The 130,895-nt window shown below is 44.7% G+C and overlaps 1 protein-coding gene across 8 annotated transcripts; it reads right to left on the minus strand.

The window, feature by feature from the left end:
* Positions 1 to 66,097: 66,097 nt before the first annotated feature.
* Positions 66,098 to 117,287, minus strand: XPNPEP1 (X-prolyl aminopeptidase 1). 8 transcript variants are annotated; one of them, XM_069567585.1, is made up of 23 exons: positions 117,118 to 117,177; positions 115,455 to 115,662; positions 114,197 to 114,383; positions 110,928 to 111,016; positions 105,597 to 105,721; positions 94,797 to 94,860; positions 93,284 to 93,388; positions 89,898 to 89,990; positions 89,501 to 89,644; positions 87,712 to 87,807; positions 85,526 to 85,607; positions 83,513 to 83,723; positions 81,380 to 81,469; positions 81,048 to 81,098; positions 79,736 to 79,794; positions 79,520 to 79,597; positions 77,587 to 77,658; positions 75,557 to 75,617; positions 73,220 to 73,289; positions 72,184 to 72,357; positions 71,202 to 71,278; positions 69,893 to 69,991; positions 66,098 to 66,675 (listed from the first exon to the last, which is right to left on the minus strand). In XM_069567585.1, the coding sequence occupies exons 3-23, from the start codon at positions 114,214 to 114,216 to the stop codon at positions 66,547 to 66,549; spliced, it is 1,989 nt and encodes a 662-aa protein (XP_069423686.1). In that variant the 5' UTR covers positions 114,217 to 114,383; positions 115,455 to 115,662; positions 117,118 to 117,177; the 3' UTR covers positions 66,098 to 66,546. The 8 variants fall into 8 exon arrangements, with proteins under 8 accessions (XP_069423686.1, XP_069423687.1, XP_069423685.1 ...); XM_069567586.1 differs by having other exon boundaries at positions 115,455 to 115,535; positions 117,118 to 117,172; XM_069567584.1 differs by lacking the exon at positions 115,455 to 115,662 and having other exon boundaries at positions 117,118 to 117,263.
* Between the last annotated feature and the right edge of the window lie 13,608 nt (positions 117,288 to 130,895).

Raw genomic sequence — 130,895 nt, forward strand, 5'->3', positions numbered from 1 at the left:
CAGTCACATCCACAACTGGGTGTTGTTTTTGCTTTGGTTCCATATCTTCATTCTTTTTGGAGTTATTTCTCCACTGATCTCCAGTAGAATATTGGACACCTACCAACCTGGGGAGTTTATTTTTCAGTGTCCTATCTTTTTGCCTTTTCATACTGTTCATGGGGTTCTCAAGGCAAGAATACTGAAGTGGTTTGCCATTCCCTTCTCCAATGGACCACATTTTGTCAGAACACAGTTGAGGGTTAGGAGGAAGAAACTTGGTACTACAGACACTGAGACAGCACAACAGCCTTAGCTTAGAAACAGCTCCAGAGTGGAGGAGAAGGGAAATCTCTTGAACCACTGTGGGTCACAGCTCCAGCCCTTAAATCAGCATATCCCAGAGCTAACCCTCAGGCAGAGGTTAGCACATCCTCCAGCAGAGGTCAGCACCTAAAAAGACATGCATTAGTGTTAGAAAACTGAAATCTTATAAATATGGATTCATGGGCATGTGAATTAGTACAACCACTTTGAATCATTATCCAACAATCTGGGTAAAGTTGAGGACATGCACCTCTTGTGACCCAGCAGTGCTTCTCCTCGGAATGGGCCCGATAGAATCCAGCCCACAGGTGCCCATGGAGACACGGGCAAGACTGTGCTAGCAGCATTGTCATCCATCAACACAAGAATGGATGCATAAATTGCAATACATTCACACAAAGGAGAAGATGCTGGACAAAAAAAGATGTGTATCAATATGCATTTGTCTCACAGATCTACTTTTTTTATAAATGCAAGTTTCAGAAGAATACAATATGGTTGCTGCTGCTAAGTCGCTTCAGTCGTGTCTGACTCTGTGCGACCCCATAGATGGCAGCCCACCAGACTCCTCTGTCCCTGGGATTCTCCAGGCAAGAACGCTGGAGTGGGTTGCCATTTCCTTCTCCAATGCATGAAAGTGAAAAGTGAAAGTGAAGCCGCTCATTTGTGTCTGACTCTTCGTGACCCCATGGACTGCAACCTACCAGGCTCCTCCGTGCATGGGATTTTCCAGGCAAGAGTACTGGAGTGGGTTGCCATTGCCTTCTCTGATACAGCATGGTAATATCTTGCAAATTTTTTAAACTGGTAAAAAAATACCATAATTTTTGTTAGAGATCCATGCATATGTAGTAAAGATATAAATGATGAGCCCTAAGTTCAATAGCTTCCCTGAGAAGGATGGGGGCAGATTTGTACAGGGAACCACATGAGACATTTTTGATATGAATCACTATAATATAATTCATCCTATTAGTCTTTATATCTTTTTGCATATCCGGACTTTTACGCAGTTTTTTTAATCTAAAAAGTAAGAGTAAGATTTACTTGTTCATTCATCCATCTGTATTTTCATTTATTCAGTATGTATTTATGAATATCTACTCTGTGCCAGGCACCTCCCTAGAGCCAAAGGGGAAAATAAGGAAAATAAAAAGGATAAGTCACTGACCTCGAAGTTTTCTTCAGGATAAAGAGACACAAGGAACTTAGGCAACAGTGTAACCATTCACAGTGAAGGAGTCTGTCGAAAAAGTCACAGCTTGGGGCAAAATAGGCACAGAACCTGGCTTCCAGGAGTGTGGCTAAAGATGAAGGAGGGAAGCCACCCCAGCTCCAGGGTCACGGGACACAGAGCTCCCATGGGATCCTCCTCTTTCCCTCCCAGGATGCATTGCTTCCCATCATGCTGGCAGGTGCACCAATTCAGGCCTAGGCTGTTTCAGACAATTTGCACGACAGCTGAAATCCTGCACAGAGGGTGATTTCATGCTGTGTTGTGCTTCTTTTTCAGTATAAGTGTCACGATCCTTGGCAGAGAGGTGTAACAATGATAGCGGTACATTCATCCGTCATTCTAATGCCTTGTGTTGGAAGAGCACTTTGAAGCTATTTTTCCCCCCAAGAGTACTTTATATCAGAACATATTGGTTCAGACTACAGCCCTCTTTTCTGCTGTCCCTCACAAACGAACCAAGGAATGCACTGAAGGAAGGCTCTATCGTCTTTGTTACGACTATTTGTGGAGAGCTGGTGGGGATGTTACTGGTCATTACATGTTATCAGAAACTGAGCAAGTCAGGATGATGGGGCAGTGTTCTATCACAACCAAGATAAAAATAACTTCCAATCTTTTTTTACAACCTGTATGATGCTGATGACAGCAATAAACTAAATAGGAAATGATATACATACATACTATTTGAGTCATAATTCCAAGGATATCCATTATCATTAAATGACATACAGAAAGTCCAGAAGTAGTTTGTGGTAGAAATAATACTACTGTTGCATTCAGAGCCTATTAGACATCTGGAATGAAAAAATGGTGGCTAAATATTACTAACATTTTCAACATCCGCAGTTCTAAATGCTTTTAAAATATGCCTGTGTGTTAATTTGTACTTTATAGTTTTACGGCCTTTTGCAGGAGGATTAACTCTCTCACATACACACTTGAGCAGATGGGTTAAACAGCAAAATCTAATGATTTGTGAGAGCTGGAACAAGAAACGGATAATTCTGAAATAACTTGGCCTTTTTTTCCTGGGCAGCCAGGGGCTGTAAACAATGAAGACTGTTTTCCCTTCTGAATAGGGGGAGGGGGGGGAGTAGCTGCCTGCTGTATGCAGGATTCATTAGCCGTAAGGCTCCCTTGTTTAGAAATACTTAATAAAGATGATGTCTCTCCTCTGTCAAGGGTGGCATCTATGCTGCAAAGAAATCAGAGTATTGAGTGCAAGAAGCATTAAGTGTATCAAGCCCAAAATGAAAAGCAAGGGCTTTAACTTTCCTTGACATATAAGGTGGAGCAAGTCACTGGGTACAGCTTGGTCGGTTTGTTCATGCTTACTTTCAGCTCTTGGAGGAAAGGAGATGTAAGATTTTCCCTGGGCCTGGACCATGTGTCTGCAGGCAAACTTTGGTATCACCAGAGAAGCCCTGGCATCTTACCACTCACCTTGGAAGCAAGTCATTCATTTTATTAATACTTTCCATTAGTTCCTTGAGGTCTGAGTGCTCATGTCGGAATTGCTCTGGGATATAAAACTCTCTGGAGTCCAAGAGAGGTCCATGCAGTCATAGAAATCTTGCCACTTGCATATCTAACCTGAGTTCTCCATGTGAGGGCTTTTTGGGGGTCCCGCTTTTTCCTAATCAGAGATAGGGGGTCACCTAGATGCCCCTGCCTGCCTCACTTTACCCAGCAAGCAGGAATCACAGGGCTCATTTGGCAGCCTCTCAAGATGGCTCTGGATTTAGTGCAAGAGCCCTCTGTTGACCACGCAGTACTTATTTCCCCAATGCACTGATCTCCAGACTTCCGATTCTCCTGTGTTTGTCTTCTTACCCTGGATCTAATCACCTTATCATCCGCGGTTTACAGTCTCTGGGAATTGGCTGAAAGATGGTACCAGTCTTGAACTTACTGTTTTTCCCAGGGTTAGGTGCATCTCAAGCCATATATCTTTCAGAGAACTAGCAGCAGGGTCAAACCCTGCCCTGATCTGACGCACCATGAGCTGCACCAACAGGGCCTCTGAACTGATACCCATAGCACTTCATGCTGTAAAGAACCAAATGGTTCAACGTGGAAATGACCTCTTGTTACATAAACCACAAAGACACCAGAACAGGAAGACAACCAAGATGTCACAGAAGCAGGTGTTGATCACTTGTGACTTTGGCTCTTTTTGTCCCTTGTTAGCTGGATGGTGTAGGGCAGTTACTTCCTCAGCCTTAATTTCATCATTTGTAAAATGGGAATAATAATTCCAACTCAATTCAGTGGGGATTACACCTAATGTTTCCTGCTGGGGGGAGTGGCTAGTACTTAAAGAACTTTCAATAAATGGTGGCTCTTATCTTTATTACTCTGATTAGTGGAACATGTGAAAATGCCTGGAATATAGTAGTTGACAAACAGGTATTTGTAGAAGGATGTTGGGTTATTTCAAGGCTTTTTTTTTTAAATCTCCTTACAGATATGGAAAAGCAGGTGCCCATCAGTCCTTTCACTGACTCGTACCTTTACTTGTCTTTGCTTTCCTGCGCCATGTAATTATCCCTGTGGTTTTGAAGAGCCCCAGAAAGCACAGCATCATGCAATAGTGATGCTTCGGTATTTGCATGGCACTGAACAGTGTTTTCATCCACATCTTTTGCATCCTTACAACAGCCAGGTGGTGCATCTGAACAGCTGTTGTCCCCTTTCAGTCGACGAGGTCATCAAACAGCATCTAACCAGTTCAGTATCAGAAAAGAAACCAGAGCCCAGATTTTAAGATTTCTCACAACAAACTGTGGTTCCATATTACAGGCTGTGTCTATTATATGTTCCACATCTCCCCAAAACCCGAATCAGAGAGTTAAAAGTAACTATGTCACCTGTAACCCCTTTCATCTGTCATAAGTCTGTATTGAACAAAGCCATTCTGCAGGGCATCAAACATTAACTCTATGTAGGGGACAGGGTGACCCTGAATCACCTCTGTTCACACTATGTCTGTCGTCTCTTTGGAGGGGACAGAATGACTGCGATGACAGCAGCCTAGGCTAGATGTAATTTTGTAGCCACTATGTTAAGAAGCATTAGAAGATTTGTATTAGGACCTTATCCATGTAGATCAGGTGCTTGATTTTATATAATTCATTTATATTCTCTGATAGCAAGTTACTCACAAAAGGATTTTGGCTATTTCTCTCCTAGAAGAGACCTAGAAACAAGATGAGCAAAAGGAACTCTTAGGCAAACAGAGATGAATAGAATTGCTGACTGAAAATCTGCCCTAGGTTGGAGAAAAAGTTCCTCTCTCTCCCTCTCTCTCTCTCTCTCTATCTCTCTCTCTCTCTCTCTCTCTCTCTCTCACACACACACACACACACACACACACACACACACACACACCAAGAGTATTGGCATCATAGAACTGGAAGCAAAAGGTATTCCATTATTTTTAAACCTGTCTAGGCCTGGGAGGCATCACTTTACTTCTGATGACAACGTCCTAGGAGCTGCCATTGGGTTTGTCAAAGTGCCTTAGCTTCCTGGTGAACATCTTCACATCAGAAAGAAATAAAGCTCTGGGTAAATAGAGTGAAGACATTGTAGGATGGTGACCCATTAAGAAAGCCACACTAAGGGGAATGAAATTTGGAAGGAATTGTTGAAGCCACCCATGTCATTAGATTCCTTCACAAAACACGTTGCTGTGCACGGAAAAGAGATATTTGTAATGCAAGACTTCCTGGAAAGTGGGCAGTTCTAAATATATTCACAGCTGTCTCCCCTCAGGGTTTGAGTTTTGCTCCAGAGCCAGTTTCAGAGACTTATTTCAGTTGAAAACTTTTACCCAATCTGATATGTATTAAGATTCCATTAGGTAGAATCCATTGAGGGAAATTGCTCCCTGCAATGATATACAATTCATTCATTCACATCTCTCAGCTATTTTAGAGGAAATTATCCATGGATTGTATCATTAGTTTAAAAACCACTGCAGTTGTTTTTCTGTCAGTATAATTTAAGCCATGTTAGATCATTAGTTGGGAAAACATATATGAAAAGAGTATATAACTTGTTCTCTTCCTGGAACAGTATGATTTATGTCAGAGAAACCTAGCATTTAAACTTGTAAGCATAAATCATCCTAGGGAATGACATCCAAGCCCCTCTTCTCCCTTGAAGTGCTCCATTCCAAAGGTATCCCAAAAGTACAAGGACATTTCCAGGAGTCTAGAACACTATTGTGAAGATATCCACGTTGCAGCTGCAAAATTACTATGATGACAAAATCCATCTCCATTGGCTCACTCAGCAAAAAGCCAAGAAGTTTATTTGTCATTATTCTGTTGTACCATTCATCAGCCCGAGCTTCCTTTCTCAGCTTGGTGGCCTCCTTGAGGGTTATCAGTGTCTGGCTGCCAACAGCTTCCTTAGGTATGAGTTAGGAGGCAAAAGTGCCAATAACCTCTCTGCCCATATTGCTGACACTGCCATCTTATTTAGAGACCTGTTCTTGACTTTTAGGTCACCTCTTCCTCTCTCTTCTATATGAGAGTAAAATTCAGTGTGAGATGAAATTTAGTATGAGATTCATAAATGTCATGCTGTGGTTTCACCATCCAGAAACATCAGGACAGAAATGTGCTCAGAATCTTACCTTTTGTTCTCACTGTACTTAACTATCAAGCACCAGCTGAGTCATTCGAATCTTTCTTAGGCATGAAATATAGTCTGAAATATTTCCATAAGCTACATAAGGAGAGAGACAATAGAAAGGGCAAGGCTGAGTACAGCCAAACAAGTTTAATAGAAGAAAAAAATGACAGTTTGCTTGCTCATTCTCTGGGCTACCGTCAGAACTTGATTTTGATGGTATGTGCTACATACTAGGAGCTACAGAGGGGTATTCAGTGACATTGATTCTCAGGGAACAGAGTCTGGTGTCAGTTCCACGGCATTCCCCTGATTCCTCTGTGATGAAAGGGCTGAAGTTCAGTCTCAGCTTTGTCACCTTAATAGTTTTGTGACGTTAAGAATTATTCAACCACGCCAAGTTTATAATCTTCATATGTAAATCGAGGGCCATAATAACAAGCCTAATTTTGAAAACTACGTAACAGAATGTATGCAAAGCACTTAGTACAGTACCTGGTTTATATCAAGCAAGTAAAGAATAGTCATCACTGTTAAATGATAATAATGCTACTATTATATTTCTTCCTAATGAACTTTTTACAGTCATTTTAAAAATCAGTTTATCACCCCAGTGTGAAAATAAAGGGGAAAAAATATTCCCCAAATCTCAATCCACATGATTATATAATAGTCAAAGCCTTTTAAAACAGCCCACTCTTTCCAAAGTACATGTTTATGGAAGGTTCAGTTCAGTTCACTCGCTCAGTCATGTCTGACTCTTTGCGACCCCATGAATCACAGCACGACAGGCCTCCCTATCCATCACCATCTCCCGGAGTTCACTCAGACTCACGTCCATCGAGTCCGCGATGCCATCGAGCCATCTCATCCTCGGTTGCCCCCTTCTCCTCCTGCCCCCAATCCTTCCCAGCATCAGAGTCTTTTCCAATGAGTCAGCTCTTCCCATGAGGTGGCCAAAGTACTGGAGTTTCAGCTTTAGCATCATTCCTTCCAAAGAAATCCCAGGGCTGATCTCCTTCAGAATGGATTGGTTGGATCTCCTTAGAGTCCAAGGGACTCTCAAGAGTCTTCTCCAACACCACAGTTCAAAAGCATCAATTCTTCGGGGCTCAGCCTTCTTCACAGTCCAAGTCTCACATCCATACATGACCACAGGAAAAACCATAGCCTTGACTAGATGGACCTTAGTCGGCAAAGTAATGTCTCTGCTTTTCAATATACTGTCTAGGTTGGTCATAACTTTTCTTCCAAGGAGTAAGCGTCTTTTAATTTCATGGCTACAGTCACCATCTGCAGTGATTTAGGAGCCCAAAAAAAGAAAGTATGACACTGTTTCCACTGTTTCCCCATCTATTTCCTGTGAAGTGATGGGACCAGATGCCATGATCTTTGTTTTCTGAATGCTGAAATTTAAGCCAACTTTTTCCCTCTCCTCTTTCACTTTCATCAAGAGGCTTTTTAGCTCCTCTTCACTTTCTGCCATAAGGGTGGTGTCATCTGCATATCTGAGGTTATTGATATTTCTCCCGGCAATCTTGATTCCAGCTTGTGTTTCTGCCAGTCCAGCGTTTCTCATGATGTACTCTGCATATGGAAGGTAAACTAGTATAAGCCAGCATAGCACTGGTGGAATCTGTAGAATCTGTCTTTCAAGGAAGGATAGGCAAAATTTCAAAATGGAAAGCAATATGAGTATTTGCTGCTAAGAGCTTATTGTCTCTTTATATCAGAAAGTAATTATGTGTACTTACTCAATGGCACCCCACTCCAGTACTCTTGCTTGGAAAATCCCATGGATGGAGGAGCCTGGTGGGCTGCAGTCCATGGGGTCTCGAAGAGTCGGACATGACTGAGCGACTTCCCTTTCACTTTTCACCTTCATGCGTTGGAGAAGGAAATGGCAACCCACTCCAGCCTGGTGGGCTGCCGTCTCTGGGTTGCACAGAGTCGGACACGACTGAAGCTACTTAGCAGCAGCATTCAAGATTTATAAATACCTGTCATTACAATAATATCATTCAGTTGTACATGATGTACAAATCAGAATCATGTGTTGTATTTTAATGTCACATCATGTTTGCTTGGCTTTCCTTGTGGCACAGTGGTAAAGAATCTGCCTGCCAATGTAGGAGATGCAGGTTTGACCCCTGTCGGGAAGATTCCCTGGAGAAGGAAATGGCAACCCATTCCAGTATTTTTGTCTGGGAAATCCCATGGACAGAGGAGTCTGGTGGGGCTACAGTCCATGGGGTCAGATTTGACTTAGCAACTAAATAACAACATATCTCTTTGGTCTCTGTGTGTAACAGTTCCTCAATTTTTCCTTGCCTCTCCTGACCTCACCATTTAGAAAGTCCTCTAAGTTTTTCTACTGTTCTCTCATGATTTTTTCATTTTAAACAGGAATCCCATAGAAATTAAGCTTTGCTGGTCTCAGTGCATCATATCAAGAGGCACATAGCAGCGGCATCATATCCATGAGCCTTGTAATGAGAGCTGCGAACTTTCGTCCCTTGTTCTGCTGCCAGCCAGGTTTCTTCTTTGTAGAGTTAATTGGTAAATATGTTGTGCTTACTTGAAGTCATGTCTTAGGAATCTTCAGTCCTGAAATCATGAAATGTCTTCCTATCTGGAGGAAAAAAGTGTTGCCTAATTCTCAGGAGATAGCTGACTGTCATGGTTTTAAACAAAGAGTGAAGATTATTTAAATAATTTAAATAGATTAATAGAAGAGTCTGACTTACCTCATTACCTTGTCATTAAAATAAATGAATAGATCTTTATCTTCATCTTATTTGACATTTTGGTAGCATTTGACATTTTGACCGTTCCTTAAGTGACACTCACTTCTGTTTTCTGTGATGTCAGTCTATAGTGCTACTCTTCCTGAACAGGTGGCCAGACTTGCTCCTCTGACTACTTCTATAAACTTTTGGTTCTCTATTTTTGTAACGATATATAACAATAATAATATTTTAGTAGCAAGGAGAGATAAGAAAGCCATCCTTAGTGATCAATGCAAAGAAATAGAGGAAAACCATAAAACAGGAAATACTAGAGATTTCTTCAAGGAAATAAGATACCAAGGGAATATTTCGTGCAAAGATGGGTACAATAAAGGACAGAAATGGTATGGACCTAACAGAAGCAGAAGATATTAAGAAGAGATGGCAAAAATACACGGAAGAACTATACAGATAATATCTTCATGACCCAGATAACCACAATGGTGTGATCACTCACCTAGAACCAGACATCCTGAAATGCAAAGTTAAGGGGGCCTTAGGAAGCATCACTACGAACAAAGCTAGTGGAGGTAATGGAATTCCAGTTGAGCTATTTCAAATCCTAAAAGATGATACTGTGAAAGTGCTGCACTCAATATACCAGCAAATTTGGAAAACTCAGCAGTGGCCACAGGACTGGAAGAGGTCAGTTTTCATTCCAATCCCAAAGAAAGGCAATGCCAAAGAATGTTCAAACTACAGCACAATTGCACTCATCTCACACACTAGCCAAGTAAGGCTCAAAATTCTTCAAGCCAGGCTTCAACTGTATGTGAACTGTGAACTTCCAGATGTTAAAGCTGGATTTAGAAAAGGCAGAGGAACCAGAGATCAAATTGCCAACATCCGTTGAATCATTGAAAAAGCAAGAGAGTTCCAGAAAAACATCTGCGTCTGCTTTACTGATTACACCAAAGCCTTTGACTGTGTGGATCACAACAAACTGTGGAAAATTCTGAAAGAGATGGGAATACCAGACCACCTGACCTGCCTCCTGAGAAATCTGTATGCAGGTCAAGAAGCAACAGTTAGAACTGGACATGGAACAAAAGACTGGTTCCAAATAGGGAAAAGAGCACGTCAAGGCTGTATATTGTCACCCTGCTTTTTTACTTCTATGCAGACAGAGTACATCATGCGAAATACCAGATGAAGCACAAGCTGGAATCAAGATTGCCAGGAGAAATATCATTAACCTCTGATATGCAGATGACACCACCCTCATGGCAGAAAGTGAAGAAGAACTAAAGAGCCTCATGATGAAAGTGAAAGAGGAGACTGAAAAAGTTGGCTTAAAACTCAACATTCATGTTACTCTTCCATACATCTTCCCCTCTCCCCAAGTCCATAAGTCTATTCTCTATGTCTGTGTCTTCATTGCTGCTACTGCTGCTAAGTCGCTACAGTCATGTCCGACTCTGTGCGACCCCATGGACGGCAGCCCACCAGGCTCTCCCATCCTTGGGATTCTCCAGGCAAGAACACTGGAGTGGGTTGCCAGTTCCTTCTCCAATGCATGAAAGTGAGAAGTGAAAGTGAAATCGCTCAGTCGTGTCTGACTCTTCACTACCCCATGGACTGCAGCCTACGAGGATCCTCCGTCCATGGGATTTTCCAGGCAAGAGTACTGGAGACTGCCTTGTAAATAAATTTGACAGAAAACAACAAAATTCTGTAAAGCAATTATCCTTCAATAAAAAATAAATAATTAAAAAACTCAACATTCAGAAAACTAAAATCATGGCATCCAGTCCCATCACTTTATGGCAAATAGATGGGGAAACAATGGAAACAGTGACAGACTTTACTTTTGGGGCTCCAAAATCACTGCAGATGGTGACTGCAGCCATGAAATTAAAAGACACTTGCTCCCTGGAAGAAAAGCTATGACCAACCTAGACAGCATATTAAAAAGCAGAGACACTACTTTGCCAACAAAGGTCCGTCTAGTCAAGGCTATGGTTTTTCCAGTAGTCATGTATGGATGTGAGAGCTGGACTATAAAGAAAGCTGAGTGCTGAAGAATTGATGCTTTTGAACTGTGGTGTTGGAGAAGACTCCGAGTTCCTTGGACTACAAGGGCATCCAACCAGTCCATGCTAAAGAAACCAGTCCCAAATATTCATTGAAAGAACTGATGCTAAAGCTGAAACTCCAATACTTTGGCCACCTGATACAAAGAAATGACTCATTTGAAAAGACCCTGATGCTGGGTAAGATTGAAGGCAGGAGGAGAAGGGGACAGCAGGATGAGATGGTTGGATGCCATCACCAACTTGGACATGAGTTTGAGTAAGCTCCTGGAGTTGATGATGGACAGGGAAGCCTGACATGCTGCAGTCCGTGGGGTCTCAAAGAGTCAGACACGACTGAGCAACTGAACTGAACTGGTGTTAAAAAAAAAATGAGTAACGACGTTCCAAACTGTTTACAAGAAGCAGGGCTTAACCCTTTCCCAGCCTGGACACCAGCCAGCCTCAAACAATGCACATTAAATTGCAAAGCAATCAAGCTGGAAGGCCTAAAAGACCCAAATTTGTTTTATAGTGAAAACCAGGAGGTCCCAAATTGTGAAGTGACTTTCCAAGGGTCCCTCTTGAGTCAGTGATAAAATTAGAAGGAGAGAACTTTATCAGTGCCCAGGACAGTAGAGTTTCCTGCACCATCCTACCACCCAGCAGGGTGCCTTACCAGAGCCACGTTTCTCTTCTGCCAAGAACAGTCATTGGTTGACCCAGAGTATCCTTGGAAGTTTTGTCCAATGCCTCTGTTTATCCCAAACTAAACCTCAACTGTGCTCTGCCCTTCACCTTGACAAAAGAAGAGATTGGGAAACAGGCTAGGAAAACCTGGCCTGAAAACGTAGTTTGTATGTTAACAACTCTCATTACTTTATCATGATTTTAGCAAGGGAATAGACATTTAGGGAAGAATATTTAGAAACTACATGAGCAAAAAAGCTCTCAAATGAAAATAAAAATGAGCTGTAATCCTGTCACAAAAGCATAAGTATTTGCTCTTCTAATTCTAGGTCTCTGTATATACATATGTAACAATAGATAATAATATTTTTTTCTAGCTGCTAACCTGCTGCTCTTTGAACAAAAAAAAATGGAGCTTACTGGAGTTTCATAATTGTTTGTAGACTTTTTTACTAATTTATATCCTGGCAACTTTTTTCTATATCATTAATATTCACATAAATAATATTAATGCTTCCTTAGCAAGCATTAGTGTGTCCCTTAATGCATCATTATTTACTTAACCAATTTTGGAAACTTTAGAGCATTTATTGTAACCAAAAAAATTGCTTCAGTACATTTCTTAATAGAATAGTCTATAAGTATAGATATGATAAGGCAATGCCAAAGAATGTTCGAACTACAGCACAATTGCACTCATCTTACATGCTAGACAAGTAATGCTCAAAATTCTCTGAGCCAGGCTTCAACAGTACATGAACCATGAACTTCCAGATGTTCAAGCTGGTTTTAGAAAGGCAGAGGAACCAGAGATCAAATTGCCAACATCCGTTGAATCATTGAAAAAGCAAGAGAGTTCCAGAAAAACATCTACCTCTGCTTTATTGACTACACCAAAGCCTTTGACTGTGTGGATCACAACAAACTGTGGAAAATTCTGAAAGAGATGGGAATACCAGACCACCTGACCTGCCTCTTGAGAAATCTGTATGCAGGTCAGGAAGCAACAGTTAGAACTGGACATGGAACAAAAGACTGGTTCCAAATAGGGAAAGGAGTATGTCAAGGCTGTATATTGTCACCCTGCTTTTTTACTTCTATGCAGAGTACATCATGTGAAATGCCGGGCTGGATCAAGCACAGGCTGGAATCAAGATTGCTGGGAGAAATATCAATAACCTCAGATATGCAAATGACACCACCCTAATGGCAGAATGTGAAGAAGAACTAAAGAGCCTCTTGATGAAAGTGAAAGAGGAGGGTGAAAAAGTTGACTTAGAGCTCAACATTCAGAAAACGAATATCATGGCATCTGGTCCCATCACTTCATGGGAAATAGATGGGGAAACAATAGAAACAGTGACAGACTTTATTTTGGAGGCTCCAAAATCACTGCAGATGGTGACCGCAGCCATGAAATTAAAAGACACTTACTCCTTGGAAGGAAAGCTATGACCAACCTATACACAACATATTAAAGAGCAGAGATATTACTTTGCCAACAAAGGTCTGTCTAGTCAAAGCTATAGTTTTTCCAGTAGTCATATATGGATGTGAGAGTTGGACTGTAAAGAAAGCTGAGCACCGAAGAATTGATACTTTTGAACTGTGGTGTTGGAGAAGACTCTTGAGAGTAACTTGGACTGCAAGGAGATCCAACCAGTCAATCCTAAAGGAAATCAGTCCTGAATATTCATTGGAAGGACTGATACTGAGCTGAAACTCCAATACTTTAGCCACCTGATGCAAAGAACTGACTCACTAGAAAAGATCCTGATGCTGGGAAATGTTGAAGGTGGAAGGAGAAGGGGACAACAGAGGATGAGATGGTTTGATGGCATCATCGACTTGATGGACATGAGTTTGTGTAAGCTCCGGATGTTGGTGATGGTCAGAGAAGCCTGGCATGCTGCTGTCTATGGGGTTGCAAAGAGTCAGACACAACTGAGCAACTGAACTGACTGATAACTATGATAATCTCCTAGGAGAGGAAATTAGGTCATTGTATATACAGAAATCCTGGAGGAAGAAATGACAACCCATTCCAGTATTCTTGCCTGAAAAATTCCATGGACAGAGGAGTCTGGAAGGCTACAGTCCATGGGGTCACAAAGAGTTAGACATAACTGAGCAAATGGACAAACACACACACACACACACATTTTAAGGACCATTGCTTTCTCGAAAGATTATACCAACTTATTGTCCTGTCCCTGGTGGCTCAGAGGTTAAAGCATCTGCCTGCAATGCGGGAGACCCAGGTTCGATCCCTAGATTGGGAAGATCCCCTGGAGAAAGCAATGGCAACCCAGTCCAGTATTCTTGCCTGGAGAATCCCATGGATGCAGGAGCCTGGTAGGCTACAGTCTATGGGGTCTCAAAGAGTCAGAGACGACTGAGGGACTTCACGTTCACCTTTCACTTTCATTGTCCTGTCAGAAGTACATTAGCAAACTCACAGTGTGTTATCATTAGGGAGGGAAAAAGCAACTTTGCTAATATAAGTGAAAACATTTCTTTTAATTGTGGTAAAATATACATAACATAAAACTTATTTCAATTATTTTTAATTGCAGTGTTCAGAGGTCTTAAAGACATTCACTTTGTACAAGCATTGCTGCTAAGTCACTTCAGTCGTGTCCAAATCTGTGCGACCCCATAGACGGCAGCCCACCAGGCTCCGCCATCCCTGGGATTCTCCAGGCAAGAACACTGGAGTGGGTTGCCATTTCCTTCTCCAATGCATGAAAGTGAAACGTGAAAGTGAAGTCACTCAGTCATGTCCGACTCTTCGCGACCCCATGGACTGCAGCCCACCAGGCTCCTCCATCCATGGGATTTTCCAGGCAAGAGTACTGGACTGGGATGCCATCGCCTTACCACCATCCATCTCCAGAATGTTCATCTTCCCAAATGAAACTTCATACCTATCAGACACTCACTACCCATTCCCTTCTGCGTCAGTCTCTGTCAACCACCATTCTATTTTCTATCTCTGTGAATTTGACTATATGACTTACCTTAAGGTGTCATCACTCAGTCGTGTCTGACTCTTTGTGACCCCATGGACTGTAGCCTACCAGGCTCCTCCATCCATGGGATTCTCCAGGCAAGAGTACTGGAGTGGGGTGCCATTTCCTTCTCCAGGGGATCTTCCCAATCCAGAGATCAAACCCAGGTCTCCTGCATTGCAAGCAGATGCTTTACCCTCTAAGCCACCAAGGAAGACCATCACTTACCTTATATAGAGTCAAACATTGTCTTTTTTAATATAGATTTATTTATTTTAACTGGAGGTTAATTACTTCACAATACTGTATTGGTTCTGCCATTCATCAACATAAATCCGCCACAGGTATACATGTGTCACTTAGCATAACATCTTCAAGTTTTGTTCATGTTATGGCATGTCAGAATTTCCTTCCTCTTTTTCTTTTTTTCTTTTTCTTTTTTTTTTTTTTGACCATGCAGTGTGGCATGAGAGATCTTAATTCCCTGATCAGGGACCAAACCCATGCCCCATGTATTGGGAGCATGGAGTCTTACCAGTAGACCACCAGGGAAGTCCCTTTTTTGATAACATTATTTTAATTTAGTTCCTCATATTGTTTATCTGAATCACTAGTAAGTAATGTAGAATTCTGAACCAAAGTATAACAAATAAATTTTTCTAAACTTCTGAATTATATATTTGAAGAAACTATAAAGGAGTCATCAGGCTTTTACATTTGTATTAAGGAACTTTGGTGCACATTACTGTGTATGATTGTGCATTATGGTGGTAGTTAAACAACGTTAGATTGCTGAAGAAGACTCACAGAACCCAAAATGATGATGCTTGCAGATCCCCAGTTCGCTGCAGAAAATGCAAACTCAGGATAGCAAGGGCATTGAATAAAGACATGCATCATAGGCCAGAGTCTGGAGCACCCAGGTGAAACCTTCTCATGCCCCCACTGTAAGGCCCTGGCAGAATATACTGTCTCAGAAAGATCAGTAACCATTGATGTGTGCCAAGAACACCCCAGAGCCAAGAAATCTAAAATGCAGTCTCAGCTGAGAACTTTCATATTTTCCTGGTCACATAGGCATCTTTCTGCTAAGTAACCAGCCTCCACTGCAGAGCCCTCCAGGGGGCTCACTGAGACCAGTTGCAACTCATCAGTCTCACTGTTAAAGAGCACTGGCGCTCAGCCCTGAAACTCCTCAGACCCAAGATTGCAAAGCAACACTATTAATCAGTACACTTCATGCCTTGATCAGAGGTTAGTGCCATGCAAAACAGCTCAGCCTGATTCCAGATCTGCTGAAATTAACCCTCCTGGCACAGAGTGTAGCATTTCAGGGCATGCGTGAATTACCTGGTTCTATTTCCATTTACTGTCAAGGTAGCTTCAGGTTTTCACAAATACTAGTTACTAATATAATATGACTATGGAATGGTGTTATGAAAGAATCAGATATTTACTCTTTATCTCATCCCATCATTCTTTCAACAACGAGGTAAGTCTTCTCACATCAGATACTGCCAGGAGGTATCTATTAAACTGCAGCTACTGCTAAGTCACTTCAGTCGTGTCCAGCTCTGTGCGACCCCATGGACAGCAGCCCACCAGGCTCCTCTGTCCACAGGATTCTCTAGGCAAGAATACTGCAGTGGGTTGCCATGTCCTTCTCCACGATTAAACTGCATATATCCAGTTTAGGTATATATATAGTGTTGCATCTTCTCTTAGAGCAGATGACTATATGGTTTACTGAAAAATTCTATCCTGAAATGTCTTTCAAAGTAAATGTTATTGTTTGCCTCTTATATTTTTCCTTTTATTACTTTTATTTTTAGGTTAGCCATACACTGGACTCTGCTGGAAAGAAAACAAAACAAACAAAACATATTTAAAAGAAAATTCATAAAGTTAGTGTGCTTTTTTTTAACTTTTCATGATTTAATAGCTGAAATTGGAAGCTTATTTCTTTTTTTCCCTCCTGTTCTCTTTATTTTTGTGTATGTGAAAAGAATATTTAACATGAGATCCATACTCCTAGCAAATTGTTAAGGATACAGTACAGTATTGTTGACTATAGGCTCTATACTGTACCATCACTCTCGAGGACTTATTCATCTTATATACCTGAAACTTTGAATCCTTTGACTAATACTTCCCCACTTACCCTTTCCTCCAGCTTCTGGCAACCACCACTCTGTTCTCAGCTTCTATGAGTTTAAATACTTCAGATTCTTCATGGTGGTATCACATAGCATTTTCCCTTCTATGTACGGCTTATTTCATTTAGTATAATGTACTCCCGTCCAGATTCAACCATCTTGCCCCAGATGGCAAGATTTTCAGCTTTTCAGGCTGAATAGCACTCCATTGTACATATATACCATATTTTCTTTATTCATCCAGCCATTCATTGATGGACATTTAGCTTGCCTCCATGTCTTGGCTAATCTGAATGATGCCACAGTGAACGTGGGGGTGCACATATCTCTTCAAGAAGATGACTGCAATTCCTCTGGATATATATTCAGAAGTAATTGCTGGATCATACAGTAGTTATTTTCTTAATTTTTTGAAGAACCACCATACCAATTTCCAGCTGACTGCACCAATTTATATTCCCACCATCACTGTATAAGGGTTCCTTTTTCTCAACATCCTCACCAGTATTTGTTATCTCTTATCTTTTTCATAAATCTGTGTTTTATTTTATTTATGATTCATAACAACCCTGTACTCCTTTTTGACTTTTGCATTTTTTATTGTATATTGCTGCTGCTGCTAAATCGCTTCAGTCGTGTCCGACTCTGTGCGACCCCATGGACAGCAGCCAACCAGGCTCCCCTGTCCCCGGGATTCTCCAGGCATGAACACTGAAGTGGGTTGCCATTTCCTTCTCCAATGCGTGAAAGTGAAAAGTGAAAATGAAGTCGCTCAGTCGTGTCTGACTCTTAGCAACTCCATGGACTGCAGCCCACCAGGCTCCGCCGTCCATGGGATTTTCCAGGCAAGAGTACTGGAGTGGGGTGCCATTGCCTTCTCCAATTGTGTATTGGGGTATAAACAATTAACAAAATTGTAAAAGTTTCAGGTGAATAGCAAAGGGACTCAACCATACATATACATGCATCCATTCTCCCCGAAACTCCCCTCAACATCCAGGCTGCCAGGTAACATTGCTCAGAGTTCCCTGTTGATGACAACCATTCTGACAGATGCGGGGCAGTATCTCAATGGATCTGGATTCTCCTAATTATTAGTGATGTTAAGCACTTTTTTGTAAAACTATCTGTCAGTTTTACATCTTCTTTTGGAAAATACCTATTCAGTTCTTTTGTTTACTTCTAATTGGATTATTTTGGTAGTTAGTTTTTGAATTTTTTGAAGAATTTTTTGAGCTTTTTGCCTTGGATTTCTGTGAGTCCCTTATGTATTTATTTAGCATCATTGATGTACAAAGAAGTGCACATGTTTAATGTGTACAGTCCATTGTAAGCATTTAACACATTTTGTTTATCCGTTCATTCAACAGTGAACACTTGGTAGCTTTTACTTCCTGGCTATGGTAAATAACATTGCTGTGAACATGAGCATACATATACCTGTTTAAGCCCCTGCTATCAACTCTTTCGATGATCCAGCAAATGTTGGCAATTTGATCTCTGGTTCCTCTGCCTTTTCTAAAACCAGCTTGAACATCAGGAATTTCACAGTTCATGTATTTCTGAAGCCTGGCTTGGAGAATTTTGAGCATTACTTTACTATCATGTGAGATGAGTGCAATTGTGTGGTAGTTTGAGCATTCTTTGGCATTGCCTTTCTTTGGGATTGGAATGAAAACTGACCTCAAAAAGCAAGGGAGTTCCGGAAAAACATCTATTTCTGCTTTCTTGACTATGCCAAAGCCTTTGACTGTGTGGATCACAATAAACTGTGGAAAATTCTGAAAGAGATGGGAATACCAGACCACCTGACCTGCGTCTTGAGAAACCTATATGCAGGTCAGGAAGCAGCAGTTAGAACTGGACATGGAACAACAGACTGGTTCCAAATAGGAAAAGGAGTATGTCAAGGCTGTATACTGTCACCCTGCTTATTTAACTTACATGCAGAGTACATCATGAGAAATGCTGGACTGGAAGAAACACAAGCTGGAATCAAGATTGCTGGGACAAATATCAACAACCTCAGATATGCAGATGACACCACCCTTATGGCAGAAAGTGAAGAGGAACTAAAAAGCCTCTTGATGAAAGTGAAAGAGGAGAGGGAAAAAGTTGGCTTAAAGCTCAACATTCAGAAAATGAAGATCATGGCATCTGGTCCCATCACTTCATGAGAAATAGATGGGGAAACAGTGGAAACAGTGTCAGACTTTCTTTGGGGGGCCTCCAAAATCACTGCAGATGGTGACTGCAGCCATGAAATTAAAAGACACTTACTCCTTGGAAGAAAAGTTATGACCAACCTAGACAGCATATTCAAAAGCAGAGACATTACTTTGCCAACAAAGGTCCATCTAGTCAAGGCCATGGTTTTCCAGTGGTCATGTATGGATGTGAGAGTTGGACTGTGAAGAAAACTAAGCGCCAAAGAATTGATGCTTTTGAACTGTGGTGTTGGAGAAGACTCTTGAGAGTCCTTTGGACTGCAAGGAGATCCAACCAGTCCATTCTGAAGGAGATCAGCCCTGGGAGTTCTTTGGAAGGAATGATACTAAAGCTGAAACTCCAGTACTTTGGCCACCTCATGAGAAGAGTTGACTCGTTGGAAAAGACTCTGATGCTGGGAAGGATTGCGGGCAGGAGGAGAAGGGGACGACCGAGGATGAGATGGCTGGATGGCATCACGGACTCAATGGACGTGAGTCTGGGTGAACTCCGGGAGTTGATGATGGACAGGGAGGCCTGGCGTGCTGCGATTCATGGGGTCGCAGAGTCAGACACTACTGAGCGACTGAACTGAACTGAACTGAACTGATCAACTCTTTTGGGAATACTCCAACAAGTAGAATTGCTATATTGCATAGTAATTCTGTTTTTAACTTTTTGAGTGGATGAATAGTTGAATACATTTTAATTTTTCAATTTATATATCTTTAGAGAGGAGTGACATTTAGAAAAATTTTATAGTTCTTGGCATTTCTTTGGTTGTGATTTATGAGTCCATATTTTTGAACATTTATAATTTTTATGAACATTAATAACAGTAACTAATTCCTCTTAATAGAAGTTGCAAATATTTTTCCATTTATTACTTACTTTTTATTTCATTAAAGGTGGTGTGTGTATTTGTGCATGTATTAATTTTAAAGTGGGATGAGAGGAATGGAAACATTCTAAAATAAATATGTGCACTGTGAAAATTCAGAGTTCATATGCTGACATGACGCATAGTCTGACCAAAGTGGTTTCCAGAGAACAACACAACTGGCATTTGGTTCTGCCTTTGCCACAATCCTTGACAAGCAGGCACAGCTGTTCACAGAATAAGCTCCCTCTGCCCAGCGTTTAAGGAGGAAGATGTTCTCATAGGAAAAGCAGTAAATCTACAGGAGAGATGCCCATAAAGTCTCATTCAAGATGCTTAGTGTGAGAGACTCTGGTGGAAAAAGAAAATTCCGACTATATTGTCACTGAACTGTTTGAAAAATAGGCAATCAGGTCTTGATTGATGAGCATTTCCTGCATTATCTGTGCTCAACCTCTCTGCAGCTCACTTCTGTAAACTCTAACACGTGGTCCTGGAGGAAGTACTATTTTCTCCAGTTTTGAGGTCTCTTTGCTTCCTATGTCCACTCCTGCTTTCTTGATCACACTGATGGCAGTCAGGTGACAAAAAGAGCAGACGAATGATCAGGCTTAAAAAACAAACAAGACAAAGAAAAACCAAACAATTCTCAAATATGAAGAGCCTAGTTTAAACCTTCACCCACAGATATATTTAGATTTCTTAAAGCCCTTTTTCTTGATCTCTAGACTATCAGTTAGCTCTGTTTTCCTTTCTCACAACTCAATGTGGCATCTGTATGAATAAGTCAAACTGAAAGGCAAGTGGGAAATCTATGTCTTTGCTCTAATCCTAAGCTCAAACCTACTTCCTTTACAACAGTGTTTTCAAACATTTTTTCCATTATTATCCCCCCAAAGAGCCCTTTCAGACAATTTTTACTAATTACCCTCCTCTAATGAAATTCACTGGAAGGACTGATGCTGAAGCTGAAGCTGAAACTCCAATACTCTGGCCACCTGATGCGAAGAGCTGACTCATTGGAAAAGACCATGATGCTGGGAAAGATTGAGGGCAAAAGGAGAAGAGGGCAGCAGAGGATGAGATGTCTAGATAGTGCCATCAACTCAATGGACATGAGTTTGAGCAAATTCCAGGAGATAGTGGAGGACAGGAAAGCATGGCATGCTGAAGTCCATGGGGTTGCAAAGAGTTGGACAAGACTAAGTGACTGAACAACAACAAATGGAATTTTAATGTCACAGATACGTTTATGACCTGATGGGATTTACTTGCTCTGTGCAATAAATTCCAGAAACATTTCCTTCAAAGTTCTGGTTGGTCTCTTTTCCTAGGACAGAGTCATACTCCTTGAGCCTTTGGTGATAAATTAATTCTTTGACCCTAGGACTATTTCCTTGTGAAGCTTCTGATTTCATTGAGTGGTATCTGCATATCTCCTTTGTAGTAAAACCTCACTGAGTTGTATAAGGAGACTAATAGAGAATAGGAAGATATGAAAAGAGAGGAAAAATAGGATCACAGAGAATATATTCACTTGATAAATTCATGCAGCTGGATAAAGTCAATGAGGCGTGAGTCAGGCATAGAATGCAGAGAAAGTCAGTGGTTGAGAAAAGGGAAGGTGACCTCTGAGGAGGATGAGGATGGAATACTGAGAGAGGAGGTGATGGGCTTCAAGGAGTGTGACCTGGAGAGAGTGCGCACCAGTGTGAGATCTGCTCAACCATTCACAGGAGATTTTAAGTCAAATGATTGAGTGTCTGCATGCACGTCTTTAGTATGAAATCTGGACTGGCCGAGGGGAGATGTTGACTTGGTAAGAGAAATGAATGAGGTTGGTCCTATGGAGCTTTGCGTGGGGACAGGCAGATTGCTCTGGTGGATGAAACAGAGATCTTCCTGGCCGTTCTCTTCCACGGTCCCTTCTCTGGGTCGGGCGGGCGGCATTCCGTTCCCTCTGATACATTCTCTTTCTCTTCCTGTATCAGCCCACAAATAGATAATCTTTTGCCTCCAGATAACAACAACAAACCCAAAGCCACGCATTTTTTTTTAAGATTTTTTTTTTTTTTTGGCTGCACTAAGTCTTTGTTGCGATGCAGGGGCTTTTCTCTGGTCGTTGCAAGGGGGCACTGCTCTCTCGTTGTAGCCTGTGGGCTCGCCATTGTGGCGGCTTCTCTCTCGTTGAAGCCTGTGGGCTCTCCATTGTGGCGGCTTCTCTTCTGTGGAGCACAAACTGCAGGGCACACAGGCTTCAATAGCTGCGGCACAGCAACTTAGTTGCTCCACAGCATGTGGGATCTTCCCGGACCAGGGATCGAACCCAAGGCATGTGTTTTGATTCCTATCAATCTGTGCCCTGCTTCCAGCCAGGCCTCCTTGCTAAGTGAGAATGGAGGCAAACAAGGCTTTCCAAACTCAGGTTGAGCATCTTCCCCCAAAATTTCCCTGCTGAGGCTTTAATAAGTGAAAATTTGCTTTTTAAAAAAGTGCCCTGCAAAGGGCAGCCCTGTATTTCTCTGTGACTTGAGCAATGTCATTACTGCCCAGAGGATGGAGGGAGATAGGATTTACTGCTTAAAGGGCCCACCATAAGTCACCAGCCTCGGCAGAGATGCATATCCATAATTTACGGAGGAAGTGATCAATCACTAGAAAATACATCCTGCCCATTAAAGTGAGCTGCTGGCCTCAGGACTCCTGTCAGCCCATCACGCTGAACTGAAGGGTCTGGGCCAAGGACCTGGTACTGCTTTTCTCTGCCACTGGTGCTTAGGGCACAGACAGGAATTTTGTCATTGTCTCAGAGGCTTCAGGGGCTTCCCTGGTGGCTCAGACAGTAAAGAATCTACCTGAAATGTGAGAGATCTGGGACTCTATCCCTAGGTTGGGAAGATCCCCTGGGGAAGGGAATGGCTACCCACTCCAGTATTCTTGCCTGGAGAATCCCAGGGTCGGGGAAGCCTCGTGGGCTGCCATCTATGAGGTCGCGTAGAGTCGGACACGACTGAAACGACTTAGCAGCAGCAGACTGTAGCCTCCCAGGCTCCTCCATCCATGGAATTTTCCAGGCAAGAGTACTGGAGTAGGTTGCCATTTCCTTCTCCAGGGGATCTTCCCCACCCAGGGATCAAACCTGGGTCTCCCACATTGTAGGCAGACGCTTTACCGTCTGAGCCACGAGGTACAGCTATTTCTGCAGGTGATGGGGAAGCATGCAGGAATCAAATCTTCTATATGTGGCCAGAAATGAGATTTAGAGATTGAAGGCTGGTGGTCAAGCTGAGGATACAGAGACACACAATGAACATTGGCTTATCTGATCCACTTGCAAAATAAGAGGAAGGGCCAAGAGGGACACTGAAGGGAAAGCAAGGGAACAAGTGAAAGACAGAAATAACCACAGAAGAAAAATGAAAATGAACTCTTTACTCATTAAAGAACCAAAAGGAGCAAGAAGTTGAAACCTAGAACCATATGTCTAGAATTACTCAACAGTGTGGCAAACTTGGCCCAAATCTAATATTATTCTCATTTTCAAAAGCTCAGGAACTTTAAGAGGTACCTGTTTTGGGTCCCTACAATTTACTGAAATGGAAAAACCCAGACACCAGAGCAATTCAGCAGACTTTCACAACTTACTGGCCTGAGCTCCTGCTGTTTCTTCAGACCACACACAGCTTCCTGCCCCATGGGCCCCATCAGGCCCTCTGGAGAGGAGGAGGCTTTAACCAGTAGGAGCAGCCAGGAGATATTTTCCTCCTGGTTCCATTGAGGCAGTGCTGTAAGGGCCTCTATGGGCAGAAGTAAGAAGCAACGGCCCCCCGCCCCATGTTCTTTGTTCTTCCATTCAGGACTCCCACTCTTGCCCTAACACAGCCTGCTCACAGAGACATCATTTATACCAAGATATCAGTGGAATTTCCTCTTCTCTGTGTTTTCACATTTTAACGGAGGCCAAGTTGTAAATCTAAAAGAATGAATTGCTAAGAATTGGATTTTAGTAATAGTCAGCCTTATGAGTAGGCTGTGCATGTGTGCATGCTCTTGCTCAGTCATGTCCAACTCTTTGCAACCTCATGGACTACAGCCTGCCAGGTTCCTCTGTCCATGGGATTTCCCAGGCAAAAATACTGAAGTGGGTTGCCAGTTCCTCTTCCAGGGGATCTTCCCATCCCAGGGACTGAACATAACCTCCTGAGTCTCTTGCATTGGCAGGTGGATTCTTTGCCACTGCATCACCTGGGAAGCCCCCATGAGTAGGCTGGTCCCAAGCAAATCACTCTTGATATGGCCTGTTAGACACAAGGATCCAGCCTCTGCCCAGGTTGACTTATGCCCACCTGTGATATTTGTCTCCCTTCTCAAACACACCACCCTGTCATCAGCCCTAGGGCCTTTGCACTTGCTCTTGTGTCTGTAGCTCTCTTCCTCAGCCCTTCACATAGTTAATAGTCCACAACTATTTCAGTTCAGTTCAGTCGCTCAGTCGTGTCCGACTCTTTGCGACCCCGTGAACCGCAGCACGCCAGGCCTCCCTGTCCATCATCAACTCCCGGAGTTCACTCAGACTCACGTCCATGAGTCCGTGATGCCATCCAGCCATCTCATCCTCTGTCGTCCCCTTCTCCTCCTGCCCCCAATCCCTCCCAGCATCAGAGTCTTTTCCAATGAGTCAACTCTTCACATGAGGTGGCCAAAGTCCTGGAGTTTGAGCTTCAGCATCATTCCTTCCAAAGAAATCCCAGGGCTGATCTCCTTCAGAATGGACTGGTTGGATCTCCTTGCAGTCCAAGGGACTCTCAAGAGTCTTCTCCAACACCACAGTTCAAAAGCATCAATTCTTCGGCACTTAGCCTTCTTCACAGTCCAACTCTCACATCCATCCATGACCACTGGAAAACCATAGCCTTGACTAGACGGACTTTAGTCAGCAAAGTAATGTCTCTGCTTTTGAATATGCTATCTAGGTTGGTCATAACTTTCCTTCCAAGGAGTAAGCGTCTGTTAATTTCATGGCTACAGTCACCATCTGCAGTGATCTTGGAGCCCAAAAAAATAAAGGCTGACACTGTTTCCACTGTTTCCCCATCTATTTCTCATGAAGTGATGGGACTAGATGCCATGATCTTCATTTTCTGAATGTTGAGCTTTAAGCCAACCTTTTCACTCTCCTCTTTCACTTTCATCAAGAGGCTTTTTAGTTCCTCTTCACTTTCTGCCATAAGGGTGGTGTCATCTGCGTATCTGAGGTTGTTGATATTTCTCCTGGCAATCTTGATTCCAGCTTGTGTTTCTTCCAGTCCAGCATTTCTCATGATGTACTCTGCATATAATTTAAATAAGCAGGGTGACAATATATAGCCTTGACGTACTCCTTTTCCTATTTGGAACCAGTCTGTTGTTCCATGTCCATTTCTAACTGTTGCTTCCTGACCTGCATACAGATTTCTCAAGGGGCAGGTCAGGTGGTCTGGTATTCCCGTCTCTTTCATGACTATTTATCTCAGGACAAATGTCACTCCTTCAGGGAAATCCTCCCTGCCTCCCAAGACAAGGTCCTGCTCCCTAGTGGAGGCTCCCCAGGACTGTGCACCACACCTCCATTCCTTCTTTGTCCTAAAGGCCTCGGATCACAACAAGCTTGACAGTTTCTGGGTACCTTTAAAATATCAGTGTGACTGGGGTATAGTGGGCAGGAGGGCTCAGTAGATCAGGGAGGCAAATTAGCCAGGCCCAGAAAAGCTTAATTCAGGATTTTATTCTAAGGACAATCAGAAAACACCGGGGTTTTGGGGCAGTGGAGTGGATTTATATTGTAAATAATTGCTCCAGCTACTGTGTGGAAATGGATGGAGGTAGGAGGCAACCTTAGAAGCAGGAAGGTTGTTGCAACACTGTTGTGCTATGTGCTAAGTCACTTCAGTTGTGTCTGACTCTTTGTGACCCCATGGACTGTAGCCTGCCAGGCTCGCTTCCATGGGATTCTCTAGGCAAGAATACTGGAGTGGGTTGCCATTTCCTTCTCTAGGGGATCTTCCCGGCCCAGGAATCAAACCCGCATCTCCTGTATCTCCTGAATTTCAGGCAGATTCTTTACCACTGAGCCACCAGGGAAGCCCAGTGAATTGTACCAGAGGTATTTAGTGGAGGTGCAGAGGAGCAAATGGATTCCGTGCATGTTTGGGAAGAAGATACCAAAGATGTATTCACAGATTGAATGTGGTGTTAGAGGGAAAGAGAACAACTAGTTTTTTACTTGAATACCTAGTAAATGCAGCATTGTTTATTGACATGAGGAAGACTGATAGGAGTAGGAAAGTGAGGGAAATCGATGATGTTTCGGGAAGTTAAATTTCAAGTCTCTTAGATGTCCAAGTGGAAATGTCAAGAAAGCAGATGGAATTGCTAGGAAAGGTCAGAGCGGGAAAAAGATATTGCACAATTATTGACTTATAGATTGGTTTACCAGGGCCAAGGTTCCTGCTTAGGTACAGTGGAGAAAGGGACTGACATCAGTGTTTGCAAGTTAAAACCTTGGAGCCTGACCGAGTGAGAAGGGAAGAAAGGACACAAGAGCAGTGAGAACAGGGGAAACGTTAATAGCGTAAGAGAATTGAAAGCATCAGTGAGGGACTTCTCTGCTGGTCCAGTGGTGAAGAATCCATCTGCCAATGCAGGGGGTCACAGGTTCGATCCCTGGGCCAGGAAGATTTCACATGCCACAGGGCAACTAAGCCCCTGTACCACAACTATTGAGCCCACATTCTAGGGCCCTTGAGCAACTGCTGAGCCTGCATGCCACAACTACTGAAACCCATGCACCCATGCTCCGAAACAAGAAAAGCCACTTCGACAAGAAGCTTGTGCACCATAGCTAGAGAGTAGCCCCCACTCTCTGCAACTAGAAAAAGCCTACCCTACATGCAGCAACAAAGACCCCAGTGCAAAAAAAGAAAGAAATCAAAAAGCAACAATGAGGTTATGTAATTGCTCATGTAGCGGATCCAGAGTAGGCAAGATGGAAGCACAGAAGATGGTTGTCAGAAAGTGGATTTAAGAGACAGAGACCTTCCACATTGCAGATCCCAAGCCTTTGCTATGGTGCTGGTGGTGTTGCCCTGCTCCAAAACATCCCCTCCTTTTTCAGCACCAGCCTCTCCATGGATGTTGTTACCCACTCTGTAGCTTTTAGCCAGCTTGATGCCCATTAGGCCGCCTACACATTGACGATGAAGTAGGCCCCAAACAGGCTCCATCAGGGACCACCTTCCAAATCACTCCTGCTGCTGTGGCTCTGCCTGATTCCTCACGCTGCAGAGCTCCGCGGGGCTCTTATCTTTGCTCTGGTCTAGGGTGTCGGTTCCTTTATCCATGCGACGTCATGCCTCCAGCTCCGGATCCTCTCGGAACTGCTGCTGCAGTTTGCTTTTTGGAACTCCGCCTCTGGCTGACAAGGCGCCCCCGCAGGCTCCGCCTGGTTCTCCACGAGGGAGAGGATGAGAAAACACCCACGGCTTCCTTCACCCTCCCTTCCCCACAGCCTTCCCTCGCAGATGCCACACTGATGAGCTCCTCTTCCTGTTTTCTCTCTACGCCTAAGAATATGTTCCCATCAGCTGTGTAAACATATTCCTCTGGCCTGCTTTGACTGTAGGAATCTTATGCTGCCTTATTCCCTTTTTTTTTTTTTAACACCTTTATATGAAGTTTGATCTTGATCTTTTTGTCATTCATTTTTTTTTAATTTTATTTTTTTATTTTTATTTATTTTTATTTTTTAAATTTTAATATATTTAATTCTTACATGCATTCCCAAACATGAACCCCCCTCCCACCTCCCTCCCCATAACATCTTTCTGGGTCATCCCCATGCACCAGCCCCAAGCATGCTGCATCCTGCGTCAGACATAGACTGGCGATTCAATTCACATGATAGTATACATGTTAGAATGTCATTCTCCCAAATCATCCCACCCTCTCCCTCTCCCTCTGAGTCCATGTCATTCATTTTTACATGGAATTGGTTGTTTTCCTTCCTCGCTTCATGGCTCTCGAGCTCCCTCTTCTGCTGTTTTTGTGAAATGTTCACAACATGTTCTTTGAAAATTTCACCCTGGTCTCTCCTCCTTCCGTCGGAACTTCCTTCCTTGCCTCTGTTGACCCCTGCTGCTCACTTTGAATCTTATTCCCGGCAGATTCAATTCAGTGAGGGGTGTTATCTTAGAAAGAACTTTGTCTGGTTAGCATTGAAAGTTCACCGGGTCCTGAATGCCAGAACCCTTGGGAACTCAGGAGGGGCACACAGGCTGGTAGAGTCTGAAAACCTCCTGGTTTCAGCAGCTGTTCTCAGGTTGGCCCTCCAACCTCCAGTGCATACCTGTCTGCTTGTGGTACCCATCAGATGCCCGCTGCTTTTCTTGCTTTCCCAACACACGTGTGGCTATAAACCCAGTCTTGGAATTTTGATGGTTTGACTCTACCTACTCATATTTACTGTTCATGCAGATACTTTGTCAACTAGCTGTTTTGCATGCTGACTATAAATTTGGAGGAGTTGGGGTTTTTCCTACAACTTTATAGGTATACTTGTGTTCAGTCGCTCAGTCATGTCCAGCTCTTTGCAACCCGCATGGATTGTAACCCACCAGGCTCCTCTGTCCATGGGATTTTCCAGGCAAGAATACTGGAGTGGGTTGCCATTTCCTTCCAGAGAAATGGCAAAATTATGCCACCACTGCCGTTTTCCCAGACTCCCTTGGGTTACCTGTTTAAGCCTTTTAACAGTCCTCTTAAGTACTTACCATCATTATTCTCACTATATAGAGGAGGAAACCAGAGCCTAGAGAGGTTAAGCAGATTCCCCAAGGTCAAATACTATAAGCAATAGAAATCAGATAGGAAAGTGCCATTATACCACCAGGGGAATAAGTAGAAATTGGACAAATGATCAATAGGGAGAAACTTGTTCTGGGCTGAAAGAATAGAATAGAAGAAAGCCCTGAGGCTTTCCTGCTTCTGAAGAATTAGAAGCTAGTGTGGCTACAGGCTTCTGAGACACAAGGTGGTGCATGAACAGGAATCAATGTAGATTATTCAGGACACTGCAAGACAGGAAGAGATTTTGTATTTTATTCTATATGCAATGCAAAGTCATTAACAAGGCTGCCTGCAGCATTCCAAAAGAGCTTGGAGAAAGTATCACTCTGCTCCACTTAAAGAACGGAGTTAGGTATCTTTGCTGTTTTATCCTTCCAGTTTTATTGATGCATAATTGACATACAGCTCTGTGTAAGTTTAAGGTGTACAACATAATGATTTGACTTACATACACCACGAAATGGTTACCACAGTAAGCCTAGTGACTATTCATTACCTCTATAGATAGAAAAGAAAAAGGAAAAAAAAAGAAAAGAAAAGAAAAAGGAAAAGTATTTTTGTGATGAGAACTTTAGGACTTATTCTCTTAACAACTTTCATATAAACAGATAGCAGCATCAATTTTATTAACCATGTTGTATGTTATATCCCTCGTACTTATAACTGGAAGTTTGTATCCACCGGCTACCTTCGTCACCAAAGAGATTGCATAATTATGGACTATGTTCCTCACACTGTACTTTTCATCCCCATTACTCACTTATTTTGTAACTGGAAGTTTGTGCCTCTTAATTCCCTCATCTATTCACTCATCCTTTCACCCCCACACCTCTGAATTAGGTACCTTTGAACCTAAAAAATGATTAGGCCATAGACAAGATGAATTTTGCTGTTGTTCAGTCACTAAGTTGTGTCCAGCAGCACTCCAGGCTTCCCTGTCCTTCACTGTCTCCTGGAGTTTGCTCAAACTCATGTCCATTGAGTTGGCAATGCCATCCAACCATCTCACCTCTGTCATCCCCTTCTCCTCCTGCCTTCAGTCTTTCCCAGTATCACGTCTTTTCCAGTGAGCCAGCTCTTCAAATCAGGTGGCCAAACTACTGGAGCTTCAGCTTCAGCATCAATCCTTCCAATGAATATTCAAGGTTAATTTCCTTTGAGATTAGCTGGTTTGATCTCCTTGCTATCCAAGGGACTCTCAAGAGTCTTCTCCAGCACCACAGTTCGAAATCATCAATTCTTCAGGCTCAGCCTTCTTTATGGTCCAACTCTCACATCCATACGTGACCACTAGAAGGGGAAGCATCATGAGAGAGGAGGCTAGAGAGCTTGGCTAGGGGCCAGATTGAGAAGGCCCTGGACAAGCCCTTACTCAGTGGGTTCCTGGGAGCAATGGCCTTTCTTCACATGAGTTGCTTTTGGAAGAAGAGTGGTGACAGAGCCACAGAACCTGTGACAGTCAGAACTAAAGAGAACCGCTGCTTTACACTGAACAGAGCAGCGCGTTTTAAGGCGATGGCACCCACCCCAGTACTCTTGCCTGGAAAGTCCCATGGACAAAGGAGCCTGGTGGGCTGCAGTCCATGGGGTCTCAAAGAGTTGGACACGACTGAGTGACTTCACTTTCACTTTTCACTTTCATGCCTTGGAGGAGGAAATGGCAACCCGCTCCAGTGTTCTTGCCTGGAGAATCCCAGGGACGGGGGAGCCTGGTGGGCTGCCGTCTATGGGGTCGCACAGAGTCGGACACGACTGAAGCGACTTAGCAGCAGCAGCTTCCACTTTTACAGCCTTCTAGACTGCCTCAGAAGGTCAGCCACACTCCCCTGTTGAGACATTTTGGGTAGTAATGACTCCCTTTCTTGCTGTTCACATCAGTTGCCTTTTGTTACAGTCGCTGAGCCTTTGTGAGCTGCCTTTGTGAGAAGTGTTCTGTATAGATGTGGCATTTTCCTATTCTTCTTTAAACCTCACAAAAGTATCAGGGAAAATGGGAAAAAAAAAAAGGATGATGCCTATGACACGGGTGTTATTTTTATCTACATCCCATGGAGGAAAGATGCTTAAATGCAGTGGGATTATTTTTCTTGGAGGTCACTACGCAGTAAACAGATAAAGCAGACTCCCTTTTCTACACCCTTGCTGATGAGTCTAGAGCTGCTCTGGGTTTCTACTTGAAACTGCCTTCTTGTTTTAAGTCTGCAGTCATTGGGAATTCTCTGTGGAAAGGCCACTGAATGAAGAGACAAAGGCCATAAGCTGAAGGAAGACTGAGACAAGTCTAGTCAGCCAGAGGTTATCATGGGGAAGAGAGTGCAAGTATGAGTCACTAGCAGCAGCAGAGGGAGGTGGGCACCAACCTGACCAAGGGAATCTGGATGAAACACCAGGAGCACCTGGGCTTAGGTGGCACCACTGCCTTAATATTTCCAAGAACACTTTGGCCTGGTTATAAAAGGATCTACTCAGTAATCAGTCAGTTCAGTCACTCAGTTGTGTCTGACTCTTTGTGACCCCATGGACTGCAGCACCCCAGACTTCCCTGACCATCACCGACTCCTGGAGCTTGCTCACACTCATGTCCATTGAGTCAGTGATGCCATCCAACCATCTCATCCTCTGTCGTCCCCTTCTCCTTCTGCCTTCAATCTTTCCCAGCATCAGGACCTTTTCTAGAGAGTCAGTTCTTCACATCAGGTAGCCAAAGGATTTGAGTTTCAGCTTCAACATCAGTCCTTCCAATGAATATTCAGGACTGATTTCCTTTAGGAGGGACTGGTTGGATCTCCTTGCAGTCCAAGGGACTCTCAAGAATCTTCCCCAACACCACAATTCAAAAGCATCAATTCTTTGGTGCTCAGCTTTCTTTATAGTCCAACTCTCACATCCATACATGACCACTGGAAAAACCATAGCCTTGACTAGACAGACCTTTGTTGGCAAAGTCATGTCTCTGCTTTTTAATATGCTGTCTGGGTTGGTCATAGCTTTTCTTCCAAGGGTCTTTTGATTTCATGGCTGCAGTCACCATCTGCAGTGATTTTGGAGCCTACTCAGTAACATCTTAGTCTTTGCAGAAATGTTAACAAAGACCGTGACATTTGTTTGCTCTGCGATTTTGTCTTGGGGTGCTCTGGCTTTGGTCTTGGTGCTAAGCATGATTGTGGGGGTGGAGGAGGGGGACTGCTCTCCTACACCCCACTTCATATGAGATGATGGTGATTCTGTTCTTATTGCTGCTGTTTATGATGGTGATGGTGATGATGATGGTGACAGATTTGTCCTTCTAAAATAATGAGATGGATGTGCTGCAGAGGCTTGCAGAGGGCTCAAAAGACCATCTCCTCCAAGAATCTTCCCTACTACAAAAAGGAGGCAACATTTTTCTCCTCTTGCCCATCACTCAAAATCCCTTGCATAAATGTTTGAAATAAATCTGAGCTGGAGGCATGGATTTTGTTGTAGAGTATTCTATTTTGAAGTAGAAACTTTGGAATCAGAAAATTTTGAGCTTGAATCTGAGGTAAATTACTTATTGTATATCTTGTTGTCTTAAGCAATTGACTTAGCTTTACTTAACCCTTCTAAGTCTTAGTTTTCTCATCTATTTAGTGGAGATAATAATATCTGCCTTGTAGAGTTATTGTGAAAATTATAATACAATTATTTATGCTTACTAATAGAGAAGTACTTTTTGGTCTCTTCTTCTTTTATCTCTTTTGGGGCTTCACTGATAGCTCAGTCGGTAAAGAATCTGCCTGCAATGCAGGAGACCCCAGTTTGATTCTTGGGTCAGGAAGATCTGCTGGAGAAGGAATAGGCTACCCACTCCAGTACTCTTGGGCTTCCCTTGTGGTTCAACTGGTAAAGAATCCGCCTGCAATGAGGGAGACCTGGGTTCGATCTCTGGATTGGGAAGACCCCCTGGAGAAGAGAAAGGCTACCCACTCCAGTATTCTGGCCTGGAGAATTCCGCAGATTGTATAGTCCATGGGGTCGCAAAGAGTCGGACACAACTGAGCGACTTTCACTTTCTATTATCTCTTTTACTTGCCTTGTGTAATATCACTGCACACAGGAACCCCAAGGGTGGGATTCATTTTCACAGGGGAAAATGAAAGGCATAACCTTGTGACTTTCCAGTTTCCAGTAATCCTTTTATTAGTAATGATCAAATTCCCCCACTGAACAGATACATTCCTTAAGCCTTCGAGGTTTGTGTACCATCTCTCTAGAATGTTAGAACCAGAATGGATCTTCAAATTGGTCTACTTAATGAAAGCTCTTTATTTTTTAGATGAAAAAAATAGTGTCCACAAAAGTTGAGATAACTAATTCAAAGTCATTTGGCCAGGTGAGAGCAAAGCACAGATTACAATTTATTCTAGTTCATCTTCCTCTCTGTTATCCTAATAGCTGAAATTAAAGACACCAGGATTTTCTCCTGCTAAACTTGAACTTTAGTTTTAGCTTGAAAAAGGGAAAAGAATCTGATTTCTCTTCCCACTTCATCTTGGCTCCAGATCACGCACCTAAGTTTTTAAATCAGAGGACAATGGAATAGACATGATTATGGATGTATTCAGAGAGCAGCAAGAGCAAAACAATTCCATGGAACTCAAAACACTTTAAAAAAAAAAAAAGAGATAATCTTTGCAGAATCTAGTAAGGAAACACAAGAGCCCTTCCAGACCACCCACATGGTTGTGTGTCCAGAAACATCCAGAAGGAGGCCAACAATGTGACCCAGAGAGAAGGCAAATTAAAGTGCACAGCAGGGAATGAAGCTGGCACACCTGCATCATCAATAACTAGGGTTTGTTTGAACAACTGTAGCCCTGAGAGAAGAAAAAGAAAGAAAATCCCACTATTGTAGTTGACTCAGAGAGAGGCATGCTACAGTTTCTTTGATATTCTACTGGAGTGGATCTGCAACAAGCAGCCAGGCTTGAGAATACAGAGCTCTTCTGTGGGAAGGTTTAGCATTAAAACCAAACAATGTCAGGAAAGCTCAATGGGAGGGACCCGGTGATTTCTACACGTGTGACTTGGATGCAGGGCAAGACTGTTTACCCCTGATAGACTTGTGTGGCATCCATCTCTGTACCATGCCCTAAGGTGGCCAAAACAGTGGCAGGAGGTAGACCATCGTCTCTTTGATCTAACTGGAGAGAGACAAGGCAGTCCCACACTAATGATCCTAACTGCCAGGAACTACAAACCCCAGTGCCCAGCGAGTGAAACAGCAGTGACAGCAGCAGGAGGCCAGCTGAGCAAAGACCCCCTGGGGGTGGGGCTGAAGGAGAACTTTCATTAGATGGAGGTCCTGACTCTCTTGCCTTCCTGACCACCTGCTCCTGGGCCTGGAGCTTCACCTTGATAGTTCATTTAGGGCCACTGTAGTATCCTCCATTACTGCCCTCTTTGTGTTCCTACTCAGGACTGATAGAAAAGTTGGGAACATAAGCTCCTGCTCCTCTGCCACCTCCTCGTGTTCCCAACACTGGCCAAGACTGCCTGGAAGGCTCTTCACCAGCTCAACCTTAACACCATATGGTGATGATGGTATCATGGTCCTGCTAACACACTCTTCAAGCCACATGTCTTCCTCGCAAGGCCCCTAACATTTTTCATCCCCATTTCTCCAAATCTTCATGACCTCTTTCCCCAAAACACCTCTGAAACAGTCTCCTTCCTCCCCCAAATTATTAGCTTGTTGATGTGCGTCATGGACACCTGCAACCACTGGGGGTTTCTACTCACTAGTTCCCTTTATTCACATCTTTGAATGATGCAGCTTCTGGGTAATTGATGATTTGTGCTTATCTGTATAACATCAGTGAATCTCTTCACTCTTCTGATACAGATTTAACTTGGACTTAAATATCCCACTGAGCTACCTACAATATAAGAAAAATTAAAAGTTATCTAAAAGCCTCTTAGTTTCCCCAAGACATACTCCAAGGTTGTTATCCTTAAGTATTATTGTATTATTTAACAGTGCACTGGCTTCTGGGAAGAAACAAAGGTGTGTTTCAATGAGTTAACAATTTAAATCAGAGAAAGAAATACACATGCATATATGTATATACATATATATATATTTCTAGGAAGTCAGGGAAAGCACAACAGGAAAGGAAGTAAAATACTAAGAGATTGTTAATTACTTTGTAAGAATGATTGAGATGCATGGAAGGGTATGTGTTTCTGGGCATGTGTTTAATAAACCTGGGAACCCACCAGAAGGTACTTTTGAAACTCTTGGAGTGTTGCTTTGATGACTTAAACCAGCAGCAAACTAGTTTCCAAATGGAAAAGGTTTCCTTTACTCAGTTTAAACAGTTGATGTTAATTGTTCTAATCACTTTGACCAGTCCACCCACAGGTCTCTGGATCCTGGTGGTTAATCTCTGGCCATTTCCAGAAGGGTCATGCCTTTCTACAAGTGGGCTTGTCACTGAGCATGGGCTGTAACCTACACATTCTTCCTACAGAAAGGAGTAAGATTCCAGAAAGGACAGAAACAAAGGTCCAGGGGATACAGTGGTGAGCAAAGCAGACGAGGTCGCTGTCTTCTTTGAGTTTTCAGTGTAGTGCAGTAGACACGTTCACTTGTGTACCTGTGTGATTGTGTGTCAGATTATACCTGCTCTGGAGGTAGAGTCCCGGGAGAGCTCAGGTGAGGGACAGGGATACAAACTAGTCCAGGAATGGAAGTGGTCAGAGTTTTCTTTGAAAATGGATGATTAAGCAATGGTGTGAGAGGCAGAGATGGGGAAACAACATCTGGACATCCATTAGCACAGGAAAGGTGACACATTTGAGAAAACTGGACAATGCTGATCAGTGTAACTAGAACGCAGGCAAGACTGGTGAGACACGGGTCCCAAGAGCCAAACTAGGACCAGGTCAGGCAGGTCTTGTGGCTCACAGGGACAGTCTTGAACTTAATTTCAGGAACAATGGTGAGTCACTGGGGTGTGTTAAACGATTGGATTTGTGGTGCAGTATCTATGAAGAGTGGAGCAAGGCGTGAATGTTCAAAGTAGACTTGCATCTGACCAATACAAACTAGCTCTTGGAATATCTCTCACAGGTGTGTATGTCTTTCTACAGGAGAACCTTGAAACTTTTTCAGGGGAGGCTTTTATACTCTCAACATCTTCATGGGATCTCTGCTCTTGACTGCCCAGACGGGGTGAACCCGGCTCTGCTTTGGCTCTGGAGCAAGTAGGCTCTCTCGTGTTCTGTACGTCGGCCTTCCTGTGCTTCCTGCAGAAATCTACCCCTTAAGCTGGAGCTTGATCATGGAGTAACCATGGGAGGTGACCTAGGGAGCGGGGCGTGGGTCAGGTCAAGTTCCCACGTGGAGGAGGGTAACTGGAACTTCCTTACCCTCACTCCCAGCCCTTTGGGGAAGGTGTTCAAACCTTGAATTATGCCAGCTAACATGCACAGCTATGGAGTTTGGGCAATAATTCAGTATCCATTTAAAGTTAGTAACCTAAAAATTGAGCAAATCCAAAAAGATGAGGGAAATCAGTGTCTCGAGGCACAGCTCAGCTTAGAGAGAGCTCAAAATTAAGAAGGAAACTTTGCTGCTACTTCTGAACCACTGCTGCCTTTTTTGGTTCATCCCCGAGGACCGTCTCCCTCCTCTTGCCCTTTCTCCAGGCACCTCCTGTCACAACCCACTTCCTCTCCTCCTCTTACCAGCCAGCAACTCTTGCTCACCTACCCAGTCTGTCTCCTAACTACTTTCTTTTCTCTTTTTTTTAACTCTCAATGATTTCGTTACAGAATGGATGCGAAAAGGGGAAAATGTATGAAGAAACTGTACACAACAACATTATGTCAAGAAGAACTTCCTCAGCATCAGGTCCAGTACATGGTAGATTGAGTTCCCAAGAAAAATAATGAGACCAATCACCCAAGTTATTTAAAAATCAGCTGGACAAAGACACAGAGGATGTGCTGGCAGGAAGGCCCTAGTCTCAGCTGCACTGGAATGAAGAAAATTATCCTAATCGGATTCTTCTCTCTTCATCTTACTTTTTCTCTAGGGTGAATTCTTTAACTCGTGCTGAAATCTTTAACTCGTGCTGAAATCAGTTCTATCCAAAGACAGCAAGATACACTACTTTTCTGTGGCCAAATTCATCAGAAACTAGAACAAAAGCAAGGAGGGGGGATATTAAAGAATCCCTTTTTCTTTTATTTTCTATTACCTTGGCCACACCGCACAGCATCAAATATCCTAATTCCCCAACTAGGGGTCAAATCCATGGAATTCCCTTGCATTGGAAGCATGGAGTCTTAACCATTGGACCTCCAGGGAAGTCCCAAGATTCCCTTTTTCAACTATCAAGAAACACCGTGGTCCCATGGGAGAAAATCAGTAGAGCTCTCATTCCTGGCCTGTCTTGCTTCTGTGATCAAAGGAAAAACTTTCTGGAATCAGGAGGATAAATTCTGCTAACGTTTCACGGTTAAAAACTTCTATGTTATACATAGCTTCCTGCAGTGTCTGCATATAATTTTTGTCCATCAACAAGTAAAATTTTATCCCCCAAACAGCATGTGTTCTCCCATTACATGTTTATGGCAATTTCTCTGAAATCCATTTATTTTTTTTATACAGCTTTGCAGAGCATTGCAGAAAACTTGCAGACTTAAAATGTATGAAATATGAGCATTTCTATATTGGGGCAGATCAATGTCCTACCACCTAGCACTCTACGGTCCAAGCAAAGATGTTATGGTTTTCTATCTTAACATCAACAGATAAACATATCCCTTTACTTGACCCAAGACATCAGTGAAAAATCTACCATGATTGGATAATCAGATAGTACCTCATACTTGAAGCACTTGTACTTTATAAACTCTTTCACTAGTATCCACTCTTTTGATCTTCAATTTGAATGTTATTAAGTCCAGCTTACAAATGAAGGATCTGAAGCTCAAAAACAGGGAAATAATTTGCTCAATGAATGATACAAAGATAGCAAGGGCAGACTGGAACAAAATCCTGGATCTGTCTCCAAAACCCTGGGTTCCTCCAATTCTACCATCTTGCCCTTCTTGGGGAGTTAAGGGAGCCTCAGCCTAGAAACACTCAGATGATGAGTTTTAGATGCTGATTGCATCCTTTCTATACGTCAAACCAAAAATCTACACCCTCCAATAGACAGGTTGTATCAATAAAAACTGTTCTAATCACTGATCCAGATAAAATAGCTGGTTATCTACTTTCAAATATTTTTCATTCATGGGGAATCGAGTATGAAAATTAATTTGAACTTTGTGTCTCTGGGTTGAAGGAACTCACCTGGTCCCTGAAAACAAGATCCATTCTGCCTGTTCCTTTTTCAGGACCCTCTCCTCCTGGCCTCTTTACATCGCCAGGGTACCTACAAGTGTTCCCCTAGTACTGAGAACACTGTGTGTTGGAGTAACGATAGCTTACTGCTGATTAGATTTAAAGGGGAGATCAAGAAATGTAAACCCACACAATGCCTTAAGCAGGAACTTCTTGTCTCCTGCAGCTGACTGGTTCTCTGCCATTTCCAGGGACCATCAAAAACTGCCAAAACTTGACCCTAAGTTTGCAAAGAGTAAAGGAAGCAACCTTATGAATGTAGAATTAATGCCTTACTGAAGGGAGTGTTAGTCACTCAGTCATGTCCGACTCTGTGCAACCCCATGGACTATAGCCTTTCAGGCTCCTCTGTCCATGGGATTATCCAGGCAAGAATACTGGAGTGGGTTGCCATTCCCTTCTCCAGGGGATTTTCCCAACCCAGGGATCGAACCTGGATCTCCTGCATTGCAGGCAGATTCTTTACTGCCTGAGCTACCAGCGAAGCCCTGCTGAAGGGAACCTCAGTAAAAATTTTAACAAGGTTCATCACTATCCCTGAGTGCAGGCAGGACCTGACACCTGCTTCTAACTAAAAGAATATTGCTAAGGTGGTGGGATACTATTCCCAGCTGGACTTGGTGAAGCAAACATCCACATTCACAGAACTCATCTCTTAAGATTAAGATGATGGTGTGGGGCATTGTTTTTCGGTTTTCTGTTGCTCGCAACAGGAGTTATCCTCACTGATATTATATCATTGGCAAACTCAGAAGTCTGGTTTCCCTGGTTGATCTCCACAGCAACATAGATCAATCAGAATTATAGATTTTTAAGGGTTGAAAAGAACCCATTGAGTTTCTAGTCCAGCACACTTTCTTTATGAATTAATAAAGTCTACAGTGTTTGGAAAAGAACCCTCAAGTAGGTGACAAACTATATATCAAGACCAAATTTCTTGACTTGAAGTCAAACGAATTTTTTCGACTACTCCACACTACTTCAATAATACATTAAGAATCTTTTAGATAGTGATATTTGATAATCAACTATGTGCTCAGATTTCTGCTCTCACTTTAAAAAGACAATATTGAGAAATACTGCCCTTTGGAAAAAATCAAAGAAAGGCATAAGAACATCTGTGCAACCAAGAAAATAACAATAAAAATTCTGTGCCCTCTCCAAACACTCTAAGATGATATAAGATTTTGTAGGACTTATATTTATCCACATCTAATTTTCTCAGTCTTCAAAATAGCCTATTTTTTCCATTTTTTTACTGTGGTAAAATACACATAGCATAGTATTCATAATAAAAGTAGTGAGTAGAAATCTCGTTGAACTATACTTGTTAAGGACCTCTTAACTATGTATTTAACTCCAATACTTTGGCCACCTGATGCAAAGAACTGACTCGTTGGAAAAGACCCTGATGCTAGAAAAGATTGAAGGTAGAAGAAGGGGACGACAGAGGATGAGATGGTTTGATGGCATCACCAACTTGATGGACATGAGTTTGAGTGAGCTCTAGGAGGTGGTGACGGACAGGGAAGCTTGGAATGCTGCAGCCAATGGGGTCACAAAGAGTCGGACATGACTGAGCTACTGAACTGAACTCTGTATTTGCAATTATTCCCTCGTTTCCTTCGTGCTATCATTATCATGTATTTTAATTTTATGTGTGCTATAAACACACAAAATATTGTTACTATATTTGCTTTAAACAAGCATGTATCGTTTAGAGCAGTTAAGTAACTTTTTTTGAAAAAGACTGAATAGGTTATTATCCTCGCTCTCCTGTCTCTTCTTCCCTTTTCTCAGCCACCATATCATTTATTGCAAAATATATTTTAGTCAATGAATTTGATCACAGTCTAATTTAATTGACAGGTTCTTAAATTTTATTTTAATAGAGCTATTTTTAATGGGATTCTGGATATAGGGTGGAGGTAAGAAACTCTTTACTTGATCATAATTTTCAATTCCTTTGTCATGTAATAAGTAATTTCTGAATTATAGCTGTTAATAAAATTAAATTCTCTATCCACAAAATGTACTAATATCTAGAAATTGTAAACTTTTCTTTGATCATTTTTTTTTAAATACACAGTTCTACATGGTGCTGGAGCCAGAAGTGATAATTTGGACATACTATTTTACTTGTTTTCAGTGGGAAAAAAATTGTGTTGATACCAAGAAGCTATTCTTTTTAGAAAGGAACCAGCTAAAAGCACTGGATCAGGAATGATCTCTAAATATGGATTAGTGTTTCATCTGCTTCAAGAGGGCTTTGGGGACCTGTTTCAATCTGATTTAATTATGGGATGTACATTCAAATATAAAGGAAAGAGATTTTGCTCCTGGCTGTAACAGAACAGCTATAGCATCCTATCTTTTATTCGGTTCTGTAGCCAGCTCGTCCTAATGGATATCTACAGAACAACCCAAACTGCAGAATGTACGTTGTTTTCAATTTCACATCTGATACTCACCATAATAGATCAGATGCTAAGCCATAGAATAAGAATCAACACATTTGAAAAATTGAAATCCAGGAAAATATGTTCTCTGACCAAAATACAATTAAATTAGATATTAATAGCAAAAAGATATCTTTAAAAATCGCCACATATTTAAAAATTAAACAACATACATCTAAATAGCCTATGTGTCAAAGAAACCACAGAAGAAATGAGAAACATGTTGCATTCATGAGAATTAAAATAGCATATCAAAATATGTATGATGTAATTAAACAAATGTCTGCAATGTATCCATGTACAGCACAAGGAATATAACCAATATTTTGTAATAACTATAAATGGAGTGTTTATGTGTTAGTTGCTCAGTCATGTCCAACTCTTTGCAACCCCATAGACTGTAGCCCACCAGGCTCCTCAGTCCAAGGAATTAATACTGGAGTAGGTAGCTATTCCCTCCTCCAGAGGATCTTCCCAACCCAGGGATCAAACCCACGTCTCCTGCATTGCAGGCAGATTCTTTACCATCTTAGCCACCAGGGAAGCCTATAAATGGAGTACAGCCTTTAAAAATTGTGAATCACTATGTTGTGCACCTGAAACATGTAATGTTGTAGCTCAACTATACTTCAATTTAAATAAGTAATAAAATAAAAAGAAGTGTCTGCAGGAAAACTTATAACTTTGTATTTTTAAATGATAAACATATAAAATCAGTGTATGATAAAGATATAAGAAAAGACAACTACAGGCGGACGTCCCTTCTGAACATGGATTTTTTTCATTATTTTTTTTTATTTAGAAGGTAAATCCAGCAATATATTAAGAAGCCAAGAAATTATGATCAAGTGGAAGCAGACATTTCACAGAAGAAGTTACATTAATGGGCAATAAGCATATGAAAAGATGCTCAACATTATTAGTCACTAGGAAAATAGAAACACAATTACCACTTCACATACACTAAAATGACTGAAGTTAAAAGGCTAATGATGCCATGTGTTGGTGAGGATACAGAGCAACTGGAACTATTGTGTGTTGCTAATGGAAACATAAATCCGTACAATTGCTTTAGAGATCATTTGGCAATTTGTTAAAAATTTAAATCTACACTTACCATATGATCTTGTAGTTCTTCTCCTAGATACTCACCTAGGAGAAATGAAAATGTATGTCTACAAAAAAGACATTTGTTCACAGAAACTTCATCCATAGTAGTCCAAAACTAAAAACAACACAAATGTCCCTCAACAGGTAAATGGATACATTGTGGCATATTTATACAATGGAATACCACTCAAAAACAAAAGGAAAAGACCTCTGAAATGCACAATATGGAAGAATCTCAGAAACCACAGGCTGAATAAAAGAAGCCAGAAACCAGAGTGTTAGCCATATTGTTCCATTCATTTGCAAATTTTGAGTAGGTACACCTAATCCATAGTAACAAAACCCAGAGGTTTCCTGGAGCTAGGAGTGAGGGGCATTGAGTGGAAAGGGACATGAAACCATTTGGGAGGGTGATAAAAATGTTCTGTATCTTGATCATGGTGATGGTTACATGGATGCATATATTTGCCAAAATGTTATGTTAAACCGTACACTTAAAACACGTGCATTTGATTGTAGATAAATCACAATAAAGCTGGTTTTTAAAAAGAAAAACAACAACAAAAAAGAGTCAGCTGCAGGGGCAAAAATACTCTTCCTCATTCAGATTACTCCCCAGATTACTCCTCCAATTACTCAGATTTTTCACATGGTATTGGTCCTTCCAAAGGACAGAATGCTGAATGTGCTGATGAGCCCGCTTGCCGAACTGACAGCTTCCTTTTAGTGACATCCAACTGTCACAAGCACTGCCTGAGAGATGTCTTTGAGATGTCCTTTAAATGGGTCTTATGTCTATGAACAGTAGAAGGATGGCAGTTCTGCTTTCCTGTCCTGGGGGATGAAGATGGCGTTCTGATTTAAGGACTGAGTGACTTCCTTGTCAGCATAACCAATGTGTTCTCCCAATGGCTGTAAGCAAGGGAGACTTGCTCTCTGGCCCCTAGCGGTGAGCAGACCTTCTCCCAGTTTGTTAGGATGGAGCAGGAAGAGCTGGCCGATTATGTAGAGGGAAACCAGAGGTGTTATATATCACCGTTGCCACATAATTCTCGCACTTGTCAACATCTAGTCATCTCTATAACTCAGCCATGCTTTAAAATGGCAAGCAGTTTTTTACTGGAGCCAACAGAGGTCTAGCAATTATAAAACTAATTACTAAGATGTCCCTGCAAAAAAAAAAAAAAAAGGCAGTAGTGAATAAGTATTCTCCTTGCAGTCTTTTTTTTACTAAGTTGTTATCAAGAAGCAAGTAACTTAGCTGGCATCCCCAGAGAGGGTCATGGTATGATTTTAGAAAAGATACATAGCTGAAAGGACTTTTTCATGAATATTTTCCACTTAAATGTACCAGGGATATTGAGAAGCATAGTGACAGGAAGAAATAAACCAGACAATGAAAGATACTTTACTGAACTCAAGGATTTACTAAATAAAGTGCCTCAGCCAGTAAAGAATCTGCCTGTAATGCAGGAGACCCAGGTTTGATCCTGGGGTCAGGAAGATCCCCTGAAGAAGGGAACGGTTAGCCACTCCAGTATTCTTGCCTGGAGAATTCCATGGACAGAGGAGCCTGGTGGGTCACAATCCATGTGACTAACACTTTCACTACTTTCACTTAACTTCCTCATCAAAAACTGACATTCAGTTCAGAATACGGTGAAACAAGGAAAGGGAATGTGGGTTTGTTAGGGGGAGAGGGCAGTCTCAAAGGAGCCATCTCCTTCAATTCTGCTTCAAAAATTGTGAAGTTTGGTAGCTGGAGGGACCTAGAGCCTTCTAGTTCTGAGGTTCTAACCCTAGAGGAATGAGGTGGTAATACCTGTGGGGACTAGGAGTCCAAGGCAGATATGTCTCTGCTTCCAAGATAATTCTGTGCATTGAAGTTTTCTGAAAACACATTCTGTATTAAATAGTACACACACAGTTGTACCTAAGTCAAGTGAGCGATTTGCCTGACATTTTTAAAGCAACATTGTCAAAGTCATCCAAGCACGAGTCCACGATGGCCTCTTCTGTCCCTTGCTAAGCCAGGCCCCTCCTCTCGCTGCCTGCCCGCCTCCACATGCTACAACTTGGTGTCCCTGTCTAGACACACTGGTTCAGCCCCACCTCGGGCCAGCCTGCCTCTCAGCTCCTTCATACACATCATGCACTTTCTGCCCCTAGCTCACCCATAGTACCTTTGCTGAGAATGTTCCCTCTCCCTTCTGCTCCCCCTCTTTAAGTCACCCTGGCCTTCCCTGATCACTGTCTTTGCTGAAAACCTCCTCTAGCTACTGCACTCCACAAGATCCCGACATCAATACATTTCATTTCTCACCAGTCCTCAGCACTGTAGTGGTTGACTTAATTGTTTTCCCTCTTGACTTGCTATGTCTGTCCTGCTCTCATCTTTGCACAGGTGACACATCCTCTGAGGGTGAGGTTTGTGTCGTGTGCAGCTCACCTGCTCCCCTGGGTGTCTTTCTCTGTCTTTCCCAATGCCCTGTTTTTCCCTCCATCCTGTTGAAGGAGCAGTGCCAGGGAGCAACTCATCCCCTGGACCTTCCAAGAAGGAGAAGACCCGAGATTTCAGAGGCCAACCAGACAAGTAACATCTAATAGGGTGGCAGAACCAATGCCAACAGGCAATTTTTGATGGGTAGGTTTTGTCTCAAAGCATCACTCTATCTTGCCATTCACTACATCTCTCCATGCTTTGCTTTTTTTTTTTTTTTTTTTAGTGGCAACACCTTTCCCTTTCTGACTCACAAGATAGGATTGTCTTTTTCTGCTAATCCAGTGAAGTAGGAGCTCTGGATTTTCAAAGACTAGGATTGACAGACACCAGCTGGGTTTGTGAGCAGTGTCATGATTTCTCATCCAGATTCTTCTTATCCAGTTAGGAGATTACAGAAACGTTTTCTTTGTATATATTTCATTACCAGAACTTTAATACTTAGAATTTTGCTTGATCCTTGCCACAAAGTTATGAGGATTTTTATTATACTGAGGAAGAAATTTATTCAACCCGTATTTACCAAGTGTCCTTATGGGCCAACACTATGCGGTGGATATGAAGTGGAACCACACAAACCTCTTGTTTTTTAAATAAATGTATTTATTTATTTATTTGGCTGCTCCAAGAGTTGCAGCACACAGACTCTCTAGTTGTGACATGTGGGCTCAGTAGCTGTGGCCCGGGCTTGGTTGTTCCTCAGCATGTTGGATCTTAATTTCTTGACCAGGGATCCCACTTGTGTCCCCTGCATTGAAAGATTCATTCTTAACCATTGGACCACCAGGGAAGTCCAGTTTTGTTTTGTTTTGATTTGAATAATTGTTATTTATTAATCAGACACAAATTTAATCAACAATGGACATCGATTGTGTCTCTCCCTGAACAGAAAGATGAGCACACGTGTTTCTACTCTGCCATTTTAGAAAATCACCAGTTTCCTGTTCACTGTTTTGTGTTGTATCCAAAGAAAAGGCATCTGAGAGTTCAGCTGAACTGGACTCAGGTTCCTCTGATGGAAGTGCCTGGGCTCCCAGGGAGCCACCAACACTTTCCCTTTGACTTCCTTCCTCCTGAGAAATCTGTATGCAGGTCAAGAAGCAACAGTTAGAACTAGGCATGAAACAACAGACTGGTTCCAAATCAGGAAACAAGTACGTCAAGGTTGTATATTATCACCCTGCTTATTTAACTTATAAGCAAAATACATCATGAGAAATGCTGGAGTGGATGAAGCAGGAGCTGGAATCAAGATTGCTGGGAGAAATATCAATAACCTCAGATACACATATGACAACACCCTTATGGCAGAAAGAGAAGAAAACTAAAGAGCTTCTTGATGAAAATGAAAGAGGAGAGTAAAAAAGTTGGCTTAAAACCCAACATTCAGAAAACTAAGATCATGGCATTAGGTCCCATCACTTTATGGCTAATAGATGGGGAAACAATGGAAACAGTGAGAGACTTTATTTTGAGGGGCTCCAAAATCACTGCAGATGGTGACTGCAGCCATGAAATTAAAAGACACTTGCTCCTTGGAAGAAAAGCTATAACCAACCTAAACATCAAATTAAAAAGCAGAGACATTACTTTACCAACAAAGGTCTGTCTAGTCAAAGCTTTGATTTTCCCAATAGTCATGTATGGATGTGAGAGTTGGAGTGTAAAGAAAGCTAAGTGCCAAAGAATTGATGCTTTTGAAATGTGGTGTTGGGAAAGACTCTTGAGAGTCCCTTGGACTGCAAGGAGATCCAACCAGTCAATCCTAAAGGAAATCAACCCTGAATATTCATTGGAAGGACTGATGCTAAAACTGAAACTTCAATACTTTGGCCACCTGATGTGAAGAACTGACTCCTTGGAAAAGACCCTGATGCTGGGAAAGATTGAAGGTGAGAGGAGAAGGGGAAGACAGAGGATGAGATGGTTGGATGTCATCACTGACCCAATGGACATGAGTTTGATTTGGTGATGGACAGGGAAGCCTGGTGTGCTGATGTCCATGGGGGTCACAGAGTTGGACACGATTGAGTGACTGGACTGAACTGAACTGAACAGAAAGTTTGGTGGGAAAGCATGCTGGAAAAAAAAAATAGTCAGTAAGAAATATCTGGTAACAACAAAGGAAGCAACCACTCTCCTCTCAGAAATGCTGTTATGGCTTTCCCCTGAAACAGTAGCAACAAAAATGATTCCAGGCAGCTTGAAGAGGTGATTATTTTCCATCCAACCTGAAACACTGCGCCTGATCCAAGGGATAATGATGTCCCAGTGGGTTGTACAGCTGCCATGGTGCACGCTCAGTCACGGAGCAGAGGGGATGTGACCGGTTGTTCTGGATCCACTGGAAACCCCATGTCCAGCTCTAGGTCTAAATGGAGAACTGTTGCCAGGTCTTCCATCTCCTGTCTCCTGGGGTCCTGGGGAAGACCCCTCATCATCACCACAAGTTTCTGCTATCTCATACTTGGAACCAAACTTTTTTTTTTTTTTTTTACTCACACCTGCTGAAGGTGTGAGAAAAAAATAATAAAAAAAAAAGAAGTTTGGTCAGCAAATAGACAAATAGAGCATCCCTGGTGGCTCAGATGTAAAGAATCCGCCTCCAATGCAGGAGACTCAGGTTTGATCCCTGGGTCAGGAAGATCCCCTGGAGAAGAGAACAGCAACCCACTCCAGTATTCTTGCCTGGATAATTCGATGGACAGAGGAGTCTGGCAACAAGTTACAGTCCATGTGGTTGCGAAGGGTCAGACATGACTGAGCAGCTAACACACACACAAATAGGTAAATAATTCTGTGATAAGTGAACCCTGCTAACACCAGACTGCCTTAATGTGTGGTTTTAATAAATGTGGATGGTTGTCCTTAGTCATCTGCTATACCCAGAGAGGCTTCCCTGGTGGCTCAGACGGTAAAGCGTCTGCCTGCAATGCGGGAGACCTGGGTTCAATCCCTGGGTTGGGAAGATCCCCTAGAGAAGGAAATAGCAATCCACTCCAGCACTCTTGCCTGGAAAATCCCATGGACGGAGGAGCCTGATAGGCTACAGTCCATGGCGTTGCAAAGAGTCGGACACGACTGAGCGACTTCACTCACTCACTCATACCCAGAGAGACCAGGGGAAAGTCTAATAATGGGATGCTCTTTTTTGAAGGAAGACAGTTCACCAAGTGGGATGAAGCTTTAGAGAGAAAGAAGAGGGCTTTCTCTACAGAGGGAACAGGGTATGCAAAGATCTGGCAGCACTGGTTTGATGAACAGTGTTCAAAAACTTCATCCTGGGGACAGGGCTAAGTTTCTTGGATCCAAGATCCTGCTGCTCTTCAAGGCTTGACTTTAAGGATAATTCTCTTTCCATGGCATCTTTATCCCTAGTGGGACGTGCCAGGCTCTCCCAAACACACTGAGTAAGCTACCTGAAATGGAATGCTGCCAGCCCATTTGCCCTCCAAATGGGTGCTCACGGCAAATCATCTCTGTTACTCCTGATTTCAAGCTGCCTCTCTCCGGACAAGTCGTCTCTATATACTGGCAAATTGCAACAGCTATGTTCATAATAATAACATCACAAGAATAATCAAATGCTATTGAAACAAAATGCACCAGTTTAGGCCAGGCTTCAGCTACTGTAATGTACATTTAAGTTCATGCATATTTGTGATTTATGATAAAGACGATGCCCTTTACGATTCCCTGGAAGCTCTGATAGACTACACTCTGCAATCTAGTTTTGTTTGGCCATTTATCTCCCCTTCCCCCCATCCTCAAGCTTGAAAGAGAGGGAAGCCAACCACTTGCTGCTACCTGAGCCCAGGCATACTAAGGCAAAGCTGAAGCCATGTGCGTGTGTGCATGCCAAGCTGCTTCTGTCATGTCTGATGCTCTGTGACTCTATGGACTGTAGCCTACCAGGCTCCTCTCTCCATGGGATTCTCCAGGCAAGAATACTGGAGTGGGTTGCCATGCCCTCCTCCAGGAGATCTTCCCAACCCAGGAACTGAAACTGCGTCTCTTCTGTCTCCTATATTGGCAGGTGGGTTCTTTACCACTAACACCGCCTGGGAAGCCCAGGCTGAAGCCATGATGAACCACTAATTGATAATTCCATTCAATCCACTTTCCACCAGCAGGACCAGACTGGGTCTGTGTAAACTACCTTCCCTCAGTCCCTTTATCACTTCTCTGAGGCTGGGTGGACACGATGTTCCCCATGTCAGCTGGTTTCATGCTGCCTGCTCTGGTAGCTTTCAGACTCTTGAAAGCAGACAGCATCTGCCACTAATCTGCTCTAAGGAAAGAAGCAGTCTGGTTGGAATGGGGGCCAGAAGACTTTTTTTGAAGCTATATTTGTGTGTCAAGGACACTAGGTTTACTCCAATCATGTGTTTACTTGGGATGACCTGAGAAAAGCTGATGCAAGGTAGAATTAGAACTCTCCCAGCTCAGGGTAGGAGGACATGGCAACCCACTCCAGTATTCTTGCCTGGAGAATCCCATGGACAGAGGAGCCTGGCAGGCTACAGTCCATTGGATCACAAAGAGTTGAGCACAACTGAAGTGACTTAGCACACACGCACACAGCTCAGGGACTGCTCTGATGGTCCAGTGGTGAAGACTCTGCACTTCCAATGCAGAGGACATGAGTTCAATCCCTGGCCAGGGAACTAAGATTCCACATGCTGCATGGTGTGGCGAAAAAAACCATTTTATTAATAATAAAAGAGAACTCTCCCAGTTCAGGCCTCAGTATGGCTAGCAGGAGGCCCCATTGCTCTTCCACACTCATTTTAAAATTTCATATTCCCCAGGTAAAGTCCTCTTTCCATCTGTACAGTTACCTGGGCACTCTTCACCTAGCTGAGCACTTTTTACAGTCTGCCAGGTACAAGGATTCCTTTGATCCATGCATCTTTTCTCAATTCCATAGTGGGCTCTGAGAGAAGAGAGTCATAGTTATCTCTGCTGCCCCCATCCCCACAAGTATATTAGAGGTTCAATAAAGCCTGGGCAGCTTGTCAAAGGCAAGAAACAGTCAATCATATATCAATAAAGCTGGGAGAGGAAAACAAATGAATATGAAGACTGCTTGTATTCAGGCTATTGCAATAAAAAGATCCCACAATCAGAATGTCTCCACGGGCTGTGGGGTGGGGGGGTGTTGTTTTGCCCTTTAATGAGAAGCAGAGGAGAATAAATAAGTTACAGATAAGATGATTTACAGTCAGGCTGTTTTGCAAGCAGGGCAAGTTTCAATCAGTTGTCAGACCAGGAAATGTTTTTCTCTGTGGTTAGCTAGTTTCAGGGGACAAACGGTTCTAACCTCAGCTGATCAATCATGAGACAAAGACCAGGAAGTTGGAGGGGCTGTGTCCAGCCTTGTCAGCAGGCTCAGACAAAGGGGGCAAGGTCTGTGCTTGGCCTTGTCACAGGTAAATAAGGCAGCCACCCACAAGTCTGGTGAGAGTCCTGGGAAAGTGTGCACTGTCGGCTTCATCTAAGCCACGTGGGGGAGGCTAATTCTTTGTGGTAAACTGTCCATAGGGATGCAAAGGTTGGGGGAACTTCTTAACTGTCACTGTTTCCAGGAGCCCAGGGCTCAGGTAAAGTTCAACACTGTCAAACTGAATGAAAGAAAACATACAATATAGATAAATAGACAGACAGATAGATAGGCCAGTGGGCTCTTCAAAGAAAGATTATTCCTGCTCTCTGTCCCTGACTCAGCTCGCTATTTGTGAACTACTAAACTGAAAAACAAGAGAGAGGACAGGAACTTCCAAATGGAAGAATTACCTTTAAGGTTACTGGACTTTAATACTTGCAGTATAAATGTCACACTGGTACTTCTGCACCAGGGTTGAAGATGTGAGAAGCAATGAGTGTAAAAGATGCTTCTGCACGTGTATTCAGGAGAAGGTGGTGGTCACAAGGGCTGTGATCCGAGGAGCTTTAGTCAAGGAAGTCATTGTCATTTAGATTTTGTTTGTTTTTTTGTTTTTTAGCTTATTTTATTGACATACAGTTGATGTACATTTTTTTGTTAAATTCTGCTGCATGAAAACTGATTCAGTTATACATTCTTTATACATGCCATGCTAAGTTGCTTCAGTCGTGTCTGACTCTTTGTGACCATATGGACTGTAGCCCTCCAGGCTCCTCTATCCATGGGATCCTCCAGGCAGGAATACTGGAGTAGGTTGCCATGCCCTCTGCCTGGGGATTTTCCCAACCCAGGGATCAAACCAGCATCTCTTAAGTCTCCTGCATTGGCAGGCTGATTCTTTACCACTAGCACCACCTGGGAAGCCCCCTTTATACATATTTGCATTCTTTTTTAAACTCTCATTACAGTTTGGTTTGATCCTTGCTTACGCAGCAGAGATCCATTACTCAGCACCCCTGCAGTTTGAACCTTCATATACAGGTTGTTTCTGTAACCACTAACTTGTACCTGAGGCTCACTGGGTTAGGGTCCCAAGAAAAGAATGTAGCTCACTCAGAAATCAAACATTCTTCCTCCTGACACACTTTTGCCTATGTTTCTAGCCCAGGCTTGAGAGGAGAGTTAGGAGGCCTGAGCCAGAAGGAAAAGAGTTGTAAGCTGAGGAAGTCGTTTGAAAAACAAGCTTTGTTTGAAGTCTGGGCAGAAATTCTAGTTGCCTCTCCTCTTTTATTTTTAATCACTCTGATTATTCCCAATAGCAGACAAGCAATGCTGGGAAATTTCTGTTGTCCATTCACTAAGTTCTGTCTGATTCTATGTGACTCCATGGACTGTAGCAGGCCAGGCTCCTATGTCTTCCACTATCTCCTGGAGTTTGCTCAAATTTATGTTCACTGAGGTGCTGATGCTATCTAGCCATCTCATCCTCTGCCATTCCCCTTTTCCTTCTCCTTGCCTTCAATTTTTCCCAGCATCAGGGTCTTTTCCAATGAGTCAGCTCTTTGCATCAGGTGGCCAAAGTATTGGAGTTTCAGCTGCAGCTTCAGTCCTTCCGAAGAATATTCAGGGTTGATTTACTCTAGGATTGAATGGTTTGATCTCCTTGCAGTCCAAGGGACTCCCAAGAGTCTTCTCTAGCACCACAACTCAGAAGCATCAATTCTTTGATGCTCAACTTTCTTTATGGTCCAAGTCTCACACCCATACATGACTACTAGAAAAACTATAGCTTTGACTGTACGGACCTTTGTTGGCAAAGTGATGTCTTTGCTTTTTAATACACTATCTAGGTTTGTCAGGGCTTCCCTGGTGCCTCAGACAGTGAAGAATCTGCCCGCAAAGCAGGAGACAAATGAGACTCAGGTTCAGTCCCTGGATTGGGAAGATCCCCTGGAGAAGGGAATGCCAACCCACTCCAGTATTCTTGCCTGGAGAATTCTATGGACAGAAGAGCCTGGCATGACCCATAACCAAGACAGAAATCAATCAATAGAAACAATACAGAAATGAAAGGCATAATGGGAGTAGCAGAAAAGGCTTTAAAATTATTATTATTATAGGAGATAGAATAACACCCTAAATAATTTTCCATTAATCTTAAAGAATGCAGGAAAGGTGGTAAAAGAATAGATGGCCCAAATAGAAAACAAACAGCAAGATGCTAGACCCAAACCCAGCTGAAAGTAAGTAGATCAAACACTCCAATTAAAGGGCAGAGGGTGTTTGACTGGATAAAAGTAAAACTGAAAATAATCATGTGGGTCTACTTCTCTTTTTGTTATATTCACTATGTTTTTGTATTTTTTTAATGGTCACCAGGGAGGGGGGACGGCACTATAGGAGTAGGGGATTAAGAAGCACAAACTATTATGTATAAAATAAGCTACAAGGATATATTGTACAATACAGGGAATATAGCCAATATTTTATCATAACTATACATGGAACATAACTTTTAAAAATTGTAAATCACTACATTGTGTTCCTGTAATTTATATGATATGAATCAACTATACTTCAATTAAAATAAAGACACAGGAGGGGAAAAAAGAAAATCAAAAAGCAAAATAAAAATGTCTTCTCATAAAACTAAAAAAGAAAAGAATCACATGGGAAATGACAAATGTCTAGTTTAACCAACTCATCAGATTTGGAAAGGTTAGAAACAAGAGATAAGCCTGGGAAGTTTGGTGAAGCCAGATTATGTTGCGTCATAGAGGCCAAAAACCTATACTTGCACCTTCTGTGTGCAAATAAATAGTCTACCTTGTAAAATGAAATGACCTTCTGGGAGAACAGATATAAAGCTGACGTACTTTCCAGAATAATTTATTTCATAAGAAAAGCAAATATTTCTCCATCTCCTGGTTTTCCATTTCCTCGTGAGAAAACAGGGCAGCTATGGTCATGCATTTCAGCTGCCCAAGCCCCCACCTTGCATAAATAGGCCAGGCGACAAGCAAAACGTTCACCTTTAAGCTGCATGCTATGATCTTTCTTTTAAAGTGAAATGTACTTGGAAACTGAAGAAAACAGTAAGTCTAATCTTCCCTTGTCATTAAATCAATAAAGAAATTAAAGACAACATTACTCAAAACTGTAGTTCTTAAAAGAAATAACTTTTTTTATTAGTCATTATTATTATTGCTATTTCATTTTTCAGTGGCCACCAAGTATGAAGGTTTCTGAAGTTAAAAGCATAGCAAGATGTAGAAAAGATATTGCTTTTGCCTGAGTTTCATGAAGCTGATATCAATCTTTTATTTCATAAACTTCAGGCTGGTTATTGCTTTAAACACGTGCTTTGGTGCATTAAATGTGGCACTGAGAGGAATACAAATAAGAGAATTCCCAATGATACTAAGCAGGGGTGGGGACACTGAGGAAGAGCTGACTTCCCTCCCACGCCTGGAGAATGGAATTCAAGAAAGGTCACAAAACAGCCAGACTTCAGGGATAAATCTGAACTAAACTGACTCAATGAACAACCCAGAGGGATGGTTTTAGCTGTTTTTTTCCCCAGTAAGAAGAGAAAGGACAAAGGATTTGATTGAGCCTCCAAAAGACGTCTGACTGTGTGGTAGCTGAAAGGGCCCAGACCTCAGCATCAGACGCCTGGAGTTTACCCCTAGCTCAGCCCCTAAATAGCCCACCCCTCTGAGCCTCAGATAGATCTGTGAGATGACAGCATTTGCAGCAGTTAATCTCTAAAAACCCTTTTCTGGCTTGAAATATTAAGGCCCTCGTACATACCTCCCGGAAAAGGCACTGGCACCCCACTCCAGTACTCTTGCCTGGAAAATCCCATGGATGGAGGAGCCTGGTAGGCTGCAGTCCATGGGGTCGCTAACAGTCAGACATGACTGAGCGACTTCACTTTCACTTTTCACTTTCATGCATTGGAGAAGGAAATGGCAACCCACTCCAGCGTTCTTGCCTGGAGAATCCCAGGGACGGCGGAGCCTGGTGGGCTGCTGTCTATGGGGTCGCACAGAGTCGGACACGACTGAAGCGACTAGCAGCAGCAGTACATACCTCCATGGAGCAATCGTTCATATTTGGGAAATGCTTTCAAAACACCATTGGCCTTGATACTAATCACAGCCTTGAGAGGAATAAAGGGTTGAGCCCAGTGAACTGAGGTTTAGCTAAGCTGAAGGACACACAGGTAGCTAAACAGTGATAGGTCTGGTCCTGGGCTGCAGGTCTCCTGGCTTCTAATCACATGTCCCTTATTCCATCTCATACTGCCTCTCAACAAAGAGATGAGTCTTATTTTAAGGGAACATTCAAGCCAAACAGGGAAATGGTGCTTTTGAGTTGTTCAGGAAGGATGGATATCGGACCAAACTGTGAAAATGGAATGGGACTATCCATCAGCTGAGGATGAAGGGAGTTTGCCCACTTCTGGGTATTTGCACAAAAGAATTGAAAATAGGTGCTTAAATCATCTATGAATGTCTTTAATATCAGAGGATATGAGGAGGACATCTGGATAATTTCTTCTCGGACTACAGGTTAAAGGGCAAAGTCCTTAGCTTCCCAAATCCCCCCAGTCTGGCCTTCTTTTGCCTCCCTCGTCTAACCTTCACTCTCCCCTTCATGCACCTGCCTATGCGTCCCTCTGCCATGCCCTTGCTCACACTAAATCCTCGGTCCAAAGTTGTATCCTTTTTGTTCATCTAAACCCACCTCCACTGTTCCGAGTGTTCTCTGATTCTTCCAGCTGTAAGAATTTCTCTCTTTCTCCTACACACTTCCCTCTTTCTCTCCTACAGACTTGACTTCTCTCCTATATTATAATTATTCCTGAACCTGCCTTATTTCCCCTCTTAAATGGTACATTCCTTTAAGGCTAGAGGAATATGGACTTTCACAGGCCATGGGTTTAGGGATTCAAATCCATCTAAACTTGATCTCTGAGGTACCAGGAGCTGCTAAGTGTCATTTCAAATTGGATAATAAACAGCTCAATACATAGTACATGATCAATAAAATATGTTGAACATTATTTGTTTTTTTTTCATTTTATTTCAAGGCCACTTCAACATTTAAACCTTGTCTTCCATCTTTATTGGTTAATTTATTTTAAAACTGGCTTTTGGAGTAATATTGCTGCTGCTACTGCTAAGTCGCTTCAGTCATGTCCGACTCTGTGTGACCCCATAGACAGAAGCCCACCGGGCTCCCCCGTCCCTGGGCTTCTCCAGGCAAGAACACTGGAGTGGGTTGCCATTTCCTTCTCCAATGCATGAAAGTGAAAGGTGAAAGAAAGGGAAGCCGCTCAGTCGTGTCCGACTCTTAGTGACCCCATGGACTACAGCCTACCAGGCTCCTCTGTCCATGGGATTTTCCAGGCAAGAGTACTGGAGTGGGGTGCCATTGCCTTCTCCAAAGAGTAATATTAGCTAATATGAAAACAAATTTGTAAAATAGCTGAGAATGTCTGTGAACATTTTAGGGAATTTTCTTTTATAAAGGAAACATAAGAACCTAAAGTCCAAGACTCAGGATCTCTCAGCCATCATCAATTGTGCAATCACCAGGAGAAACTCAGCTTTTTTTTTCTTTTTTGGCTGTGCCCAGAGTTAATTGCAGCATGAGTTGCAATTTAGTTGAGTTCCTTGTCCAGGGACTGAACCCTGAGCCCCCTGCATTGGGAGGATGGAGTCTTAGTCGCTGGACATCCAGGGAAGTGCCAGGAGAATCTCAGCTTTGAAGATAGAATTTTTTCTATGACATATTCTTAAAGCCCTCAGATGAAAATATGCTGAACTTGAAATATTTTCATTTCATTGCTTTAAAGCCGTATTCATTTAACTACCAAAACACACACCTAATCACAGCATATATTTAAAGCCGTGAAATATTTACAATTCAATGCCTAAGGCAGATGATGTATAGTGTATTCATTCTACGCTTCAGTAAATTCTGGATACAAAGACTCAAATTGATGCACTCAAGTGATTGTATCAGTGCAAACAAGCTTCCCTTAAAAGACAGTTCTTCCCTACCAGAATTTGATTTCCATTCTGAAATATGGTCTTCTCTAGATACATCTTAGCCGAGAAACAAAGCTAGGCTCTAGCTCTTTCCTACAGTCATCAAAGTCCATTCTGCCTTGTGATTGAAAATCTGAACAGCTAAGACTCTTCCCATTGCTCGTAACATGTAAGAGCTACCCCATCAAAGACTCTGCCTAGGTACGTATTTGCTAATAAAAATTCTCCGTTGAATTTCCCAGAGTTCTGAACAACCCCCCACTGCTTACCCAGACCTCTTGCTAAAACTTCCCTAAGGCAAGTTTCCCAGCTGCTTCACCTTCTTGGTCTGCCTTCTCTGACCGCTAGATCAAGGTGCTCAACAGGCTGGTTCGAGGTGGCTTTATCTCCCTAATCAGTCTACAAGCTCTGTAAGAATGGGGACCTTCATCATAACTGTGTCTATAATGCTCATACATCCTGGTATCACTTAATGTTAGACCTATCTTGCTTTGGAATGTAACTTGTGATTTAAATTAAGCACTGCATGCCCAGCCTAGCTTGCAACATCCCCCAGAGACAGCAAAGAGCTTGCGGCTCTGGAATTGCATCCTCGGCTGAATTGAGCATTTATATGATCACCTGGCACTCCAGTTCACTGTGTCGTTCTGCCTCCTACCATCCTGGCAAGCTGAGAAAACTGAGGCTCACATGACTCTCCCAAAGTCACTCGGTCAATAATGAGGAGATCCAGGATTTAAACCCAAGTCACTCTGACAAGCAAGCCTGTGACTGTGGTCACTAGGCCATGATGTAGGCAGATAAGGAAACAGAGACTCAGAGAAGTCTCAGAGCTGTGACGGGAATTGTCCCTCCGACCAATGAGGAAACAGATCCAACTGCCCCCTGCCAGGATCCCACCTACTGCCAGCCAGTCCCCCATGTCACCCTGCCTACTCGTCTCTGTGCAAACCCCCTGTTCTGCAGAGGCTCCTGGTTACCCATGAGTTCTGCAGCCTCTCAGAACTCATCAGTTCTCTTGGGTGCTGCCCCAGCTGCCCGAGAGTGTGTGATGGGCTTCTCTGAGAATGTTCTTAAGTCGTGTGTGTGTGTGTGTGTGTGCACGCACATGCACGCAGGTGCCCATGTTTTCTCCCCAACAGCTTTCTGTCCCCTTGCGGCAGAGAGACTTGGATGGTCTTCACAGCACCGACCTTGGAGCCTGCACACAGGCCCTGCACACCGAGGCGTTAAACAGCTTCTGTCCTGGACACGCCGAGGGAGACAGCAGGGCTAACGACTACAGGCAGGAGACAAGAAGACACAGGAACAGTGGCAAGTGACCTGTTGTGGATAAATTATATTCAGACAAAATGCAGAGTAAGAAGTGCAGTAGCCATCGGAGAGATTCAGAGTTCTAGAGAAAATTTCCAGTTTGGGTTATAATAATAATCCCGGCAGGCTACAAGGAGAGGGTGACATTTCCTCTGGGCTTTGAAGGATGGTAGAAGTTGGGCATCTGGGAGGATATGGGTGTCTCAGAGGGCAGAGGGGACAAATCTCTGAGGTGGGTATCACAGGGAGGATGTGAGAGAGAAAGATCAAGTCCATTGAGCTGGTTCATCCGGCACAGGCAGGGCGCAGTGGCGGAATGAAGTTGGTTAGGCAGGTGGGGTCCAGGTGGTGAAGCTGGAACAGCTAAACTGGAAATTTGAGATCTAGGAGGTTTTAAAGCGGAAGAGTGAAGCAATCGGAAAGGTGCTTCAGAAAATATTCAATTGCTATTCACATGGAAAATGGACTGGAAAGGGAGGGGACTTGCAGCCGAGATACTGGTATGAATAGGTCAAGAAGAAACAAGGCTCTGGAAAAATTAGGGCAGTGGCAGTGGGAAGAGAGAGGAGAGGGTTTTGGGGGGCCCCAGGAGCAGAATGGACAAGATGGGGTAAGGGAGAGGAGGGAGCCCATCAGGACCCCTGAGAGGCTGGGAATAGCACAGCACTTATTGGATGTTCCTGGAGAAGGAAATGGCAATCCACTCCAGTACTATTGCCTGGAAAATCTCATGGTCAGAGGAGCCTGGTAGGAGTCTATGGGGTCGCAAAGAGTCGGACACGACTGAGCGACTTCACTTCACTTCACTTCTATTGGATGTTCAGTAGTGGTAGGCACTTGGTGCAAGTCTCAGCCCACAGGATCCTCACTACCCCCTAGAGGGCGGCAGCCCCATGTCACAGATGGGGTCACTGAGACACCAAGAGGTCAAACAACGTGCCTAAGCACTCTCAGCTGGTTAAACGGCGCAAGGATTCTAACTGGAACGAACATCTGTTGCCACAGCCGACACTCTTCATCACAAGACCAGACTGAATCACAGAAATTAGGAAGCTAAGAATTCAAGCAAGTTAGGGCAGGAGAGGCTGAAAAGCCAGAGAAGAACCTAGAAAGCATCAGAGAGCTGGAGGAGACCCTGGGGGGTCCAGGCGTCGAGGCAGGAGGGAGCTTCGGGAAGCTACTTACCAAGCACTTACCTCATTCCCAGGGCCACAGCAGGTACCAAAAGCACCCTCTGATGCCAGCAGCTGCCCTATGAAGTAGGTACAATCACTCTTATTCCTCTGATTTCTGATAAAAACACTGAAGCTCAGGGTTTGTGTATAGATGAGGTTCTGGGATTTAAAGTCACACCTGTTTTTTATCAAAGCCTGAGCTCTTAATCAACATTTGGCCAAAACTGACACAAAGTTAACACAAATGAGCAAAAGAGGCCACTGCACTTGAGTACCAAGAGGCAGTGTGGCCAGAGAGCTCAGCACCTATGTCAGAGCACTGCAGAGAAGGCTAGATGGGGTGCTAGTCCTAGTTAAGCTAAGAGAACGCGGGCGAGATGGGACTGTCCCAGGCAACCTACACATGTGTTCATCTGGCTCAAAGGACGCTGGCTTTCAAAAAACGAATTAATTAAGCAACAAAGCAAAATGGTAGTGAGGGTGGAGTCAGTTAACAGTGAGTGGAAAAGAAATAGGGGCATGAGAAGCCAGAAAGAGTGCAGAGGGATGCAGCATCCTCAGAAAGTCTGAAAACATTGAAAATACCTTGCGAGGCAGCAGGACTTGCCATCTGTGACCAGGGACACTGTCCATCCTGTCCTTGTACAGGGCTCAGCATAGGCACTTCCCACGTACATACTGATTCATTAATCAGGACCGGGAAAGGGGTTGTTTGCTGGAGAGAAAAATACTGAATATATTTGTAGTCAGAAGGATAAGTCTATGGGGCGGCAGGGGGCGGGGGGGGGGGGGGATAAAAGATGCAAATACAAAAGAATTCAATAACAATTTGATTATTATAAATTAATAATACCCTCAAGTGTATAAATGGGCAAAGAGTTTGCCTTGAAAAGGAGAACTTTCTTCTCTAAAGAAATAATAAAATGAAGCTGTTGTGAGCAAAGGAGTTGCCGGTTGAAGTAGACAGCTCTTCAGCAGAGGGAATGGAAGAGCCTCGGAGTAAGGACAGTCCCGTGTGAGGGTATCAGCAACACCCACTCCACACTTCAACCATCAGCTGAGCCCCACCAGGTGAGCTTCTTCCCCTTCTGGAGCCCCACCCACCACCCCAGCAGCCAGAACCCTTCCTGCACTAGCGCAGCCTCCAGCTCCGTGGTTCCTAAAGAACAAGGAAGCCGGAAGCAGCGAGGGGTCCCGGAGCTAAGCTTCAAGCTGCAGACTCACTCTGGCCAGTGACTTGCTTTGTCACCCAGAATGGGTGCCTCCCTTCTCACGGGCTCCATTTCCTCCTCTATCAAACATAGAGGTTGAACTTGATCAATGGGTCCCCAAAAACTAAAGCCTCAGGGTAGGCAATGATGATGCATGTGTTTTTAACACTTAATTCCTGTATAAGGCATACAGAAAAGTACAAGTTTTATAAGTGCAGAGTTCTCTGGATTTTCACAAACTGGACATGCTATGAAACCAGCACCCAGATGAAGCAGAGCATCACCAGCAGCTTTAGAGTCTTTCATGCTCCCTTCCAGTTACTTACCCTCAAGCCCAGGTAACCAGATCCTGACCTCTGGCCACATAGACCAGCCTTACCTGTGTCTCCTGGAGGGAGCCTCACCTACGCTCATCCTTTCTCTATGTGACTCCTGGAGGGCGCCCTATTTTGTGCCTAGTTTCCTCCATTTAGCATCTTCCATGGTGCTGTGTGTAATAAGGATGTTTGCAACGAAACAATTCCCCAAAATGAGAAAAAAAAAAAAGTGAAGCCAATATCATAAGTTTTACCATGAGTTAAAATGTGTTTAAGTTAACTGTCCTCTATTCTGAGATGATGTGTGCGTATCTATTTTGTAATAGTGTCCTGGAAGTTTGGTTGGTTTTTGTTTTGTTTAATGGTTGGTATATTTGGGTTTGTCTCTGTTTAGAAAATTCTCTCTTTAAATTATGTTGGCTTGAAATCTGACTGGGCCAGGATGGTGGGCCCTGCTGGTCCGAGCTCCCTGTTCTGGGCCCTCTACTAGGCAGAGTTTCAAGTCTCAGCTTTCTGATTGGAACCCCCTCTGATGGCTAACTCTGAAAGGAGAGAATTCCACAGATTTTCAGCTGTGCCTGGGAAGCTGCAGAACTAAAACATTTGACTTTTCTCGAAAGGAGAGAGGAATTGGAGGAGGGATTTGTAGCCTCCATGTACTGGGTCCACACAGTGACCCATAAACAACAGCTTTAAATTCTCTATTTAAATAAGGCTGCTGTTCAGTTGATAAGTCGTGTCCAATTCTTTGCAATCCCATGGACTGCAGCAACCCCAGGCCTCCCTGTCCTTCACTATCTCCTGGAGTTGACTCAAATTCATGTCAGTCCTTATAAGAACTTTGGAACAGTATGCCTCCATTGCTTCCTTAGTCCTTCATGCTGTTGTTTTTATATTTTAACAACTTCAGTCAGTTCAGTTCAGTTGCTCAGTCATGTCTGACTCTTTGTGATCCCATAGACTGCAGCACACCAGGCTTCCCTGTCCATCACCAACTCCCAAAGTTGATCAAACTCATGTCCATTGAGTCAGTGATGCCATCCAACCATCTCATCCTGTCATCCCCTTCTCCTCCTGCCCTCAATCCCTCCCAGCATCAGGGTCTTTTCCAAAGAATCCATTCTTAGCATCAGGTGGCCAAAGTATTGGAGTTTCAGCTTCAGCATCAGTCCTTCCAATGAATATTCAGGACTGATTTCCTTTAGGATTCACTATATAAACCATACTCTCCTCAGCTTTTATACCAAGTCCACCTCCTCTAAGCAGTACATAAAGGTACCAGTTTTCAACATCTTACCAACATGTTGGAACTATCATATATAAAATTTTGTCAATGTGGTATTTATGAAATGATATATCAAGATTATTCTTCTTTTCATTTCCCAGACAAAATGTTGAGATAGAGCATCTTTTCATTGCTGTTTAGTCGTTAAGTTGTGTCCAACTCTTTGTGACCCCTTGAACTGCAGCACTGCAGACTTCCCTGTCCTTTGCTATCTCCTGGAGTTTGCTCAGACTCATGTCCACTGAGTCAGTGATGCTATCTAGCCATCTCATCCTCTGCCATCCCCTTCTTCTCCTGCCTTCAATCTTTCCCAGCATCAGGGTCTTTTCCAGTGAGTTGGCTCTTCGCTTCAGGAGGCCTAAGTATTGGAGCTTCAGCTTCAGCATCAGTCCTTCCAATGAATATTCAGGATTGATTTCCTTTAGGATTGACTGGTTTGATTTCCTTGCAGTCCAAGCGATTCTGAAGAAAGACTAGATGAGGTTTTTTCAGGCAAGAGAGAAGTCTGTAACCCACTCACAGGACAGGACCAGAAAACAGAGCAAGAAAGCATCAAGTCTGATAGTCCTCAGCCCAGGGTTTCAGGGAAGAGGAGGGTGGGCCATGGGCTGTGTCCCCAGGCCCTCAGAGCCAAAGCAGGACTTTGAAGAGATGGCAGTGCCTTGTGACAAGCACTCAGGTTAAAAAAAAAAAAAAGGACACGTTGCACTCACTTCTGGGGCAGAAGGTAAGAAAATGGCTCGGACTGCTATAAACATACAATTTGTGGTGGAGTTTGAGCCTGTCTATACCAGCATCTGGAGAAGGCAATGGCACCCCGCTTCAGTACTCTTGGCTGGAAAATCCCATGGATGGAGGAGCCTGGTAGGCTGCCGTCCATGGGGTCACTAAGAATTGGACACGACTGAGTGACTTCACTTTCATTTTTTACTTTCATGCATTGGAGAAGGAAATGGCAACCCACTCCAGTATTCTTGCCTGGAGAGTCCCAGGGATGGGGGGAGCCTGGTGGGCTGCTGTCTATGGGGTCGCACAGAGTCGGACACGACTGAAGCGACTTAGCAGCAGTAGCAGCATACCAGCATCCATTCAACGTGCACCCGATGGAGAAACCTCAAAAGAAAAACTAGTCTCCTCCCTGCCCTGAAGGAGCCACAGAGGCAAACGGACAAACATGAAGCTAAAAAAAGTAAGAAAATCCCAGTGATCCCAGTTTTCAAAAAATAACTGTCTGGTGAGATGATGGTGTCTGTGATGGAATCGTCCATCAAGACCGATTCAAGGAGAACTCCCTTCCCTAAATGTGTGCAGTTACAGAGGCAACTGCATCTCCCCACCCCTACCATCATGGTCCAACCCATTAGCTCTAGTTTTGCCCACCTGGTCACTGCTAGTTTTTAACATAATTGTTAAATCCAGCACAGATACAAAACACGTGAAAGAAATTTGAGGCCTAATAAACAATAACAAACACCTTGTAACCACAGCCCTGTGTTACTCCATTTCTTCTTCTCCAAAATGTTGCTGTAAAAGCTAATGGCAGTCTCATATATTTTCTACTGTGTGACTGGATCATTCGTTTGACTACTAAAGAATTCATTTTCCTTTAAGGTAGAATAATTTTTCTGATGGTTATTTTGGGGTTCTCGAGTCCATCGAGCACCCCTTCATAGTGCCCTTCTGCACAGCTGCTGACAACACACTGGTTACCCTGCACTGACTCAGTTTAAGAAGGTGAAAAATTCAGGATGTGGAAGGTTGTTGACAGTTGCACAACAATGTGAATATACTTACTCACTGAAATGTACAGTTAAATGTGGTTAAAATTATCTTATGACTTTTACTACAATTAAAAAAAATTTTTTTCCAAGTTTGTCGGGATACATGTCCCATATACTTGGTATAAATCTCACCCATGAATTTCAGTGTGCTATCCCGGCTTCTCTGTGTTTTTAGGGAATGATTTGAAGAGATTCAAAACCTATGACACAACAGCCATCACCTTGCCAGAATCTGAATTTTTGTTTTCAAATTCTGATCCTATGAGTTTCTCATTCTTTGTACTCCATTTGCTTTCAGGAACCAGCCACCAGAGTACTGGCATTAAAACTGCCAAGCACCCCTCCTGTCTTCTCCCAGCCTTCTGACTACCCACTTCTGTCTCTCCCTAGGAGCCAGCAGGGCTCAAGCTGAAAGGTGTCACCAAAGGCAGCCTGTGAGTCTTTATGTCATTGTTGGTATAAATCCCCAGCTGCCAGGAAAAACCAAGGGCAAGCCCTCCCTCACAGCTTGTGAGTATGTGAATATCTGCTCAAACCTGACCCAACCTGACAATAAATGGTTGTTACTGCGGGGTGGCTAAATGCTGGCCCTGGCCTTTAGGCTGGATAGGTACTGAACGCGAGGATGGTGGGGCGGGCCCCTCTCACAGCATAAGCAACACAGGTTTTTTTTTTTTTGGGCTGAACCGGGTCTTCATCATGATGCTCAGGCTTCTCACCACGGTGGCTTCTTTTGTTGCAGGGCACAGACTCTAGGGCGCACGAGGTCAATAGTTGTGCAGCTTAGTTCCTCCACGGCATGTGGAGGACCAGGGATCAAACCCATGTCCCTGGCATTGGCAGGCACATGCCTAACCGCTGGGCCACCAGGGAAGCCCCCCACAGATGGATTTTTAACCAGAGGGTGAGCAAGCTTCCAGAAGGCAGCCTCTGGGCTATTCACAGCAGAGGCCCCATATCATAGCCATTTTTGAATCCCATCTTGTACCTAAAACTTCAAGAGACGGTAAAGGAAGAAAGACAAAGACACAGAAGGGCAGCTTCCCTGAAATTCTTCCACAAATTTAGCACAATGCCCGCTTTTGCACCCAAACTTTTATCATTTAAAGTGAAGAAGAGTGATTCATTTGATCCTCATTTTTAACTCCTCATCGTCTCCTCTGAGCTCTTGCACATCACAGTTTTATTTTGGTCCTCGGTCTTTTTGGGGCCATCTCGCCTAGTTTATGGCTCTTGAACTTCATGCCAAGACACGCGGGTCGGGCAGGAAGCTCTTGGCACCAGGAAATTTTTGTTTCTTGGGCTTGAGCCAATTAAATCAAACTCTGCTCTGAGGCTGCCTTGGGAAGTGACAGGCTTAACAGCCTGGTGAACGAACAGTGGAGTTGCCGTCACACTTGAGTTACAGTCTGTTTAAACTCCAAAACAGCTGCAATTCACAGCTCCCATTTCCTGAGAAAGGGGAAGTTTCAGGATATCACAGAGGAGAAGATGGTCTGGATCCTCAAGGAGGTAGGGGTGGGGCTCCAACTTTCAGGTGGATGAGAGGCTGATTAGTAAGTTCTATCATCAGAGGGAAAACGTCTGTTTTAAGTCTAATCTTATGGAACATATTCGAAATATGAGCAAGGGGGAACCAAAGGCATTCAAGAATTGATCTCTGGCTAATCAAAATATATCCTGTTACTGTGTGGCACTGCTTCTGTGTTTTCCTACCTTTGTTACAAATATAGCCTGAGAACTGGCTGTCTATCTTGCTTCCTCCCACACAGCAAGTTGGAATCAATGACCCTTGGGAGGAAAGAAGGCAGGATGAGTGGTGTAAATGTTGACAAGTCCATTCGTAGGTATTCTGGCAATTTAGGGTCACCCTATCAGTCAAGTTTTCTTTGCTGCCCCCCTGGTTCAATACAGATGGAAAGTGAATGTGTTAGTTGCTCAGTCGTGTCCAACTCTTTGTGACCCCACGAGCTGTAGCCCACAGGCTCCGCTGTCCATGGAACTCTTCAGGCAAGAGTACGGGAGTGGGTAGCCATTCCCTTCTCCAGGGGATCTTCCCAACCCAGGGATGGAACCTGGGTCCCCTGCATTGCAGGCAGATTCTTTACCATCCGAGCTACCAGGGAAGCTCTAGTAAACACAGATTAGTTCATTTTCTACTCCCCAGCTGGAGACAGTAATGGGCACTGGCCCATGCCAGCCATGCTTTGGTGAAAAGCCAACGTATGCTTCTACTTACCTTTCACAAATCAAAGATGATTTGATTTACTGCCCAAATCAAAGATGTAATTTAAGATTCAATGAGGCTGGTTTTAAAAAGATATAGCTATGCAACAGAATAGTCTACAGTCATTAAAAACAATTGGATCTATGGGTACCAATATGGAAAAATAACTTGGTATATATATTGCCAAGTTAAAAAAGGAAATTGCGTATGTATAGAATAGCCCCATGTCTGTACATATGATGTGCATGTGTGCAGGAATATTCTTCTATCTGTGCACACACATTCTACATACTACTGAATACTAAAAAGAAAGAAACTGGCAAAAAAATATGCTGCAAATAGTGGTTATATGTTACAAGGTATGTCTTGGGTTCCTAAAGAAGCAGACCCAAAGACAAGGATTTGCATGGAAATGGCCTCTTGGGAGATGACTCCAGGAAAAGGAAAATGAGTCCCAGGAGGGAAGGAAGAAAATAAAGGGTGTGTCATTGAACAAGATCCCACGTCAGCAAGAAGGGCTCAGTTCCACTGAGAAACCCCAGGAGACAGTGTAGACCACACCTCAGACATCCCGGCTAAGGGCTGAGAGGTTCATTTTCCCAACCCAATGCTCACAGTCTGAGGCCTCAGAATTATAAGCTCTGCCAGCCCTTCAGGCTGCTCCACGTGTGCAAGTGCAGGGAAGGCCCAAGGACAGGAAGTCACAGGAACCAGCCAAAGACCACTTCCTACAAGCAATGAGACAAAGGGACATCCACACTGTCCACTGCAGACTGGATCATGGAAGGCTGTCACTGTCGACATGATTTTTTGTTGGTTTATTTTTTTTTTTGGTATATCAATGACATTTTAAAACCAGAGGCAGGGAAGGAAAATAAAACTATTCAAAAAAACATTGGGCTTTTAGAGAAAAGAAAAAGAGGCTGAAAATTAAGTCAGAAGAGATACAGAGAGGCCAAGGAAGTCTCCCCAAAGGGCACTCCTGCACCACCTAAAACACGTGCCCTAAAGAGGAGCCTACCCCACACCCAGTAGGGTAGATGGTGCCGGGAGGACAGAAACAGCAGAGACGAAGCCCATTCTCACATTTTAATCTCAGGTCATAAATACAGTCTCGTGTGCATGAAGGGGATCATGAATGAGGGACTAGCACCGGGAACATGGCCATCACAGAGCATTGCCTGCTTCACCAGCGCCGGCCAGAGGGCTCCCTGTGGCAGCTCGGGGCGCCCACCCGATCAAGCACTCGGCTTATAGGTACCCTCCTTCTGGGGCAGAAATCTATTCTTAGCTCATTCAATTAAAAAAAAAAATCATAAAAGATTGCGTGTCTGCAAGAAAATATCAAAGAGGATAAGAACATTCTCAGTTCTTCTCAGAGTCTAAAAGTAAAAAGGGGCAGTAAGGAAGAAGGAGGGGACATGGGGGAAATGTCAGGGGTGTGCCGGGCTTCTTCCTTTCCCCAGAGCATTCTTGTTTGGTTTTTTGTCTTGTTTTTTGTTTTTTATAAAAACCAAGGAGGTATTAAGGCTGTTTGGAGATGGGCTGCGTCTCTCTGATGAGCCACTCGAGGGCTTCCTGGCGGCCCTGCTTTTGCAGCTCCTTCCCGATCACGTCCCTGCAGGTCAGGTGGTAGCTGTTGAGCCAGTCGCACTGCAAGAGGGAGGAAGACAGACGCATTCTCACCATCACACCTGCACCAAAGCCTGCCCACCGAGCAGTGGGGCCCCACATGCGGAGCTCACAGGGTGAGAGTAAAGGAGCACAGGACCCTCTCTCCCTGCCCAGCGACAGCGACTTCCCTGTGTTCTGCCTCCCTGGAAACAGACAGGACGAGCCACAGGGCTGATGGTGCGAACGTTCCCAGAACCGTCTGCTGCACACGGGCGTCAGTGACTCTGGGGGAACGGTGAACACCTGACGGCAGGCTGTGGCTCTGGGCTCCCCTGAGTGCAGGGAGACTTGCAGCCAGAGCTCCCTTCAACAGCCCCTGCCTGGAAGCCACGATGAGAGAGAGAGGGGCAGGGGGTCTCGTGGCTCCTGCACCCACCCCACTGCCTCGACCGCTGTGAAGACACACCTGAGGCTGTCCTACCGAGGCACTGATTTCCTATTCCGTATCCACCTCCTACAAAGCTGAATAATGTAGGATCAGCTAGGTCCATGACAGTCTTGCCAGTGCGGCCGTCCAGATGCACCCAAAGCCTCTGGTGGTCAAGGGCTGTGCTGCAGAGTGGGGTGGGCAGTACGCTTGACTTTCAGACACTCAACTGAATGAGGCCACCACACCAGGAGATTAAAAAGGAGGCAAAAAGGAAGGACTTGGTGTGTGTGTGGCGGGGGGCGGGGTGTTGGCGTGCTGAACCTGATAACAGAAATTGTGCATGTGTAAAAGGTTAGATCTCCTCCTCATGAGGAGGCAGGGAGGCTGATGTATGGAAGAAAGCAAGTTCTACCTAGAGCAGAACCCACTCTCTACTGTCCATGAAGGGGGCCTGCCCACTTCACATTAGACAGACAGGGGGATGCTGCCAATGGCTTTGACCCAACTAGGACTCCAGCTCTCACTGATAAGAGTCACTAGTCTGTCTGGCAGGTGGGGGCATGGGGGTGGAGGGCTGCAGTACCAAAACCAAGCAAGCTGCTACATGTCAGCAGCAAGGCCAAGCAGGGCTGTAAGGCAGCTCAACAGTGCAAGAGACAGGAGCAACAAGGGGCCACAGAGAAACTCCCAAGACTCTTTTGGTTGGGGGAAAACGGGGCCCCGTCAGCAGCCAAAGCACCACCACAAAGGCCCTGGCAGCCTGCAGCGCCCACACTCGTGTCCAAAGTCCTCTGCTGCCACCTGGTGACAGAGGGATGGGAATGCAGACCCAACCCCAAAATGCTAAGACTGTGAGAGAGTAAAGGGCAAGGACTGGGAGTTTCAAAGCCCGGTGGGCAGTATCTTGTTGTGGGGTATCTCTATGCCTTAAGACAGAATGAAGTCCCAGATTTATTGCGTGGTATATGGGAAATGAACCCTTCTGCTACATGAGATAATAAATACATTCTGCTTGGTTATATTAAATACTGTCCTCTACTTGTTATTTGTGGAAACTTGCTAATGATTCCAAGGTAAGAAGATATTCCCTGTCCTACAAAAACTGACTGACTAAGAGAATAGTTCAGTGATTTGAGTCCATAAGATATAGTCATGAACAATGGTCCAGCCAATGTCATGGGGGAGTCACAGGTTAACAAAACTCTCCCTCAAGGAAAAACTGGCCTCGCTTAACTTTCCTCATGCGCTGTTTCCCTGGATAAAATGGAAAGTCACATGAGAGAAATGTCTCCTGACCGGTACAGCTCACATGGACAGCAAGGCCTCTCTGACCCGGGATTATTTGGCAGACGACACAGCCTTCAGCATCCAAGAGTGCAAAACAACTTATTAGTAGAGACTCTTTTGCTCAGAGCCTGGAAGCTGTGCTTGGGGGCCATGAGAAGAGACTGGTTCCTTGGGGCTGAGGGTTGCAAGTGGGGCTCCCATGCTTACTTCTGTGTTCTCATCCGCTCCCACCTAAGCTACCCCTGCGGGGACCAGGGAAGAGCCCCGGGACCACAGGAGAGAGTCTTCCTGCTGAAGAGACACACCCGGTGCTGCTTCCGGTTCCATATCCATCTCTGACCTGAATAGAGCAGCCTCGGGGGCCTGTGTCGGCCCCGTGAGCAGGAACGCTTGGCTGAACCAAGGGCTCTGAGGTCAAGAACAAGTGCCCACACACGGAGGGCATCAGAGTGAGAAGTGGATGACCTTCCTGTCAACCATCTGTGAACTGATGAGGCAGAAGAAGGGGCCTCTGGTGGAGAGAGCCCCATCCCACAGGCCTGTAGCAGGGGCTCTTCAGCCCGCAGAGGCACCTTCCTCTGGTGCCAAAAACAAGACCCACGAGGGCTCCACTGAGCATACAGTCCCACCTCACAGCCCCTGGGATGAGGCCAGCGGCTGCCCCTGGTAACAACCACCTCTTATTCCCACCACACTGCCCTGCCTTTGGCTCCTGCTAGTCTGCCTTTTGCTGGACTTCCAGCCACCTGCCTTGCTCTGGAATTGGTATCCTTCTGGCTTCTGTCTTCCTGGCTCAAGCCTGACCACTTCACAGCAGATAGCTGGAGTGGTGTTATTTCTACCATTTTTGACCCTCGTCCCTGCTCTGACCTTGATCGCCTGCCTGACCCTTCCAGTCTGCCTCCACAGTTCTGGACCTGAGCCTGGGGACCCACCCGAGGGTCTCAAGGGGTTTCAAGACCTGTCACCCTCTGAGCTCTACAGGTGAGCACGGCCATGCTTCTGCTCTGTGAAGGGTTTCAGAGCCCAGAGCAACCACCCACCTTGTCTGTGTGAAAACCACGCATATGAGCACAGATTGTGCTTCTCAGTTCCTTAGTGTTTCAAGCAACACGAGAAAACAATCTGGTGTGTGCAACAGCCAACAGCCCCCCTGCCCACCTGGCTTTTTGTGGGAAGACACACAGTCCATATTTGCTAAACATGCCTCCCAGCAGTTATGGCCCCTGCCCTCCTGAGAGGCAAGAGCACACTGTTCATTCCCACCTGTGAACACTACAGCCTCCGAGGGTGTGGCAAACAGGGCTGTTATCTACCTCGAAACCCAACAACTACAGGAAAAGCACCTACAGTCCTTGGGAAACCTAGGATGTTCCAACTCAACTGGCCTAGACTCTTGACTTCAAAGTGAAGATGGAGGCGAAGACACAGGGCAGAAAAGGACTTAAAAGTGAGGATGAACGGGAGGACTCAGGGCAGCTCTCCACCCTCCACCCCACACACACACTTCTGCCCCCTGCCCCAGGACACCCTTGTTACCTCTTTGTCTGTTAGAGAATCCACATCTATCATTTTGGTCTGTATTGGAACCAAAGTCAGAGGTTCAAAGGTCAGGCTTCCACGGTTGTTGAAGTTATACTATGGGAGAAGGAAGACAATAGGAGCATTTACTCCTCTTCACCATGATGACCCACCCTGAGGTCACTCCCCTCAGACATGACCGCCCCTCAGCCAGGTGTAGCAAGAAATCAAGAGTGGTTAGCCGGTCACTATTTCTAACAGATGAAGGAGACACGAACAGGGCAGGGCCACATTCCAAGAGCTGCTCCGCTGTGCAGACCACAGCCTGCACCTTCAGGAAAGGCCAGACTGAGTGCTGAGGACCTGGTCAGCAGGTATACAAGGCTCCTGTCTGCTGTGATGGGGAGAAGGCATGGCAGGGGGTGGGGCATCTAGAAGCAGGCACATCTCTGGTTTGCTTCTCAAGCCTCTGCTAAGCTGTAAGCCCCCAGCAGATCTTTTTGGTTTTTTTTTTAACATCAAGTACGCGGCCTGCCTTGCCCCAGCCAGGCCCCTCAGGTGACGTTAAGAGGTCTGTCCAGTGCACGAGGCATGGAACGGCAGAGCACACAGACCATGCTGGGTCTCTCTGGCAGGGCCTGTGGGATGGGGAGAGGCAAGGCTGCTCCAGTGACGTCAGTGTGCAAGCAGAGAGCAGACCCGGGGGCCAGCCGCCCTGCAGGCCTAGGAAGTCACTTCCCTCCAGCTGTGGAGGAGGAGCAAACAGGTCTTGGAGGTAAAGCGTAGCACCTAAAACCTGCCTCCTCTTGGTAATGTGAAGGGGAGAGGGCACCACACCCGTCTTCTCGCCCATGTGTGGTACCTGACCCAGCGGCTAGCTCAGGCTTCCTCAGTTTTACCCGATAACAATCATCTGGGACATCTGTTGAAAACAGTTCCCAGGTCCCAGCCCTGGAGATTCGGTTTCAACATCTGGAGGGAGATTTTAAACAAGCACCCCCCACCACCCCCCTCCATGCCCACACACACACGGTGAAGGTTTCATGATGAGACCCTGCCTCCAGTAAACTCAGGGCCCCACGTTACATGAAGCAGGGACCTGCCTGAGGCTCCCTAAGGTCCCGCCCAGGGTCCCCGTTCACTCAGGATTTTCTTTCTAGCTTTGCAGGAGAGAATGAATTCCAGGAAAAGACCCCAATACCAAGGGAAGGAGACTCCATTTTGGCCCCAGAATGGCATGCTCTTGGTTTGAAGGACAAAAGCCCTCATCTTCCCCCATGAAGGAATAAGGGAATTTTTAAAACAAAATAAATACACCATTACTCACCTTGGTCTTAACAGGCACCACCAGGACAACATTCTCAATGCGAATTCCAAAAGCCCCGTCTTCATAATACCCGGGCTCTAAAACAAACCAAACCCCTGAATGAGGAGCAGCCTGCGATGAAGACACGCACAGAGAAGCTCTCACTGCTGGGATGACCACACTTCAAAGGAGAAACAGCAGCAGGGCCACTCAATCCAGTGCAAGAGCCCAGATACACCTCTTCCCATGAGGCACTTTTATCTAGAGGTCCAGAGACAGAAAGGCTTGGAATTCCTGAGAACTGGCTGCAGGGTAGGGAGTAAAATAACAGAAAATCCGCCAAACGAAGTATGGGGCAGAGCCGTAAGACACAATGATGCATGTGTTAAAATACGTTCACCAAGATTTGGTAACGACATAGGGACATATTAGGTAAGAAAGCAGAATACAGGCCATATGTCCAGTGCAATTTCAATGATACTAAAAAAGGTATGCACATATATAAAGAAACAAGAAGTCAACATATCCAAATGTTAAGTCATGTTTCCCCTGGGTGGCTGGATTACAAATGATTTTCATTTTCTTCTTTATATCATTCCACAGTCTCACATTTTCTACAATGAATATGTATTACTTTTATAATCAAAAAATGTGGTTGTTGTCTAATTCAAACTGACAGGAAGTCAAAGTGTTAGTCGCTCAGTTGGGTCTGACTCTTTTTGACCCCGTGGACTGTAGCCCACCAGGCTCCTCTATTCATGGAATTCTCCAAGCAAGAATCCTGGAGAGGGTGGCTACTCCCTTCTCCGGGGCATCTTCCTGACCCAGGGATAGAATCCAGGTCTCCTGCACTGCAGGCAGATTCTTTACCATCTCAACCATGAGGTGATAGAAGGGGCAAAATTTTCCAGTTTACTTTATAATAATTAAAATATAAGAAACAACACAGAGCTTTCAAAAAGGCAGAGGATCCACACGCAGCCTCTAGGTGAGGGACACCTACCATCAGTGACGATCATGCCGGCCTCCAAGGGCTCATCAGAGAATGTTTTATAACTGATGCCACATGGACCCTCATGAACATTCAGAAAAGACCCAACACCATGCCCCGTTCCATGCAGGTAATCCAAGCCAGAATCCCATAACGCTGAGCGGGCAAAGGAGTCAAGGAGGTGGCCTGAAAGACACATAAAGGACCACTTGGTGATATCTGTACAGCACTTTCCAACTTGCAAAGCACTTCAGAGATTAGATTTGTTAGCTTTGGCTCCAGAAGATGAAACAGAAACCAGCGGGTAAAAGTTACTGGAGGATTCAGGTTTCAGTCCAGCACAAAGAACTTTCTGACAACCAGAGTTCCTGAGCAGGACGGCTCCCCCACCAGTTGGAGCTCACTCTACAGCTGGAGGATGCTGGTCAGGGACGTCGCCCGCGGCAGGTAAAGGCTGCAGTAGATGGCACAAACATTCCCTTCCCAGTGCTGGAACCCTACGGTTTTGGAACTACAAAATGAGATCGTAACCAGACTACAAGCATGAGGAAAGCGGTACCCGGGGAGATGAGAACCAGGGCAGTCTAAGCAGATTCGAGGACGGGGTCTTATCAACTTCCCATGCAGTGGCCCACCCACCAGTCCTCAGGCAACAGGATCTAGCTCTCAAATCAGGCTCCCAGTAAAATAAATCCCTGCACGGGTCCTGAAAGGAGCACTGGCCCAACAGCCGGGGCAGACGGGAGGCTGAGCCAGCTTCCCCCGGGGCCTTCATGCCTTGCTGCCCTCTCCTGAGAGCCACCCCCCCGAGCTCACCCAACACAAGTGGTCAGGAGGGAGGTACAGCTGACCCTGGGCCCGATCCTAAGTCTGGCTCCCTGGAGGTCCTCTCCGCTCAGTCCAGCAGCACCCCCACTTGCCCAGGCTGGGCCTGGAGTAGTCTGGGGGCTGTTATGGCAAGGGGAGGACATGTGTTTTCACCCAAATTTAGACATGCTTGATGCCTGAACAAGAAAAAGCCTGCCATGTGACACAAGGCACCACCTACCTTTGGTTCCAGTAGGGAAAACTGCTGCACTCACAGCTATGTGGCCCTTGAGGACATATGTGAAGCATTCCTGCCAAAGAAAACCCAGGGGGCATGTTCAAGATGGGCATAGATGCTTTCATCCTGCAGTTTTCAGGTAGTTCTGAAAACCTTGCCTCTTAAGGTTTCATAGCAATCAGTTTAGTTCAGTCGCTCAGTCATGTCTGACTCTTTGCAACCCCATGAACCGCAGCACGCCAGGCCTCCCTGTCCATCACCAACTCCCAGAGTTCACTCAAACCTATGTCCATTGAGTCAGTGATACCATCCAACCACCTCATCCTCTGTCGTCCCCTTCTCCTCCTGCCCTCAATCTTTCCCAGCACCAGGGTCTTTACAAATGAGTCAGCTCTTCACATCAGGTGGCCGAAGTACTGGAGTTTCAGCTTCAAAATCAGTCCTAGCAATGAACTCCCAGGACTGATATCCTTTAGGATGGACTGATTGGATCTACTTGCAGTCCAAGGGACTCTCAAGAGTCTTCTCCAACACCACAGTTCTAAAGCATCAATTCTTCGGCACTCAGCTTTCTTTATAGTCCAACTCACACACCCATACATGACCACTGGAAAGACCATAGCCTTGACTAGATGGACCTTTGTTGGCAAAATAATGTCTCTGCTTTTTGATATGCTATCTAGGTTGGTCATAACTTTCCTTCCAAGGAGTAAGCATCTTTTAATTTCATGGCTGCAATCACCATCTGCAGTGATTTTGGAGCCCAAAAAAAGAAAGTCAGCCACTGTTTCCACTGTTTATAGCATTACCACAGAGAAAATCAGGGGAACAGAAAAAAAAAAATGGTGGGAAAAAAACTTGGCCTTGGGACAAATTTTCTAGAAAATCTTGAAAGTCAATGTAGTAAAAGAGAACTGTCCAAGAGATGACCCCACTAGTCTTTCCTTTGAAATGAACTCTCTACCATTAGAGCCTCAGAAAGACTGAGAAAAAGTAAGAGGTACTGATGACACTACCTAACACTATCAAGCTACTCCTCGGTGCCAGGCACAATGCTAAGCACTGTATGTCTAACCCCACTCTTCAGGATGGAGGCACTCCTGCCCCCTCACTTTACAGAGCAATGAAGTAATTAACATGCCAGGTCACGCAGTTCATAAGTGGCAGCATCTGGCCTTGAAACCAGGTGGTCTTGCTACTCCTCTGTGCACCTCACCACCATCTATACTCAGCGCTTAGTCCCGACTGCCCAGACAAGAAAAGTGCTGTTTGGATGGGTAGTGGCTTGCCAGTAAGGTGCAAAATCAGCACTAAACCGCACATTGTTCAATCTGGTCCAGACTGAACACAGCACAGGAACCCCTGGTAATTAGTCGCTCAGTCGTGTCTGACTCTTTGAGACGCCATGGCTCCTCTGTCCATGGAATTTTCCAAGCAAGAATGCTGGACTGGGTAGTCATTCCCTTCTTCAAAGGATGTTCCTGATCCAGGGATCGAACCCAGGTCTCCTGCACAGCAGGCAGATTCTTTACTGTCTAAGCCACCAAGGAAGCCCCAAACTAAAGGTATCTGGACCCAAGGTCAAACTTGTCCAAGGTGCTGGTGCCAACTAATGAAGGACACGAGGGACCAGCACTAGGGTGTCTGCCCTGCAGCACCCCACAAAGCCCTCCTCCCTGGAAAAGCTTCCTGAAGGAGCTCCCAGGGAAAAGGGAGAGACTCAGAGATTCAGCCAGTATTTGCCAAGCAGTGGCTATGATCCAGGGACCAGCTGAGCTCACAGAACCTTCCCAGCCAGCCTTGGAGGTGAGTACTCTGCCCTCATTTTTATGATGGTCTAAGTGTCTAGGATCAAGGTCATGGAGCCTGGGAACAGCAGAGATCTGAAGCCCAGTGTCTAGACTCCTAGCATACATCTCTCTACCTTATAGCTGTATGCCAGAAAGCCCAGACACCAAGCAATGCATGTCATTTCAGAGGGTTCCTAGAGAGCTGAGCCTATAAACAGGAACACTGAAATTGAAAAAAGAAGGGGGGTAGCTTTCAGAATCAAATCTAGACACTGTTCAAAAAAAAAAAAAAGAAAAAATTCACTACCCTGCTCCCTTCCCCAAAGAAGGCCAAAGTTTAAACTTGAATCTGAGCCTGACCTTAGCAGACAGAATGCTCTTAAAATCTCTCCAATAATCAGTTACATGGATGTCATAAAGGAGATAAGCCTGACTCCACAGTAATGAGCTATTTTACTGCCCCACATGTAACTTTTACTTATTTATACAATCCCTTTTCATGAGACGGAATGGTCAGAGAAAGCAGAGGGCCTCCCAAGTGTTCTCTTACCTTCTCATAAGCCGTAGGAGTTCCAAAATGCATGGTGCGAGTGACGTCTGTGGTTCCATCCCTGCCCAAAAGAAAGGACAAGTTATACTGTTCACTCCAAAGAAGCTCTTCCTCAAATACAAGACAGGTGAAGATGTGGAAAAAATTGAAACCTCATGCACTGACTGGTGGCCATGTAAAATGGAACAGCCACTTTGGAAAACAGTTTGCTGGTTCATAAAAGGTCTCTTAAACATGGAGTGACCTTATGACCCAGCACTTCTACTCCCCCGAGTAAACCCCCGAGAGAATGAGAATGTCCACACAAACACATGTACACTCATGTTCGCGGCAGCAGTGCTCTTCACATCCCAAACACGGAAACAACCTAATGTTCAACCAGTGGCGGGTAAACAAGACGCAGTACATACATGCAATGAAACAGCATTCGGGAATGAAAAGGAAGGAAGCCCCGGTGCGCGCTACAGCATGGATGAGCCCTGAAGGCATTATGCTAAGCGACAGAGGTCAGACACTGACGCCATATATTAACATCACAGAATTCCATTTATAGGAAATGTCCAGAGCAGGCAAGTGCATACAGACTGAAGTACGTTCGTGGTTTCCTGGCTAGGGGAAGATGGAAAGTGACTGCCAATGGGAATAGTCTTTCTTTTTTGGGGGGTGATGAAAATACTCTAAAATTGATGGTGGTGACAGCTGCACAACTCTAGGAACAAACTAAAAATCATCAACTGTACACTTTAATAAGTTGAATTACATTTCAATAAAGTTATTATAAAAAATAAAATGAAACACAGTGTGAAAGCAAGGATGGCCCAGCGCAGCGGGAGTGAACTCACTCAGGCCTTGACACACACGCACTCGTAGTCTACAATGTGAGGACTGTTTCATGGAAAACACCATTCCTGGGGTTATGAATGAAAGGGAAATGGACCTTCTGGCAAAAGAAGGGCAAACTCTAATTCCTCCTGTCAGGATGGCAAGCAGTTTACTAGAACCTAAAAATACCCAAATGCATCTTTTAAAACACCCCAATCTAACCCCAACAGAGAAAGGATAACTTCTAGAATGCTGCTAAAATGTAGAAGTGACCCAGTTACACCATTACCCAAGTAATCTCAATACTCTTAGCTCTAGGCTGTTATTAACACCAACTCATACTTCCCAGGCTAGATTGTGGCTTCCACATACTTGGCTGAGCTTATTTAATAACAAGGTTCTCCACCAGGCAAAGTCCCAGCTGCAGTGGAAAATGGAGTATTAAAAGGCCTGGCTTGGGGCTGGTGCACAGGGATGACCCAGAGAGATGTTATGGGGAGGGAGGTGGGAGGGGGGTTCATGTTTGGGAATGCATGTACACCTGTGGTGGATTCATGTCAATGTATGGCAAAACCAATACAGTACTGTAAAGTAAAACAAAGTAAAAATAAAAATTTAAAGAGAAAAAAAAATAAAAGGCCTGGCTCATGCTCTCTCGATGCAGGTAACACCTATTCCAGCTCCTCCTCATGGGTTCCACCTCAAGACCCAATCAAATCATGGGTTCTCTGAGAAACTAGTCTAGATGATGACTGTGAAAGCAGCAAGGCATGAAGAAAGAAAGAAATTCAGAATGAGGTCATTCAGGGATGACCCTCATTTCTCATTCATCCTTTCAAAATTAAGCCCTCACTCCCCAAGGCCCTGAGGTCACTGCAAGTTGGGGAGCTGGCAGGTAGTTTATGGGCTGGGGCAGAAGACTTCCCAATGGTTCTGAAAGCCTACTTTCAGTTATTTATTTAGTATTTAACAGCTTCCAGCCAAGGACTAAACATTTCTAACAAACAGTCTTTTGTAGGAACAGAATTACAACTGGGCTATTTCAACAAGGGGTGAGGAAAAGGACAAGACATGGGAACAATTCCATCACTGGCCGGCGCAGAATGAGATGACCCGCTGAGAGATCTCAGCTGGAGCCCGCCTTGTCCACCTACTCAACTGCCCTGACTTAGCGGAGGCAGGCTCTCCAGTAGCCCCAATTCACTTACTTGTATTGAGCACCCGAGTCAATGAGGTACACCTCATCCAGAGACAAGGTCCTATTCGTCTCAGGGACCGGCCTAAGAAAATTAATTACAAATTAATTATTCCACAAATGTAAATGCTTCCTGAAGCCGGGAGGAGGGAATACAAGAGTTCTTTGCACTAGCCTAACAACTTATGTAAGCCTGAAATTATATCAAACCCAAGTTACCCAATAGGTTAATTATTGCAAGTAATATTAACCTTCTACTCAAGACTAGTCAACCTATCTCCCCAACTAGATAAGGAGCTCAAGAGAAGGAAGAATAACATATTTCTTTATATCTACCTCCATTTGTGACTAGAACAAAATAAGTGTTCATGAGATACCTGTAAAAACTACAAAAATAATCATCAATAGAAGCAAGAGGACCAAGCTTGAGAAGAGAGCAGCCTGGAGTCATTTGTCTTTATTTGGGGTGTGGGGGGGAGTAGCAGAGGATGGTTCAGTCCCCTGCCTCAAGCCTCCATTTCTCTCCCTCAGTCCTAACCCCACAGGGAGCCTCCCCACTTGCTTCCTAGACCACCAGAGGGGCAGAAGGCAAGTGCCTCACTTTGGAAGAAAAACTAAAGGGACTTTTGCTGGGGAAAGGAGTAGATCATGATGCTCTTATACTAGAGCACTATTTTCAAATGGATGTGAGGTATTTTTTAAAGCAGTTTGATCTCCTTCCAGACAATACACTGCACTGGGAAAAGCTAGACGGGACATGAGCATTCCAAGTCTCCGCCCTGCAGTGCAGAGAGGGTCTCACAGAGGTTCTCCTTCATTCGCAGGCAGTAAGGAGGCCAGTAGGCATTCGATCCCAACGACTAGAAAAGACCACCAGATATGGGCCCAGCACCCTGCTTCTCAACAGGCTTCCAACAGCCACAGTGAAGAAACACAAAGGGAAAGTGAGATTCTCCCTACTTGGACTGAATTTTTTTTTTAAGTTCTAGGGTCGTATCCAGCCACGAAATTCATCACCTGTGCTAAATACAAGACAAGAACTCAAGTCCTTTTGATAGTCTAATGTTGGAACAGAAGCATTAATATGAGAGAACTGTAATAGCCACACCCGTGACTGTCTCCCACACAGCAGCTTCAAAATTCGTCCCAAGACTAAAAACTCTAAAAGTGATCAGTGAAAAGGGTGGAGGGGGGACTTGTGCCCAAGTACAGCATAGTGATACAGCCAGAGTGCTCCACCATGATGCATGTCACAGATGGGAAGCAAAGAACTCAAGATACTCCACACGAGGCAAAACCACGTGAGCCAGGCAAAGCTGAAGCTGGAGCCCATGCGGGAAGCCTAGTTCCACATCCCACCACCTCCACAGGTGGGTCTAGCTCTCCCAAATTCATCATTGCCCTCCTGGTCTCACAGTGGAAGGAAGCTCAGCTCTGTGGGTCCATGGGCTCATGTGGTACAAATCCCCATAGGCTGGGGAGGAAAGAGGGTACAGATTATCTCCTTAAACATAACAGAGTGCTCCACAACCTAGTGGTAAGTTTGTTTGGTATGGAGGTCATGGAGCTCACAAGATGTTTGGACTAGTGCGTCAAGAAGGCTGTCGCCGTCAGAAAAGAAAAACACTAAAACTTCTAACTATCAAGATTCAGGGATTATGACAACAGATACTGCAGTCTCAGAAGGAAAGAGGGATGACCCGTTTCACTACATCATGGACAATGTCGATGGGCAACTTCGGTGCCAAAGAGGCGCTTCCCAAAAGGCAGAGGCTTCGGATTGAGAGACAAGACCTCAAAGATCTTATTTCACACATAAGAACACTCTCAACAGACACATGGAGGTGGGCACAGGGGCCTTTGATAAAACAATGTCTCTCCCCTGCTCAGGCTCCTGTGCAGAAGCAGCAGCAAAGCCAGGCAGCGTGCTCCTCCGCATGCCTTACGCGTAGTGAATGATGGCGCCATTGGGTCCCGTACTGGAAATGGTTGGGAAGCTCAGGTCCACAAAGTCAGCCTGCTGCCTGGAACAGAGAGACACACACAGAGCAGAGCGGTCTAAAGGTTCTTACTGTACCAGGAATCAGCGCCCCACCCAGCTTCACTGAATGTGCCAAGGACAGGAGCACAACACTCACAGGGCCCCCCACAGCAATCCTTACCTGCGGAATTCTTCAGCTTTGTTGGCAGCTGAGATCTCTGTCACACCACCTTTGGGCACCTATGAGGAAGTTGCTTATAAACCACTGGGGTGTGATAAATTCACAGGTCTCCCACATACTATGAAAAGTGTTAGTCGCTCGGTCATGTCTGACTCTTTGCGACCCCACAGACTGTAGGCTGCTAGGCTCCTCTGTTATAGGGAGTACATTAAAAGCTTACTTTTTCCTCAATCTCCGTGTTCCAACTATCCATCCTATAGGACACAGCTTATGTCTCATCTTCAACAAGGAGGGAATTCCCAAAGGCTCTTACCAAAGCTATCTAAAAGTAAAAGGACTTCTATCCACTGAATTTTTCACTCAACTTTTCCCTCAGTATTATATTCTAAAACTTCCCCAAATTTAATACATGTAAATTTAAAACTTCAACAGCATTCCCACCTACAATAGCCCAAGAAAAAGATCCTAAATAAAGATAAATGCAAAGATATTATTACAAGGTGCTTGGTAATTGCAAAAAACAAAAAACAAAAGAACACTCTTAACATCTGAAAATAGGAGGAATGGGTAAATAAAGCAGCCAGCCACTAAACACAGTCTCCATTTGGATCATTTATTTAAAATCTCAAAGAAAATGGGAAATGCTCACACTAAGATACTAAGTAAATAAAACAGAATACAAAATGATAGCGGTACAATGGGAGACATGTAAATATGACCTACGCTGAAAAAAAAAAACAAAAAATGACATGCACAGATGAACAATTGCCAGACGGGAAAAATTTGTGGGAATCAAAGTATTTTCTTCTCCCAAAGTAAGCTACTTTCAAAGAGTTGCTCACAAAATATTTAAAGGGAATACGATACCGTTTAATAAGAGCACAAAGAAATCACCTCCCTATCAGCTACAAGGAGTGAAAAGGCAAAAAACTAATGACCAAGAATCAATTTAATATAAAAAGTTTTATGGCTTAAAGCTCAGAATATACACAAAGATCTTTTTTCTCTTAATACAATCAGCTTGCCTGTAAGTCATTTTTCCTTATAATGAAAGTCCACTTTATTACAAGACAATTCCTTAACCCAGAAAGGATCCATTCTATTAAGGAATTTCTTTCTTCATCTTTGTTACCATTTTCTACAGTTTTTAAAAACACACACAACGAATTTCCACAAAGAACTCTTAAAAGAGAGTACTAAAATTAGATCAAGATCTTAGACCTCATGGTCGACCAGAGTCACAGTTAGAATCACATGTAGATAATTTCTGAATAATCTATGTCCACGTGTTAAACAAAGACTAAGAACCAACCTCTTTTTCCAGCCAGTTAAAGAGTTCACATAAGGCAACGGCATCTTTAATCTGTGCAAATAATAGAGACATTTTTTTAAGTTATGACTGAAAATCAGATGGGCAGATCCAAGGCCCAGCCCCAATGTAGAGGACCACACACCACCAGCAGTCAGGGCTTTCCATGCAGGAGATTCCCATGACCCATCCAGTATTTTATTTTCATTCTCTCATTAACTCTGGAAGGCTCAGAGACATTCCTACCTGCACCAGGGTCAAAGCCACACAGCAGGTAAGGGAGTTGGGCCTTCTGACCACCACACCCCGTCTTCTGCACAGGCTGCTTTACTCACGTGAGCTCGCCTCATGCCTTCTGATTCAGCAGAATTCTTCACAGCTTTGGCGATGCAGATGGGGGTGTAAGGCATACAGCAGCGATGATCCTGGGGCGGGAGGCAGCAGTGTGGGAATCACTTACCCCAGACCAAGATCATCCCTCCAGCCAGGACTCCTCACTTTAGACAAATCGCAGAGAGCGCGCACTCAGGCCCTCCCTGCTGTCCCTGCAGCCCAAAGACCTGCCCTTTTTGGGTGGTGACTCTGATAAAGTAAACCAAACAAGCTATTTCTCGTCTCCCGCCCACCCCTTAGCTCTCTGAGACAGCTGGCTGCCAGCCAGCAGCAAGATGCTGCTTTTCAAACCTCCATGGTCATGTCAGGGTTCACTAACGGATCAAAGCTTGACCGAAATAACCCCTTTCTGGCTGCACAAAGGAGGCCTTTTTCCACCGTCTGGGGATGCATGTGACCAATGAGAGGGGAGGGAGCTCCTGTTCCTTCCCACCTCACGCTCAGGGATCAGCTACCATTAACAGTCAGGTCTTAAAGGGCTGGGGAAGAGTCTTCCCAACTGAGAACAAGTCAGAATCCAGCCCTGTGTTACCGGGAGCAGGGGGTAATTTTGTATCACCTTGCACTTGCATGGAGCTTCTCAAAGGGCTCTCCCTCTCTCCACACTGCTTGTTCTCTCTCTCTCTCTTTTACATACCTGCCCCTCATTAAACAAAGGCAGGCATGACCCCAACGGAAGCAAAGCTCTGAGTAACTCCATCACACAGTGTGATAGTGACAGGGGTGCGATGGGAAAACCAGGCTAGAAGGCCAGGTCTGGACTCCGCCCAGGATGCCCCTGCTTAGTGGAGGAGACAGGATATTGCTGGCTTTGCCAAAGGCCACTCGGCAGCCAGAGGCCCAGAGCAGGGCAATCAAAAAGTCTCAACTAAGGTGGCATGGACTCTTGCCCCAGGCTTCAGTGAAAATGAGGGGGTACATGTCAGCTGCTTAGCACCACCCAGCAGAGGTTCGGTCAAGGGCATCACTATCACTATCATTTGACCTTTGATAAATCCCCAACTCTCTAACCCTCCCTGGGCCTCAGGTCTCCTTAACCATAAAATATGGTGGGGGAGGCAGATATAGAGTAGTGTTTCCCAAACTTCAGACACTCTCACACCATCTGCACAGGGCTTATCCGGGTTGCCTACTCGCTGGACCCTTATTTACTTAAGACTCTTCTTTAGGTGATCTTCGAATCAACAGTCTATTGAAATCAACTCTCTCTTAAGAAATAATTTTTATAATACATGGTCTCATATGCTAATTATATTTTTTTCAACTACACACTAAAATGCTTTTTTTAATTGAAGTATGCTGCTGCTGCTGCTGCTAAGTCGCGTCAGTCATGTCCAACTCTGTGCAACCCCATAGACGGCAGCCAACAGGCTCCCCCGTCCCTGGGATTCTCCAAGCAAGAACACTGGAGTGGCTTGCCATTTCCTTCTCCAAGTGAAAAGTGAAAGTGAAGCCACTAAGCTGTGTCCAGCTCTTAGTGACCCCATGGACTGCAGCCTACCAGGCTCCTCCACCCATGGGATTTTCCAGGCAAGAGTACTGGAGTGGGGTGCCATTGCCTTCTCCTATACAATATATTATATGTCTTAGATGTATAATAGAGTGATTCACAATTTTTAAAGGTTAAACTCCATTTAGAGTTATTATAAATATTGGCTAAATTCCCTGTACTATATAATATATCCTTATAGCTTTTTTTATACATAGCAGTCTGTACCTCTGAATCTGGTACCCCAATTGCCCTACCTCCTTTCCCTCTCCCCATTGGTAACCACTGGTTCATTCTTTAAATCTGTTAAAGTGCTTTAAAAATAGATACATTTAAATAAAACTAAGTGTGAATGTGCACCACCTAAAATCATCTCTCATGCCACATCTTGGAAAACACGGGACTCACTGGGTTCTAAGAGCCCAAAGGGCTCATTGCAGGGACGACACCTCTGATATGACACCCAATCCTGGGAACCTGCCTGAACAACCAACCTCTCTCTGCTTCAAAGAGAAGCCGCCTGATGCCAGGACTGGGAAAGGCCTGGTAGCCACAGTGGGTTTTGATTGGCTCTGGGGCTACCAACCTTGGGGATGGCCTCGCTCACAGCATAGCTGGCCTTGTCACTGACCCACACCTTCTCCCTTGGGGAAAGGCTGGCACACAGGATCTTGAGCTCGCTCAGGATGGACTTGTACGGAAGCACCTGGATTCTGTACTCGGCTTCCAGGCCCAAGTCAAGCAGCAGGTGTTCCTTCACAATGGGGGCGTCTATGCGGTCACCGTCAATGAAGAGCCTGCAGAGGGCCCAGAGGAGAGGTGAGAGGAAAGGCGGGCGCAGGAATCAGAGGGCAAGAACACAGACCCACACACAAGAGACAGGCTCTACCTTCCAGCATCCCAAATGAGCAGCTCCTCTTCCCTCCATGCCCTTCCCAAACCTGTGCTCCCTGCCCCGTGCATGCTACCTTCCACCCTGTCCCCCAAGCCAGGACCTGGGCACTGTCCTCCTTGATGCCCCTCTTTCCCTCCTTCATGGAGATCTTTGAACTTATGGCCTAAGCACCCCTCAAACCTCTCCCGCTTTCACTGCAGCCTTGCCCACTTGCTGCCCAGGTTAGGGTTAGGGTTAACCACTACCATCTCTCATGGATTAGTGCCATGGCCTCCTAACTGGTCTCCCTGCCACTAGTCTTTCCTGCTGCTGCTGCTGCTGCTGCTGCTAAGTCACTTCAGTTGTGTCCGACTCTGTGCGACCCCACAGACGGCAGCCCACCAGGCTCCCCCGTCCCTGGGATTCTCCAGGCAAGAACACTGGAGTGGGTTGCCATTTCCTTCTCCAATGCATGAAAGTGAAAAGTGAAAATGAAGTCGCTCAGTCATGTCTGACTCTTCGCGACCCCATGGACTGTAGCCCACCAGGCTTTTCTGTCCATGGGATTTTCCAGGCAAGAGTACTGGAATGGGATGCCATCACCTTCTCCAAGTCTTCCCTATCCACTCTATTTTTCAATAATCATAATCCACCCCATAATTTCACTCCAATCATAAATTCTCTATCATAATCTACCCCATAATTTCACTCCAATCATAAATTCTCTATGATTTACAAGCCTGACCATGTGGTTCCCTGTGGAAACTCACAGCATCCTCAGGACAAGGGCCCAAGCTCCTGAACCTGACTCACAAGGCCTTGCTTATGTGGCCCTGAATACCTGCCGGTCTCCCACTCCAGGTTTCAACCACACTGGACCACTCTGGGTCCTTCACCTGCACTGCACTCTCTCCTGCCCAAAGTCTCTGAGAATGCTGCTCCCCAGATTAGATCACCTGTTTCTCTTCCTCCTCATTCCCTACTCACCGAGCTAACTCCCAAGCACCCTGAATCTCTGTCTCAATATTACTGTCTCCTCTGATCAGGTCAGGCCCCTCCAATAACATCCATACCTGCCCCAGTGACAAGTGAGTGCCAACTATGCATCAGAATCCCCAACTCTAACCCAGGACCCTGTCTGCCTCATTCACCCCAACACCTAGTGGAGACTCTAGCACATAATAGGCACTCAATAAACACATCTGAATGCGGAAAGCCACTCAAACAAGAAAAGCAATGGCAAGAAGGCTGCAAGCAGCAGTTTAAAAGATAATTCAACAAGGCACGACTCAGGGGTTTTTCCTGCATCACTTCTGACTTTCTGAATGATGGGGTCTATTTGCATTGTGGACCCAGGACTGTGTATAACAAAGCCCATATCCCTCTCTGCCTTGGCTGTGAGGAGTCCAATGTGCGGCCTAAACAAGTCTTTGCAGCAGGGATTCTGTGAACTAAGCTTACTCTCTCTGGTTTTGTTCTGATGTCCTTGACACTAATTTTTTTATTTTCTAGTACCACCAATAATTTTCAGGATTATAAGAGAGGCAGGATATAAATTAATAACTATTGTTAAGGAAGGCAGAAGGGAAGGGGAGGCAGGAAAGGGCAGGAGAAAAGCACGACCCTGGTGCACATCAGGCTGAGACCAGTGGGCCCGGGCCAGGGTGGTGGACTGGGGCTCCAAGGAGCTGTGGGGAAGACTTCAGGTTCGGGGCCAACACTCACATGATCGTCTCTAGTCCTAAGATTGCATAGGAGAAAAATACAGGATTGTGCTCTACATCTGATCCTCGGAGATTGAATAGCCCTGGAAAAAAAAAAAAAAAATTCCTGTCACCCGCCCGACTGCGAGTTAAGGGGCAGCTGGGAGGATGCAGAGAGCGCTTCCACTGGCCGGGAAGGGCCGGCTAGACCTCTCAGAGAGGCCTGGAGCCTCCCTTCCCTGTCTCGCCTCTGAGCTGCAGTTGCGCATATCCACCAAATGAGGGCACCAGAACTGTGTCTTTCGCTGCCACATCACCATCCCGGGAAGGGAATGGAAAGAGTTATTAGTCAGAATTGCCCTCCAGACAAAGAGTTGAAATGGTCCACCCGGCGGTGACCCGCCAGGCCTGGCCTTGCCGCAGAAAAACCTCTGGCACTCCCAAGTACAAGGGCGGGAGCCAAGCACTCGGTCCCTTCTGAGGCAAGAGACTGAGGGTAGAAAAACGGAGACCCACCCACCAGGGAGGCCAGATGAGGCCCTCTGTGTAAGGGTCAGGAGCCCCGGGGAGGCGGAGCTTCCCAGCAGAGGAACAAAAGCAGTGAGTCAGTGGGGCTCTGGGCCCATGAATGAAACCCGAGCCGGCGGCCCACCCGGAGCCACGGCTGGGTGGAGGACCTGCATGGCCAGAGTCAGGGCCCTGGCGAGGTCACTGCGCGCTGGAGAAATTAGAGGGACCGGTGCTGAGCACAGCTCTCATCCCGGGGCCTCCCGCAGCCTAACACTTGCTCTCCTGAGAATCAGAGTGCAAAAAAGACCCTGGTATCAAACGCACTGCCGCTATTTTAAAACCACGGCTTCTTCAAGTACAGCATGGAGGCAATATGTTTTACCCATCAAACCCAACTAGCATTCTTTTTAAATGATAGTACCTGGGGTCGGTGAGAGTGTAGCAAGAGGGGTGTATTCATGCTGTGCAACCTCTCTGGCAGGTATACGGCATGAGATCAAAGGCCCTACCATGCACACACCCTCCAGCCCATAACACCACCTCCAAAGTCAACCAAAAGCTCAAAGAAAATTATCAGAAACTAAGACACAGATTGTGATGCACCAAGACTTTGATGGCAGTCCTGTAATACAATCATGAGAAAATGCAGAAATAACTCAAAGGTCATCCTGAGAGGAATGGTTAAGTAAATTGCACTATAACCATATGATGGGATATTTAATATTCACTTAAAATCATGTTTATATATGCTTAGAGTAAATACAGTGGAAAAAACCAAGTTACAAAATTATATATGCACAGAAATGTTAACTGATTCTGTGCAAGAAGATTATAGGTGACTTTTTTTTTTCTACTTGCTCTGCACTTCCCAGATTTTCCACAATGAAAACAGGGGATATTTAAATAATCAAGAGGAGAGATTAGCTTCATATGTTATTTTCTCTGATGTTGATGTTGTTAAGTTAATCAGGGATATAAATCACTGATACATGTAACAAAGTTTGAGGGCTACGCATTAGAGATTGTGCAGTATGCCATCTTTCTCTAGTGAGAAAATAAAAAGATAAAGCAGTGCCTTTTCTCAGGTACCTTGGGTCAAATCCAGTCAGAAAATAGAAAAAGAAGGTTCAACTATTCAGGTTCTAGAAGGCACTGAACAATTCCATGAGGATAGTTTAAAATCTAAAGATTTAAAAACTACTATTGTACCAAAAGGTTTGATGAACTTTCAGCTCCTGAGTTTTCTGAAGTAGAAATATTTCTAGAATAGCCTCATTGTGAAGAATCTGGGAAATACAGAAGTATAAAGAAAAAAAAAATCTCCTCTGAGCTCACTTCCATACCTATAGAGACAAACCAATGTTGACAGACACAAAAAGTGTGGAGAAAACACGCCTCCTCGGAGCTGTCACACCACTGAGCAGCCTGGCCAGAGGGGGACACCACCACAGATTTAGCATCAGCGCCTGGCTGTAATACGGCTCCAGACCAACCACAATCTCCTCCCCAATGCCCTGTAATTCTCCATCCAAAATAATCCCTTCTCCATCCCACTTGGCATGCCATATACCCACTGGTGATGGTCTTTTGCTTATTCTCTGACCACGCAGAAAACTGAATTCTGTGAACACACAGATTCCCAGAGAACCAACTGAGAGACTGGGTAACACGCCCCAACAGTGAAACCAGAGCACTCACACGCAATCTCATCCAGGGCAGTGACCACAAACCACACGACGCTCCTCTCAGCCATTTTCGACCGAAGGTCTGCAACCTTGTCCTTCCAGGAGATGCCTGCAAGAAAAAACATACTTGCCACTCCAGCCCCTGGTCTGGTCCTGGGGACTGTTGAGAGCCAAGTGAAAGAACTCATTCCAAACATTCACCAGCACCACATTCCAGGGAGCATGTTATCTGAGCGGACAGAATGCCTGGATACCAATCCCATACAAGAAAAGTGACTCCATCTAAGCTAGTTGACTGTCCAGAGCCCGGACTGCCTCACAACAAATTTAATCCATTTGTTCATCCAACAAATGTCTATGGAACCTCTCTCCTGCCCAGGCATCAATATCTGCAGATGCTTTGCTGGTCACGGCAGTTACAGTTCTGAGCAGTCCCTGCCCTCATGGGGCTTACAGTCTGGAAGGGAAGACAGATAATTAAACCAGCAATCAGTTACCCTTCTGTATAAGGACTGCTGCCATAGAGGAAGCACAGGGAGCTTTGAGAAGACACTAACCAGCAGAGAGAGCTCACCGAATCTTCAGAGGTCAGGCAAATATCACCCTCCATCTTACACTTCTAGAGCCTGCCTTTCAGTGCTAAGATCTAGGAATTCTCCACAGCTTGTCTCAGTGTGACTACCACTTCCAAACCACACATGCACTGTCAGACACAGCCAGCAACTCCCTGTTTACTCCTGTGGGCCCCAGAGAAGCTCACCCCACTACCACCACCACCACCTGACATGAGACAGCACTTGGACCTCATGGTACAGCCACCTATGAACAGGGCAGGCATCTGTCTCATGCACGCAGCCCCTGGCAGTGCCCTGCACATGGTAGGCACTCACGTGTCTGCTGACCCAAAGTCTCACCAGCCAAACCTGCTCTCCCTGCTCTGTAAAGAACAGGTCAGAGCCTTTCCTTCAGTTCAGCAGAATCCAAAGCATGCTGATGGACACTGTTTAGCTGACCCAGGGCCCCCCACTCCTCACTCCCCTCCCCCGTCTGCAATACCCTCTGGTGAGAGTGTCACAAGGAAGCAAGCAGACTGGGGGTGTCCCCACAACCAAACGCTGCTGTGAAGATCAGCTCGGGAATTCTGCTTAAAACTTGGCTGAGAGTCTGCATTGTAACGCTTTCTTCCCAGGACCCCTCTGGGCAATGTGCCTGCATTCCAGACAGCCCCGCTCCACCTCTCCTCTGCTATTTCTACAGCAAGATTCACTCCCCTCTGCCCCACCTCCAGGCCTTTCCCTCTGCACTCCTCACTCTCCCATAAATCCACACTTTCATCTCCCACAGACTGTTCACAGAACTTGCTCCTCACTCACCACTATCACGCAAGCCAAAGAAACCCACCCACTCCCCAAAGCCTCTAGGGCAGAGGACAGAGAGAGGGCAGGGGGCCTGGGAAGATTAACCTACAAGAGCTGGCAGAAGAAAAGGACATGGAATCTAGAAACCTCTAGGCTCTGTGTCTAATATCAGATGCGTGAGAGGGGCAGTGAGCAACTGAGTGGTAAAAAAAAAAAAAAAGCCATCTCAGCAGCACCCGTGGGTCTACCCAGAGGAGCTCTGCGAGAGTAAACTATGCCCACGCAGGTGCCAACAGTGGAAGCAAACTGAACTCCTGCTGCACCCAACGCGCCACGTGCCAGAGAGGGGCCAAATCCTCCCATCGGCTCAATGACCTGGCTCCAGAGGACTTCAAGTGGAGGGGACGATGGCCAGGGCCTGCTGGGCGCAGCCGTGGTTCTGACCTGTGTAATCCAGGCCCAGTGTGATGAGCGGTTTGCAGGGACGCTCGGGGCGGTCTGTCCAGATCTTGTCCACAAGGTTGTCCTTGACAGGAATGAGGTGGTGGCCAGCACTTCTCAGAACCTTGGCCATCTTTTTCCAGTAATCTGAGGAAAAACACTGGTGATCTAGCTGTGAACTGAACACTCTCTATAGGCAGCAGGGCTCTGAGAGCCTGGCACCTTCTGACAGGCAATCCTGCGGCCCTCTGCTAACTCTTCTCCTCACCCTGACCTCCGCTGTGACCTCATGTCATGCTGAGCCCCCAAAGGTTCCACCACCCACAAGCAAACGAGGAGGGTGGGGAGGCATCTAGAACCCCAGGCCTCACCCAAGCTGGCAGGGCTTCAGCTTACTCACCTGTAGGAATGATCAGTGGGTCTACACCAACCCTGGATCCTTCAGGAAGTACACTCACCAGCCAGTCTTCCTGAGTTGGTGTGTCCTTCAGACCTACAGAGGGAAGAACTGATGAGAAACAATTCCCAGGGAGCCTGAGCTTGCTATCCTACCCAGAAGGGTGCAATTCACCAATAACATGAGAACAGGATCTTTACGAAGCATCTTCTTTAAAAAGGATTGACAGCACTTGGAAAATCTGAACTTCTCTTCATCCTGGAAGGCTAGAAGAGTTAGATGCTATAAAAGGAAAGCATAAAGATGGTATATAAGGGGAGGGTGAGACAGAAGAAAGAAGAAGCAGGATTTTCCCTAGACCCCTGGTAAAAGGCATCCTGGGAATCATTGCAACACAGGTGCATGATGTCATCCTGAAGATCATCTCATCGGCCTTCTCTGATGCCCCCACTAATGGTGATGAGAGCGTGAGTGGTGAGATGGTGCAGGCAGAAGCTCAGAGTTTCCCTTACGTCCCACCCAGGTAAGGCAAACACACGCGCAGGGCTCTCGCCTCACCTGGAGGGCATCATTGCAGAGGAAAGGCCCTGCCAGACGATTGGCCTAACTGGAGGGCTGAGCTCAAGTCTCAGCAGCAGAAATCTATCCAAAGACTGTAAGAGGAGCACACAGGAACCCAACATCATGTCCTTAACTGGCTCCCTGGGCTTCCCAATTACCAAGAGCACACAGCCCTTTCCGTTTCTAAGAGACTAGTCATAGGACACCAAGTAAGCTTCACAAAAGGAACTAAAATTATTTTTGATATCCCAGTTTTTCTTTAATCCAACCCAGTATATCTTGTACATTTCAGATGTATACGTTTTCATCAGATTTTTGCTAAACAATTAACAAACATTTCGGTAAAATATCAAAGAGTGAAAGTTCTCATATTCCAAAACAGTGCTGACTTTTACTACCTTCACCACATAATGGACGTTCAAAGGTTTATAAAGAAATGAGCTCATGAACTCAGTTCTAAAAGCCTGCCTAGAAACTGTCACTGAGTGATTTTCCTATCTGATTCTTTCCTATTTTTTTCCTCAAACCGCTAAACAAGCCAATTATTAAGGAAGTTTCTTGAATGCCCCTAGTATAACTCACAGAGTGAAGTCATATCATCTCCTAGCAGACAGATGTTGGGCAAAACCAAAGGGATCAATCACTCCCCAGCCACACCCACCAGAACCTCCCTACACTGGAGAGCCAGCGAGGAGGTGGGCTGCAGGCAGAGGCTAGAGACGGCTTGGAGGGAAGAACGGCTCCTCCCCCAGGGCTGGTCTAGGGAAGAGGCAGATAGTATTCACTCCTCTGACACTCTGACCCCCAAAGCACTGACATCCGTAACAGCTGGAGTCTAGGCCCCAAAGAGAGATGCTCACATCCCAGAAGCACACTAAATGAGACCCTGGGGTGCAAGCAGAAAGTGTCAGAACTTCCATTTGTACTTCTTCTTAAAAATTAAGATATTAAACTTTGCTTGTATGTGAAATACACATGGACATAGCACATGCATCTAACATATAAAAAAATATACACATATGCTAAGGGCGCATGAACCAGCAACAGAGAGGCATGTAATCAAATAGTACAAAGGCCTAGAGAGAGGCCTATCCACTCCTAACAGCCCCACAATCCCGAAGGCCTGTGCTTGTGTGTGTGAGAGAGAACGCAACTGGGACAACACCAACCTGCAGTGTTGCCGTTTCTATAGTTTAAAAGAATTTTGAGAAACCCACGTTTAAAACAAATCCATTGCCAGGATAAAAACATTCTTAATTCCTCCCTAAGCCAAACATTTATACATGTATATGGAGAGTGTGTGGAGCATGAAGGCGTGCGTGCATGCACGCGTGCACACACACACACACACACACACACCCTCAGTAAAATAGATCCTGGGGTCAACTCAACTCAGTATCAACAGCCCTCTGTTCCCTGAACTGTGAGTCTGGTAACAACCCGATTTCCGCATAACTTCCAACAACAAACAAGAAACATCAGGGATTTGGCCTTTTCTCCTCTTCCTCACTCAGCCCTGGCAGCTGCTTTCCCCTCCTTCTATTGTCCAAGTTCAAAATGCAGCAGGCTGTACCTTTGTACAATCACTAAAACCGTATTTCAAAAGACTACTCTGATGACAAGGAAAAATATAGCATGCAATTAAATGAAAACCCATGTACACACACACATCATTATCCAATAAACACTGAGCTCCATGCTTTCCATATATTATTTCTTTAATCCTCACCATTTTATGGTACTATTATCATTCCACTTTATAGATGAGGAAACTGAAGATGAAGTAACTTGCCCAAGAAAGCTGCAGACCCATGCTCTTGCCCTCTGGCTAAGCTGCCAGAAGTGAGTCAGGATCCTCCTCAGAGGGAGAGCTTCCTAACTCAGCTGCCAGGGGCTCCTTACCTTCACCTCATTTGAAATCACAAGGCAGCAGAGAGCAGTGGGAAGGCCCCAGGGCATGAGTCAAAGGCACAGGGTCCTCTCTGGCCCTCAGCTACTCCTCACTGAAACGAGGGTTCTGAGCCAGGGCCTTCCAAAATTGAATGCATGATGGTTTGTATATAGAAGCCTGTCACTCTCTTGTTCTTCCTTGTACCATGAACTGGACTGTTTCCCCTCAAAATTCATACACTGAAACCCTACCTCACAATGCGATCTATGTTTGGAGACAGGGGCTTAGGAGATACTGAAGGTTAAATGAAGTCATAGGGTAGAATTCTAATCCAGTAGGATTGGTAGCCTTCTAAGAGGAAGAGAAAGAGAGAACCATGTAAGGATAAGTGAGAAGGTGGCTGTCTGCATGCCAGGAAGACAGCTCTCACCAGAGCCTGACCACACTGGCACCCTCATTTCAGACGTTCAGCCACTAGCCATGAGAAATTAAATTTCTGTTGAAAAAAAATTTTTCCCAAAAAAACTTTAGACTTTTAGATTTCCAGCCACCAGCCATGAAAAGATAAATTTCCACTGAAAAAAATTTCTCCCCCAAAACTTTAGACTTTTTACGTTGTATTGGGGTATAGCTGCAGTCCATGGGGTCACAACGAGTTGGGTACGACTGGGCAACTGAACAACAACAGCTGATTAACAATGTTTTGGTAGCTTCAGGTGAAGAGCGAAGGTACTCAGCCATACATATACATGTATCCCTTCTCTAAATTTCTGTTGTTTGAGCCACCCCATCTACGGTAGTTTGTTACTAAGACACCTTGGATTCTAAAAGGGGTCCCTGGCCCCATAAAAGGGTTAAGATTCACAAGCCCTGAGGAGTTCCAGGGTCTCCTCCCGAGTCGGCCAGCTAAACTTAAGATGGCTTTGCATCTACGCACCCATCTTCATGAGCGTCCAGTTGCTGTCCATTTGCTTGGCAGCCTGGAGAAAGTAGCGCCCGTCAGTCCACATGGCCGCATGTTCTTCTGTGACGATGGCTGTGCCTGGAGGAGGGGAGCAAAGGAATGAGAGAGGTTCCTGACAAACACCTAGAAGCTGCCCAAAATGACAGCAGGCAGGCGAGCATGGTGAGAGGCCCCAGACACCGCGTGGCCCCACCACCGACCCCCACTTTGGTGGGGCAGATGGGCCTCTGACTCCAAGGAAACCTCCAGGCAAGAGAAGACGGTACCACTGACAACCAGTTGTGGGCCAACTGCTGAAAGCAGCAGTCTGGAGGCAGCCTGGGTACTGGTCCCTGCACAGAAAGGACCCCATGTGCACAACGTGAGTCAAGGCCAGGAGGACAGGGGTCTGTGGACAGAGGGCCACAGGGCCTCTAGTCAACAGGAGTGAGCTGGAAATGGTTCCTGCTCAGCAATCACAGCCACCTGCTCCAACAGACACCCCAAGGGAGGTGTTTTGCCTTTCCCAAGAGAGACCGCCTGGGCGCTGTGAGCATTCAGGGAGACGCAGGGAGTTTACGTCTCCACCTCTACCTGCCCTCAGCTCCCACAGGCCCAGAAGAACTCAGGGCCTTTCAGCAGAGGTGTCAGCCTAAATCAGCTGGAATGTGCCAACCAACACATGCACCTACATCAATGGAAGCAGTGCGCTAATTGCGAGGAGAGGGGCTCCCGTCAAGCCTAGCCACTTAAGAGGATGGGAGCCTGAAGGGGAAACCCACCCTGAAACTCAAGGGCACAACAGCTCTTGGAAAAGTAATGCAGGATGCCAGTGTAGCTCAACATTAATCTTTATTATTCGAGTTGAAAGGGAAAAGGGGGAAACCAAGAGTTAAATGCTTAGAGAATTACGGGGGACCAGAAAGCTAAGGAAGGGGTCCTGAGGATGCCACTCGTGTCTCATTTCGTATCTGCAGTGCCAGTTACACAGGGGTACTCATGATAAACTTATCTGTCTGTATGTTATAGTTCATAAAAAGTTCAACAATATTTTTTTTGGCTATACTGGGTCTTCATTGTGGCAGGCAGGCTCAAGAGCCTGCAGGCTTCCCTAGATGCAGCAGGAGGGTTTGGCTGCCCCAGGCATGTGGGATCTTAGCTCCCCCACCAGGGATCAAACACACATCCCCTGCTTTGAAGGTGAATTCTTTTCTACTAGATAACCAGGGAAGTCCCCCAAGACTATTTTTAAAATAAAATTTTTTGACTTGAAAAGCAAAAGAGTCATTAAAAAGAAGCATCATTAACACATGAGAGAAGAGAGTCACTAAAACGTAAGCTTAGGAGCTGCAGGCACCGGGACCATGCCCCCTCTGCACAGGGTCAATGGGGACATCTGGTCTGTATTTTCTTTTTGGTTCTGTATCACAGACTGAAACTGGGTCCAGCTATTTTAGGGAGGCGAACACAAGTGCCACAAGAACAAAGAGAGAATTTAGTGACTCACCTGCAGAGCCATCAAATCCAGAGACAAAGGCGCGCCGACAATCACACGGAGCAATGTACTCACTCTGGAAAACAGAGAGGTCAAGGAAGTGGACCTTGATCAGTCACAGCCCAGCAGGACCACAGAGGCTGGGAAAAGCTGGGCACCTGCCTTCAAGGAACTGACAATCTAGCCAAAAAGGCAAGCTGAACATTAAAAAAAAAAAAAAATTAGTGCACACTACAGGCAACCCTAATTAATTAAGGGCTCCCTTGAGCCTCAATTTTTCACCTGGGAAACAAAGCAAGAGAAATAGATCAAAACTGCTCTTTCCTCGCTGAGATCTTACTCGAAAAACAATCTGATAGCCTTCTCCCTTCCTTGCCACTGACATTTAGGCATCTGTTATTTTTCTGAAAAGCCTGAATTTCTGTTTTATGTGCCAATAACTCTCTAACTTAACTCTCTTTAGCTATCAGCTTATTTCTGAACTTCCTGTCTGTATCCCCTATCCAAGGCAGTGTCACCAATCTCTCCCACGCAGACCCTGTCCCTTCCTGTTAGGGAACAAATGCTTCCTCCAACCCAGAAAGCTTCAGCAAAATAAAACGTCATGTTCAACTCCAGGTCCTCCCCAGCCTCTGAGTGGAATGGGATCAGGGAGAAGAAAGTAAGAGGTTCCATTCCTGGGGACAGGGTACGAGGCCACAGTGTGTACTTTTGTGCCAGTGAGGCCCAGAGACTCAAGGAACTTGTCCAAACTCACACAGCTCAAAAGTAGCAGAGTCAGGATTTGAACCTGGGCAGTCAGCTCCAGAGCTCAACTCAAGCCCTATGCCACACTGCCCCCCTAAACACATCATCTTGCATCCTCAAAATGATTCTCCGGGATAAGACCAATAGCAAATTAGAAAATTGAGGTTCAAAGAGAGAATCTTAAAGTAACTAACAGGTCAGCAGCAGGGCCAGGATCTGACCTGCTTGAGCCCAGAGCTGCTGTTCCTCCTCCTGTCAGCAGGTTGTTCCTGAGCTGAAGGACCTGGCAGAGTTCAGAAGGCTTAGGATAGAGTGGTCCAGGGGCTAAGATTCTGTGCTTCCAATGGAGGTGGCTCAGGTTTGATCCCTAGTGGGAGAACTAAGATCCCCAATGGTGCAGCCAAAGTGCTCAGGATAGAGAAGGAGGGTGGGCATAGGCACTGGCTGGACCTGAGGGCATTTGGGGACAATCAACACAACATAGGGGAAAAACTGGCTCCCAGATTTCATTCCTGCCATGTGGATGAAAGCCTCCCCTTTCACCAAGGCAGTCAGAATTGCAGCCTCAGACCAGTCACAAGACCGAGACCCACAGAGGTACAGGAAGGGCCACAGAGAATCACAATGGTGGCATGAAGGAGCTCTGTGATCTCTGAGCCACAGCTGCCCTCCAGCAGGCCCAGTTACGTGCTCGGTGACGCACCTCTCCCGCTCTCTCAGCCTCAGTCCTCGCTTCTACAACGGGTCGTTTCAGATGGTTGACTGCAACGGCAAGCAAATGTTTGATCCCCAAAACACAAAGGAACATTGACCAGATAGCACTAAGCACACAGAAAGAAATGGCCACCAGCATCACTGATGAACTGTAGAGCCCTTTGTTTATTAACCCAGCAATTACTGAGTGCGAGACTGAAAAAAATAAAAAAAGGCCAAGATGGGGGAGTGGCTTCCCACCCTTCTCCAAGTTGTGCTGTGAGGAATAGCAAGTACATGTTCCACACAACTCACCAGAAACCCAAGAGAGCTGCACATACACAGAGAAGAGATGATACTAATGTCTGCTTCCTGAGTGCTGAAAAAAGCATCTGAGAGGCTGGGAAAACTACTCTTGTGCTAACAGTCACAGCACAGAAGAGAGAAGACCTGGAGCGGACACGCGAGCGACAAGGAGGTCCCCTGGGCTTGGGGCTCTCCCGCTTGACACACAGCGAGGACTGGAGTGAGGGGCTGGCAGAGAAGAACTGCTGGCCTTGATCTGGCTTGGCCCTGGCACACAGGGACACTCTTGAAGAGTGCCCACTCCCAACTTGGGGAAGCCTGGAAGGAGGCATGGGGGCCCCCCAGGGGTTTACCTAGAGTTTCTCTGAAGAGAGGTGGAATTAACAGCAGGTGGATGTGTTTGGTTTGGGATCAAGATGAGGGCTGGGGTAAGAATGTCTAGACATGACCTAAGTGGTCAACATGCCAGAAAGACATCGCTGACCGAAGCTGTCACCTCCACACCAACAAGGCTAAGCAGACGCCAGACAGGCACTGGCCCAGGCCTCCCCCACTTCCCTCAGCCATGAGGCTGGCAAAGCCTGGGAACATTCTCCCTAGAGAGCAGCAAAAGGCCTAAAATAAGCCAAAGCCTTAGGATACTAGGGAAAAGTCTCAAATAAATACAGCCATGGGCTTTTTCTCTAAAACTGTGATGTCTGTCCATCTTTAATACCCCTATCCAAGCCTCCCTCATCTCTACCTGGACCACTGCCCCTGCAATCCACTCTTCACACACATAGTGAGCTTTCCAAACTGTGTGCATGTGTATACATCATATTAGCATGTGTCTATGTGTGTGTGTATATATTAGCATGTGTGTGTATCATAATAGCATGTGTGTGTATATCATATTAGCATGTGTCTATATGTGTGTGTATCATAATAGCATGTGTGTGTGTGTGTGTATGTTATGTTTTTCAAGGGGATGCATGCTTAGTCATGTCTGACTCTTTGTGACCCTATGGATTGTAGCCCACCAGGTTCCTCTGTCCATGGGATTCTCCAGGCAAGAATCCTGGAGTGGGTTGCCATTCCCTACTCCAGCGGATCTTCCTGACCCAGGTATCAAACTCATGTCTCTTGCATCTCCTGCACTGGCAGGCGGATTCTTTACCACTGGCACCACCTGGGAAATCACATCACGTTAGCAGCATACTTACAACCCATCAATGACTTCCCATCACACTTAGAGTAAAATTCAGACCCCAGCAGAGTCCCCAAGGCATGGCTTGATCAAGCCCTGCTCTCCTTCCAGAACTGCCCTCCCACAACCCACCCATTCACGGCACTCCAGCCACACCACCTGCTTCTTGCTCCTTGCACTTTCTGATCTCATTCCTCCTTCAGGGCCTCTGCACGTGCTCGTCCTTGTGCCTGTAAAAGCCTCCCTCTCATCATGGCATGGCTAGCTCCTTATATTTCAGGTCAGATGTCTCCTTCACAGAGAAGCTTACTCTGCAGCTCCAGGAGCCACACAGCCTCTTCTATCTCTCGGTTTAGCACGTGCTCTCCTTCATGACTCTCATGCTGTTACTGTATTGTCCTGCCCAGAATGTAAGCACCAGGGGGTCAGGGTGTTTGTCTGTCTTGTTTGTCACTGTCCCTGAACCGGGCACAGGCCCACAACCAATACTTGTGGAATAAGTGAACGAGCAGAAAGAAAGATGAACCTTTCTTCATACTTAAGACTTTAGCCACCCCTTTGAAAATGGAGAAAGAGCTCCAAGGCAAGAAATGGAGGTGGCCTCTAGAAACTGGAGAAGACAAGGAAATGGATTGTCCCCAGAGCCTCCGAAAGTCACCAACCCCTGCTGATTCCAGCCTTCCACAGCTGGAAGATATTAAATGTATGCCACAGTAAGCCACTAAGTTTGCTACAGCAGCAACAGGAAGCTAATGCTTTGTCCAACAGGAAGAAGACCAGAAGGGATTATAACTGGGGTTTTGAACTCATAAGCCCTAGTGTACGGCAGGTAAACTAAAAGAGTAAAGCAGGACAAGGGGCTGCCTTTTCTAGAGAGCAGCTCCTACTCAGCTCTGATTCCTGTCATGCTGCGGTGTGGGCTCCACCTTCAGTATTTCAGGAGAGGCTAAACAGATGTATGTTCGTGAGATACCATCCCATTTTTAAATGTTGGCATCTAATTCAAACAATGAAATAACACACAGCCAAATAAAGCATATCAGTAAGCTACAGGAAAAAAAAAAACAGAAAGAAAGCCTCAGCCATATCTCATAATCCAGCTCACACTTGCCCCTTTCCACAAGCTTTCTGACCCACCCAGCTTTCAGAGACCTCCCACATCTCTGAATTTCACAGAACTGTCCGCACTGGCATTGATCCATGCCCCCCACCTTGGGTGATGATAACAAATAATACTGGCTAAGACTGCCTAGTTGCCAGTAACTATCTTCATTCCCCCTGATTCTAATCTTAACAGCAGCTCTGGAAGGTATCATCCTACCTACCTATAGGTTGAAAAAAAAAAAAAAGAAAAGAAAAGAAACAGCCGCTCAGAGAAGTAAACTACCTACTTACCTCCCCAAGACACCACTGCTCTAAAAGCAGAGCTGAGATCTGACCTCAGGTCTGACATTCCAAAGTCCGTGCCCTTACCACACTGCCAAGCAACATCTTTTACTCTGTATACAGACTGCACATCTGGTCTGCACAACTGGATTATAAACTCTAAGGGAACAAGGATGCCCCCCACTCACCTCTACTTTCATCAACCACGTGACAGATGACTCCCACACCCAGGAATCAAACCTGTGTTCAAGCCTGGCTCCCACACTTACTGGCTGGGTAAAACCTAAGGTTCAATTTTTCATCTGTAAGGCAGGGATGACAAAAACACCCATGTGGGAGGGTTGAGGTATGACATAAAGCAACTAGCACATGCTAAGCTTTTGATAAACTACAGCACTTATTATGCACCAGATGATGAACTAGACTCTATGGGAAACATAGGAAAATATCTTCTCAGAGTGGACAGTCCAGCAAACAAAATAAGACAGGTGTCAGTGAAACGTCAGCCCTAATGATCAGCACATAAATTATGCTGCATATGCAGTATGGTATCTGCTATAGTTCCAAGCTCAGATGTGCTTTGAATTGAATCCTTCAGGCCAAGCTCAGAGGTTAGACCTGGCCCATCAGACAGGTGAGGAGAAGCAGGAAGGTAACACGGAGAGGGGAGAAAGTTCAAGAAGGCCCAGGAGCAGAGGTTTGTGGCAGGACAGCGAATGATTAGCCTGACTGCTGAGGCAGAACGTTCTAGGGAGTGGCAGCAGAGATTCCTGGAAAGGCAGGCTGAAGACAACGGTCAAGACCTCAAACACCACACTTAGAGGCTTGAACTTCCTCCTGCAAGTTCTAGATAGAGAATAAAATTTCAAGAGGGGGTAGTGACGTGACCAGAGCTGGGTTTTAAGAAGAGTGAGCAACATGGACACGTGCAGACTGAACAGGGCAAGCAAGGCGATGGCTGGGTGCCATGGTAAGCACGACTCAAGTTACGTGAGCCTGTGCGGGGTGACATCTGTGCCCCTCACTGGCCCTTCACCTCATAAGCCATAAGCCTGGCACAATGCCTCAGATATATGAGGTTTTCAAAAAAAATGAAACCGAAAGACTAAATGGCTATGTGTGCACAGGAAGTCCCCGAGTTCAGACTGTGAACAGAGACGAGAACCACCAAACCCCAAATACTGAGGTAACATCCAGTCCTCAGCATTTTCGTCTCGTTTAAATGAAACCAAGTCGAGGTAACAGGAAAAACACTGAATAGCTGTCCAAAGAATCAAAGATACCCTTTCCCTACTGTATAGTCACTGAAAGCGGTTGGTTTCCCATCTAGGACTTCATTTCCCAGACCCCCTTGCAGTTAGGTGGGGTCACGTAACTGGTTCTCACCAATGCAGAGTGGGTGGGAAGTGCTGTCTAGGTCAGGGCAATGCAAGACGGATGTGCCCTCTCCATACTACTCCCCTTCCGCCAGCTGGAATGGTGGCATCATAGGATGGAAAGTGCCTGGATCCCTGAATCACCCCTCTTCCTAGTGGAAGAAAGTCACCCACCAACCACAAGCACCCACTCTGGACTGCCACAGGAACGAAATAAGGCTCTATAGCACCGAGTCACTGCAACTTTGAGATGTGTTCCCACAGCAAACATTACTCCAATTAAGACAGTGGCTGAAATCACTGTGGGATAAAAATCACTACCTCCACCCCAGGAGAGAGCCTATTTAAGAAATAAAAAACAGGAAGCCAGCTCCGGGAGGAATGGGAGTAGAATCCAAAGAGTCTAGGAAAATCTGATTCATGTCTTCCAGAAGGAGGAACCATAAACACAGCCAAAAACTCAAGTTGGCAGAGTCAGCCCCGCCAGAACGTGATCTTTTGACTAAGCTGTGCCCAAAAGCAGAATGAGGGGCCTTACAGAAGGAGAAGATGAAGAGCTCAGATTTCTCAAAGGTGGTGCCAGTGCAGTTCTGGCCCCAGCCAACGATTCTCCTGGTTTGGGGCCAGTGGTGCCCACAAATCCCAACATTTGACTTCAACAGTACCTGAAAACTGTAAGAGAGAAAGGACACATCTTTGCAGTAAAAGTCCCTCAGGGCCCAAACTCATTAACACCATAACCCTTGTTCTGAATTTAAAAGGAAAAACCCTCAGAGTCACAGAGGACAGAGAAGAGCAGACCCCTGGAGTGCCAAGACCTTGCACAATCACGCATTTGGGATGCATATTCTCTCCAGCAACAGTGTGTGGGTGTCTGCATTTCTGGTTTGGAAAGTACACAAAGGACAGAATTCAAGATTCGTCTTCCCTTCTCCAACACCCTCCCTCCCCGACCCAGAGGAGAAATTCCATCAACCCAGAATCTAGCCTGAAAGGAAACAGCTAGGACAAGAGCCCCAGAGAACAGCAGCCTCTCTATGACTAAGGAGGCTGCTGTGGCAGCTCACACGCAAAGCCAGCCCTCCTTCCTGTCCTCAAAATCCTGGTGTGGACCCAGGCCCCACTTCACAGTCATCCCAGCTTTGCCCTTCCTCTTCACGGACCCGAAGCAAGAATGTGGGGCTTCTCATTTCTTTCTGTGGATGGCACCACAAACCCTCCCAGTCTCCGAACTTCCCCATTCCCTCATTCATCTGCCTGCAAGGTTCTTGCTCAGTCTATCTGCTGCTGCTGCTGCTGCTGCTGCTGCTGCTGCTGCTGCTGCTGCTGCTGCTGCTGCTGCTGCTGCTGCTGCTAAGTCGCTTCAGTCACGTCCAACTCTGTGCGACCCCATAGACGGCAGCCTGCCAGGCTCCCCTGTCCCTGAGATTCTCCAGGCAAGAACACTGAAGTGAGTTGCCCTTGCCTTCTCCGAATCTATCTACTGCTTCTCCTCTAAATCCTTCCCTTCTTCCCTGCTCCTAAGGACAACACCGAAGTCCAGGCCCTCTGCACCCTCACTCTAGGACCCTGCAAGGACCTCCAAATAGGGCTCTCAGTTCCCAGTGTCTCCCTTCTCCAATCTACACTGAACACTGCTCCCACTGACTGATCGCATTACCTTCTTGTTCAAAGACCCACAGTGGGTCCCTACTACATTTAAATAGAAATGTGAACATGATGCAATTCCATCCTTACCCTGCCAGCTTCAAATACTCTCTCTGACCAATGAGCTCAGTCTGCACTTTACCTAAATCTGTGCTGACCATTACAGTAGCCCCCAGACACATGTAGCAACCAGGCACTTGAAATGTGGCTAATGTGACTGAGAAACTAAATGTTTAATTTTATTTCACTTCAAATAACTTAAATTTTAAAAATGATGCTCAAGACTCTATTATCATAAATTTTTTTTACTATGTTTGGAACAACTTTGGCATCTAAGTACACTTTTCAACTGCAGATCTTATGAAATCTAAATATAGATCAAATATTTCCAATGAACAGTCCACACTTAAGTTGAGATGTTCTGTAATAAAGTAGATACCAGAATTTAAGACCTAGTATTAAAAAAAAGAATGTAAATTATATCATTGATGATTTTTATACTGATGATGTGATAAAATGGCAATATGTTTGGACATACTGGGGTAAAAAAAAATTATTTCACTGTTTCTTTTTACTTTTTTTCCACCATAAATATTAGAATTGTTAAACTACATACATGCCTCACATATTTCTATTGGACTGATTGAGTTCTTCTCTATGACATTTACTAGTTGAACTTTGTGTTATATTTGTGACAGGGGCTATCTACTCTGTAATCTGTTTAAGGGAACATTTCCCTTCATTCATCGCTATAATAGTAATAATAGCAACAATAATAGCAACAAATATAAAGAGATTTATTAGGTGACAGATACACTTTAAGCATTTATATTTGTTAACTCATTTAATCCTAGTAACAGCCCTAAGAGATAGGCATGTCATTATTCCCTTTTTTGCTGATAGGTAAACTGAGACCCAGAGAGTTTAATGAACACTTAGGAATTTGAGGTAACTCACTTGAGATCAAGCAGCTAGCTAGTTAAGTGATAAATCTGGCACCAGAACCCAGACAGTTTCTAGAGTCCATACACATATCAATATGCTAACTGCTGGCCCTCTACTTAGCCAGTACCCAATACTTAGCCCTGTTATGGCAGTCAGGAGACAGGCATCAAACAAACAAAACACAACTTCTCCTGCCTGGCAAGGCCGATGGCTAGGCTACAGCAATAGAATGATAGTCAAAGATTATAAGAGAAAAATGGGGGGCAGGCGTGGTGAAAGAGAAGGGGACAGCAAGAGTCCAAGAATATAAGTTGATGAGCCTAAACAGTAACTTCTGCAATGAAAGTGACAGCTAATATCAAGCAAGCTTAACTTTTCTGTTTTAGGACATTGCTGGAAAACACATTTTTCCATGATTAGAGATTCACCTTTCTTATCCGTGGAGGAGCCATCCAATTCTGAAATTCCAGACCTATTATAGGAGATGAGACACTAAGCGGAAACCTGGAACATCACCTGGGGTTTGGCCAGTGTCGCTGCCGTTCCCAAAGTTGAATAAGAAACTGCTTTGGGCCTATTTGGTTATTTAGTCACTAAGTGGTGTCCGGCTCTTTGCAACCCTACGGACTGTAGCCTGCCAGGCTCCTCTGTCTGTAAACAGACAGATTTTATCCTAACTTCAGGCAAATGAAAACTAAAACACCAACACCACAAAGTTTCCAAACACTCTTAAGTGGAAAAAACCTTCAAAAGTTGAAGCAAGTAATACTCACAGGTCACATCTTTCCATGTAATAAGGCCTCACCTGGAGGTGAAGGTTCATAAATAGAGCAAAACTATGAAGAGTTTGGCTGGGACTCCATGACAGCTTGTGAGACTCTTTGAAAGGAGAGACCCGATTTCAGACAATAGTGTGCGAGGCTGTGAGCGTTAATATTAGGTGGCAACTTGACTGGGTGAAGGGATTCCCAGATAGCAAGCTGGTAAAACATTATTTCTGGGTGTGTCTGTAAGGTTGTTTCTTGAACAGATTAACATTTGAGTTGGCAGACCCAATAAAGATCGCCCTCACTGATATACAGGGGCAGCATTCAATCCGTTGAGAATCTGAAGAGAACAAAAAGGTGCAGGAAGGGCAAATTTGCTCTCTCCTGTTCGAGATGAGACATCCATCTTTCCCTGCTCCAGACTTCAGCATTCCTGGGTCTCAGGCCTTTGATGTGAAAGCATCCCTGGTACCCTCTGCAAGCTGAAGAACCAGGAAAGCCAGAGGTGTCATTCCAGTTCAAACCGAAGCCTGAGAACCAAGGGAGCTGATGTTGTGTGAGCCACCGCTCAAAATATCATAATATCTCTTTCTTTCCTCTCCCTCTCTCCCCATATGCATGTGTTTGGTTCTGTCTCTCTGGAGAACCTTACTGATACAGGGACTTACGGAAGACCCTAAACCAACTGCTACATGACATGCTCCGCCATCCCGCCCAATACTGCAATAGGGCAGTTACAGTCAAATCAGTCCAGGGCAACTGCCTGATGCTTAAAAGGCAAGAGAATGAAAAACCCCACTGATGAATCCAGCAGAGAATCCATGTGACCTGAAGCCCAAGTCCAAAGGCTGAACTCTGGGGCAGACAGGAAGCAGGTAGGGGCCCATCAGAAGTACCCAGGCAGGGGAAGAAGAAAGGAGTTCCCTGAGGATGAGGCCAAGGTCTGTCCTTCTTAAAGGGTGGGATGCCCGCCTCCTCTGCCACCTACACTCCTCAGGCCCAACTTGTGCAAGCCACGCTACGTACTCACGTTCAGTCCTCAGTCAGGACGAAAGGTGAAACCCTGGTTCCTATGGAGTTAGTGAATCCTGTTCATCTAAACAACAGAGGCGGATGGCAGAATTCCATTACCAGACCCCCACCCTAAATCCCACGTCTCTGTCTATCTCCCCACTGCCTACTAAACTTAGCATTAACGTACCCGGTCACCACGTCTTCCCACATCCAACAACCCCCTGTCCTGCTTGATCTTCTGCTTCTACACTTAACACCTGCTCTCCCACCTCCTCCTTCAACCTTTCAACCACTTTCACTCGCCAAATTCTCCTCTTCGGCAGCCTCTCCTCCTTACATACTATTCTCCCCTTTCTCTCCCCTCTTCAAGGAGCAAGTTTGAACCCATTTATTGTAAAGAAACTGCTACTAAAGATCAACAGACAAAGGAATTCCCTGGAACACTGAGTCCCCTACTCCACTCTGAGATGACTGGAAATTCCACAGACATTTAAATCTGGAAAATGCTGAATATTTCATCTGCTTCTTAGAGTTACACAGCGCACCCTAGTATATCAAAGGCTCTGAGAAATCCTACAGTTAAGAAACTGTTCAAATGGACACAGTTCCCTGTGCCGAGCCCTGGAGGACACACTCGGATGTGGTTTGACAACTAGAATCCTAGAGTACAAACACTGAGGGGGGAAAGGAGGAAAAGAAAGGAGGGGTTGATGAATCCCATCACCAGCCCATCTCCACTCAGTACCTGGTGAGCGTCTCCCGACGGGATGATGTAGGCCTGGATTGGTTCTGTCACGTACTCCAAGTTCCTCATGGCTTGTCTCAGCTGCCGAAGCAGCTCTGAAGTTACCTTTGGAGCCATTCTGCTGTCTGCAACAACAGGAAGAGTTTGTTCCAAAACCAGTCAGACTGCCCCACGTAACTCAATGACCAGCTGAGTTCCAGATAGGAACGTTGTATAAAAACTGATGATCTACACTGAGACACCATGATCCTCCAAAGTCCATAGTTTACCCTGTCCATTCTATGGGTCTTGACAAATCTCTAGTGACGTGTACCTATCATTAGGATTTAAGAGTTTAATAGTTTTCATTGCCCTAAAATCCTCTCTGCTCAGTCTATTCATCCTTCCCTTCTCTCCTCCAATCCCTTGGTATGACTAATCTTTTTACTGCCTTCATAGTCTTGCCATTTCCAGGAAGTCACATTGTTGTAATCACACAGTATAAAGCCTTTTCAGATTGACTTCTTTCACTTAGCAATGTGGATTTGAGGTTCCTCCGTGTCTTTTCATGACTTAATAGTTCATCTCTTTTATTGCTGATTATTATTCCATTGTCTGAATGTACCACAGCCTATTAATATTTGTCCATTCACAAACTGGAGGACATCTTGGTTGTTCCCAAGTTTTGGCAATTTTGAATAAAGCTGCTATAAATATCCATGTTGCAGGTTTTTGTATGGATGTAAGTTTTCAGTTCCTTTGGCTAAATACCAAGGAGCATGACTGCTGGATCATATGGTAAGAGTATATTTGGTTTCTAAGAAACTACCAAATGTCTGCTAATGTGGCTATACCATTTTGCATTGCCACCGTTAATAAATTCAAGTTCCTGCTGGTCTACATCCAAGCCAGAGTTTGGTGTTTGGGACTTTTGTATTTTACCAACCAATTTTTCAAACAAATAAAAAATACTTGGCTTAACCAAAAACATCCTAATGTACCATCCTGTAAATAATGGAGAGTTATATTGAGGTCATTATACTACAGGTTATCTTTAAGAATTTATACCCTGGGGCTTCCCTGGTGATCTGGTGGTTAAGAATACGCTTGCCAATGCAGAGGCATGAATTCGAGCCCTGGTCCCAGGGGCTCCCACATGCCGCAGATCAGCTAAGCCTGCCTGTGTGCCACAACTATTGGGCTATTGCTCTAGTGCCTGGAAGCCACAACAACTGAGCCCATATGTTGCAACTACTGAAGCTCGCATACCCTGGAGCCGACGTTCTGCAACAAGAGAAACCACTGCTATGAGAGGCCCGCGCACTGCAATGAAGAGTAGCCCCCTCTTGCTGTAGCTAGAGAAAGCCCAAGTGCATCAAGAAGACTCAGCACAGCCAAAAATAAAATAAATCAATAAATCTTTTTTAAAAAGTGTATACTCTGACTCATCGTAGCTTATAGTCTGCTAGGTATGGATCTTTTTTTTCATTTTGGTTCTTTTTCTTTAACAGTTTTATCTGGTGCTTCTCCATCACCATCACCACCTTGGGCTATAAAACCCTCAGTCTCTACGGTTATCTCCAATAGATTCCCCTACAGGGTATGATACTAATCTTGGGACTCACTGGGAAAGTGCCCCATCTTATTTGTAACCTGCAGGGGCAGCTACAGTTACTGGCCTCAGGGCTCCCACTCAGAAGTTTCCAAAAGACAGAAGTCTCCAAAAGAGAGAGACACCAGAAACAGTCCTATTCATGAGTCAAACATATCCATGATCCCTGCATTTCAGTCGCTTCTGAATACTTTTCAGAGGGACATCCTTTCCTTTTGTCTGTCCTACTGAGCCTATAATTTCTTATGTACATGAAAAAGAGGGATCAGAAGTATCTAATGACCTAAATTTATACATTAACACCTCCACTGAGTTCAAAATAAAGCCTATTGTGACTTCACAAGCTTGCCAGCATCTGAAAACTTTATTATGACATATTTTGGGGTTTCAAAATAAATTTGTGCTTCCGAATCATATTTCTGAGCAATTTAATATTTTTAAAAGTCAAGCAAAAACATAAACATCCTTTGGAGCAGTATTCCAACCTTGGTGGCACATGAGAGCTACCTAGGGGGGAGTACAGCCTGAGCATCTGGAATTTTAGAAAGCAACTATATGATAGAAACCAATGTATTTTCTTTTGACATCACTAGTTTCCTCTGTTCTTCCAAATAGAAGAATTTGACTTCCATTTGGACATATCCTGACTTAAGGATTTTGCTAGCACTGACTAGGTGTATATTGTGCTGACTGTAGCACGGATCAATACTATCAGTTACTGACTTCATCAGTAAAGTCAACAGACCCAATGGCAAGCACAAAATCTTCAGTTACAGGTGGCACTAGTGGTAAAGTACCTGACTGCCAATGCAGGAGACATCAGAGACACGGGTTCAATCCCCGGGTCAAGAAGATCCCCTGGGGGAGGGAATGGCAACCCACTCCAGTGTTTATGCCTGGAGAATCCCACAGACAGAGGAGTCTGGCTACAGTCCTTAGGGTCACAAAGAGTCCAACACGACTGACATGACTTAGCACAGCAAGCACACGCTGAAAACCATCAAAGGCAAGATGGAGCCGGTCAAGGACATCTCTGCTTCCTGGTCACCGCAGCCTGCTTCCTCAGCACACACTCTGACCTTCATCACCATCTCTCGCCTCACCAATACATTCCTCCTCCAGACTGGCCTCCCTTGGGATCACCAGCATCCTCAGTTTCTCTCCACTACAGGGCCATCTTCACACTTTCCTCCACAATGCCCCCTGCCACCCTCACCACTATTAACATCCCCCCTGAGCCTGCCTTCCTCACCCTTCACGCCCCTCACATTTGCTCAGTGTCCTCGGTCTGATGCAGACACGTCTTTGTCACCTATATGAGACTCAACGAAAAGATTCCTAATACCACAGCCAGAAGATAGGATGGCTGTGGCTGAAGCAACAAATGGGCTGCGGCCACGGAGGCAGCTATCATGGAGATGGATACAGTGAGAAAAGGTGGCTGCAGGACAACCAGCCTTACAAGTGAGGGAACAGGTGAGCAGCTAGAGTTGAGGAGGAGACAAAGCAGGTACAATTACGAGACCCAACCACTGTGGCGGCGGCAGCTGAAATGACAGTCACGATGGAGGAGATGGAAACCATGGCAGGCGATCCTCATAGGCTAGTTTTTATGAGGATTAAATGGACTATCATATGAAAAGCATTTAGAAGCAGCACCTGGCACATAGTAAATGTTGTGTTTGCAATTACTAGAGGTAGATACACAATTAACTACAATAACTATGAAAGCAATGTGAGAAATGGTGAGAATTGGTGGCTATATTGCTTCTCCTTAAGGCAGAGGCCACGTCATCTTCATCCCTGAATCCATTATCTAGCCCAGCATCTCATACATGCATAAGCTCACTCGAAGATGGCTGAATGAGTATCACAGCACTGTGCCTATCTTTTCAGACTCAACATAACAGTGATGAATCTTCTGTGAAAGAAAGCTAGGATCCTAGAAGATGCCGTATTTTAGCATCTGCTCATTGCACATCCCATTACTTTTCAGAAACGTTAGAAGCAGCCAAGAGCTAATCAGGGTGTGCAGAGACGTGGGGAGCCAAGAACAACAAACCTAGTGCATGATGTAAAATTAGCCCATACATTGCCAGGTATTTTTAAATCATGCTCTAAAAAGAATGACTCATTTGAAAGTCTCTTGCATATGTGGGTCTGCTTTTAGAAATAAGTTCCTAAGCCTTCAACCTTTATCACAAACAAAAGACTTTTTGCTGCTTGGAATTACATGAAGAGCACACCCTATTTACCTCACTGGGTGGCTAGAAGAATTTAACATGACAGCCTGTGTAAAAGCACCATACACGGCAACTGATACACTGTAGAAGCTCAATCTGAATCTGAAGCACCAGCTGGGATTCCTACATGTCTTGTTACGAAAATAGAAGGGGCTGGTTTACTCCAATTTCAGCATCTTAGCATTTTCACAGATGCCAAGCTGCTCCTCCAGCACCCAGAGCTTTAGAGTTTGTTGCTCTGTCCCACTGCTGAGCAAGGGCCAAGAGCTTTACATACATTAGTGGATAATCCTCATAATAATCCCCACCCAGGGAGGTTCGACTCTTCCCATTTCACAGATAAATAAACAGAAGTCAAATACTTGATGACCCAAGTCAAGCGGATCATCAGGACGAGGACCCAAGGCCTATCCAATTACCAAGCCCATGCACTGATACATCATCTTCTCTAGAGAACATAACAGAGGCGGCTCTCTTAAAGCAATTCTAAAACCCAAGGAGTCAAAACAAGTGGGCTCCAGTTTCCAGCTGGAATTTACAACCTCAGACAACTGAAGCTCCCTGAAGCTCTATTTCTTCATATGCAATAAAAAGAAAGAGAAATTCTTACCAAACTCTAAATCCAATGGTTCTATCACTTTTCCCTTTCCTACTTCCTCTTCTTCTCGTTCCTTCCTCTCCTTCCTCCAACATGGTCCAAAATGTGTTGGACACAGCAACATTTGTCAAGAAAAGGGACCTAAAACTGCGTATAGTTACAGCATTGATCTTCCAAAGAGAGATCAGTTATGGTTACTAACGTGCTTCGTGGGACTGATCTTTTTCAGTCAACTAGAAGGAAACACTGTAGTTCTCCTGAGTAGTCCGCAGAAAAGGGACTGGAAATGTAGAAATATACCACTTCTTTTTTTTTCCGGAATTTGGGTTTCTGGCAACCCAACAATATAACTAATCAGTTCTGGGAAGAGGATATGGTTTCAGAAAATTTTCCCCAAAGGATTTTCCTGAATGTCTGTTCCATTTATAAAGCACAATAATACATTATAAACTTATTTCATAGTCTTAAGATGAAAACTGAAAGCCAGTCTCTAAGGATGTCAATAAATTATATTAGAAATTAGAAAAATCAGACTAGAACTTATTCAGTAACAACCTATCTCTACCACTACCACCACCATCACCACCATGCCAAGAACAATGAATTCAAAAACCATATCCCTCTACTTTCTACTGAAAAAATGTAACATATATATGTGTATATATATATATATATATACACACACACACACATATATAAAATATATACATACACACAATAACCAACAACTCAGGAAGCCAAAAGACAAAATGGGTTTTAATTTCCAGACATACATCCCCTCATCCCTAGACATGATCAATTATTAATCCCTTACCCTCCCTTCTCTCTCAACTTGGTGCTGAAGCAGAGGAATCTAAAATCCTTCCAAGATGTTCCATCTAAAGAGGCAAAATTATTACCTGTTTCCACACCTGGGTCTCCTGAGTATGTCAGCTTGTTAGGTTCAATTATTCTTAAATTTCTCAGCTGAAAATCCTGGTAATTTGCCCTAAAGAAGAGAAAGAATAGGCTATTGCATACTTTGACCTCAGTAAACGTGGCAAGGTTTAGTCAGAGAAGAACATCAACTCGACTTAGCAATTTTCCTTTATGAGATGGAAAAACTCTCACCCCAATATCAGTGATGAAATAAGTAAGTTTCAGATAAAACATCACCATGGCAGGTAAATCTCAAACTCAGTCTCTAATTCATGAATTTTCTTCCACTATAAGCAGATCCTAAATTCATACAGAAATGCAAAGAATCTGAAATAACCAAAACAATCATGAAAAAGAACAAAGTTGAAGGATTCAACCCTTCCTGATTTCAAAATTAATAAAACTACAGTAATCAAGACAGTGTGGTACTGGCATAAAGATAGACATATATCAGTGAGGGCTTCCCTGGTGACTCTGTAGTAAAGAATCTGCCTGCCAATATAGCAGACATGGGTTCAATCACTGGGTCAGGAAGATCCCCTGGAGAAGGAAATAGCAACCTACCACAGTATTCTTGCCTGGGAAATCCCATGGACAGAGGAACCTGGCGGGTTACAGTACGTGGGGTCACAAACGAGTTGGACACAACTTAGCGACTTAACAACAACAACCAGATCTACCTCCTAAGAATCTGTATGCATGTTAAGAAGAAACAATTCGAACGAGACATGGAACAATGGACTGGTTCAAAATTGGGAAAGGAGTATGTCAAGGCTATATACTGTATTATTTAACTTACATGCAGAGTACATCATAGGAAATGCTGGGCTAGATGAATCAGGCTGGAATCAATAGTGCCGGGAGAAATATCAACAACCTCAGATATGTAGATTATACCACTCTAATGGCAGAAAGCAGAGAAGAACTAAAGAGCCTCTTGATGAGGGTGAAAGGAGAGTGAAAAAACTGGCTTAAAACTCAACATTCCAAAAACAAAGATCATGGCATCTGGTCCCACTGCTTCATAGCAAATAGATCGGGCGGAGGCAGGGGGGTGCAGAATGGAAACAGTGGCAGACTATTTTCTAGGGCTCCAAAATCACTGCTGATGGTGACTGTAGCCACAAAATTAAAAGATGCTTGCTCTTTGGAAGACAGCGTATTAAAAAGCAGAGGCATCACTTTGCCGACAAAGGTTCATATAGTCAAAGCTATGGTTTCTCCCGTAGTCATGTATAGATGTGAGAGCTGGACCATAAAGAAGGTGAGTGCCAAAGAATTGATGTTTCTGAACTGTTTGTGCTGAAGAAGACTCTTGAGAGTCAGAGTCCCTTGGACTGCAAGGAGATCAAACCAGTCAATCATAAAGGAAATCAACCCTGAATATTCATTGAAAGGACCGACGCTGAAGCGGAAGATCCAATACTTTGGCCACCTGATGCAAATAGCTGACTCACTGGAAAAGACCCTGATGCTGGGAAAGATTGAGGGGAAGAGGAGAAGAGGGCAACAGAGAATGAGATGATTGGAAGGTATCACCAACTCAATGGACATGAATTTGAGCAAACTCTGGGAGATGGTGAAGGACATGGAAGCCTGGCACGCTGCACCCCATGGAGTTGCAAAGAGTAGGACACGATTTAGGGACTGAACAACAACAACATCTAATGGAGAAATATATAGTCTCTTCAACAAATGATGATGGGACAAATGGATATCCACATGTAAAAGAAGGAAACTGAACTTCCACCTTCACACCATATACAAAAATTAACTCAGAATGGATCACAGACATAAATGTTTTCTTAGAAGAAAACAGAGACATAAATCTGCCTGACTTTGAATTAGGCAATGATTTCTTAGATATGACATTAAAAGCATAGGCAGCAAAAGAAAAACAGACGGGACTTCATTAAAGACTGGAATGCTTCAAAGGATACGATGAAGAAAGTGAAAAGGCAACCCATAAAATAAAACATTTGCAACTCAAATATATGATAAGATTCTGGTATCCAGAGTATATAAAGAACTACTATAGGGACTTCCCTGGTGGTCCAGTGGTTAAGCAACCACCTGCCAATACAGAGTACATGGGTTCAGTCCCTGGTCTGGGAAGATCCCACAAGCCACGGGGCAACTAACCCCATGAGCTGCAACTACTGAAGCCCACATGCCTAGAGCCTGAAATGAGAAGCCACCAAAATGAGAAGCCCATACACTGAACTAGAAAGTAGCCTCTGCTCACCACAACGAGAAGGCCTGCACCCAGCAACAAAGACCCAGCTCAGCCAAAAATAAATAAAACGTTTTTTAAAAAGGACTATTACACCTCAACAATAAAAAGAAAAATATTACAATTTTTAAATGGTCAAAGATTCCAAATAGACATTTCTCCTAAGAAGATATACAAGTGGCCGATAATCAACATGAAAAGATTTTCAGCATCATTATTCATAAGGGAAATGCAAATGAAAACCACAATGAGATACTGCTTCACACCCACTAGGAAGATTATAATTTTAAAAAAAAAGGACAAGGGGCAAGGACGTAGAAAAATTGGAACAACCAGAAAATCACTGGTGGGAATGTAAAATAGTACAGTAGCTTTGGAAAACACTCCAGCATTCCTCAAAAGATTAAATACAGTCTTACGACCCAGCAATTTCCCTCCTAGGTACATAGCAAAGGAAACTGAAAACACAAGTCCACATAAGAACTTACACACAACGTTCACAGAAGCGTTATTCATGATATTCAAAAAGTAGAAACAACCCAAACATCCATCAACTGGTGGGTAAATAAAAGTGGTCTAAACATACAATGCAATATTATTTGGCAATAAAAAGGAATAATTACTGATATATGCTACAATGTAGTAAAGCTGGAAAACATTTTATGCTAAGTGAAAAAAGCCAAAGATGATCATATATTGTATGATTTCATATGCAGTGTCCAAAAGAAACAAATCCATAGAGAGAGAGGAGGCAGTGGTTGCTTAGACGTAGGATGGAGCTGGAAATAAGGAGTGACTGCACTGTGTACAGCGCTTCTTCCAGGGAGGATTAAAATGTCCAAAAAACTGATCATGGTCATGGTTGCACAACTCTGGGAATATCCTCAAAACCACTGAATTGTACTTTTTAATAGGTAAATTGGGTGGCACATGAATTATATCTCAATAAAGTTGTTATAATATTTTACAAAGTAAAAAACCTCTTTTCCTTGGACAGAAAACAAGTCACATTCTCACCTGGTTTCCCTTGACTTCATATACACATTTAAAAGACGGTGAGCCAAGGAAGTCAATTTCTCTACATACTCAAGCAACCGGTTGACACACAGGTCAGGCGAGCTGGAGAGAAACTATTCAAAAGCAGCTCTATTCATGCACTTTACATGAGAAGAAACAACTCGCCACAGGCCATAAACATTAGGAGCTGCAAAGACAAGACCAGAAATCAGTCTGACAGGTGACGTTCCCAGAGAACTTGAGTTCAAGCACTCTCTGTCAGCATCACCAACTCCATCTTCCTGTAAGGATCAAAGGAGCCACAAAGCAGCTGAACATTATAACAATCATGCTCCTATCATATCCTGGTCTCTGCAGAGTCTGAAATCCATCTACCCTTCACTTACTTGGACAGACACATTCTCCGGCTCTCAGAGCAAGGTTATCATTAAATGTTAGAGCTAGAATATACCTGAGGGATGATCCAACTCAGCTCCCACCTCTAGAAAGAAACTGAGAAACAGAGGTCAACAAATTGCTCAAGGCCTCAGAGCTATTTGATGGCACAGCTAGGCTAGCACTGGAGTCTAGGCCTCCCAACTTTCACTTGAGTGCTTTCTCCTGCCCCAGACTTCTTCAGCCTGTGGTTGTTGTTTAGTCACTTCGTGTCTGACTCTTGCAGGCCCATGGACTGCAGCCTGCCAGGCTCCTCTGTTCATGGGATTTCCCAGGCAAGAATACTGGAGCGGGTTGCCATTTCCTTCTCCAGGGGATCTTACCCACCCAGGGATTGAACCCGTGTCTCCTGCTGGGCAGGAGAGTCTTTACCACTGAGCCACCTGGGAAGCCCCTTCTCCAGCCAACACCTTCTCAGTATCACGATGTGCCATGAGATGAGTAAGAGAAAAGAAGCATGCAGAGAACTTCCTATTCAATCTATATGCAATCTATTTATAAGATGGTTATGGCACATTTTTCTCCCTCTCTCTTTTTAAAGAAATCCCAGCAGTGTTATTACCCTCCCCATGCCGCCAGTCCAAGATGAGAATCACAGGTGTGTATCATTCAGGATGGGGCAAAACAAGGACCAAGATGCTCAGTCATGCCCTGTAAGGTGAGACAAGGGTAGAATGGAACAGGTTCTAGGGTGAAGAAGTGGGCAATGTTATTTTTGCCTACCCAGAATCCAACCCTCCCTCTTTTGGTCAGAGCACCTTTGTTTTCCTTCTGAAAATGTCTCTTCTCCACTTTCAGCCCAGAGAGTTGGAATGAGTCTCACCTGTTCACCCACCAAGTTCTGGGATCCAGGCCTGCTCAATCCATCCTTCCAAACCAGCGAAGGACAAAGGATCAATCCATCCTTTCAAACCAGCGATGAACACAGGATCAAATCAGTCCAGTGAGGATCAGATTTGGAATTTCTGCTCCAACCATTAGGTAAAAGGACCCTATTTCTGCTGGGGCTGTCAGACTACAATTGTCATAATCTGTCAAAGGAGAAAGTCTGCCTGACAATGAAGCCAACACTGAAGAAATCAGAGCTAAGAAGTGTAAGAGAGAAACCAAGTCTGAAGCTGGTGTGGTCACCTGGACTCAGCTGCACTAGAAGCTGGCTCAACCCCTTAACTAAGTCAATTTGAGTTCAGTTTCCATCATCTAAACCAAGTCATGTTTACAGTGATAGCACTCAAATTCTGCCATTGGGGGAAGTACCTAGGGCAAATGGCCCCCCTTCTCTCAGCTCTCAGTGGCCTCCTGTGTGAGGTAAAGAGGCTCTTTCAGTTGATGCCTAAAGACCCTTCTACCCCTAAAATGTTGTGAGTCTATGAAACCAGCAAAGACCAACTTGGTCCTCAAAGGCTACTTCTCAGCCTAGGGCCCTAACTCAGGATCCACTTGTCTGAACCCACCTCCAGCACTTAACACACAGGCAGCTCCTTCCCCGTGCAGGTTAGCCACACATCAGACATCCTTTCACAGGGTGGGCAGGTTCTCTACTTATCCCTAACATGCTGTGGCAAGGCCAAGTTCAACTCAAGGTCGGCTTGGGATCCCTCCACTCACAAACACCAGCACAAACCTTGGTCTGTGTTCAGCAAGTGAGTCTGCCCAGGCTGCGAAGCCTATTCATTCAAGTTTCAGCTAGTTAGAGGATGGCTGACCTCGTGTGGATAGCCAGGGTGCTTGGCTTCTGACCTTTGTGACCCTCAACTTATCTCTCAGCCTCCTCCCATTTTGTTAGCTGCTCTGATAAGTATTCCCTGGGTATGGGGGAAGCACAGGCTGCAACCTGTTAATGTGAGACCAGGGGATTATCCTTCTCACCTCCCTGAATCCAGGGAGAACCCAGGGCAGGTTACCGGTGGGACTTTCCTGGAAATTATGCCCTAGTATTCCCTAGCCTCTGAAAACACTTGGGTGGGGAAGGGCCCGCTGTTGCCTATGCTTGTGGCGGTGACAGATCAGTAAGGCGAATTGCAGGTATCATACTGTCAGGGTTGTAATTTGAGGATTAGATTCCCAGGGTAGAGGAGCGAGGGCAGGGGCTCGCCCGCCTCCCCGAACCCCGAGAAGAGCCAGTAGGGGTCAACTTCCTGCCAGAGCGGGCCTTCTCACCCGGCCGGGGAAGGGGCGGCGATGGCCATCGCCCCCTCGGGCCGATCGCCGCAGCTCCGCACACACACAAGTCCGGGGACCTGGCTCGGGCTGCCTGGGGGTGCCCGCGACCGCTGGAAACCAACCGGAACTTGCCCGGCTGCATGGTTCCCTCCCCTGTGGCCTCGCTCGGGGGGCTCCAGCCAGCCCCAGCCGGCGCCCGACTGCGGTGGGCCGCCCGCAGCTCTTCACCCGCTTGTCCCTGCCTTCCGGGGTGCAACATGCGTGCCCAGGCCCGGGGGGCCGCGCGCTGCCCGGACGCCGGATCCCCGGCAGAGCGCCCTCACCTTACTCGCGGTGCCTTTCTGGAGGCTGCCATTCGGCGGTGACGTGCCGGGGCCCACGTCAGTGGAGCGCAGACCAGCTGATCGCCGGCGGACCTGCAGGAGCACAGGAGGCCGGCGCGCGCGCCGGGCCGGCCACGCCCCCCTCTGAGGCGTGCGCCCGCGCCGCGGCCCCGCCTACCCCCGGGCCCCGCCCACTCACCCCCGGACCGCCCCACCGCGCTGAACCCGTCTGCGTTCCCCTCCCAATCCCCAAGCTTCTTTCCTCGCGCCTAGTGAGGGAATGGAGGCTGTGCCGTGGCGTGTGGTTTCGGTTCATTTTTCTCGCCATTCCCCAAAGAGGAAAAAGAAGGGCTTTGTCGGCCGAAGGGGCTGCAGAGGCGCGATGAGCTGACCTTCAGGGATGTTCTAGCTTTTAGGAGGACGTGCCCAGTTCTGAAAGTGCCTCAACACGCTCTCACTTCCTGAAGCTTAAGCATGTTCCCAATATACAGGCAAAAGCCAGCTGCTCACTCCACTTGAATAGCTAATAGGCATCTCAAACTTATGTCCTAACGGCACTCCGGGCCCAACGCACCAAAACAGAACCGCGCTCCCACAGTCAGTGGATAGATCTTGGAGGCATCCTTGCCTCCTCTTTCACACCCTACATCCAGTCTGTCAGAAAATCGTGTTGGGCCTGTCTTCAATACAAATCCGTAATCCAGCCTCTTCTCATTACCCCGACCTGTCCCCCCTCCAGGTCTCTGTCACTACCTTCTCACCCTTGTGATTGATTATTCTGGCTTGCCTAATACCACCGGCACCTGCACAGCCTAGCCTAAACTTAGCAGCCAGGTCAGCCCTTTCACGTCTGAGATCTTATCCCTGCTCTGCTTAGCACTCTCTGTTGGTTCGTCCATTCATTCAGGGTAAAAACTCTGCTTGGTTTGTCCCTAACCATTTCCTCTGTTCTCACATTGCTCACTCAGCTCCAGCAAAACTGACCTCCTTGCTTTCTTTGAAAAAGTTGGGTACACTCAGAGCCCGTGGACTTGCTCTTCCCCCAAATATCCAGGCTCCCTTCCTCACCTTTCCCTCCTCTTGCCTTCAAGTCTTTGCTCAGGCATCACCTTCTCAACAGACCTAACATGCTCACCCTATTTAAAATTGTAAAAACCTCCCAAATTCCTAATCCCCTTACCCTGCTGTTTTTTTTTTTCCACAGCACTTACTACCTTTTAACATGATGAAAAATGTATATGTATATTGTATTCTGCCCCCACCTTATACACACACACATCATAGCCATTAGTGCAGGAGTGATGTCTGTGTTAACGATGAACAATATGGGACGTGTACTAAGTTCTCATTACATATTTTCTGCTTGAATGAATGTCTCCAGAATGTGCAGTACTCAAGGGTAGGGACAGTGGCTCTCCTGTTCATTATTATGAACCTGGTGATTAAACCAACACTCGGAACAAAGTCAGCACTTCAGAAACATTTGCTAACTGAAAGCAATCTACACCTCTTCCTTTGACCTTGGTGAAGCCCTGATGCATCTGTAGCAAGCAGTTACGCTGCATGCAAGAGCTTGGAGTCCTAGTTGTTATTCAGTCAGCATCTACACAAGCTAAATTAGGGCCTGTAGAAAAAGTATAAAAGAACTAAAAGATGTGGCGCCTTGGAAAGTAGCAGATGTCTGTTTCATTTCCCCAAATGTATGAAGCCAAAAAAAAAAGATTGTAAATAAAATGACTGGTTCCAGCCCACATCTGAAAGATGGTGGGAAAGATCAAGTTGTAAGGAAAAAAAAATAGATGTCAGAGAGACAGATTAAGTGGAACCTAAAGGGAGCAGGTATTTCATAATCACATCGCCTAGAGTCTGCTCAAGATTTATCACATCTGGCTTTAGGGGAAAAAGAGAAATACTTTGTGTTCTCTGAACCGGATTTGAATTTCTGTTTGCAGGATAACAAAGCATCCCTCCCCATCTTGAATTTCTTTCAGGAGAAGCTCAGGGAGAAATTGTTGAGCCAAATCATCAGCAGAGGGTGAGAACACTGGGGTTATGTCGGGCTCTCCTCCCATCTCTGAAGTCCGCACATGTCTGAAGAGACGGAACAGTCACATTGACTCATACTTACTTTGTGCCTCGACCACAACAATCCAAGGAGTAAAAGACTGTCATCCTCATTTTACTGTTGAGGAGATCAATTTGCAGAGGTTAAGTCACTTTCCCAAAGTCCGCAAGCTGGTAAGTGGTTGGACTGAGGTGTACATTCAGGCGACAGGTCGTATTCCTCGCCCTCAGACACTGAATCATCACTAGGTTATATGAAAGGAACACTAGAGGTTACCTCATACAATCTCGTAGTCCTCATACAATCTCTTAGTCTCACATCATGTGTGGATGTGAGAGTTGGACTATAAAGAAAGCTGAACACCAAAGAACTGATGCTTTTGAACTGTGGTGTTGGAGAAGACTTCTGAAAGTCCCTTGGACTGCAAGATCAAACCAGTCAATCCTAAAGGAAATCAGTCCTGAATATTCATTGGAAGGACTGATGCTGAAGCTGAAGCTCCAATACTTTGGCTACATGTTGTGAAGAACTGACTCATTAGAAAAGACCTGGATGCAGGAGGAGAAGGGAAATGATTGAAGGCAGGAGGAGAAGGGGACGACACAGGACGAGATGGTTGAATGGCATCACCAACTCGATGGACACGAGTTTAAGCAAGCTCCAAGAGTTGGTGATGGACAGGGAAGCCTGGCATGCTGCCATCCATGGGATCACAAAGAGTCAGACACAAGTGAATGACTGAACTAACTGACTAGGGTTCACCTCATACAATCTTTTAGTCCACACAGTGGAAAGCAGGAAGCAACTGGATTCATCATTCCAACTCAGACTGGATGGGTTTTAAATGTAGCCAGAAACATTGTTAGTCGCTCAGTTGTGTCCAGTCCTTTGCGACCTTATGGACTGTAGTACACCAGGCTCCTCTGTCCATGAAATTCTTCAGGCAAGAATACTGCAGTGGGTTGCCATTCCCTTCTCCAGGGGATCTTTCTGACCCAGGGACTGAGCCTGAGTCTCCTGCATTGCAGGCAGATTCTTTACTATCTAAGCCACCAAAGAAAGACCCTGTTACTGGGAAAGATCTAAGGCAAAAGGAGAAGAGGGCAGTAGAGTATGAGTTGGTTAGATAGCATCACCGCATCAATGGATGTGAATTTGAGCAAACTCTGGGAGATAGTGAAGGACAGGGAAGCCTAGCATTCTGCAGTCCTCGGGGTTGCCAAGAGTCTGACATGACTTAGTGACCGAACAATAACAACAACAAAAAAAAAACATTGTGTGGATATATGTTATGGCTTGAATTGTGTCCTACCAAAATTCAGATGTTGAAGCCTCAACCCCCAAACCTCAGAAGGTGACATTATTTGGAAGTAGAGCAGTGTAGATATAGTTAGTTAGAATGAGACTGTACTCAGGTAGAATGGACCCCTAGTCAGAATTACTGATGTCCATATAAGAGAGAATTTGAACACAGAGAAAATGCCATGTGAAGATGAGAACAGAAATCAGAGCAATGCCTCTATAAGTCAAACAACTCCAAAGACTGCCAGCAAGCCACCAGAAGCTAGGAGAGAGGCTTGGAACAGATTTTCCATCATGGTTCTCAGAAGGAACCAACACTGACAGCACCTTGATCTTGGACTTCCACCCTCCAGAGCTATGAGTTAATAAATTTCTGTTTGAGCCACCCAGTCTGGTATTTTGTTACGAAAGCCCTAGGAAACAATACGAAGTGAGTTCTAAACGTTCCAAGTATATGAACTGTGTGAGCTGTTATTTTGGCCACACAGCACTCATCCGTTATCTTTCTGGTAACCGTTCTTGTATTTTCCCTCTGAGGATCCATCTTTGCTTCCATCCTTCCCTCTCTTTCTCTCAGTCCAAGTTATCTGGTGAAACACTTGGATTCCAGCACAAGCCACAGGGATAGGCTCAGAAATAGGACCGATGCAACGAAATTTCCGTGGCAATTGCTGGAAGAGAGCCTTGTTCTCCTTTGCCAGGCAAGAACCCAGAAGCACCTACTCTGGAGCTGCTGGCTGTCCATGCAACATGTGAATGGCACTAAAGCAGCAGAAGGCAGAGCAGGGAGAGAGAAAAAGAAACAGAAACCTCTTAATATCATTTGTGCCCTGTATCCTGCAAGCCTGAAACCAGATCTCCCTCTGGACTTTTTAGATGTCAGCCAAAAAGTTTCCTTTTGTGTTTAGGTCAGTGTGACATGAATTTCCTGTCACTTGCAATCAAAGAGCCCTCACTGAATCATTTAAGTAAGTTATGTTCCATCTATACAACTGGATTTTATCTATGAAATGGGTATAATTGTGTTAATATTGACAACTGTGAATTAAGATATTGGGCTTCCCAGGTGGCACTAATAGTAAAAAAAAAATAAAAAAGCCTGCCAGTGCAGGAGACATAAGAGATCCAGGTTCAATCCCTGGGTCGGAAAGATCCCCTAGAGGAGGGCATGGCAACCCACTCCAGTATTCTTGCCTGGAGAATCCCATGGACAGAGGAGCCTGCTGGGCTACAGTCCATAGGGTCACACAAAGAGTCAGACACAACTCAAGTGACTTAGCATGCACACCTATTTAATACTGATATAGCTTTATTTTTTACAATAAAAAGTAATCGGGGACTTCCCTGATGGTTCAATGGTTGGTACTCATGCTTCCACTGCCAGGGGTTAAGGGTTCGATCCCTGGTCAGGGACCTAGCATCCTGCATGCTGCGCAGTGTGGCCAAAAATTTTTTTTAATAAATAAATAATCATGAATAAAAAGAAAGCAATCCACAGAATATTAATAATGCTTACCTCAAAGTGGCAGAATTTGGGATGATCTTAATTTTTCTTTGCTTCTTTGGTTCTTTTGAGATTTTTTTAATCTAAAAGAAACTTGAAGTATCAATATTGATCAATTCTCTGATCCTTTCACCTTTGAAGAGAGAAGGTGAAAGAAGGAAAGTTATTCCATCCTTCAAATATGAGCATCACAAGTTATAGTAGTCCTTCAATGTTCAACTTGATGCCTGGTTGATGGCCTGACCATTGATTGGGGAGGTGGGACAGCCCTGTTGGTAAACCCCCAAATGAGAAGACTGAAAAGATAGAGATTCCTGTAGGCTATTAAACAAAATTACAACTTCAGTGGATGATTTTAACCTTTTCAAACATTTCAATTTGTTCTAATAAAATTGATAGTTATAGGAACAGTGATGAGTGAGGCTCTCATAAATTGTTTTAATATGGTCTTATTTTCTGTAAAGTTAACTAAAAGATAGGCCTGTGGTTACACCCTAGAAAGGAATCAGAGAAGAAAAGCCAACTTTCAGGATCATAGAGTCTGCCAAAACAATGTACTGTAAATTAAGGGTGGGAGAATGCATTTGGCTCAGATCAGAATCCACTCACCCTTTGTATTCAATGAAAACTGAACTCAGACTTTTGATATCTGAGTTCCATTTACTCTTGGCAAAGCTCTGGTTTCTGGTTTTAAAAAAAAAAAAAAAAAACCTCAAGAGGCCCAGAAGATTTCTTGGACATCAAAAGTTTCTTGCACAAACAACATATTGATGAGCTAAGTGTAAATGAATCAGAAACATACTGAGTAAGTGACTCTAAAATACACACACCCTCCCATGCTATACAAAAAAAAGAGGCTCAGAGAAGTGCAATGTTTGTCTCTTCCCTTAAGGAGGATTCCTTTTAACCGTATTTTATCCCTTTTTCAAGAAGTTTTGCGGGGACCTTTGTAAGATGCAACAAAAGAAAGAACATAATTCGCTGCTCCCGACATTGACTTTTCACATTCCCTTCCTGGCTGTGCCCTGCAAGAGGGGCTTTGGATAGAAGGGCTTCCCGGTAGCTCAGCTGGTAAAGAATCCACCTGCCCTGCAATAGACCCCAGTTCGATTCCTGAGTCAGGAAGATCCCCTGGAGAAGGGAGAGGCTACCCACTCCAGTATTCTTGGACTTCCCTTGTGGCTCAGTTGGTAAAGAATCCTCCTGCAATGTGGGAGACCTGGGTTCGATCCCTGGGTTGGGAAGACCCCCTGGAGAAGGGAAAGGCTACCCACTCCAGTATTCTGGACTGGAGAATTCCATGGACTGTATAGTCCATGGGGTCGCAAAGAGTGGGGCAGGACTGAGCAAATTGCACTTTCACTTTCACTTTCACTTTCAGCATGGCCTAAAGGTCAAAATCAAAAGAAAAACTCTGGTCCTGGCTCTGCCTCTAAAAAGGCACGTGACTTTAGAACTGGTAGAGCAACTTCTTCCCTGGTTTCCTAAAAATTAAATGGGACCAGCCCCTTCCAGACCTGTTGTTCATTTGATCAAGTCCTAGTAAGAGAACCTGAAGTTGGCAGCCTAGCAGATATGTTTTATGTGGCCCTCACTGTATTCTTTTTTAGTAACAGCTTAATGGGTGTATAATCCACCTACCATACAATTCACCTATTAAAGTATGCAATCCAGAGGTATTTTAGTATATTCACAGAGCTGTGCAGCCATCACCACTATCAATTTTAGACCATTTTCATCACACTGACAAGAAATCTACACCCTTTAGCATCACTCTCCAATTCCCTTCATCCTCCCCACTCTAGGCAACCACTAAGCCACTTTCTGTCTCTATAGTTTTGCCTCTTCTGGACATGTATGAATGGGATCATAATATATGTGGGGTTTTTTTGTGGCCTCTTTAGCTTAGCATAATGTTTTCAAGGTTTATCTATGGTGTCGTGTGGATCGCTACTTGATTCCTTTTTATTGCCAAATAATATTCCCTATAATGTCTACCTATATTTTAGTTGATGAACATGTGGGTTGTTTCCACTTTGGGAATATGGTAAATAATACTTCTATGAACTTCTATGATAAATATGACTTCTATGAAGTCATGTTTAAGTTTTCTTGTGGACATATGTTTTCATTTCTCATGATTATATACCTATGTGTGGAAACATTGAGTCATAGTATTGCTCTGTGTTTAACCATTTGGGGAACTGCAGAAATATTTTCCAAAGTGGCTATATATTTTGCATTCCCAACATCAGTGTATGAGGAATTCAGTTTCTCCATATCCCCACCAATATGCATTACTATTTTTCTTATTGATTCTGGCCATCTAACTGGATGCAAAATTGTACCTCACTGTTTTGATTTGCATTTCCCTGGTAGCTAATGATGTTGAGCTTATTTTCAAGTGCTCTTTGGTCATTTGTATTTTTTCATTGGAGAAATATCTGTTCAGATGTTTTGCCCATTTTTAAATTGGATTATTTCTTTCTTTTATTATTGAGTTGTAAGCATTTTTTATATATTCTAGATGTAATTCCCTTCATCAGATATGTGACTTAGAAATATCAATTTTTTTCTCCCATTCTGTGGGTCATTGCATCTTTTATTCTAGTTAGATTGCAACACTTCAAAAGGAGACATTCTCTGTTTAAACACACACACATACACACACACACACACACATCTTGGAAATTCCCTGGCAATTCAGTGGTTAGGACTCCAAGCTTTCACTGCCAGGGGCCTGGGACCAGGGATCTAAGATCCCACAGGTCACATGGCATAGCCAAAAGAGAAAAAAGAGAGTGGGAAAAAGGATGTAAGTTCATTAAATAAATAAATAAAAATTTTAAAGTTACCTTTTCATCTTCTTTTTGAAGATCAGAAGTTTGGTTTGGCAACACTAGTCCTTCCTCCTATGTAGCAGCAACCAGCCAGAGAAGGGGCTACTCCCTTGGGATAGGATGACGTGATCTTTTCTATTTAACCTGCTAGGCCCCTGTATACATCTTAGTTTGTAGTTCCTTCTCTTAGAGAATTTGACAAAGCATGAGCTGAATTTACACTCCACTGAAATAACCCTTGCAATTAATCAAGCACTTCCTGCTAGGCTTCCCTGGTGGCTCAGATGGTAAAGAGTTCGCCTGCAATGCAGGAGACCCAGGTTTGATACCTGGGTTGGGAAGAGCCCCTGGAGAAGTGAATGGCTACCCAAGCCGGTATTCTTGCCTGGAGAATTCCATGGACAGTGGAGCCTGGCAGGCTGCAGTCCATGAGGTCGCAGAGAATCAGACACAACGGAGTGACTAACACACATACTTCTTGCTAGAATGTTTCTCACCTTTGGCACTTAAACACCAACTCCCCCAAACATAGCACAATTCAGCAAATTCCCCCACTCTTCCTGTTTTGTGATTTGGATTTTGTAAGGCATGGGGCTTGGCAAGGGTCCCAGAGTTTTGGCAGCCCTATTGGTACTGATGTCATGAGTGTCCCTTGCCATAATGCATCCTCATCACTAACTCAAACCAGCCAAACTCAAACAAATGTAGTTAAAAAATAAAGTAACAGGCTGCCTGAGCTTCAAAACACTGCATAAAAATACCAGAAAAACAATTTTGTGCTTAAAACCACTGCCAAGAGTGGAAAATCACAATTTCTGATTGCTAACGATCCTTTTCCCTGATCATAATTTGCCTGTCACAAAAAAAAAAAGTCTTCTCTAAGAATAAAATGAAAATCTCTAAAAAGATATATTAGTAATTTAACCTGGTCATGGAACATTCTTTTCCCTTGTGTCTCATTAATTTTTGTTTAACTCTTTACTCATCCATTCCTTCATTTAAATATTTTTATTCTTACTCTTCTTTTTTTTTTTTTAGTTTATTTTTGGCTGTGCTGGGTCTTCACTGCTGCACATGGTCTTGCAGCGACCAGGGGCTATTCTCCAGTCGTGGTACATGGGCTTCTCACTGGGGCTGGTTGCAGAGAACGGGCTCTAGAGCTCAGAATCAGTGATTGTGGCACACAGGCTTAGTTGCTCCACAGCATGAAGGATCTTCCTAGATCAGGGACTGAACCCATGTCCCCTGCATTGGCAGGTGGGTTCTTAACCACTGGACCACCAGAGAAGTCCTCGTACTCTTCTTTTTTTAAAAACAGCTTTATTGAGATATAATTCACATACCAAACAAATCACCCTTTAAAGTGGACAAGTAAGTAGTTTCCAGTATATTCACAGAGCTGTGCAACCACCAACACTGTCTAATTTCAGAACATTTTCATCACCCCAAAAAGAAAATTCTTACCTTTCATCATCACTCCTCATTTCTCCCATTTTTTCCTCAGCCTTGGGCAACCACTAATCTGTTTTCTGTCTCAGTAGAGTTGTCTTTTCTGAGCATGTCATGTAAACGAAATCATACAATATGGCGTCTTTTGTGTCTGGCTTCTTTCATTTAGCATAATGCTTTCAAGGTTTATCCATGTTGTAGCATGTATTAGTGCCTCATTCCCTTTTATTGAAGAATAATATTTCATTGTATTCCCTGGTGGCTCAGACAGTAACGCATCTGCCTGCAATATGGGAGACCTGGGTTCAATCCCTGGGTCTGGAAGATCCCCTGGAGGAGGAAACGGTAACCCACTGCAGTACTCTTGCCTGGAAAATTCCATGGACAGAGGAGGCTGGTGGGCTACAGTCCATGGGGTTGCAAAGAGTTGGACATGACTGAACAACACTTTCTTTCTTTCTTTATAGGTATACCACATTTTATTTATCTGTCCAAATAGACATTTGGGAGATATAAAGAACTCATACAAACCAGTAGCAATAATAATAATAATCCAGTTTAAAAATGGGCAAAGTATCTGAATAGAGATTTTCCCAAAGATTTACAAATAGCCAATAGGTATATGAAAAAGTATTCAATATGACTAATCATCAGGAAAATACAAAACTAAACCACAATGAAATATCATCTCACACCTCTTATGATGGCTATGATTTCAAAAAATTAAAAATATAACAAACGTTGGCAAGGATGCAGAGAAAAGGAAGCACTACTACCCAGTTGGTAGGAATGTAAACTGGTACAGCCATTTGGAAAATAGTGTGGAGGTTCCTCTAAAAATTAAAACTGAACTACCATGTGATCCAGTGATCTCACTTCTGGGTATATTGCCAAAAATAAATAAAATCACAAAGAAATCTGCACTCCTATGTTTATTATAGCATTGTGCACGATTGCCAAGATATGGAAAAAACCTAAGTGTCCATCAACGAATGAATGGATCAAGAAAATGTGGTATATATACAAAATGGGATATCATCCAGTCTTCACAAAAAGGAAAGACTGTCATTTGAGATATGGATGAGTCTAAAGGACATTATATGATGTGAAATAAACCAGACACAGGAAAAACAAATATCACATAATCTCACTAATGTATGAAATATTAAAGTCAATTTCTTAGTAACAGAGTAGAACAGTTATTACCAGGGGCTGGTGGATAGGAAAAAGAGGATATATTGATCAAAGGGTTATCTTAGGTATAAGATAAATGAGTTCTAGAGGCCTAAGGTACAGCATGGTGAATAGAGCTAACAATAATGTATTATATAGTTGAAATTTGCTGAAAAGGTAGATCTCAAGTGTTTTTTAACCATGGGAGGTGATAGACACATTAGTTTGATTATTATAATCATTTCACAATGTATACATATATCAAAACATCACATTGTACATCTAAATATATATAATTTTTACTAGTCAAAAATTAATTAATTTGATTTTAATCAATATTTGAGTTGCTTTCACTTTGGGACTATCATGAATAATGCTGCTGTGAACATTCACATATAAGTTGTTTTGAGTAGATATAAGGTTTCCTTTATCTTGGATATATGCTTAGGACTAGACTGCTGGGTCATCCGGGTCATATGGTAACTCTATGGTTAATATTTTGAGGAACTATTTCTTAAAGTGGCTGCACTATTTTATACACCCACAAGTGATGAATATGGGTTGCAATCCCTTCACATCTTTGTCTGTTCTTACTATTCTTTCATATACATATATATAAATATTCATTAATGTTTATTTCACTGCATTGGTCCTAGTTGCGGCACGTGGGGTCTTCGTTGCAGCATGCAGGCTCAGTAGTTGCGACACGCAGGCTTTTTAGTTATGGCACATGGGCTTGGTTGCCCCACAACATACAGGATCTTAGTTCCCCAACTCAGGCTGGAATCCACATCCTATCCATTGCAAGGCATATTTTTAACCACTGGATCACCAGGGAAGTCCCTGTTCTTACTATTCTTGATTGAAATGTTTGCCCTCCTTCTCCATTAACTCTACCCAGATTTCACTGAAATTCCAAATGGTTTTTGCCACTGCGGAAGTGAAGAGGCACTTCATTTTAGAGAACCCACTCACTTTAGCCTCTCTTTTCAGGGAAGTCATTCGAAAAATTATACTTCAAAGGTCCCCATTACTCTAGTAAATCAGATGTGTAAGTACCAGAGTCTGTAAGTACCTAGTCTAGATATTTTAGATACAAACAAAGGAAAGTAATTCAAGTATGTAAATTAAAGCTATAGATTTATGAAATTTAGGAACTGGAAGGAACCCTAGCAGTCCCTCAACCAGTGATTTCATTTTTATCAATGAGAGTGCTCAGCCCAGGAGATTCATGTGAGCAAGGCCACACAGCTGGTTTCTTACAGAATAAGCCTGGATCCCAGCACTGCTGGTTCTTTACTATCACTCACTGATCTGAGCAAACCCAGCTCAGCAAACACCAGGACAGTTATAATTTCAAGAGCAAGGACTGCATCCATACACACACAAAGCAAAGAGAAGAATGAGATGATTCTCTGGATAATTCCTACCACAAAACCAACTCAAGTCAAAACCTAGATCAAAGATTGTGAATTGGCTTCCTGAGAACTGAGCCTAACACATAGGCATGTTTAGCTTAGGCTACATGGTATTTGGGGCTTCCCACATGGCACCGGTGGTAAAGAACGCACTTGTCAATGCAAGAGACATAAGAGACATCGGTTTGATTCCTGGACCAGGAAGATCTCCTCCTGGAGGAGGGCATGGCAACCCACTCCAGTATTCTTGCCTGGAAAATCCCATGGACAGAGAAGTCTAGTGAGCTACAGTTCATGGGATTGCACACAGTCAGACACAACTGATGTAACTTAGCATGCACACACATGGTATTTTAAGGTTTTTTAAAAATAGTTGCCAACTCATAAAAATGAGATTTCACCTCCTCGCCCCCCAAATCTATTAATATTGGGTCTGTGGTTCCTGCAACAAACAGGCTGGAGTGGAGCAATACCACCCAATGCCCATCCCAGTGGGCCCCATTCATCATGCAGCCTGCCTTGTTCCTGAAAGTACTTGAATTGAGGGTTCTTAGTCCAAGTAACTGAGATCTATGTGAGGCCTCGGTGCTTTTGCTGTCTGCAGGAGTACGTCCACTCTGCATGGGACCCTGGTTAAAGAGAAAAGATGCACACCAAACAGCCAGCCAAATACCGGCGGGCAGCTGAGATGTTTGCAGGACTTTTCAGGGGAGCAGACAATCACAAGGGGAACCAGAGTGCCGGGAGAAGGTGCGGGGCTGCGGGGCCTCCTTTTTGCCTTGGTTCATAAAATAAGCAGCAGATGCTGCAAGGCCGCCGCAGATTTCAAAGAGAAATGGAGACGGTATGGAGCCTCAGAGCAAGAGAAACTCTTAGGAACAGCAGGCCATCTCATGAGCTGGGGCCCTTCACCACCCCCGACCCCCTAGGTTTGAGACGCTGGGCTTTGCTCGTTTCCAGAAAGTGCCATCTAGTTTGCTCTGCTGCTGCTGCTATTGCTAAGTCGCTTCAGTCGTGTCCGACTCTGTGCAACCCCGTAGACGGCAGCCCACCAGGCTCCTCTGTCTCTGGGATTCTCCAGGCAAGAACACTGGAGTGGGTTGCCATTTCCTTCTCCAAAGTTTGCTCTGCAGTGCAGCACTATCAGCTCTTCTAATCAGCTGCTAACTGGTGACCCGGGAAAAACAATACGCAGGACCCTAAAGGCAATTCCGAAGACTAAACAAAAGAACTCCAGACAAGCACTTTGCACTGTGTCCGGAGCCCAGAAAGAACACAAGCAATGTTGGTTCTGTTATTACTGGTGAACTCCCACAGTGCATTTTAAAAAACTGATATCGATACATCTTCATAAAATCACAACTGTCAAAACCTGAGGAGCCGGTGGAGACCATCCAGTTCCCTAAACTTACAAGGAAAGCAGTTTCCTCCTCCCTCAGATGAGGTGGTGGCCCGGATCTGTGTGTGGTCCCCTCAGTCTAGCGTTCTGTCAATGCCCCTATTGTGTAAAGCGAGGCGCACCTGTAGACTCCAGGGTCGACTTGCCCGCGGGGTGGGCCCCACTGTTATGCTAAAGAGTCACCTTTCCTGGCAGTTTTGGCTCACCACTTTATAGTCAGAACTTAAGAGGCCCCTGGGTGAGGCTCAGAGACAAATGAGCCAGGAACACATGTGGGAGAGCGTGATTTACATCCTTCCCCTCTTCGCTGGGGTAGCCCAAGTGTGTGAGCAGTGGGATGGACAGCTCGGGTGGGAGTTCAGCACAGCTGTGAAAACAGCCCGTCCCCCTGGCGGCCCCCAGCTCTCTGGCACAAAGAAGCCATGGAGTGGCTTCAGGAAGTAGGAGCATAGGAGGAACTGCTCTTCAATGGAGAGAGGAAAACAAAGTATTCAGCCATATGACCTCATCACCAACAAGGTCCTTCTTTGAAGTTAGGTGGAATTGGAATCATGTGGGTGCTAAGTAATAAAAAATAAATGTAATAGATTGAAACTGTCTAAAGAACATTTTGTTGTGCTGTTACCAA

The sequence above is a fragment of the Ovis canadensis genome, chromosome 22 (genome assembly GCF_042477335.2).
Source record: "Ovis canadensis isolate MfBH-ARS-UI-01 breed Bighorn chromosome 22, ARS-UI_OviCan_v2, whole genome shotgun sequence".
NCBI classification, from domain to species: Eukaryota; Metazoa; Chordata; class Mammalia; order Artiodactyla; family Bovidae; genus Ovis; species Ovis canadensis.

Excerpts from the sequence above, each read along its gene's own strand:
- XPNPEP1 (XM_069567583.1), bottom strand. The coding sequence starts at position 117,149 with ATGGCAGCCTCCAGAAAGGCACCGCGAGTAAG. Across the intron at positions 105,722-110,927 it reads AGACCCAGGTGTGGAAACAG|ACAGCAGAATGGCTCCAAAG; the intron begins GTAATAATTTTG and ends CTGTTGTTGCAG. Across the intron at positions 75,618-77,586 it reads GACTCGGGTGCTCAATACAA|GGATGGAACCACAGACGTCA; the intron begins GTAAGTGAATTG and ends TCTTTTGGGCAG.